The 130,511-nt window shown below is 40.1% G+C and overlaps 1 protein-coding gene across 2 annotated transcripts; it reads left to right on the top strand.

The window, feature by feature from the left end:
* The first annotated feature begins 18,129 nt into the window (after positions 1-18,129).
* Positions 18,130-87,548, top strand: B3GLCT (beta 3-glucosyltransferase). Of its 2 annotated transcripts, XM_068420972.1 has the most exons (16): positions 18,130-18,315; positions 26,701-26,762; positions 29,493-29,532; positions 36,928-37,037; positions 47,804-47,880; positions 51,889-52,000; positions 57,137-57,273; positions 58,924-58,987; positions 68,298-68,429; positions 69,387-69,456; positions 73,283-73,396; positions 75,386-75,485; positions 76,852-76,971; positions 79,301-79,445; positions 82,755-82,932; positions 87,348-87,548. In XM_068420972.1, the coding sequence occupies exons 1-15, from the start codon at positions 18,228-18,230 to the stop codon at positions 82,920-82,922; spliced, it is 1,539 nt and encodes a 512-aa protein (XP_068277073.1). In that variant the 5' UTR covers positions 18,130-18,227; the 3' UTR covers positions 82,923-82,932; positions 87,348-87,548. The 2 variants fall into 2 exon arrangements, with proteins under 2 accessions (XP_068277073.1, XP_068277064.1); XM_068420963.1 differs by lacking the exon at positions 87,348-87,548 and having other exon boundaries at positions 82,755-84,270.
* The last annotated feature ends 42,963 nt before the right edge of the window (positions 87,549-130,511 follow it).

Raw genomic sequence — 130,511 nt, 5'->3', positions numbered from 1 at the left:
CTGTAGATGATAAAAGTAGATACCAAACATTCCTTTTGCTTTTTCTCCTTTGCTGTAAATTGTTAATCTTGAATAGAAATAAGAAAAACTTGACCATTTGCCCAGATTTGCAGCTGGTCTGTAAAGGGATGAAAATGTTAAGCTCAGCAGCGAATTTGGAAGTTACTCTGCTGGAACCACCTCTGATGGTGCAGTACAGTGTTGTGCAGTGCAATGGTTGAGCTATGGCTTCAGTGAATGGGGATTCCAGTATAGGAATAACATCTCTCTTACTTGGCCTAGAGCAGAAGCACATATCAATAGTGACTTGCATCATCTGTGAGGTGAATCCCCAGTGTGGAACTGTAAGTGGTGTCAAGGGTTGGGGAGGAGTAGAGAGGAGGTAAGAACTGCTGAGGTCAGTAATAGTGGTAAGGTGCTTGCTCGAGATGGTCCCTAAGGCTGGGCCTGGGGCAGCCGAAACAGCGGTGAGGGCCATTCTGAAACAGTGGCCAGTGCTGCATGTTGCCAGCATTCTGTAGGCTGGAAACCCTGTGGCTGTGGATGCAGCCCGTGTACCACCCTGAAGTGCTCTGTGGAGGAATAAGTTTGACTGTTATGCCATGAATAACAACCCCCTGTTTTTTATTACTAATGAAAGCCAACAAATACAAGATTGAAGAGCCATCAAGAAATGATACAACATTGATTGGCTAAGGTTAACACACTAGTGAGGCCTGACAGAAGATTCGCATCTATCTGGCAGGACTGATGCTCTGGATAGAGCCGGCAAGATTGGAATCATTAAGACTGTGATTTACCAAGGGCTGTAGAGATGAGATGATAAACTTTCTCTAAAAAGTCTAGAAAAAAAACCCACAACCTTAAAACTCTTGGTTCTTTCTTCCAGTGATGTAGAGACTCACAGTGTTGCTCCTTCTGAACTAGAGGTAGTATGGGTTACATAGGGACAATTAAGTGTCTCGTATGGGGGGTGGGGAAACACTGTAACTAACTTCTGCTGGTGTTTACTTGTGTTGGAAAAGCTTGTGAGCTTAGAAACTTAGAACAACTGGTGTGCTGCCCTTCCCCTTGATTGTCACAGCAGCCTTTACTGGATGGTCATGTGGATAGACGTGCTGGCCTGATGTGAAATTTCTGTTAATGTTCTCCTTGGTACCTGTCACGTAGTCTGGGATCTTAATGCTGCTGTTCCTGCATCCTGTGGGATATTGGCCTCTTACACATGGATGCTCTATTTCAACCTTTGTGTTTTTGCAATGCACCAACTGCTGCAGCTTGCTACCAGAATATGATGATTGACCCACATTTTTCAACTTTTTAAGGTTGCCTTGCACAGTTAGGATGAGTGTTGCTCAGTCTACCCAAATATTCTATCTACTTAATGTTTAGCTTATGGTAAATGAGGAGATGGTTTGGTGATAAAAAAGTATCTGTTGTGGATTTTCCTTTATTCCTCAGCGTGCGCAGGGAGTTCAGCTATGTAGGTGCTCTTACTGTTTGACAGTTAAGGGCTTCTTTAAACACGTCCACATTCTGACTTGGAGAAAAGAGCGATCTGGCCTTCATCAGTGCAAGCAATGCTTTAAAATGGTAGCTGGTCAGGCCTTTAAATAATTGTTTTCATGTTTGGTACTGGATGTTCTATGTTGTGGCCTCTACCAGAGCATTAATAAGGGCGTTAAGAAACTGAATTTGACATGGGAACAGGTTTAACATTGGTTTAACATCTGTTAAACCAGTCCTAATGTTGGTAAGCTGTCATGGGGTGTGGAGGTAGAATGACATTAGTGTCTGTACAGGGAATATTGCCATTAGAAAACATGACCTAAGTGAACTACAGAGGACTGGCTCATGTCCCTGTGGAAGGCCAGGCATCACAGAACATAACACAGGAATCTATTGAGTACTTAGGATTTCTGCTATGTTGCCAGGGGCACAAACAGAGATGTACAGGAGCTCTGCTGGGACAGTAGAGGCAGCATTCTTTGTACATAATCTTCATAGTATATTTAAAACAGAAAACAGAAAAGCCCATCCCAGCATAGGCAAGCAACATCTAAACATTGCATTACAAGTAAATAGGTCTCTGTATCATTTTTCTGGGGACTTTTATGTATGTTCTCACTTTCCGTTTGTGGGTTGAGCTGCATTCCAGCCCATGCTATCGTTTTAATCTATTTGGACGTTGCCTATGCCAGCTTTACTGCAGCTGGCATTCTGAAACTCTGAGCAGTTGGCTCTTATGATAGTCCATGATGGACGTGCTGGTCAATCTAAGCTGCTGCACCATTTCTGTGTCTCATCATTTGAGAAGGCCTTTAATTCAAACCTAATGAGATAAGGGTTCTTTTGTTCTTGGGTTCCAGGCTAAGTTTTAAAGGGTAAAGGGCATTTGAGATCATTGCTTATTCCAAAGAAAGACTGATGTTCCTATCAAGTCATGGTTCTCTGGAAATATGAATTAATTCACTAGATAGCTCTAGTAGTCTCACCCTTGCTGTAGCTCCTTGCTGTAGTCTCACCTACTGCAGCTCTTTTTTTACACTGGTTTTCATACCACTATGTTACTGCTGTATTATATTTATTTTCATGTGTAGGAACACTCTGTAAATCAAGTGAAAAAGAGGATAGTAATAAGGAAAATCATATGAAATGCCAAATGTTTATTCAACTGTATGAAGCAATAGGTAACACGTTATGCTTGCAAAATAGTTAAGTATTTTCATTTGGCCTTTTTTTGGTGTCTTCTGTCCAGGAAGTGTTAATGTTAATGTTCTACAGTATTATCTTTGTTAATACCTCGATCCGCATACTTATCCTGGAGAAAGAAAGAATGAAGAGGATGTGTCACCAGAGTGGTAGTGTAAGCAGTCTAAAGCATAGCAACCAATGGGCACTGCTTTCTGAAGGTTTGACATCTGAGCTGTATTGTTCAGAGTATCCCTGCTGTGGGGAATATCCACTTTAAACAAAATGCACGGCCTCTCAGGTAAGGCAAATAAACTTCACTTGATAGATTTTTGCATGCTTCCTGATAAAAGCCTCAGCACTTGGCAAATTCTAATGTGACTCTTCAGGGCTCTGCTCATGTATCAGCATACTTTAACACACAGCATATCATGGATCCAAATCCCAGAGTGACCAAGGGAGTAATGCTTTATCTTCCTGACAGTCTGAATAAGACTCTTAACCCAAAAATAACTTTTAAATCCAAATACAAGGATGTCCTTTTTCTGTGTGTTTTTTTTTTTTTTTAATTTTCACACCTATTAATAGATCTATGTGCTTATAAAACATGAATTAAAATGGAGCAGGCTTTGCTTTTGAGGTTAACGTGAATTCCTAAAAAATTGTAATTGTGAATGTTTGCTTTTATTGCTGGGAAACTGCCATTACTGTCTGATGTTGATTAAGTGTTCTTTGGATTTAGAAAAACACAAAACAGACTGAAACTAAATAATGCAAAGGTAGAGAAGGTAAGGTAAAAGAGGTTATTGTAAACCTCTTAGTTCTATTCACTTACGTGTTTTCATTCTTTCATTTAAACAACTGTATTGTCCTACTGGAAAATGTGAAGATCTTAGGAAAAAGAACACTTACACTTTATTTACTTTGTATTTAATAAACTTAGTACAGCAAGGTAAGTGCTGTACTTACATAAATGCTTTAAGATACAAAATTATGGAGTTCAGGAACGTTCAAATAATACTAAACCTTAAGTGTTCAGCAATCTCAAATACTTTACCTTGAGTGATTATGTGTTTATAATTCCCTCATAACCTTTTTTTTTCCCTGTTGCTTAGACACAAGAAGTGTTTTGAATAAGAAAATCAGACAATAGGATTATGGCCCAGAACACATTTAATGTAGGTGACTAGCTGCACATCACTAATCGGAAGTATTGAAGAGTTGAACAGTTTTTAAGTAAATATGGAATTAGATTGCATAAACTGATGCCTCAGTGCAATTGATGAAATAAATGCACTTGTAAAAGCAAAAAGATTGCTAAGCAAGGAGACAGTCTGGATTAAAAAAAAATAAATCAGTTTTTTTTTGACTGGTTTGTGTATATAAAATCAAAGGAACTGAATGTTATTTTTAAGTAGAGAAATGATAATGGATATAAATGAAGATCAGGGAGGGGGGGAATGGAGAAAAAGAGCTAAGTTATTACTACTTGATCTGATATCAAACCATCTGGCAATATGCTGTTGAATCATTATGTGTCATTTATATGACTCGGTGCTAATTAGATGTGCACGGATTATGCAGACTCGTTGTGCTTTCAACATTGGTAGAATGTTTTAAAAATAACACTGGCAATATTAGTATGACATGGACTTGTTATGAATTTCTGATAGTAATCCAAGACATTTTTTTCACTAGAAAATATCATAAGCACTCCAAAGACTGTTCAAATTTTGACTTATGTAAAAAAAAAATAAAGAATTAAAAACTAATATAATATCAGTATCTTCAGTACTGACACTAAGAAATTAATTTCTTTCTCTTTTTCACTAACTTACTGAAAATACACTAAGCAGTTAGGCCTGAACAGTATGAAAAGATAACTAACTAGATCGATATATATACACTATAGCGTACAGTAAGCATGCATTGAAAGAGCATGTAATAAAATATCTTTTAAAAGTGTGTGTGTGCATGGTACTATGCCTATGCATACACAAACCCAACATGTATATTTTTTTCTAAAAAGAAATGTAGGTATGTTATTTCTCTACTTGCATAGTCACAAAGTCAACGATTGCCACAAATGGAGTACTATAAAAGTTTCCTTTGAGTGTTTATAACATGTCTACAGCTATACTTAGTTATATATTTATAATAGTTAATTTATTCTATCTTAAACATGCTGCCACAGAAATCTGTTAATAAAATGTATTTTGAGCTTTTAAAGCTTCAAACTGTCTCATATGAAAGCTACAAAAATCTGTTGGATAGAATATCAGATACTGAAAGTTAAAAATCAACAGGCTGAATAATTAACAGGTCAAATTGCTCCCTTCTCAAGAAATGTCTCAAAGGTGACAAAACTATGAAAATTATTATTTTGAAGAAAAAAGATTGAATATGCTTGACTAAGTAATATTATGTGTATTCTGGAAATTAAGGGCCTATGAAGGGAGCTTGTTTATTTGTTAGGTGACTGTAAGATTCAGTTATGAATATGGTGAAAATAAGGCAGCACAAACCCATAGTTGTATAAAGGACTAGCAAGCCAGAAGAAAGAAGTAATATTTGAAAAATTGTCAGAACATTCTACTACAGGGATATAGATCTTAACACAAGGCTACTTGTTGTGATGTGGGTGCTTGTGTAAACATAAGTGTGACTTGTTGTGTGTAGTTTATTGTATTTACATTTATAGATTATTTGGAAGAGTTGAAGATAGCTCAAAGAGCTGGCAGCATGCTTTGTAGTGTAGAAAGCATGTGCTGCCAAGTGGTATAAATAATCCATTGTTTAGATTTACTTACAGACTTAGAATTACTTACACAAGAAAGAGGTATATGCTTATCAGAGCATTTTTTTCTTTTAGACGTAGTCATGTAATGTTCCTCTAGTAGAAGGATGAGAGCAAAATTCAAAACAAATCCGAGATGTATGCTTTTAACAGTGACTGTCATTAATGATCTCCTGGTAAACTTTTCCAATATGATAAAACTTGTTTGAATTCTTCATAGTTATGGATGGTTGCCTTTCTAAATAGGTACCGTCCTTTGAACATGGGCTAGGTTCGGGGCTCCGTGAATGAAAACTGGATTGTTGTGCAAGAGATTTGTTTTTAGTAGTGTCAAAGTAAAGTTCATGCACTGCTTGGAACATGCTGAAGGCTTATCCCCATGAGAGGCCCTAACTGGGTGGGCCCAAAAAGTGAGAAACTAAAATAATGAGGACCTTAGGAAAATGCTGGTAAATATGTCTTGACAGCTTGTCTGGATTTACCTGGGCTGTGCTAGTATCCATTTTACAGAGAAGTCAAGCTGAAACAAAATAAATATGAAATACATGTCTGCTTTGAAATTTACCACATCTGTTATTCTTATGTCTGAGCCAAGCCTTGGCATACAGGTATGATTGCTAATAAGCGTTACGTACAGTTTGTTGGGTTTTTTTTTTTTTGCTTGCTCTTGGATCAATAAAGAAAAACAAGTATATGTATGTTATATATAACTTAGGGACACTGGGTGGCACCATTGCCCTACGTAAGCCACCATGTAGATGCCTTCCAGCTTAAGTTTTACAGTGTTGGCTCAGTTCCCTTTTTTCCTTTAGCATAACTATATAAGGCAAGACAAAAAGCAGAACTGGTAGCCGCCTTTATTTTCTTTTTTTAGCTTGATTTTAGGTAATCATCTTGGTAATGGATTTTTGAGCCAGAACTGATGTTGCTTAGTTTAAGGAACTGTTGTTTGATTTCAAGTGCTGATCTACAGATCTTCTGTTAAGCTCTTGACTGAAATAGAAAGACACTCTTTACAGCCAATCTGCTTTTGTGTGCCTGTGCCCCAGCCAGCCTGCAGTGAAGCTGTGCATTAATGTAAAAAGCAGGAATAGCACCTCTGTTTTATTGTCTTAATAAAACTTCAGTGTAGAATGATTTTTTAATTAAGAGCTGATTTGCGTCAGTGACATGGCTGACACATCAGATACCATTATATGTTTCTGTAAGTGCAAGATCTCCTCTAAGTTTACTTTTTAGATGTATTTAGGTCTTTTTAATTGGATCTTGATCTCCTTGCTGCCAGGTACAAAGTTTTTTCCAGATCAGGAGACATTTGTATGTATGCCACTTTCGAATTTAATGTATTAGTGGTATAAAAGCATATGACAAATACCTCTTTTAGCTTCTGGTATAAATTTTTTTCCTGGGGTTCATTAAATTTATTGTACAGAGAAAAATACTCAAATAGTAGATAATAGTAGATAACTAATGGCCTTTTGCCCTTAGATTAATTAAAGTAAACTGTCAGAGACTGCATTTTGAAAATTGACTGACCAGTTACACAGTATTTACTACTGTGTAACTGAACGAGACAGTAAAAAGGAATACAGTATTTGGGTTAATTTTAAGTTCATGGCTGTACTTGAGGCAAAATACAAGTTTTGCAGTTGTTTCAGCAAGTCTTACAGCAGAGCAGTGTCAGAGTTATGTAGATCAGTGTTACAATTGACTTACCTGAGGGGAAACATTCTGATGAAAGCTGAAAGAGTAACAGTGACTTTTTTTGATTAAAAACAACCCCATTTGCATGTATGTTGGCTGTTCAACCTAAAGATACCACAATTTTAGCATAAATAGAAATCTGCATAAAAGTATTTCTTATTCTTTGAAAATGTTGCCATCCAGTTATCAGAAACAATACCAAATTATTTACCAGTAGTATCTGCTGTAAAGCGCTTATGAACCTGCTACCTGGAGAGGTTTGCACTGTTAAGCTTTGTGAGGAATGTGTTCGCTAGAATTTGAACTAACTACAAAATTCAAGAACAGAGTATTAAAATAAATTTCTTGTGTTATCTGTTTGTAATGCATCATCTGACCAGTTCTATCAGTTTATACTGCTCTAGAACTGATCGCAGTGCAGCTCTGCAAGTGCAAGATCTTTTGTTGTTCAAATGTTTAGACCCTCACAAGTGAACTTGGAGCAACAGATAATCAGTCCCGTTTCAGAGCTGAAAAATGGGACAGAAGCTTTAAATATATGCTGTGAGAACCAGTGAGGATCAGTGATTTAACATTAGAAGAATTCTTTTTTATTCTTTTTAGTGGGAAAAGAAATTGAAAAGAAACATGATACTATTTCTCAAGTACTGAAAAACTACATAAGGACTTTCTCTTGGCCCATAAAGGATATGATAAGTAACATCCTAAAATTAAAACAAGGAAGATTTAACTCAGAAATCAGAAAGAAGCATTCTAATCATGAGAAGTAAATACTGAGGTAGACTTTTGCATAGCAGCTTCTAATGACAGGGATTTCAAACTGCTGTCAAAATGGTTTAGACCGAGTTCATTGTGCCTTCTGGCTGGAACTGGGAGGGAGGAGATAGAGGAGGACTAGGGACTGTGGTTGAAGCAGCGATGTGCTGGATTGTATTTTTTACGTAGGGACTACTCAGCTGATGCTGTACCTTTTGGCTCCCACGGGGTTTGGAGCTCAGTGTCAGCCAGGAACTGGGAGTCAATGTCTTGCACGACAACAAAGATGCTTTTGATTTCTGGTGTCTCAATGCTTTGAGAGGCAGCATGGGTCCTGCTGTAAGCAGATATGAATGAAATGACCTCTTGAAGTTTCTTCTAAGTCCTGTCCGATCCCACCCCATGATTTTAATATTGTACATTCTGTAGTAGATTAATCTGCTGGAAACAATAATTTCTCTTTCAAACTTATTATTCAGACCAAGGTCCCTGATCTGCTACAGTAAATTCGCTGCCAAATAATGGTGATGAAAAGACAAAATTTTTACTAATTTAGGGAAGATCATTACCAGCTGTTGTGGGTTCACCCTCGTCAACAGCTGAGCACCCACACAGTTGCTTGCTCACTCCCTCCGCTCCCCCAGCAGGACACTGCGTAGAGGAAAAGCAAAAGCAAGAAAACTTGTGGGTTGAGATAAAGACAGTTTACTAAGGAAAGAGAAGGGGAAAGACACAAGTGATGCCAAGGCAATCGCTCACCACCTCTCAAAGCAGAGCAATGTCCAGCCAGTCTCCAAGCAACAGGCACCTAGGAAGTCAAACCCCCCACCTTCTTCTAACTCAGCTTTTATTGCTGAGCATAACTTTATATGGTATGGAATATGCCTTTGGCCGGTTTGGGTCCTAGCTGTGTCCCCTCCCAACTTCTTGCTCAACAGCAATGTCGAGGGGAAGGATAGCACCATCTGTGCTGCTATGAAGAGATTAACTCCATCCTGGCCAGACCCAGTACACCAAGTCTTTACAGCTTTTTAGGTAAAATTCAACAAATAGTTGTTTTCCACACCGTCTACACAAAGCTTCAGTTACTGAGGTTTACTCTGTATCTCATAGGCATTTTCTCAGGATTGGTGGTGTTTTCTGTAGAGCTCTGTAAAGATTTGTTGTTGCTATTAAGCCGCATAGCATACTGGGCATGTCCACAAAGCAGTTTTTCCAGAGTCTTAACTGAGTGGTTTTGGTTTAGAACTGTATATTTTGGGATTTTTGGCAACATTTTTCGTTATGATTTTGACAGCAATCTCCTAAACATCTTTTGACTTTTGTATTTTCTCTGTGTCATGTTCACTTGATGTTGCTGTATTTGAATGGTTCTGTACCACAAGTAACATTCTGTGGTTTTTGTGATCCAGTTTTGTTTGACTTTCTGTATCAAAAGCAGAATGAAGTAGTCCTAAGGGAGCAATTGCTGGTGGACATAATCTAAAACTGCTTTGAGGGTAATACAGGGTAGGATGAGTGCAGTTGCTCTGAAGTGACATCAGGCTCTTATGGCTCCTAAGGGCCATTTCATAACTGAAAATTTCTGTCATGAGGAGTGCTCTGGTTCCTGCTGTCAGTTTTGCTCAATAGCTCCTCATCTAGGTAACTGTCCCAGGCCTTGTTTCCCCTTACCCCAATCAGCAGGACAAGGCCAATGCCCACCTTTGAGCAAAGAAGATCAGGATGCAGAAGTCCTTTTCAGACATAATTAAAATTATTTTTATTGCATAGAGGATGGTTTTGTGGTTTTGTTCATGTTGAGGGATGGTTGTTAGGTGACTTTATTCATGAGCAACGATGGTTGGCAAGCTCAGAATTGAATCATTTTACCTTTAATAATGACTGACCTTTCTGCCAAGTAGTTATTTTAAACTGCTGTTTTGCGCAAGTGGGGGGCCTCAACAGGCAGCAAACACCAACTTCTATGCTGGGAGACAGTTTACAGACCCAAAATTATAGATTGATTTTGTCTGTAGACATGTGCCAGATAGGTGTCATGTCATTTCTTATTCTTCTCCCTACTATCTCAGAATAAGAGAATAATTTAGGCTGGGAAGGATCTCTTGAGGTCAACACCCAGCTCAAAGCAGGGCTACCTCTGAAGTTGCTCAGTCTCCTCTCCAGTAAGTTCTGAATGTCTCCAAGGATGGAGATTCTTCAGCCTCTCTGGGCCAACTTTTTTAAGTGTCTAATCACTGTGATTTTTTTGTTATATTCATTTAGAGTTTCCCTTACTGCAACTTGTGGATGCTTATTCTCTTGCTGTGCACTTACTGAGAAGAATCTCTAGCTTTCCCCCTCTAGGTAATTGCTGGCAGCAATTAGATTCCCCTTTAGTCCTTTTTTTCTATCAATCTTGAACAATCTGTTATCCTGGACCTGCCTGGTACGCCACGTGTTCCAGGCCTTTAACCAACCTAGTGGTCATCCAATGGATTTGCTCTAGTTTGACAGTCTCTCGTGTTGGTGGGCCCAAAATTGTACAGAGTACTCTAGGTGCTGCCTCCAAATAACAAGTAGAGACTACTAATCACTTCTTTTGTACTGCTGACTGTACTATTACTAATGCAGCCTGTTGTACAGTCGGCCTTCGTTATCACAAAAGGATAACCAGGACTTGACCACCAGGACTGCCGGGCCTCTTCCAGCAAAGCTGCCACCTTGCCAGTGAGTCCCAGACTGTTGGTATGATATGGGCTTGTTCTGACCCAGGTGCAGAATTTTACATATTTTTTTGTTGAAAATCATGAGGTTTCTATCAGCCCATTTTTAAAGCTTGTCAGGGGCCTTTTGAAGGGCAGCCCTGCCCTCCAGGATTTTGGCTGTTCCCCCATAGCTTGGTGTCATCTGCAAACATGCTGAAGGTGTGCCCCCAGGGATTGTTCAGGACAGTGATAAAAAAGGCTAGCAGCTGCCTGTATAGTCCAGAGTTGGTGTGAAGGCAACTGCTGTATTTTATCACTCTGTATCAGGTAGCTTCAGATATCAGGGCAGAATGTAACACTATGACATCATTGTAAGAAGCTTTTTGGGGATCTATGAGGTTTGGACTCCCTCCTGTTTTCCTACTCTACACCAGAAAATGTTCCTGGCTGATGATGACCATGAGAAGATGATTCGTCAACATACTGGCCCTCTGTTGATCAGTCCACGCAACTTACTATGTTTTTGACACCCTGTGTGCTGGGATGCTGTGAGAGTATTGAGTTTGAAAGCTACTCCTATAGCAATGGCATTGGAATTTTTAATATCTCAACTAGAGATGAGGTTTCTCTCAAGTATCATTAAGATAAGAACAAAGTATTTATGATACATAACATAGCTCAAAGGTTTATGGAGACATAGATGACAAAATGAGAAAACTATGCCTAATCTAGTTATAGTAAAATAAAATGTAGAGACCTACCAGCTGGTGGGGATTTTCCAACCCTACTTGTTCAGGGGCATGATTATTGTGCATGCTCAAGTTGGTTCACAAGAGAGCTACTTCAGCTAAAGAAACCAGCTCTTATGTTCCTGCCATTGCTTAGAGTGTTCTTATCTAAGTATAAACCCCCTGCACTTCTTGGGATTACTGGCATTAAAAGTTGTAAGACAGACATACCCCAAAGCCTTTGGTGTCACCATCTTACAGGATGGATTTTTCCAGGGTCTAAAATCTAGTTCAGGTGTTGCATGCTGTTTGGACATCTCTGGCTGGGACTACTTGTCTCCTCTACTCCCAAGAATTTTTTTATTTATTTTTTTTCTGCCAAATTGGGATGTCATAACAACTGTTGAGTTGGTTCCTGAACTGTTGTAGTTTACAGTGCAGCTGTAATAAGGTAAAACAAAATATGTGAAAGCCATTTGTGAGATGTGGGACATCTTGAGGCAGTAATCCCTACAGCTGATGCAGGTTAGTCAACGCTTGAGGGATCACATTATTTACAGCCCATCCAAACAGCAGAAAAGTTAGAGACAAATTGAGACCACATTATTTGACCATCCTCTCCAGTGTTCCTTGAGCAGTTCACCTTGTTTTCCTCCCTGCCACTATGACTTAGTATACAGTGGAGAAGGGTAGGTGATTCTGTATACCATTGTTTCCTTTCTTGTAGGAATAGAAGCAGCAGAAAGTAGTCAATATGGCCACTAAGGTCTTTAAAATATATGGAAGCATTCTGTTCCTACATGGTTTTGCTCAGTTAAGTCCCTTGCTGTTCATCTATACTTTGACTCTCAGTTGACAAGGTAATATTTTAATATATTGATAAAAAGACACTATCAGGTAGCTTAGGACTACCGTTTTGTATTTTCAGATAGCTGCACTTTGGCAGGGAAAATATAAAGAGCTCAGATACGCTTGGTAGAGGCAGTTCTGTGTCAGATGGAAGCAGCAGGAGACAAAACAGGGAAGAGTATCAAGTCTGACAGTTCTTTTAGGCAAGCTGTTCATTTGACCAAAGGAGTGGGCAATATGCCCTTGGCTTATAATTGAGACTGAAAAGCTCCAGTCCTCTACATCTGCCTGTAGAAGTATTATCCTTGTTTCTCCTTGACTGTGTGCAGTACAAAGACAGGAGCATAAATAATCTTCCTCTCATCACCCAGGGGTTGTAAGAAATCAAAATAATGCATTTCCCCTGAGTTTTAACCTGGCAGCTATTTGTCTGCAGATAGTGATTCTGAAAAGAGTTTATACTAGAGCTTATCAGGAATAATGTACTAAAAGTAATTCATAACAATCTTCCTGTCAATATCATATGCAATTAAATAATTTCAGTCAGTTCTGAACCTAGATAAATTTCTAATCAAATTATTTTATTTTAAAAGTAATCTCATAAATTAAAACTTGAGACAACACTAAGCTTCCAAAAGTAGAAAAGGAGAACTTTATATTTGCGCAGTTGAATGTTACAAAATATTAATAACAATTTAGGAATAATAAGGTCCTTTCCACAGGACTCTGGCAGTCTGAATTCCTTCTCTAATATGATAGCTTAGTATAGTAATTTTCAGGTAGACTGGATAATCTTGTCATAGAGTTTTTAGACAGATTAGATCTACTGTAGTGAGAACAAAGCCAAAGAGGAGGCAGAAGTTTAGGAGTGCAGAATGACTAAAGTCAGCATGGTGACTTTGTGGGAAGAATAAAGAGCTGTAGAGAACATCTGAGGATGTTCTAAGATACAGTCAGTGAAATTTAATGTGTGAACCAGTATGGCAAGAAAGAAGAGGAAGCAGATTCTGCAACTAAGCTATGATCCTGTGGGAAGGAGGGATAGCCGACTTAGTGGCTGAAGTGGAGGAACAGAAGTGAGAAAGAAGGTTTCAAGTAGGGTAAGAGGGAGGGAGGGAATTTAGTTCCTAGGTTCACCTTCCAAAGGATTCCAGATTCCAAGCTTGCATCTCTCCCACAGCCCTGTTGATTTACTGCTACTGTGTGTTTTAAACCACAAATTTAGGAAATGTGAACTTGACAACAGCTGCAGCTATAGGTTATATTTTGTATGCTACCCAAATGATGAGCATAACTGCTTTAGGTTTCCTTCCTGTTTCTTTGAGATTAAGCATTTCAGAAGGTAAGCCACACCTGGAATCTGTCAGTCCAGAGGCAACAGATTTTCAGTGATGCCTACAAGAATTGTCTGATCAGAAGTTTCAAGGTGTGCTCTGTAAGGCAGATGGAAGCTGCTTAGAGCATGTGTGTGCTCCGATACTGCAACTTTATCAGTTCTGAACAAGGTGGGGCAAGTCCCAGGCCAAGGGTCACTGACTGAGTCGTGTCTACAGCGCTCAGGGCTTTCCCCGCTACTGCAGATTTCTCCTGAGAAGAGCTATTTAGAGGGGTCCAAATGGGACAAGAGAATGTAGTTAAGAGCTGAGCAACGCAGACTATCAGAGCTGCCATGCTCAAGCTTACTGCCTAGAATTTGACAAATGTAGATGTACTCCCAGGGTATTTGCTGGACATTGTGATGTTAATGGAATGGAACTATCACTGAATTACTGTCTTGAGTAGCTGAAAGCTGAGAAACTCAGATGCACGCTGTGATTCAAAAAGTAATTGTGTGATTTGGAACTCATTTGGATTGGTTTTGCTGACTTCCGCAGGATTATTCATAGCTTAAAGTTATGCCCTTGATTATGTAACTTGCTGAGGAGGACAGAGAGGTCAAACTGCAGCAGCCTGAGGAAGAGCTGGAACAGAACTTGACTTGTGTGGTTAATAGGCCTGTCTCTGCTGAAAAGGCCTTCCTACCCCCTCCACTGCAAGAAACTATATGAGTACACTGTCATTCCTGGATTAGTTCAACATTTTTCAAATGGCTAATATAACAAAGTAGTTCCAGTCAAGTTCTCTAACTCAATGATTGCCATTGTGTCTGGTTCATAATTTCTCTTTTCTCCCATGTTATAGTCCTTCTATAGGAATAGATGACAGAGCCATCTGAGTACCCAGAATCGCTGCTGGGCTGCCTGCGCACATGGGCAAACCACGCTTGAACCACATGCCAGCCTAAGTGGATGCTGTTGTCATCTGCCTCTGAACTTCTCCCACTGTTCCCTTTTTCTCTGACATGGTGGTCTGGGTATTTTGTCCCGGGCTAGAAAGGTTGGCTGTCCCTTGGTTTATGTGAAGGGATGGGTGAATAACACATTAGCCAAAATGGCACAGTTGGAATACAAGTAGGGTTTGTACATACTGGGGAAGTTTATCTTTATATTTGGTAAAACATAAACACTTGCCATAACTTCAAGCTTATTTCTCCATTGGGACTCCAGATGCTTTGAGTTCTTGTAGCCATTTGATTCATGAAAAAGGTTAAAATAGTGACACTGGATCTATGAAAAGGTGTAATGGTCCTGTTGATCTCTAACTGCTTCTGCACGTGAAGTGTTTTCAGGACCAAAATCATAAGGGAAAAGTTGTCCCCGTTTGAATCACAACTTTCAGTTGGTGAAACATTTCTCTGTCTCTTGCATCCAATTGCCAAGCTGAAGTAAAGCAGCAAAGCTTCCACAAATCAGTAAGAAAAAAGAACCTTAGAAATTCTACAGGCCTTATAATCTTGTAGTTTATAATTCAATATTAAATGTTATTAACTAAAATGTAGTAAGTTGGATGCAAAATTGCTGCAACATACATGTTGTTATAAATATTTCAAAGGATATACTAATTTACTTCATTATTTTAGTTACTCTTTTTCCAGAAAGTCCAGGTTTACTTTCCATTCTGGAAAAAATACTGGTTTTTTGCCTTATTTTTCCTTCTAAAAATCTCACTTGTGATGAATAAATAATTTAAAATGTTTAATTGTATTTAATAGCTAGAAAAGACATCCTACCAGGACAAAATAAATTTGCTGTGCATAACTTGATGTATATATATCTGACAGGATTTCTTTGTATTTGCAGCCCTCCTTGTTAGTCTGAGAGATGGGACAGAAACAGTGCTACATTTGTATAATTTATGAATCTAAGACACATGGAAAGGAAGCTTGGTGGTGGTCTGACCCTCGGTGTTCCTTACCAGAAAGTTCATTATTTTCATCCTTCCTGAGATGGAAATTCTCAGCGGAGTAGTTAGAACAACAAGCAAACATAATCTGAGTTTGTATATAGAGTAGAATTCACACAAAAGATTTATTTCCTCCTTCCTCCTCCCAGCCCCGAATATAAGATTTAAAACATTTAAGTGCTACTTTTCTTAATGCTTGGAGAACATTAGGTTTTGTGGTAGAGTTCCCTATTTCTAGGGAGGTTATTACAATGAAATATCTCTTATATTTGTGAGAAACCAAAACTTTGATTACATCTCAGCAAAAGGTTGATTGTTTGGGTTTTTTTTACTGACTTGCTGCGTGGGGAAACATTTGCACGTGGGTATATCTTAGCCATTTTGAAAGTGAAAAGTCTTATGTTTATCCCAGCTGTTGTGGGCATGATCTTTGTGACGTGAATACTCAGGAAATCACAGAACAGAGAAATGGGAGAAAGGGCAGGAAATGCTGCTGAAACTTATAAGGAAAAACAAGCAAATGCAGATACACGTTATGGAGAAGGATTCATGCCTTTTATATTGTTATAGGTATAGAAATGGAAACTTAATGCTTCTTTTTTTTTTTTTCCTGGTAATGAGCATGCACATAGAATCAAAAAGAGAAACACAGTATGAAAGTTTCTACTTAATTTGCATCAGAATTATTATTGTTGTAACTTATTTAGTGAATCAGAATGTCAGCAACAAGCAGTTGTTCTGGAAGGCAAATTACAAGCTGTGGTTGCTCACACTTGTGTCCCATTTTCCCTCTCTCTGCAACCCCCCTGCAATATAAGGGGGGTAGCAAATATATAAAGCAAGTTTAATACCCGAAGGAGGTCTGGCTAATATATTTCTGTTGAGATAGTTTTAAAGGAAAGTGTGAAATCTACTACCAAGTTACACTGATACGGATGTACTTGCCTGAACTTGGAGTGAGAGTGAGCGTTTGTCACTGTGAAAAGATTTCCATTCATCTTCAAAATCACCTCTCTGGCATACTTAAGGTACCCTATCGTAACCACTTGATCTGTCAGGAAAAGAATGCAGTAGATGTAAAAGCTGCAAAGTTTTGAGGAAAGGTCTGAGTTGGGTCCCTTACTGGATTAAAAATATGGGAAGCTGATGGCTGAGCTGGGTGTTGCACTGTTTGTCTCCGGTGAGATCTGTGCATAGTGAATGGTTGGGTTGGTAGGAGGGGACTGTGTGGGAAGTATTTGATGGGAAAATGTGTACACATATAGACCTGGCTGGAATTCATGTCTACGTGTACCCAGCGTATAAGGAATCATTACCGAGGGGAGCCAGGTCTTATGCTGAAAATCGTGTTTAAGGGCAAGGAGGAATCATGCCTCGTATGTAAGTAAAGCCAAGAATTTCTTGCTACTATAGTTGAAATGTGAATAATCTAGTAATTATTAATACAGATTTAATTGCTACAGAAAAAGAAAGAATGACAATGCAGTGAAAATTTTATGCACACAGCTGGGTTTCTACTCCTTCTCCTGCTCACCCTTCTGTGGCTCCCCGGGCTCTGAAGATTGGCAGTTTCATTCTGGGGTGTACGGGGGCGTGTCGCAGAAAGTTGTCAGCATGTGCAGTCCTTCACTGGGACAAATCTGATGTTCGTGTGGACGGTTTCTGCTTCCTTGCTCCGGGATCCACGTGGGGTTGTTTTTTGTTTGCTAACAAGGTTTTACACTTTTGATCTTTCTTCGTTGGTCTGCAGCTCTATGTTACATCCAAATTTACTATCTATATCATGATATTTACGCATGTTAGATGCGTACTTCTTTGTTCCCCATGCTACCCATAAAACCAGTTTCATGCAGCTCCAGGTCTGCATTTCTCTAACTGACTGGGCGAGCTGTTTGTAGCTGTGGGGTCTCAGGTGCCAAGGCTGTGCCCCGCTCATCTCCCATGCCTGTACTCTGGGCTGCACCCCGTGTCTCCACTCCACTGGTTACATGGGTAGCTATGAGATGGGTGGCTGGAGGTGTAGCGTGCTCTTTTGTGGTAATGGTTTGCGAGGGTTGTTTAGAGAGGAGCTAGGCTACTTGTTCTTGTGGCCCAGGTTCCTGTCCGAGTGCTGGATATCATTTGACTGATGATATTTAAATTTGTTTGCAAGAGGAGAAGGATGAAGCTAATAACCAAAAAAACCCTCTTTTGTCTAAATTGGGTAACCTAGAAACCTACTGGGAGGACTTTCAGTAGAGTTAATAATTTAGCATTAAGACTTAAAGACATGATTAATTGGTTTTGGTAACTGAGGCTGGATGTCTCCAACAACGGCTATGGAGAGCTACACTTATCAGGATGATTTGGGCTTGGCTATTTAGTCCATAACCATATACGGGGCTGCAGGAGCTCCGGGTGCCCGCAGCGGCCAGCCGGGAAGGGCCCGGGTCCCGCAGAGCGGCCGCCGGAGGCCGGAGGCGGCGGGGCTGCAGGGCGCCGCCTTTGCCGCTGCCGCCCGCCAGAGGGCGCCGCGGCCCCTGCTCCGCCTCCCGCTCCTCGCGGCGCTGCCGCCCGGTGCTGCCGGGCCCTGGCGGGCGGGGGGAAGGAGAGGGGGACGGGCTGGCGGCGGTGCCGCCACCAGCCGGAGGCCGCTCGCCCGCGCTCCTGCGGCAGAGGCGGGCAGCCGGGCGCACCGTGCCCCTCTCCTCCTCCCTCTCCCCGCCGACGTGCGTGTCAGTGGCCCTTGCCAAGATGTCTCGGGAGCCCGGTTGCAACCGCTGGCTCCTTTTCGCTGCGTGCGCCCACCTCTTCTTCCTTCTCCCGCCGCTCCGCACCCGGGGTGAGTGGCCGGGGGCCGGGCCGGGCCGGGCCGCCATGGCGAGGTGAAGGGAGGAGACACGGGACGCTCGGCCCCTCCGCGGAGGTGATGTGGGGGAGGAGGGCACGGGACAGAGCTGGAGAGCTTGGGGGGGGGGCGCCGGATCCGCCGCCGCTTCCTCACCCCTCTGTCCCGCCCCGTGAGGGGAAGCGGGCGGGAGCAGTGGGTGCCCCTTCCCCCGAAGTTTGTCAGGGAGCTGGGCTGGAGCGCGGACGGGGCAGCGCGGGCTCCCCTCAGCGGCCCCGGCTCTGAGGTGCCGGTGACGGCCAGCGCTGGGACCCTTTCCCGCCCTCCGGGCCCCGCGGCGGTGTGTGGGGACGAGGGGGCGGCCCTTTCCCTCGGGCTAGTGCGGGGCAGGGGAAAGCGCTCGCCGTGGAAACCGGTCCTCACGGGGCCAGCCGCTCCGGTCAAGAAAACCTTCATTAAACAACTGGCTACAACCCAACACGAAGCCACTCGCGCTTGTGTTTGAAATAGCGCCTTACCGACTGGGTGTTGCTGAGGGGAGATGGAAAGGTGATACTGCCTGGTTAAAATGTCAGCATAAAGGAAAAAAAAATCTTATTACTGTATTTTAGAGGTGTTCTTAATGTGTTTAGGCACGTGGGAGACGATTAAAAGAGAAGGGTTAGTAATATGTCAGCAGTTGGATCACTACTGGCTCTTGGAGTTAAGAGCTGTTGCCGTGAGTGTAAGAGAACAGAAATAAATGTTCACATCTATTCTGTTTCTCATTATTTCTGTTCTTAAGTGTTTCCATCTCTGTCAGCATAGGCTTGTCAGTTTGTTTTGAGCCTTTGGATTTGATTCTCTTCCACTAGTACGGCTTGTGGATGAAAATCCTGCAGGGGGAACGTGGTACAAATAAATCCCGTTTTCAGCAAAGTAAAATTGTGGTATTTTGGTTTTTATCTTGTAAAACACTTTTACCTACACAGCTTAGTTTTTGGGGGAGTCCTAATACTTTACTGTTCTTCCTAAAGCTGTGTTTCATTCTTTCTGGGATGAGTAGTTTTGCTCTAGTGCTTCAGCAAGGTACTGTAGCACTTGTGACCTCGAACACATTGTAATCAGTCAGAGAATAGCAGCTTCATTTTTCCCCGTGTGTGTTTGTATGTTTATTCTACATACATACGTGCATGCAGGTAGAAGGCAGAAATGGAAAAACTTGTGTTCTTGCTTGTGCAATTACCTCTTGTTAGTAGGTCTCAATTAATGCTTGTATAGAATTTGTTCACCTGAAGCTTACTGAAGTATCATGGCTTTCTTGTAGTTTTTACAATATCTTTTTATATTAGAGTCCTTTCTTTCATAAATACCCCATGCTTTTGAGATGGCCGGGATAGTGAGTTTGCAAAACAATCAGCTTTGCTGTTGGAAAACAGAAATAATTTGGATTGCATTTCACAGAAGAAAACAGCTTCTCTGTTGGTAGTTAAGTCATTTCATAAATTCCAGCTTGCAGGTGGCAGCTTGCAGAATGGGAAGACATATTCAGATGATTTTATTTGATCTAACTTCTAGACAATCCGAAGGGATAATGATGATGCTTTTTCTTCTACTGTTTTTCTTTGCTTGCCTTTTATAAAGATACTGGTGTACACAGCACTCATTTAGACGTTTCAGTGGTTCGAAGTGGTGATTTCAGCTACTTTCATCCCGTATGTGCCATTAGCTTAAAGAAATTTAGTAAAGAAATAAAATGAGTTGCTTTTATTTTATGAAAAGCTTCAGATGCTGGAAAATTGCTTGCATCACCCCTTCCTCCTCCTCCCCCCTGCTCTCTGCCCATTTTGAGTTGATAAATCTATAAGTCTTCATTCTCACCTGGCTAGACCAGGGTCTTTGATGATGAAAACGTAGCAACAATGAAGAAATATTATTAAAAATTGCATATAAATACATGAAACTTGCTTGCTAGCGCTTCCAGGCTGTCTCATTATGGAAGAGCCTGTCTCTTTGACTGACAGCATCAGTGCAGATTTTCTCTGGAATCATGTCAGTCCATAGAATCTTATGTTCTTTGAAAATTTGGGAGGGGGAGGAAATACAACCAATCCCCAATGAAAACAAAAATAGGCTTTGCATTAAATTATAATTAGAAGTACAAAGAAATTCTATTTTGAATGTTTTGTCTACTGTGTACAATGTAATCAATGGCTTTCGTTATTTGAAGTGGTTAGTATTAGTCATGGTTTTGCTGTACCTAAGTCATAGAATGATAACTTTTTTGTAGCTCGTTTAAACTGACCCCCAGGCTGGTGAGGTGATTGGAATGGGTCTGGGGTCAGTCAGCCTTGAATCAGACCGTAAAAGAGGAAGGTAACAGACGTGTTGCCTTTCTGCCTCAAATGGATTTTGTCTGTGAAAGCAAAATAATTAACTCCTCAGTTTTTAACATCCGTTGCACTTAAAGGCCATATAATTGTAAATGTTTGGAAGTTGTTTATATTCAAAAGGGTAGTACTGAAGAAAGGATTACTTCTACATTTATAATGTGGTGTTATATCATTATATATATTTATGCAATGTATGGTATTTTAATACTGTGGTATGTACATCCATTTTCCTAATAGTTCGTTGGCACATATTCCTGCAGTTAAGCTGCTGAACAATGGAAATAAATGATTGAATTTTCCTTTCTAGTGTTATAAGCAAGTCTGTTTACTCACCAAAACTATAATGGAAATAATGGAACACTTGAGAAAAATAAATAGGAATTGGAGCTGCTTATATTACATTCTCTGATTAAATTTCCAGATTTTGAATGGATCCAAAAACGTTGTCTAGCTGTTTCAGTAGATTTTAGTCCTGCTTTAAAAAGAAATAAAGATAAGACTGACGAAAATAAAGAGCTTTAAAGTATTTCTAAAATTTTTTTCCTTTTCTGACTTATCCTCAGTTCTTGAGTGTTTAACAAAAGGAGGGGAGGACTGGTGATTGACACATTCAGCTTCTGTCTGCTTGTGCCAAATGTCATGAATAGCTCCATGTGTTAACAAACTTCAAAGTACACAATGCATTAAATAATGAAGTGACAATACAAAATTAAGGGTTGCATTTAAGACAGTGCCTTGCTGGGTTTTTCTGCTTTAGATAGCTTTGCGAGAAATTGTACAGTTAATCACTTTAGCCTTTTTGATTACTGTGGTGCCTACACAGTTTGAACTTCTACTAGCTAATCGGTTTCTTCTTGGAATATATATTTTCTGTGCTCTCTGATAAGTCAGTGATCCACCTGAGGTATGCTTGCATGCCATCAAAAAACTCAAAGGGATTAGAGGAAATTCTGGATTTAGCATAGGTACCTCTAGCTCCAGAGATTGATGTGTGTTTTAGGGAGTTCTATACTAAAAGAAATCTGTTGCGGTTGTCTGAATTAATAATGACGTTTGGACATGTAAAGTTACTGTTTTATTATAATAGCATCTGATACTATATCTGATAGCTCCAAGACATAGCTCATCCTTTGTGCTTGTGTGCTTTACACGCAACGAAGATCTCCTTGCTACAGAGAGTTTACAGTTTCTGCCTGTGTTGTACAACTGATGTGGTCATGAGCTGCACGTGTAATTAGAATTTTTCTATCTGTGGTCCACACCTGGGCACACCTTTTTCAGAAACTTCTTGGGAGTGAATTGTGGGTGGTTGAATTAATCATAGAGATGACCACTTGTGCCCAGACACTGTATTTGCTACCTGCTCTGTGGCCCCTTCGTTGATAAGTCATATGCCAGCTACATTTACCATGTTCTTCTCATGCCACCCTTTTCCCAGTAAATCCTTAGAAGAGGATATTTATTCCCAGGCTGAGGGATCAGGCTGCTTAGCCAGAACAGTCTTGGCCATATGTTGGAAAGACTTGTGTTTACCCCACAAGTGCATCTCAGTTTACTTCTGAAGACTGCTTTACTCCTATCAAATTACGTGTGCATAACAGATTTGCTAATAAGGTAGTAGAAGGGCCATGGCATATTTGTTGCTAAAATAAATTCATACAGTCTGCCTGAGTGAAAAGCTTAGTTACTGTTGGATGAAGACTCTTGAGGCTTTTTTGTGGTGTCTTCAGGGCTCTGCTAGTCTGTTCAGTGAATGATTCTTCAGTAGTTTAAAAATAATCTGAACAGTTCTTGTCTTATCATTTAAATGTATTAGCTGGAAAAAGTCTTCCTGCAATATTTAATGTAAAAGATACCGAGTCATTTTAATATGTTTATTTGCTGGAAAAGTGGGGGAGGCTACATGTATGAGATCACCGGGAGTACAAATAATGGTATAGAGAGAGACTTTAACATTCATCACAGATATTGGTTTGTTTAATAAATGCTATGTGTGAGTGTTGAAGTAGCACTGTATGTCAGGGCAGCTGCAACAAGTCATTTTTAGCCAGACATATTCAGTCTACCACTGTCCTCAGCAATACAGGAAGATTGATGTGGGAGATGGTCCAGGAGAGCTGGCTGATTTTCAAGGTTCACCTCCTACAAGCTCAAGAATGCTTGCCTTCCTGCATGTGGGGATGGACCAAAGATGGCAGGAGGCCTGCATGCATGAACAAGGAGCTGCTGACAAAACTCATACATAAAAAGGAAGCACACAAGAGATGGAAACAGGGTCAGGTCACCCCAAGAATAATATGGAGATACTGTCTGAGAGTGCAGGTATGCTGTTAGGAAAGCCAGAGCCCACCTGGAGTTGGATCTGGCAAGGGATTCAACTTGTGAAAGGCAGGAAAAAGGGCTTTACAGGTATATCAGCAGCAAAAGGGAGACTAGGGAAAATGTGGGCCTGCTTCTGAATGGAGGGAGGGACCTGGTTAAAAGGAGGACATGGAAGAGGACGAGGAACTCAAAACCTTCTTTGCCTTGGTCTCTACTGGTAAGACCCACCATCAGCAATCCCAGGCCCCTGAAACTCATGGGAAAGTCTGGAGCAAGGAAGAATTAACGCTCATTGGAGGAGGACCAGGTTAGGGACCTGATGGGAGGCACCCACAAGTGCTTATGGAGCTTGACTATGTCAATGCAAGGCCACTCTTGATAATCTTTGAAAGGTCATGGTGACTGGGGGAGATTCCTGAAGACTAGAAGAGAACAAATGTCACCTATGTCTTCAAGGAGGACAAGGAAGAGAATCTGGGGGAACTATAGGTTGGCCAGTATCACCTCAGTCCCTGGGAAGGTGGTGGAGCAAATAATCCTGGAAACATCGTTCCAGACAAGGAAGGTTGAGAACAAATATACGAAGGACAAGAAGGTGATTGAGACAGTCCATGCTTGACCAACCCAAAAGGCCTTATGTGATGAGGTGACTGCCCTCATGAATGTGAGGAAAGCAGCGCATGTTGTTTATCTCAACTTTAGCAAGGAGTTCAGTACTGTCTCCTATAACGTCATACACAAACCGACGAAGTATGAGTTAGATATGTGGACAGTGAGGTGGATAGAAAACTGTCTTGCTTGCTGGGGTCAAGGGCTCTGATCAGTGGTGTGGTGCACTCCAGGGGTTGATAACGGCTCCAGTAGTGTTTAGTCTCTCCATTAATGACCTGGACGATGGACAAAGTACACCCTCAGCATGTTTGCAGAGGATACAAAATGGGCAGGAGGGGCTGGTGCACCAGCTGGTTGTGCTGCCATTCAGAGGGACGGGACCTCAGTGGGCTGGAGAAATGGGCAAACGTGAAACTTGGAAAACCCAAGTTCAACAAAGGGAAGTGCCAAGTCCTGCCCTTGGTGAGGAGTCAGCCCATGTACCAGTGCACATGAGGGGCACGCTGCCTGGAAAGCAGCTTTGCAGAGAAGGACCTGAGTGAGGATCCTGATGGGCAACAAACTGATCATGAACCAGCAATGTGCCATTGTGGCAAAGATGGCCAACAGCTTCCTGGGCTGCATTAGTCCAGCAGGTCAAGGGAGGTGATCCTTCCTCTCTGCTCAGAACTGGTGAGACACACCTGGGGTGCTGTGTCCAGTTTGCTCCCCAGTACAAAAGAGACATGGACATACTGGAGTGATTCCAGCAAAGGACCATGAGGATTTTTAATAGATTGGAGCACCTGACATATGAGGAGAGGCTGAAGGAGCTGGGACTGTTCAGCCTGGAGAAGAGAAGGTTCAGGGAGGATCTCACCAACGTGTGTAAATACCTGATGGGGGACAGTACAGAAGACAGAGCCAGACTCTGTGGTGCCTGACAGGACATGAGGTAGTTGGCACAAACTGAAATACAGGAAATTCCATTTAAACATAAGAAATACCTTTTTTTTTAAACTCTAAGAGTGATTGAACCCTGGAAGAGGTTACTCAGAGAGTTTGTGGAGTCTCTGTCCTAGGAAATACTCAAACCCTGAGCAGACAAGGTCCTGAGCATCATGCTCTAGGGGGAGGTTGGACTAGATGATCTTCAGGGGTCCTTTCCAACCTCAACAATTCTGTGGTTCTGTAATACAAAGATGGAGTAGGGTGTTAAAATAATTCCCCAAAGATCTTTATCTGTGCTCTCAAAGACATAGTATGACATAGGTCTTTTTTTTTCCAGGTTATTTGAGTATTGTTTGCTTTGTTCAAGGATCATGTGCATTAATGTTTTATAAATCTTAGAAGCAGTGTGGCATGGGTTATTGAATGTTACGGTGAGAGAGGCAGCATCTCTTGTCAATCACAGTTGTTTCAGGTCTCGTGTGCTGTTCCTCAGCTGCGTATTAAAAACCAAAAGTCATGAAAATTCTGCTTGCATTCAGTTTTGCAAATAAGCTGAATTTATGAGGTGATACTTCTTCAGGTTAATATTATGTAATTAATACATTTCGTGGAATAAGGGTGTTTTGTGATCTTGTAATTAGGATAGTGTCAAGTAGAAGATGTGGATCTGGTTTGTGTAGGGGAAGATATCTGTAGCTCTAAATACTGCATGTTGGAAGACAAGGAGGAAAATGATCAGAACATGCTTTCAGCAAGGGATGTAATAGACAGATTGAGGTATTCTCTGTGCACTTTTGAACTAAAAGTGCAAAACATGTACTTGAGGACAACACGGGGTGAGGGGACACACTCCTATTTGTAGTCCGTTTTCTTCTTCCTGGCTAAATGCCTTATTGAAATGTGGCTATGGTCAATGTGAGTCTACTGTGTTAGACAAATTTTGTGATGTCTGCATCCAGCGGTGTGATTTGAGATTCAAGTGAGTCAGGACCTGAGATGTCGTTGTGAAACTCAACTCCTAGACACTTGAAATTTGGTCTCGAGGTGAAAGAGCGTGAGGGTATAGGTAATCAGAGATGGAGCACCACAGGCTTTGGACAGTCTTGTCTTCTTGCTTTCCTACGTTCCATGTTTCAAGCGTGTCAAAGGAATTGACAGTTGCTGGCAATTCACTTGGAAATCAATTTCAAGCAATAAATAGTTTAAACTTGCAGTGAGACGCTCCACTTGAATATGTTGATTTTTTTTTTTCCACCCCAGTTTTTAAGAAAACTAGCTATTTGACCATGAGTAGTATCTTGAGTTCCTTCCAAATTACAGCAATTTACTTTCATTTGCATCTCTTTAGTACCTTTAAGAAAAAGACTCCATATGAAGAATCTTATCAAAGCTATCTTAGGTTAAATGGAACTACTTTTACAAATGAGCAAGCTGAGACAAATTGATTAGACGACTACATCAACGAGCAAAAAACCCAACCAGAACTCTTTTTTTATTATTATTTTTCTCATACAAACCAGAAGTGTATAGATAGGGTGGTGTTAGTATAAAAGGTTTAAGATAATGCTAGGACTGTGCAAATTAGCTCTTTGGGATCTCTGTTCTTTTTGTAAACTTTTATTTGAGTCTCTTAAACATTAACAAGTTTCACTGTTGTTCAAAGATGACATTCAAGGCGTATGACAGCCATCTTCAAGTTTGATAGAAATTTCCGTCAGCTGCTGTCAGTTTCTGTGGTTCCAAGTAAAGCTTTGGTAATCCAAACTTTAACCTAAAGATAGAGTAGAATGCAGGTCTCCCATGTGATAGCACATTATGCTGTTGTCAAGTGAACTACTGGCCTGAACAGATTTGATTTTTTTTTTAAAATGGGATTTATTTGCCTTGAAGCCAAGATAGATAAATTGACTTCACATCAAAGAGTGATCTTTTCAGCGAAGTACGGGAATAGAATTGTGAGGCTGCAAATGTATAAATTCTTTAAGAACAGACTGTCTTATGTACCTAAAGATTATTACCAATATGATATCATTTAATATGAAAATCTACCTAAGTGTGTTTTGTTTTTTTTTTTTGCTGCAGAACTTTGTCAAATGTGAAAATGAGCTGCTATAATATGAAAAAAGTCTACTTTTTCTTTCAGCTTTTGCTGTAAGTGTAGTTCCTGAAGGTGCAGAAGATGAGACTGAACTACCAGTGCTGCAGGTAATAAATGCTAATTGCCAGAGCAGGAACATTTTACAGACATTATAAAATCATCTAGAAGAGACCAGAACAGAAAGCCTGTGACAATCTGTGACATTGATTATTTTGATCATTGACTTCAGTGGTACTAAATGTCGTATGATGTCTTTCTGTTCTGTGTGGCACATAAGATACCTTTAATGGGACACAAGTTGCATGTAGCACTACTCTTCTAGTATTAGTAGGATCTTAATTTATCCTATGGATTCTTAGAATTACTAGAATAAACGTACACTTAGCACTTTTGATTTCTTGCTTGCACTGGATTTTCTGACTTACAGTGACATTAGGGTTTTTGGGGTTTGTTGTGGAACAGAATTATAATTTGGAAAACAATTTATTTTCTTTTTTTTCCAGGATCAGCTGAAGAGTGCATTAGAAACAGTAAAAAAAACTTGACGATTTTGTGTAGCTTCTACAAATTGACAGTGTTATTGTTGTTGAGTATAGTTTTTGAGTATATAACCTGTTCAGAGACAGGTTTTCCTTTCTTCTTGATTTTATTAAATATATAATACATTGAGAGGGAAATGGCTGTCTCTCTGCTATATTCGCATTTTTACATATTGCTACGCAAGTCATGGCTCAAGTAAAGCTTGCACATGAAATTTCAAATTAACAGGTTAGAAGAACTAATGGTCAGAGCTAGTCCTACCGTTAAACAATGGGTTAGGTGTGTATGCATGTATGTCCTTTAACAGACTTCTGTCTACCAATTTTTTTATATATATATATTTGTAACAGATATTTGTGTGTGTATAAAAGAGATTTAAGGGAGGAAAATCAAATAGAATTACTGGAGTGAATCAAGAGTTATAATCTATAACTGCCATTTAGATCTAGTGGTCTCACATCAAATGCAATAGAAGTATGGTCAGAGATGCATGTTTCTAAATAATTTTTGGTTTTGATGATGATTGCTAGATCTACAGTAATTTTCATAAATTAAAAAGATCCCTATTGCAAACTGCTGATCTGCTGCAGTGTATCTGGGAGACTAAGTAATGTCATTCTGTTTTCATTACTTATAAGTGGCTGTTTGTCAAATTCCATTACTGTCTCCATCCGGCTGTTTAATGTTATCGTTCTTATATAGGATATAATTTATGAAGGCTTTCCTGCTATTTTAGATTTTCAAAACCTTCCCTCAGATGAAATCAGAGGTGCCTCCTAGACTTCTTCAGGCCAAAATCCTTCCCCCACCCTTTTTTTTTTTTTTTTTTTTTGGTAACAGGAATGTAACAGGCAACAATTGTTTTGTTTTGTGTTTTGATAAAGGTAATTGTAAGATATGGCTTGTTCATCATACTGTATACCACAAAACACATACTTTTTTTATTTGCACAGAAAATTAATCTTTCCATGTTGTTTATGATATAGGTTAACTTAGAATGTTATGCTGTAAGATGACAGTACTCTGTATAATCATCAAAATAACTTAGTCTTATAAGAATTTTTTTAAACTTTATTGACCCAGTCAGCCAGAATGGGTCATAAGCATGGATGCGATGCAGTCATTCTTGAAAAGGCTTTACAGGTGGCTACCAAGGAAGTTGGAGTTTATGCATTTCAGTGTAAAAGTCAGACCTGGACAGAGAGATTGATCATCTGATGCAAGCAGGACTAAAAGGATAGATGGATGTGATATTTAAAAAAAAAAAAGGGAGGAAAAAATGTGTTTATAAATAGGAATTAAGTCACGAGGGTAGGAAAACTATATATAAGCTTATTACTGAGGAGTGCCTTGTGTGGCATTTATATCTGAAGGTCTCGAAACACTTGAACCAAGATAATCCTGCAACATCCTCATGCAATTAGTAAAGATCTTGTTTTTACATGTGGAGAAACCAAAGCACTGAGGTGCTATTACCACAGAGAAATTGTACAATAAATGAAGGCTCTGTTTTCCTTCCTACAATTTTTGTAGGAAGCGCAGAGCTATTTCTCCAGTCTTATCTCTCTGCCAGTCAGCAGTTCTTAAATGACACCTTTGTACCCACCCTCTGTTATTTAGAAGCAATTGAATATGCTCCTAACATGTTTTCATGTGTGTGTCTTGGTTTCCTGGTTAACAATGCAACTGCAATGTCACTGTTGTCTGTTCCTCAGATAGATCCTTAAAATTCCATCACAAATATATGTAATACCTGAGTAAATCCCAGTGAAGTCATGTTATGTACAACCACCTTTTCATATTTATTTGTCTTGATATAAATTGCTTTTGAGTCTTCCTTTAAGAATTGTTTTTCAATAGATGGTTGATAGTGGATCAAATGAGTAAGAGTGTGTTGGGGTTTTTCTACACACTGAAGAGGTGTGTTTGTATTATAGAGTTCCGTATTCCAAGCTCTGTGCTCAGGAGATAATAGTAACAATGTCTTTTTTTTTTTTTTTATATTTAACTTAAAGATCTCTGGTATAAACAGAGTCATTGAAAAGCATTCTCTTTTTTTTTGTTTTTCTTTTTATTCTTTTACTGTATTGTCTAAGTAATAGTATACAAGCATATAGAATATCTGTATCATTTCTTGATGATGAAAAACTTTTTACTTCAGTTTTTTTTAGTTCTTGAGTTAAAACCTCTATGTATGCATTTACAATCTGATGAATGCTTTGACTCCCTGTGTGCCTCCATAGAAATATTTGAGTTTTTGCCTGTGTCCTTATTTTGTTTTTTCTTCTTTCTTCTAGAAGTCTGAAAAAAGCGGAACAATTAGTAAAATAAGTAGAGGTAAGTACTGTATAGTCTGTATTTGTTTTCACTTGTGGCTGCCTTTTTAGTATAAATAAAATACGGTTATGCTTTGAAAAGTGCCTGTGTGAACAGTGCCTAGATGCTCAACAGCATTGTTAGTTAATTGCTGATTCCCAAATACTCTGCATTTTTTTCTTTGTTTATGTAGTCTAATCAAACAGAAGCTTCTCGATCTTTGTTTGTATTTGCAATTCTTGTAGTTAAATGTTTTTCTGCAATTATGCACTTGTGTTATGAAACTGGTGCATTGTTTTTTGTAGTACACAGTATTTTAAAATCAAATTTCATGATACTTAGTAACAGTTCTTGTAAAAATTTAACATGAAACTGAATTTTACCATTCTGCTAGGCTCTCATGATACTGGGGTTAATATAAATTACTTGTAACAACTTGTAATAGCTTTGTAATATCTAGAAACAAGTATTTAAGAAACATGTTAAACATTAATAGGATACTGAGTGGTAAAATAATTTTTTACTGGACATGTGAGATAAATTATGAGAATAAAAATTCTGCAAGCTTCTGCTTTTTCTGAAAACAAGTCTGATGTCCTTCCAGCAAAAAGTTTACAGACCTGAGATTAGGATTTGCAATCTCTGCACTGTATCCTAGTACTGCCTCTGCTATACGGTAGGGTATACTATATTGGGTAGGCTTAGCATGCTTTTAGTGGAGTTGCTAACAGAACTCTGAATGGTGTTGAGAAGACCTGGTTTTTGTTTGTTTGTTGGCTTTTTTTGGACTTAAGTTGCAAGCTCTGTCCCTAACACAGATAACCACTCTTGTGGACAATGATAAAGTCCCTTGTCCCATTAATCTCCCATTTTACCATCTGAAGGTCAGGACCTTTCTATAGAAGGTTTATTACTCTGTTTCCCTGTTCACCATCCTTACTTGGTGTCAAACAAAGCCTGTTTCCTCTTTGTTTTCTTTCATCTCTTTCTGTGGAATCTCATAGCACAGCCAAGTGCTGGTTGCTGCTTTTATCACTCCCAGCAGACTTGTTGTGTCTCCCAGGGTGGCACTGACAGCCTTTTTTTTTTGGCTTTTGACAGTGCTCAGTTTTCGTAAGTTTTAATATAATCTCATTACTTAGGAAAGTTATATTTAGGAACGTTACAACGGTACATCAGTGGTGTAATACCATCTGTTGTCTATTGTTTGTTTCAGTAGGAGATCAGTTTAAATCAGACAAAAAAAAGTATTTTATGCAGCAGGTAGCAAAATTTAGAAACTTGCTGCCAGAGAAGGTAGTGGAAGCAGACTGTACCAGCAGTTTCAAGATGGGATGAGTCCGTAAATGTATGGTAAGATAAATAGGCAGCAATGTGTCTTCTGCATTTCCTAATACAATAGTTGTGGATGCTGTTGGAGAATGAGGAGCACTGGAGAAAGTGAAGTTCTTGTGTCCCTAAAAGGTGTTTCCTGTTGCTACTGTTGAAGACAATACACTGCACTACATGGACCATTGGTCTGATGTAATATGTAGTTTCTTGTGTTCTCTATCTTTTTGTTACTGAGATTCTGCCTCTCCTTAGGAAAGAATATTTTTCCAAGTCTCTTTTAGCCCATTTCTGTGGGTAAAATCAAGGAAGGACTTGAAACAGAGAATGAAGTTCGTGATGGTTTTTAGTTCCTGTGTTTTTTTTAATTCTTCTTTTTCAAACTATCATACAAGCAAAGTCTTTCTCCTTTATCAATAAGCTGTACCTTTGTACCAAGGAAGCAAAGTTACCATCTGTAGTTTTCCTTTCAGAGTTTTAAAAGATCTTTTTAAGTGTCCTTAGCCAAGCCTTTGAAGACAGGTATCAACATCTTTATATCCTAGTTACTGGGAAGACAGGTGTAATAGAGAAGACTGAACTTCATGTTCTCATGGTTGCTTTGTTTACCCAGAATGTGATGTAGCTTTCTGGATTGGCTGGTGTGCACAGAGTTTCATGCATGGGTGTGTTATAGTCCAGCCAAAAGATCAGTGATGTGACTCACCGATGTTGGGTCATCATTACCATGCCACAGCAAAAAGTCTTGCCCTTTAGGTGGATGTATGAGTACCCTGTTGGTGGGTGTATTTGTCTCCAAATGGCAGGCTATATTGCTGACCAACAGTATTTTCAGCTTGTAGAATATTTGAATAACAAAAGCAAATCTCTTCTTGAAGTGGGGCACTGGCTATTTCAGACTAGTGTACAATGATTTCGCCTTCTTTGGAAACTCAAGGAAGCACTGAGCTTGGGAGCACAAGTTCGCTAGATTCCCTCTGCAGTCTGTCGAAAGAGGGGGGCACTTCCAGAGGGTGACTGAGATCCAAGGCAGGCTGGATCATTCTCTCTGGAGATATTCCTCTTGCCACAAGAGTATCTACTAGCTTTTGGCTGCAGGGTGAAGGGGGTATTTTGTTTGGGTGGGGGTTTTGGTTGGTTGGTTGTTTTTTTACCGTGTGAGTTAAATGAGAGAAGATTGAAGCAGTCTTGAGGCTTTTTTTCTTGGATTTGATTCTTTCAAATATGGTGATGTTATACTTCCTCTGATCTGCAAATACCTGCAATATTCTGAAAGGATCAAAAGTATTTTTCGCAGTTATATCCTTTAATATCCTGCCTGGCCTAGTTCTGCATTTTATCTAGGCTGTCTAGGAATTAGTGAGGAAAGTTTGGGCGTAAAGGTGAGAACAAGATGTAAGGTTTAATTAAGTTTTTTCTTTAGTATAAGAGCAAATGTATAGGCGATGAACCTTTTTTTTTTTCTTGATTAAGTAAGTGTTAGACACATCATGGGTTCTGAAGTGGTAAGCAACATACTTGATGTGATACAGAACTATGAAAGAGTGTGCGGTTTGAGGAACAACTGGATACTATTATTTGTAATTTCAAGAACTAAACAAGTGTACTAAAATGTGGTGCATTTGGAATTGATTTTAAAGGGGGTGTTTGGATGTTACTGAGGCAAGTAGTTTAGTAAAATTCAGAAAATAGAAATATCAGAAAGACTCAAACTGTGGTGAGGGAGTGTTTGAAGTGAGGATGGCTTTCAGTTCTCATGCTGTAGGACATGAACAGATAATCACTCATTACAATGCTTATTGCATATACGATAAGTAAGCACGCACATGCAGATGAGTGTGTGTCTATATATCTCTATATATGCATACACTGCCTTTAATCCAGAAAGATCCCAATAACTGTGTAAACACATTTACAAATTATTTTTCTTAGCGTGGGAAAAGACTTGTCTCTACTTTTAACTGTGGAAGCTTTATAATAACTAGGCTACAATAATCTGCTCAAAATATAAGAACTAAAAGGTCCTCATCTGGAGTTCCAGGTTGATTTTTAGCGTTGGCATAAAAGGAGGGGAAGGCCTACAGAATATGCAAGTGGCCTAATTTTTTTAAACCCAGATTGGAAGCTGAGTTTTCAGACGTACATCATAGAGTCTCTGGTTTGTGAGTTAAAGCACCAGTGCTTCTGCAGTCTGACTAAATAATGAGAAATTTTATACTTTCTCACTGGAATGAAAACCGTTTTCATTGTACAGATATTCCATTTAGCCTTAAATAAATTAATTTTATTTCCATCATTTCTTAGGAAAGAAAAACCCAAAGAAAAGCTATATTTAAGCACCATTGACAGAGCTGCAAAGATGTCAGTGGCATTCTTTTACCTATCAGAGACCAGTGGTTAGACTGCATCCTAGTTGTTTTAAGGTCATAATTGTAATTTTTGCAGAAATGGTTTGGCCCATGTCACACATACTCCAGGAAGTATATAAATCATCATGAAATTCTGTCTTTTCTGTTGATGCCTGTCCTGCCTTTTTAATGATGTATTTAGACATTCAGTGAGTCAGAGACATGGTTCTAGATGCCCAGTGTTTCAGGAGAGTTAGGTAATTAGGAGGCTCAGGAGCGGTTTTTACTCTTCTCTGTTTCTAGAACAATAGGAGAGAATGGGGAAGACCCACCTCAGAATGTACTTGTAGCCTGGAAATTAAGAGACTGACTTGGAACGCCAGAAACCTACAGTCAGGCCTAAACTGGCTCACAGATGAGAATTTGTGTTTCTTGCATCCTGGGTGGATGCTTTAACCTCTGGCTGGCAGAGGAAGGCTAGCAGGCAACATCATCGTCTTATGTTCTTCTAGGAGCTTTTTTCCTCTTTGTTTCTTTTGGTCTGAAATGTTTTAAATTTTTCAGGAGCTTTGAGTTGACTAAAACAGCCTTTTGTGGTGAATCAACTTTGCAAACAAGAAATCATACAGGTAGTTTTTATACTGCAATGCTTATCTTTCCAATAGTAGTATTTCCCCTTTGCCATCTCTTGAACTGATTTAGTGATAATTCGTAAGGAGCTGTATTTTGCTTAGGGTCATTGTATACTTGCTAAAACGCACACTACTGTTGATAGCTTGTTAAAAGTTTTTTAAGGCTTCATTCTGTTTAGCAATGAGCCAGCATTGCGATAAGCTTCAGCATTCCTGTTCCCCAATTTTTTTTTTTATTTTTTTTTCGTGTGAACTTGCCATGTCTTTCCAATCAATGAGCTTTTGAGATTGTTGAAGATATTTTCCAGGGAAATGAAAGAGAAAAGAAGACAACAAGAGAAATAAAGTGTCAGTATATCTGTAGCTCTTTTGAATATTAATCTTCCAAAAGACTCCATTCTTTGTCTTGCTTGGTTGGCTATTTCTCAACTTGAGAAACAATTTAGGTGTTTAAAATTCTGCATACTCTCTGTTGACATTTTAATACAGTGAATATTTCTTTTTATGAACTATTTTAAAGTGTCTATACCAGAGGAAACTATTTCCATTGGATTAAAGCAGTAACACCAGGTGTTAGATTACTCCTAGAAAAGTATTCTGTTGTGGGATGTCACAGCTGTTGTTAAATGTACTGTAAGTGAAACAGAGTGTAATTCAGATGCTTGCATGTCTGTAAATGTACTGATACTAAACTAGTAATTGTATAAAGCAATATAGTTTTTGCTTTTTATCTCTGGAGATGTTTTCAGTGTTGTGCATGTAGCTTTAGCCCTTTGACTCTCACTAGCATCACTGAAGCGTAATTTTAATTTTTGCACAGGAAATCTAGCAAATTTCTTGCCAGATAGCAAATAGCTGCTATTCAGACATTTTTATTGTGCATGTTTTTTTTAAGCATTTTGTTGGGTGGTTCAGAGCATAAAGGAATGCTGCGTGGAAAAAAATGTGAAATCAGAACTGATATCTATGTCAGTGCTTATGCCATCTCCACAACTTTATCACCAGAAGCCTCACACAATTTGACATTTTCAGAGTTTGTCTTGGTGAATAAGCTAATAAATTCAGGGAAAAGAATATCGGGAGGGAAATAGAAAAACATTTAACTGCAGCTTTGAGCTGTCATAGGTCTAAATTAACAAGTAACTGTTCAGAGGAACAAAGGAATGTAGTCAATCCTCAGGTCTTGGACATGGCAATATTCTCATAATCTTAGCAAAGATATTTGGGGTTAATGCTCTTTTTATTGCCACTGTTTTTCTTGTGATCCTTCTACATGTGCTCAGTTTTACTCTTTTTTCTTGAACATTTATTCTCCATCTTTGTTCCACTCGTCTTCACTCATTCTACTCTGTTTGCCAAGTTCACATTTTTAACCTAGAGGTCAAGATCTTAATGTGAAACTAGGATCTTGTAGGTTGACTTGATCTACGATGCAAGAATATACATTTTAAAAATAAATATTGCATGATGTAAAACTTGAATTTATGCTGCAATGAAACTGCAGATTAGGAGTGTTGAAATACTCTGTTGCCTGACAAGAAGCTTCACGTGCTTCCTGTAAGATGCTCTGTCTTTGCTCACACAAATGTTGCTTGTAGTAAAATCTGGCAGCTTTCTGTCAGCCACGACTCTCTGGATTTTCTCTCCTGAACTTTCATCCGGGACTATCTTCAATTTGACATCTCCTATATCTCATTGAAAATTTGGTTTCAATGGAATACCAGTAACTGTTCTTAGAAAGCTCTCCCAGAGGTTTTATATCTTTAATTTTTCTTTCAGCTTTCATAATGTTGCTAATGATGGTGGTCTTCAAGTTCTGCTTTTCTGAAATTTGACTACTATGTCTTTTTTGTTACCTATATAATTTTTTTTGGTGTGTACTTTGTTTCCTTCTCCACACTTTTTGACATTGTGTACAGATCCCATGGGACTTCATCTTTGATTTCTTTCCTTTTGCTGCTGTCTTGTCTTAGAGTGATATCATCTGTAAACATTAACTCAGCAGCCTTTTCTGTGCTGTCTCCTCCTTGTGTTAACTAGAATCTGTTCTCTCTTATGCCTGATCAGACTGTCACCTGGAGTGACAGAATTTAAATGGAGTTCTCAATCCCCACCAACCCTCCCCACAAGTCTTCTACTTATCTTCTTGAACACTGAAAGTCATTACTATCTCTTTTGCTCCTTAGGCAGTAATTGGTCAATCACCTACTTGCACGTCTTAAGTTCTGAATTTCCTTGTCAGCACGCTTCCTGCATAGTATCTATGAAGTTCAGCTTTTTCTGGCAAATCAAACGAAAACTGCAATATAGTGTCTCTTCATCCTATATGTTGCTGCTTAGTTATGGTCTTGGGTGGGTTGTGTAGCATAGGTCAGACTTGCTAAGAATTTTGGAAAGGGCATCTGTTCGTTCTTCTTCCTTTCACCTTCTCCATGGTATCAGCCTTCATCACTTACTTTTATTTTTTAATAAGCATTTTTTTCTGTCCATAAATGTTTGCAAAGCTACTTCATTATTTTCTTTTAAATTTCTCACAGTCTCCCCTTCTGTTGAAAGTTCTTAACTATGGTGCCTTTAAACACTGTGAACACACATTTGAGGTGTTGATGCTGTCCTATCAGATAAAAGTAGTACTTCATTCTTCTTATGTGCATCTCTCTCCATCTGATGTTTGTTTCTGGGTAGGGTTTTAAGCTCTTTATTGAGGAAGCATCTTTTCCATTTTGTGTTCATCTGTTGCCTAGTGAGGAAAGATGCTGGCCTATGACTGACACCTTTTAACTCTGGTGATAAGGAGTGCTGGTGTATTGGAGAAAAAGGAACTTCATGAATGTGGCTACTGTTAACTGCGGGCCTAAGTTTCTTTGTCGCTGCAGATCTCCTAGTCATGTCATACTTTTCATGTGTTAATCCTTGAAAGGACTGGTTTGCATTTTTTTGTCTGTTAAATTATGCTGCTTATTATTTCATGAAATGCTTGTATAACTAAAGAAATAGCTTGCTATGTAATAGATTCCCCCCTCCCCCACCTGGATTCTCAGTAGCTTTGGATCAAAACTGAAAATAACTCCTTTTGTCATTTAATCTTCTTATTTTCTGGTTCACAGAATTAAAAGAAATTGTATTTATTATCCAGAGCCAAAGTAATTCTTTTCATTCCAAGAGAGCAGAAGATCTAAAAAGAGATATTTTAAACCAGGCTGCAGATCTTGGAAAGGTATGTTTAGATAATATAGATTGCACCTTGTTATGTATGTTTTTACTGCATTTTACTAAAAATATAGTTTCCTGTGTGCCTTTTTTGGATCCATTTTATTAATTTTATTGTCTTCTGTGTGCTTTTAAGAGAACTATTTCAGTGGGTGTTTACTGATTGTATGTCGTGACGTACCACCAAATAATTTTAATTTGAACTATCTACCTTTTTGTATAATAACTGTTTTTATTCAGATGGCATTTGATGTAAAAGTGATAACAAGAAAGACCTGTGTGCCTAAGAAAAAGTCATATGCTTTCTTTATGAAGTGAAAAACATAACCATTTAAGCAAATACTTAGAATAATTTTTAGATGAGTACTTTATTTTATTAGAGCCAATTGAAGATGCTGTAATGTGGATTTTGTCAGAATTTCATTGCACAACTGTAGCATTGTGGCAGTACAGCAGCAGTGTATGTGAATATTAAAATCCTAACACAGGATTCCCTACTTCCTACTTCCCTACTACAGCAATAGTCTTCCACACCTCTCTTGCCCACATCGATATTAGCTCCCTCCCTGGTGCAGTACCTTCCCTAACTACTCCTTGTTCCTCTGCCACCCCACTGCAGGTGGAGCACTCTGCCTCTCACCTGCTGGTGGGCCATGCTGGTCTGGGAGCTGTGTGTTTTACAAGTCTGGTTTTGACTTAACACTCTTAATACAAAATTTTACTTGTAAAGCTTTAGCCTAGGGAGGAGATTTTTAAGAGACTTACATTGAAAGTTAAGGGTACATAAACAACGCTTTATTTTCTTTGTCTTTAATAAAAATAAGAACAAAGTAAGAAAGAGGCATACATCCCCTGATGTGAAATAGCTTGCTGTGAGGTTATTGGACCTATTTTTCAATTCCAGGTTCTTTGTTGTAAACAAAAAAGAAGTCTGATTTAAATTGTCTTACGTATCTTGGCCTTGGAGTGCCTAAATCAGGTTCCTGGACGTTTTAGGCTTCATTTATCCAAGTTATCAAACCTGCTGTAATTAAATCCATTCTAAACGCAATTTTTAATCCCTTAATGAAATCAGTCATGTGAACAGCCTTTGTTCTGCGGAGTTCTGCTCTTTCATAGTCCTCTTTGGGATTGAGACAAGTGTTCAAGTACAATGTGTGCAGAGAGGATTATGGCTTCAGTTGTTAAAAACAAGGATTTTAGTTGAGTTCTGTAGTTGATGTTGCAGAATATGAATGATGAAAAGATCAGTAAGTGGAAGTATAAATAGTTTCAGTGAGGCAGGAATATAGGCATATTTTATGGGAGAGGGGAAAAATCTTTTTTGTAATCAGAGTTGTACATGTGAGTACTGCTGCCTTGAGCAAACTGAACTGGCTTTTGAAAAACTGTATTTTCTAATTAAGGAGATTCTTTTATGGGAATGCTGAAATGGTGACGCTTCTCCAATACTAAGAGGTGCTTGTTAGACAGTATTCATGGCATCTTAGAGAAGCAGTGATGGAAATATATCACATCAAAAATCTCATACCTGAAATCTGGGAAAAGGGGAAAGCCATCAATGTACAGGAGAAAAATGAACATAGCCAGCATGTACTGGGTATGGCTTGATTGTTTTTGTCAACTCGCAATTCCACTGTAGGCCACTGTGAGGCATGACCCAATAATTCTAGTTATGGAGAAGGGTCAGAAGATCTCTGAAACCCTGCACATCAACATTTGAAGTTCACATTTTTCATTAAAAAGAATGCATATGAAATTATTACTTTAGGGCAAAGGAAGTTAAATCCTTGTGTTTTAAAGGGCAGCTGCTGTATAGAAACAAAGGACTGGATCAACTGAATCACTTACCTCTTGTCACAGGACCAAATGACAGATATTTAGTCCATAAGGATTCATTAGTTATTATTTCCCACTGTTTTAAAACGAGAAGTGGAAGGCAGCTGCTACATTTGTGTTACTTAATGAAACTAGAATATCTGCATTGCTTTAAAATGGATTAAATCACTCACATTCATATTTAATTTACATTAATCTTTACAAGTAATTTGTCCATTTATTTTCTTTCACTGTATACTTAAAACATTTTTTTCATGTGAAACTAATCTATAATTCTGGTCACCAGTAGATGTCATTATTGAGTTCGTGCTTAAAAGCATATTTCATAGCTATTTATCGAATATGAACCAAAACTCGTAAGTATATTAAACAATGGCTAGAACGTAGCAATGAAGAAAATTCCTTAAGAATTTTACCAATTTTCTCAATTTTCTGAGACTTCTGCATTTAAGAAGCTCTGTAAGCTAGGCCTTCCTAAGAAAGACCAGATAAGAATAAGAAAGCTGTCAGAGTGTGAAATGATAATATTTGGGACTATTCCCTTTCTGTCTTCTTAAAAAATTGAAAACCAGGATTGCTTTTTTTGGCTATTACGTTTAAGACTAGAAAATAGATAAAATATGGTTTTGAAAAATTATAGATTTTGTCTGAAATACTGTTTTAGATGCAGTTAATGCTATTTAATTGACTGGGGTCGTGACATTGTTTTGAAGACAAAGGTCTGTGTATTTTTTTATGAAAATTGGTCTAATAGAGTAAATGCCTTTTTTTTTTTTTTTTTTTTTTTTTCCCCCCTGAGGGTTCTTACATTAAACACCCTCAGCCAATTCATTATGTTCAAAAAAACTTCTATTTTTCCTGAAAAGCCTAGAGATTAAATGGTATCCTATGTATATTAACCAGAAGAAATATGGCAAATTAGTAGTACTCATTATGGAGTTTAAAAAAAAACCCAAACAAACCAAGAATGTAAGAATAAGATTTTAAGACTGATACCATGGAGTATTGGAAAATGAAAACGAGTATCACGTACTTCCATATGAATAATAGATGATGTGAAGTATGACCTCTGTTTTATAGAATCGTTGTAACTATAATTTGCAGTATTTTTACTATTAGGCTTACTTTGTTTTGAGCAAAATCCTGTATTTTGTGTCATCTCATAGAAATGAAGTTTCACAGATTTAAACTGTCCCTACATAGAAAGGGGAATATTGCTTGTTTGTGAGTTCGAGGAGTATTACTGTAGTGATTATTAACATCTGTTTAAAAGAAACAAGTACAGTCAAAAGTACGGAACTGTACATAGAAAACCTCCATATTATGTTGCTTGAGTAAATACTTGCTTTAGTTAACATCGTTAAATTTTCATAATATTGTTTCTTTGTCTATTTCCCAATTTCCACTTTGGCTAACATGAAAATAGGTGACAAATGTTAGGAGCATCCTATAGTTGTGTTCTTGTTTATTTAAAACAATTTTGCAAAATCCTGTTTCCTGAAGCACAGCAGGAACAAAAATGATCAGAAACCCAGCTGGCCTATGCCATTGCCCTGTGCCTCAGAAGTTCAGTCTCTTTCTTATCTTACAGGATCACACGTACAGAAGGTTCTATTTCTCTGCTTCCAACACACATTGACTGTAACTCAGTATTCGAGCTGCTGCATCTATAAGGTTTAGAAGCCTCTTAGTGCCTATCTCAGCTTTATTTTATTATGTCTTTAGAGTCATGGCCACAATGTCTGTTGCCAAAATGCCAGTTGTTGTTGAGTATGGCACATGTGCTTTAAAAATCTGTTATTTTTAACTGCCTAGACTGTACTGATAGCAGGATTGCACTATTTAAATAGTACGGAAGATTTCTTTGTTAAAGTATTGGAGAGGGGAAAAAACGTATGATTAGTTTGCTTGAATTTTAATGTACATATGTTAAGCCATCATCATATCCTATCTGAAATGACCTGTGTCCAAATTGTTCCTGCTCAGGTTTTGGCCATCCGTGAGAGACTACTTTCAGGGAATTTGTGGACTGTATCTTTTTTTTTTCTTAATTTGCCAGTGGGACATACATTCCTTTTCTGGGTGAGTTAATGTTTTTTGAAGTTCTTCCTAGCTCTAATTCCACATCTGATTTCAGATGCTGGAGTGAAGCTAGCTGAAGTTCTGTTGTCCAAAAGCCTCCTTAAATATTCCCCTGTTATTGTTTGATACTATTCCCACGATGAATTCTGACATCCATATCTCACCTGAAAGAGACCTTGAAATACTATCAGGCTGTAATGGAAACAACTCTGAAAATGTGTCTGGATTTTTCTTGGTCTGTAGTAGTAGTTGCCTTATTTTATTCCTTGTTAGATGTATTCCGCAAATGAACAGGCATACATTGCTTTTCCAGATCTACAACAAACTGTATAGCTGAAATTTCCCAATGGTTCTGAGTCTTGAGTCTTGGTTCTGAGTAGGTCTGAACTGTTCTGCTTTTTACCCTTACTATAAAGCTCACATGCATGTTAATAATGCTGTGTTTATAAAATCTAGTGGAAGGATTTCTCATTCACTGCAACAGTGTTGTTTAAACTGATTTGTATATGTAGAAAAGCTATTCATAGACTTAATTTGCTGGAGCCCTTTCGAAATTCATACCATAAATGAAGGCAGTCCATAATATATCTGTTGCTTCAACTTCCAGATTTCTTGCTCAAATTGTATGTTCTAGTCTGAAAACCCTATTTCCTCTTCTCCCTCCTATAATGGCCTCCCATGCCATGGAAGCTGCTTCCAGCTGAGACTGATCAGATGATTCATTTTTGGAACTTGTGTTTCTAACAAGGTTTAACTCATTATTAAGTGAAGTGTGGGGCTGCATTCTGTCCTGCCCGTCGCATCTCCATGTCTACAACAGTTTGTCTTATGGTTAGGTTTTCCTCAATATCAAAAACAACTCTTTTTTTTTTTTTTTTTTTTAATTAGAACAGGTATGTTTTATACATAACTTTAAACTATTATATTTCCTAGTGTTATTAGATCTAGTGTCTTTTTTTAAAAAGGTTAGTGTGCAGTCTGTTTCCTTCCTAGCAACAGGTTTCTTTTCTTCTGCAAGTATTTATTCATGTCGATTAAATCCTGCAGCCTCATGAAATGTACTTGTCACCTTAAAATGCTTATTCCTTAACATGTAAGAGTTTATCCTGCCAGGCAGTGGACAGTTTTTGTTGACTTTATTTATGAAAAACAAGGCTCTTTGGCATACCTTCTCCATTATTTTTCCCTCTTTGCAGAACAAAGATCAGATGCCAGTCTGTACCAAAGCTGTTGAGGAAGGTACTGTCATGTCATCTGTGATATTAATCTTGTACACCATTCTACTTCGCCCAGGTCTTGTTAGTCTTTGACTGATCGGCAGGACTCTTTCCACAGCAAAATGATGAATCTGGCACATGACTGGCAACAGACTGTGTGAAGGTGTCTTGCTGAGATGACAAGTCCTGCACTTCTGTGTGGTGAAGGCAGAGATTCTGATGGGGTATCTGGAGCATCTGGCACTCTTACCTTCTCAAAGAAGTGAAGTCCCTGCAGGGAGTCCCTCATGGACTCAAAAAATTAGAGTAATTAGGGAACGTGGTACTGCCGTGAAAGAGAGGGAGGAAGAAGTTCCAGCCATTACCAGTGGCCTCCTGAAACCACACAAATCCTTGTCCAAAAATTTCCAGTATCATATTACCCAGTATGTGTTGCTCTTGTGATGTTTTTTTTCTGTCTGTATTGCTTGTGTCAGACAATAGTACCAATAACTACTAAAAGCCCTGGATCATTTCTGGCTTATGAATAGGAAATTCTGGAAACAAGATTTCTTTGTCCTTTTCTTCCGCCTTTAGACAGTATTTTCCATTTAGAAAATGAACACCTCAATATTGCCATACTAGTTGAATTTTATCCTAAACTTGCATACTTGCATCTTGCATAATTTGTTTTTTTTTTCTTTAAAAGATAGAAAACAAATTAATGGATTAATTAATTATTTTGGACTTCCATCCATTTTCAGATTCCTGTATAAAGTTTATTTGGGCCTTCATTTTTATCCAACCTTTTTTCTCTCCCCCTTTGCTTCTGTTTTGCCTGACTTCTGTTTGTAACATGAACCAAAACTTTCGTATTTATATCTATCTTCCAAATCTGTCCATAAAACTTCACTTGTATTATGTGGATAGAGTTTGCAGTATAAAAACCTTGTCTCTAATAAGTGTGTGCATTTAAGTGGTCAGTGTATGAAGTTCGTATTTCCCCTTCCTTATCCATATTAACATCCGCATTTGTTTTCTGATGTATTACTTATTCTGCTTATATGCATTGTCTGATATCAGCATGTTCTTGGTCATTTTCTTTCCTGTTCAGTGCATAGTTTGTCTTCATAATGCTTAATTTCTTTCAGGATTTGCATTTTAAAATGCAACTGCTTATTTTGGGGCCTCAATATTTGCGTGCTCAACTTGTGAAATGCTTCTAAACTCTGATCTGTTAAAGGGTGAGATGCCTTCAAGTTCTGAAAATCAAACCTTTTGGAAGTGTTTCAGGAAGAGTGTACAAAATTACTGTTTAGTTTGGAAAATGTATTTCAGAGTCGTCTTGAATTTGTTCTCTTCAAGGGCATCTTGCAGGACTTCGCATATTTGACTGACTTCTGTTTTGTCTCTTCTTTCCTCCAGCTGTTCTCTTGGCTTTTTGTTTTACTTGTTTGATCTCTGACTTTCCGATATGCCCTTGTTTCTCCTTCTGCAAAGGTACCAGAATCCTTTTGACAATTACTAGGCTTTATTATCAGCAAAATCGATATCTAGCCTGTTAACTATTTTGTGCCTGAAACTGTAAAACGTATCTAGACTGTAATGCTAGAAGATGAATATGATCATCTTCCTATAATAGATACTCAGTAGATTTGAGAGAATTTGTAGAAGCTGGATAATACTGCACTAATGAGATCTTTTAAAAGTTTCATGGGCTCCTCTCAGCCCTGCCTTACACATCATACACTGGTTTTATATAGCTGCTTTTCCCAGTCAAGTATGTGATAAGAGCCTTGGCTTTTGTATGCAGAAAATTGGACCTGTCACCTTACAGAGATCACTTCTCATGTCAGGACAAAAACTATACATGAAATTGGCAAGTTTAAAGCGCTTTAGGCAAAAGTGCCTCTCAGCGTCTTCTGCAGCAGTCGCTGCAGACATCATAGGATTTGGACGAAACCATTTCTCTAAGGTATATCTTTATTAGTAAAGAATGAATAAGAGATTGATCTGAAGTTTCTTCCTCCACTGTGACTGCTGTCTGCTATGTTGAAGTTGCTCAGTCATCTTTGAATGGAGTGACATATTCACTGCTCTCAAGTATACATGAGACTAGAATTACTAAATCATTAGAAATTAACCCTTAAAATCAGTACTTGTTAACAGTTTTCTTTGTTTCTTGTAAGTTCTCCTGAGCATCTACAATAGTACTTGAAATACATTTACCAAATTTCTTGCCTTGTGGAAGCTTCCTTCTGTTCATGTTCCTTCTCTTCTTCCTTTCTTCTTCCTAAGTTAGATGATGTATTTTTGGTTTACTTGGTAAGAGACTATTGGGGCGAAGGAACCTGCTGCCCCATGTATCACATTAAGTTAGCTAGGGAGATGACTGCCTCAAACTTGCTGTTAGTGAAAGATGCTCCAGACTTACTTGTCTGTGAATATAAAAGTCTACTAAGAAATGGAAATACTTAGAACTTTCTGTGAGGCTAAGAATTTCAATAATTTCAAATTGCAATAAAAAGTTGAAGGTTAGTGAGCTAATATTATTTCCATAGACTAAAGGGAGAGAAGAGCAGATGGAGTAAACCATTGTCCGTTTGTGTGTACAACACATAGGATTTGCAAACCATCCAGTGTTAGAATAGACTTTATAGATTTTGAAGGCACAATTTGCTAATAATAAAAGAATCAACAGAACCCCATAAATAGCTTAATTTCATTGTTTGAAGTGGTTTTATGTGTTAGTTCTGATTGATTGAGAAAGAATTCTAGTATTGTGGCTGATAATATTAGAGTGTGAGTTTTTACTTAAAAGCAAAAGCTATCTTAAATGGCCATTCTAAATAAAGAAACTTATTCAAATCAGTTGGCAACATAATTGTTATGGTTCACCGTTAATACTTACTCTCACGAAGAGCAGCTGTGTACTGTATATCACATGTCTGTCTTCTGTATGATTGTTTTTATTTAGAATTCTTAGAAACTGTGGAGATAGTATTCCTGACTAGTTTTTATCCACACAAGTGATAAGCAAACAAATGATGCTTTAGTGCAATTTATTGTTGTCATTCTAGGCTACTGTCTCATTATACACATCTCTAGTAGCATTTATTATAATAAATACTCAAATCTTTTCCAGATTTTTCCACATCTTTTTTGTCTTGTTACAAAATAAGACTTACTTTGGGATGTTGGTGATCATTAACTCTCAATAGGACAAAACAGGGAAGATAGGGGATTCTAGGGGAGGAAAAAAGAAAATGCAGAATAAATTGGTGAGAACTCTTATATTGATTAAATTTCTCCCTCCAAAGGTACACTTTTTAATTAGCAAGTTCAAATACTTGTCCCAGTTTTGAAATTTCAGACTGCTGCTCATACTAAATATTAGACTGACTTAAAATCCATGTAATTATTTTATTATTATTGTACTAAATCTCAGTTAACTGAAAGTATAGCAGATGTGCCATACTTGCTTGGCACTAATATTTGGACTATTTCTACGTTAGCAAGTAGTTTGGTGCAAAAGGAGCTAATACGTAGAGCGGTGCAGTTGTTGCTGAGGAGCTAGCACTGGTGTTACATGACATTTCAAAGGGTTTTGCTTTGGACTAGTTCAGATTTGGTTCTGTGAACTAGAGGTTCATTAGCAGTTGCAGCACATCTTCTGGTTTAGTTTCATCCCAAAGGAATACAATTTGTGCACTCTGTCATGCAAGACAGTGCAGTGAGTAGGAAAAAATGCATAACAATGGACTAACGTAGACTAAATATACGAGGCAGTGCTAGGAAGCAGTAGGAGCTACTTTTGGTCTTGGTCTCAATCTTGCAATTAGGTTTGAACTTTATTTACCAAGTATGTCGTTTTTTTCTAGGTATTAAGATTTATGATAATAATTTTGAAATGGATCAATACCTCTGAATGTTATTCATGTCTCAGTAATTACAATAATGAAATTAATTAGGTTTTTTATATTGTTCAGTTTGAAAAGTCAGGAATTGACAACTCTACCAGCAAGCACTAATCAAAGACTCCAGACTTCATTTTGATCTTTGAAACATGTAGCCCAGTCTAGATTAAAATAAATGAAATTAGAAGTATTTTGTGGTTTTTTCACTAATGAGGGGGGCATAATTCATTTATTGATCAACATACATTTGGAAAAAAATATTTTTTTAAAATTTAGTAGTTTCTTGAGTCTTCTCATGTCCTGGTCTTCTGAATTATGATCTATTTAGGGTTTCATCTCCAAGACTGGAGGTAATTGTATTGATGTCGATACATTTTCTGCTCCTCATAATAGAAAACATAGGCATGCTTATAAATTCTTTGTATGACTGTTTTTCAGTTTGCTGCAGGACAGTTGTTTGTACCAGTAGTTGAGGAAACTCTTGTGGTGTCACATCAACATACTGCAAAGCAAATTAACACTGATAACTACTGACCACAAGTGAATTATTTCTAGATCACAAAAACCTTACTGGGCCATTTACTGATTTTCTAGTTGTGGGAACTATAGGCAGCGCGTTAGCAATTGGCAGTGTTGTAATATACATGCAGAAATTTACTCCCACTACTGTTGAAGAACAACCCAGTAAAATAAAAAAAATCAGTGACTACCAGCATCTTTCCCACATGAAAAAGTTACATCAATGATAATTACAGGTTTTTGAGACAGAAATATGTTGTAGCAGAAAGCTTGCTTTCTGATGATGAAATAGCTGGAATACCAATTGTTACGCAGTAAACTAACTGCCTAAAAATCTGTCCCTTCAGATACAAATACTTATTGCAGCTACTTTCCCAGGCAATGAGTTGTTGGATCTAGCATGCAAGCACTCAGAAGCCAGTGCTTTGGTTATGCATTCAAGTATATTTTACTGGCACCTGAGTTGTGTTCTGAGGATTTCAGTATAACATACAGTAGGAAAAAGGAATCAAATTACTTCCTCTTCATTAAAACTCTTGGGTTTTTTTGCCTCATATCTGAAGATATAGTCAGGAACACTTCAAATCACTTTAAGCTGCAGTGGTGTCTGCCACACCAACGAGATTTCAAGTAATAAAAGAGCAAATAAATTTATAGAAAGATCTTGCTTTGTAAGAAGCTTCTTTGATTTTTCAGTAAGAAAAAATGCTAACTCTTCATTTTGTTTTTTGCATAAACCTGTGGATTTTTGTCATGATGTTAGTGTGACAGGTCAAAGCTGAACTCAGCAAAGTAAAGAGTGTTAGAACTCTCACATAAGCTCTAACATGATTGTCCAATGAAAGCCTTTGTAGAATGCCCTACATTATTTATGCCTTTCTTTACAGTATGGGATTTTATGATATGCTAAAGAAATGAGTATGATATATTGTTTAATTGATTACATAGAACCTATACAAAACATTTAACTTGAAGTGTATTAGCTTTATATATAATAAAGAATTAAGAAATCATGAGTTGGAAGAAGCACTTTCCCTAAATTGCAGGTTACCTTTTTTTATACCATCCTAAGTCATCTATTCTGCAGGGCTCCTTGCTGGTAAAAGAAAATTAAGAACTAAGTAGTCATTCCAGAGTAATTTTTTTAAGATTAGTTGGTGTTTAGGGGAAAAAGTGCATATAATTCAAGTTTAATGGGAATATTTTTATTTTTCTTAAAGGAATTACCTACGGTTCTGCTTATTCATCAGATGGACGGGCATGAAGGTGCATGGACCATATTGCCATTAATGAGAGAGTAAGTGTAATGAATGTCAGTTATTTTCAGAATCTTTTGTAACCAAGAATATTAATTACTCAGACCTCTTTTTTTGGATGCAAAGTTTTTGAATGAGAGTTGCAACCTTATCTTTTTACTTTCTTATTCTACTTTTTTTTTTGTTTTCCAAAGCAATTTTCTGTTAAATTTCATTAAAACAGAAAGCTATTTTAAATAAAAGAACAACAATAATATAATGTAACTGAACAACTACCTTCTTCAAATTGTTGTGGATTTTAAAATTATTAGGGAAGTAAACTAGTCAAAAGAAATACCATTTTTAAATGTGTATTTTCCTATTTGATCCCCACTTCTCACAGTGTAAGGTGTGAGGTATTTCAGAACTTTTGACCTTTCAGATTACTTGGCTGAATGAAGTGGATAAATAATTTTTTTAAAAATAGATAATAATACCTGTTGGAGTTTCTATCTTTTATGTCTTACAGTATTTCTGAGAGGTAGTATGCCTCTCTAGTGAAAAGGTGTAGGTTTCAATATCTTTTTAGAAGCTTATATGACCAGTTTTTATCTTAGTATGGTCAGAGAAGACAGGTAATCTCAAATATCTTTTCTTCTTACCTTATGCAGATGGCTCCAAGGATGACATGCTGCATTTACATGGTAAATGGTAAATGTTCTAAACTGGCAGGGAGCAATGATTCTTGTTTCAGAAAGTCCTAAAGCTCCATGATGCTGAAGGCTATCCTTTGCCTAAAACTTGCATTTGAAATTGATGCCAGAGGCTCTGCAGCCTCTTGAGGTTTAATTTAGTTACTATAATTTATTAGGATTACTCAGAAGGATGTGTTTGTATTGGTTTGAGGTTTTTGCATCGGACTGGTTGCAGGACAGGATGCTTTTCCTTCTGCTTTCCATTGCTTTCTGTGTGTGTAGAAACACGAAAATAGTGCTTGTATAGTTGCTATCTTTGAGATACATGTAAACTTGTGAAAAGAAGCAAAAGGAGAATTAAAGTAAATTGAAAAACTGGAAGGTGATGTTCCAACTATCAATTACCTTTGGTTTTCCTTCTTAGCTCCTGTTTCAATGACCAAGTGGTTCCTCTTCTGAACTATTTATGTCTTGGTGACAGGGTTTACAGCTACAGGTCTTACAAGATAGCAGAACTCAGAAGCAAAAATACAAATGCTCATTTGTGTGATAAAGCAGAAGAAAATTCTTCAGAAATCAGGAGAAGAATCTTCAGTAGAGAATTCCCATCTTGAGAATTCTGGAATATGAATTTCCTTGTGTTTACTGTTTCACTTACCACTTTTGGCAGAATGAAGACATGGAGTAGTTTAGAAGTATGTCCATGTTGTGAGGCTTGTACTGTCTAGTTTTCTCAATGGACAGAAGAGGAGGAAGGGAGATCAGCCCATTCTTCAGCAGCTGATGATGCTCAGAATTGTGATACAAGATGGATTATTATCTGAAAACTGCTTTCAGAAGAATGGCTTTCCTCAGTTCTGTAGTTGTCAGCATTTTTAAGCAAGCCTCTAAACAGTTTTGACAATTCTTAATTTTTAGTTCTTGGGCACAGGTTAACTTGGACAAAATACTTCATTTCAGAAGATGTACAGTATCCTTACAGTCTCCAGAAGGCCCACTATGTTTCTATTCAGTAGCCATGTTCAATAAGTAGAGAAGAAATCCCTTTTTTAAATTATTACCTTGAAACTGGATCTTACCTGAGTATCTCCAATGGCTCCTTGCAATCTGAACTCCAAATCTGTGTGCTATGAAGTCTACATAAGACTCTCTGCAGGCCTTAAAATACTTGGCCTTAAAAATCATTCTGTTTGTCCATCAATAGCTAGTTGAACAGATCATTCTTTTTGGGAACTTGTATGTGCTGTATTCACAAGATACAGTAATTCTTTTTGTGGGGCTCATTCTAGTGTTTTCTCCTTGCCCTTCACCCACCTGTTTTTGTGTAAATTCAGATATTTCTTTACTAAAGTTCTAGCTGAGCACTGAAGCGTGAGAGAAAAGCCTTCAGTCTTCACAGGGCATTGAATACTGTACGTATTTAAAAATATGAGGGTATCTGATACCCTTTCTGTACTTGTTCAGCAAGTTTTAGAAGGAACAGCTAGGAAGCGTCTTTCCCAGCTGATTGTATCCTGTTCGCTTGCCTGAACGGCAAAGAGTTGCCCAGATTTCAGTGTTGAGTAGGTGTTAAGTATATGCTTCTGTGAACTAAAAGGGTGAATGGATTGTAAGTTCTTCTGGCTATTATAGTTCAGCAGATTTTTTTTAGCAGACCTTAAGCAGAAAGTAGTGAATAATCAAATACCATTGCAAGACACAGGAAAGGTAGTTTTATAGGAAGATGACTGTCATGGTTTAACTCCAGCTGGCAACTAAGCACCATGCAGCAGCTCGCTCACGCCCCTCTGGTGGGATAGGGGAGAGAATCAGAAGGGTAAAAGTGAGAAAACTCGTGGGTTGAGATAAAGACAGTTTAATAGGTAAAGCAAAAGCTTCACACACAAGCAAAGCAAAACAAGGAATTCATTCACTAATTCCCATTGGCAGGCAGGTGTTCAGCCATCTCCAGGAAAGCAGGGCTCCATCATGTCTAATGGTTACTTGGGAAGACAAAGGCCGTAACTCCAAACCTCCCCCCTTCCTTCTTCTTTCCCTGGCTTTTTATTGCTGAGCATGATGTCATATGATATGGAACATCGCTTTGGCCAGTTGGGGACAGCTGTCCCAGTGTGTCCCCTCCCAACTCCTTGTGCACCCCCAGCCCACTTGTTGGCAGGCCAGTGTGAGAAGCAGCAAAGGCCTTGACTCTGTGTAAGCGCTGCTCAGCCATAATGAAAACATCCCTGTGTTATCAACATTGTTTTCAGCACAAATCCAAACCATAGCCCCATACCAGCTACTATGAAGAAAATTAACTCTACCCCAGCCAAAACCAGCACAATGACTTGTCCCAGATGAAACTGAACTAATTTAGCACCTGGCAACCATCTGCTGCTTCTAGCATTTAATTGCAAGACCTGCAGAGCCAAGTAGCACACGTTCTAGCATTTCTCAAATAGTGGGTTTGGCTTTGGGGTTTGTTTTTTTTTTTTTAGGCAAATACCATTCCCTAAAAGATAAATGATTCTACCACCCCTTTTTCCCTATTTTTGCTGACTTGGATTTCTGCTGTTTATTTTCATTGCTGATTTTATCAGTAGACAATGCTGTAGAGGAAGAAATCTGTGATGTCTATAGGTGCTAATTTTCTTATCCTTCTCCTCAGATATTTCTTTTGTTAAATCAACATAAAAGCTATGCAGAGGAAACTGGACAAGTAACGATTGGATTTTTTTCCATTAGGATGTAATGAATTAGGCTTTGTTTTGTTAAGTAGTGGAAGAATTGAGCTGGGAGGAGTAGAGAAATAAGGAATGAGAGTTTTCTGAAGGAGTCAGGAATCCTGCATTGAGATTAGTGTTAGCTTTGAGGAAGGTAGGGGAGTCCCTTCAACCTGTGTAGTTTCACTGTACTGAAAAAGCTAATGAAGTTTTTAGGTTGGGGTTGATGGGTAGCAAACAGCTGTGAGAAAACCTGTCCCTAGGTATTTTCGTGATTGTTGTAATGGTGTTAGATGCCCAGCAGTGGGGCTTCTTGGAAAAAAGTTAAGGTTCAGAAGGGAAGGTAACTTAAACTGCTGTCTCTAAACTTCTGAATTCTTAGGTGGCTATTAGACTTTAGTACCTTTACATTTCTGAGTGGACATTCTTTATGTATCTCTATTCCCTTCTTTCTGGAATAACTGGTGCTATATAAATAGGCAGCAGCAGAGGCAGTATCTTTATCTGTTCACTGTAGTCCTTTGATATGTAATTCTAAGTTAGTAGTAAAAATTTCTGTTTCTGTGTAAATGAATAATTGATTGAAAAGAACTTATATTTGGGGAATGTGGGTTGAATCCATCATTCTGTTCATAAGCCATTTTATTAGTAAAATGTTAATTTCTTTTGTTAGCTTCTCTGTTACCTATGGTAGGAACTCCTCATGGATTTTCTTCTGTGAAGAAGACACAAGAATACAAGTTGTAAAGCTGCTAGAAACACTTGGAAGATTTGACAGGTCTAAGGTAAAATAAAAATGTAGATATTTAACTTTCTTTTGAATGTGCTTGAATGGGTTTTTAGACTAAATGTGGAATCATTTTAAGTACAAAATTATAAATACAGAATTTTAGAATTCCTAGTTACGGAACAGTTTCTGTGGTCCAGAATTTAATTTTATAATGCTGCCTGGATGGCTCAGAGCTCCAAACATTGGAAAAGATGTATCCAAACAGCTTAAAGTAAGGGGATAGATTTATGTTGCTGAGGCTGAGAGTGAGCAAGGTATTTATCATGAAGCAGTATGAGAGCCTGTCTAGCTGTTGAAGAGCTGTTAAAATTGAGCGGAGAAAAGATTCCTTGTGTGGATAGCCTGAAAATGATGTAGCATCAGTAGAAAGATGAATATAGTCTGTTGTGTGGTCCTCTCTACACATTTTCCTGTCTGTCATCAGTTCTGATTATCATCAGACAGAATGACTGATGTTAGTTTGACTAGCTGTCTCTGGTCTAATATAGTAGCATTCTCTTTCTGAACTGTCTTGGTGATAAGACAGTTTTCTTTACCTGCTGGAAAAGGAACAATACCGAAAGACTTGCAAAACAGAGGAAAATGCAGTCACCGAGGAACAAAGTAAATTTGGCAATGCAACTGGCACGGAAGCTGTTAATGTTTGAATTCTCAGTGTTCAGAAAAAAATTCAGCTTGATTTCTGTCCTTTGCCTGCAATAGAAGAAGCCAAAATCTCCTGTGCAAAATATGGTTTGCCTCTTTATTGTTACCTTGACCGAGTATTGAACTCTGCTTCAGGTCTCACTTTAGCATATTTACTTCTTTTGGAGGCACATGGCCTTGTCGTGTTTTCTCACAATTCTTTTCTAAAATGGTAATAATAATAATTCAGAGATCTTACATTTTTAAACACTGTCTTCAAAATGGCTGACTGAATATGTTCAGACCTTTGGAATATCCACTTATTTCTGTTTCAGAAACACCTTCTCCTAATTGATGTTCTCAGAATAGAAACATAAAAATTTTGTTCTAGATGCTGCCCTTATGCCAGTTTTAATCTCTCCTTTGCATTACATGTAAATTCTATTAGAATAACAAATTATGTTCCAACTTGCATTAAAAAGAAAATAAAATGTTTTGCTTTCGTACATCGTAATCATCATCTTAGTGTAACAGTCCGTAATTGATTCCTTATATGTGGTAGTAGTCCATCAGTCACAAAATTTAAGATGAGTTAGAACAGAATGAGCTCATTCATTATTCATTTAAAAATTTCATCAGTCTTCATAATAAAAAGCTGGTATACATTAATCACAATAAAAGGTCTACAAGGGGCATGTGAATAGTTGATGATTCTGCAACTTTTCACTCTGGGTATGTAGAGATTAGTAACAGAACTGCTGAGACTCATATGAATGTAATATTGAATGAAAACAGATTTGTGAAAGCAGGTCTAGGACAACTCTATGCAGAACAACTCTCTGTGGAACAACTCTACGCAGGTCAACACAGCTCGTTTGATGTAGTTGCCTTTATCTCTTCGTTACTTTTTATATTATCTCCTAGCATTTCACCACCATTATTTGAATTTTTGGATTTCATGTTTGATTTAGTTGCCTTTATCTCATTGTTGCCTTTATCTCATAGTTAGTTTTTTGTATTTCACGTTAGATTGTTACAAAAAAAATAATAAAAAATATAATAATAAAAAGCATTAAAAATTAATGATGAGATAAAGGCAACTAAATCCACAGCTTATGGAGTCTCCATCCTTGGAGATAACTCACAAGCCGTCTGGACGTGGTCATGGGCAACCTGCTGTATAGGTGGCCCTGCTTGAGCAAGGGAAGTTAGACCAAATGATCCCCAGAGGTCCCTTCCAACCTCAACCCATCTGTAATTCTGTGTTCCAACAGCAGATTGATTCAACCTGTGCTTTCATAATGGATGATGGCAGCAAGGTTAAACCGAATTGTACATGCTGCTCCTCTTCCTGTCATCCTAAGAGAATGATAGACTACAGCCCCAAAGATATCCAGAATGCATAAACCAAGCTGATGGGCAGCAGTGACTTAGTAGCTGTTGATACCTAAAGGGTATAAAAGATCTGTCTAAAGAACAGTTTGTCTTTGAGAATCATAAGAACACAGTGAGGATGCGACAGCTGAAATCTCCTGTCCTCTGTCAGACCCAAGACTTGAACAGATGAATTCAGCACACTTGTTTTGGTATTTGTGAGTAAGTGGATACAAAAGTGAGTGGGTACAGTCAACTTGATTAGCAAATTAGGTGAAGTCACCTCTGCCCTCCCTGAGGTCTAGTGTTTTGTTCTGTTTCATCACATTCCTTCAGCTATTAGTTTAAAGCGTTCTAAAGCCTTTGGAGTGCTCTTACTAAAGGTAGGTGGTTTTTGCCATTTTTGAAGCATAATATGTTAACTGATCCGGTGGATGTTAGTTATCCATAATGCAATAAATCACATTCTTTTTTTTTAACCCATATTTTTGCGTATATGCAATTCGATTACCATCATTCCTTAAGTTACTTTATAAGTTCCTTTGCATATAACTAATTTAATCTTGTAAAGCCAGCCTGCACAGATTGACTTGTCCCACATATCAGTGTGGTAAATAAACAATGTTATGACCAAATAAGCTTGGAGAGTGTTGGCTGTTACCTGGAATGCCTTCATTGTGATTTGTGGCTTAATATTGCTGGAAATAATAGTATGTGAGAGCCTGAAGAGGGTAAATGTACGGGTTTAATTTTCTGTGTTTTATAGAGAAAAGAAGGTAAGGTTGTTTTTTTTAATCCATAGATTGTTTTGGTGTAAAAATTAGCTTGCAAAATTAGGATAAGTAAAGATTTTTTTTCACTCCATGGCATAACGAAGTGGAGGTCCAGAAAAAAATCGTCTGCAGATGGTACTGTCAAATTAAAATGTTACTATTTATTAACTGTTTCTGAAACAGAATAGTGTGTGTGTGTGTGTGTGTTATGAACATTTTGAAGCCTTGGAGGCCCTAAAATAGTTTTAAAATGGTGTGCACAAATGCTTCTAAACAATTATTTTGATTCTTTCAAGGCAATCATCTTTGTGCATAAAAATTAGTATGTTTGCCCATTTTCTTTTACCTCCCAATATTTTGTTTGTGTTTTAATCTTTCCAGTGAACAGTATTGAATTGTTCCAATAAAGTAAGGAGAAAACAGGGTGTGTTGTGATTGAAGGTACAAATCAAAGGCTGAGTAAGTAGGTACCAGGTTGCAACTCCTATGAAGGTGGTTAAAAAAGTGGTGGGAAAAGATCTCCACCCTTCTCCATGTATTGGGTAGTGTCAGTTTAACTTTGGCCATTTCCTCAACAGATACCTGAACACCTACCTGTCGGCCTCGGGAAGCACATGGGGATTATGGGGGCAAACAAGTTTTCATCATTTGTGTTACTTGAAGAAGTCACTAGTCAAGTACAAGCTATATTCAATTTAGTTTTATTGAGAGTAGCTGATCAAAGGAGAGGGGAGAAATGTGCAGAATTCATGGGAAATGCCCTCAGCACCTCCCACACATATACATGAACACGCATACCATGTTACACTTGCGTCAGTCCCTTGGAGAGTAAGGGTTCCTGGTAGGGGTTGCATCCCATTCCTTCAGTTTGTGGTTGCTTATATGGGTCCTGACCATCCTTGCAGAGGTGGGGTTCTTGAAGCAGGCAGCACCCTGTAGTTTTGACTCAGTGTGTGCAGCAAGACAAACATCCCTGGTAGCTCCTGGGGGCTGCCCTTTTATTGCCTTCTGGGCAGCCAGGTTGAGTCCTGGCTGGAAGCTGGAGGGTTGCCAGGCTGTGTCCTCTGCAGCAGCCATGCTTGCACGCTCTTGCCAGGCTCAGACAGTTGGTTTTGACTGGAGGTGTCTCCTGGTGCATGCAGACCTCTCTTCTGCTGTTTGTTGACTGCCGCACGGTGGCCAAGTCTCACTCATTCCTCCTCTTCAATTCGGCTATAAAATTTAGCTCAGTCTATATAGCAACATCTGCTTGGAGTTAGAAAGATGGCTGCTGAATCAAATCAAATAGGGCAGGGAGGATGGAGAAAAAACAGTCACCCTAACTTTGAATCTATTTCAGTGATGAACTTGTAAATTTTCAGGAAAAAGAAAAGCCTGAGTTACTGTCATAATGCAAAGAACCCCACACTTTAGACATTTAAAATAACCATTAAGGTGATTCAGAATTCTGATTCATTGTTTGTACTTGTAGGCATGAAAAGCAATTTATATTTTGGGGTTTTAAATTTTATGTATCTATGTATGTACATACACACACATACATTCTTTTTTCCCTTCATTAGAGTCCTTATTCTGCAAAAATTTGGGTGTATACTTGTTTTATATCCATCCTAAACAGAAAGATTAAAACAACTGACAGTAATGTTAAAGCAGCATTTAAGTCACTTAAATATTTTCAGATACAGCAGAGTCAGTAATAAATTCTTAAACATTGTTATTAAAAACTAAAAATAATGCTACTACTTATTTTTTTACTTTACAAATACATACTTGGGACCTTCTTCATTTAACTGTTTTGAAGATCAAGGTGTTTAAAATGTATTTGCTTTTTAAGTTCCCTAGTGTAAAAGAGGCTAGACAGATGGAAATTCAAAATGGATATATATATATATATAAAGTTCCTGAATGCAATGCTTTTGAGTGTCTTGTCTAATCAGTAGTCAGTTTGAGCAGTCAAACACTGGAACAGGTTGCCCAGATAGGTTGTGGAGTGTATTCAAAACACGACTGCACAAAGTCTTGGGCAACCTGCTCTGGCTGACCCTGCTTGAGCAGGAGGATTGAACTAGAGAATCTCAAGAGGCTGCTTCCAACCTCAACCCTTCTGGGATTCAGAGCTCTTTGAACAGGTGGAATCCAGGGCATATGCTGGAGTTTGAAAATACAGTGTGCACCTGAACTCAAGAGAACTGCTTTTATTTTCATTTCTTGCCAAGTACAACTTTTGTCTGGTTTATTGTCAACAATATGCTTCCCTTGTTTTTGTTTTCAGGTTTGCTTTATTCAGCATGAACACAGTCTTCATCGTCACTAAAAGGATGCTGTAGATGAACAAAATTGTTTCCTATATTCCTTTACAGGAGTGGTTTTTAGGTAAAGCACTATATGATGAAGAATCTACAATAATTCACCATTATGCCTTTGCTGAAAATCCTACAGTCTTTAAATTCCCAGATTTTGCTGCTGGTTGGGCACTTAGCATTCCACTTGTTAACAAGTAAGAATTGGAATTTTTAATAACTTCTTAATCGTTTATTGACAGTAGTTAAGAGTGTTGAATTTATACATTTTTTTCTAGATGCTAATCAATATTATTTTAATGAGTTATGATTTCATATGGATTCATATTTTCTATAAAAGATGAAGGTGTACCTGCAGTGCAGTTGAAGGTCTTACTGCAGATCATGTAGGTATGCAAAGTCAAATTTTACTTTTGAGCTGTCTTTGAATTGAAGCTGCTGATTGCAGTTGAGCTATGACAGCCAGCTTGGGTTGTACTCAACCAGTGTGGGCTGGCCTCTCGTGGGTTTGACTTCAGAGCCTACACTGAGCTTTTGCTTCTGCCACCTGCATTATCAGCATCCGTGCCAATACATGGTCTACTTTAGTTTGAGTATCTAAGGTGCCTAGTGAGACATTCAACCAGGCACAGTAATGTACAGCTAGCTCTGGGTATGCCTACATAGACTTGTGCTCCCACTATAAACTTACCCAGAAAATACTCCTTAGATAAAATTCCATTTCTTCCTTATGCTATACATTCCAAGCATAGTTATTATAAATAAACACTTAAGAATTCATTAGGAGGCAAAGGTACAGAAATATTTCCGTATCATTGCTGTGCATGTGATTTATTTTGCTTCACTCTGCCTGTCTAAAAGTTAACACGTCAGCTAGTTAATAGTTGTCCTGTCCTAGTCATTCAACTAGTTCAATACCGTCTCTTGTCATTTAAAAAACGTATTCTCCAGCAGAGAGCAGTTTTATTCCTAGATCTTCGAGTGACTGCATTGCCCTCTAGAAGTGTTTCTCTCATGCTATAGAGACAACTTAGATGTTTATTTCAGATTAGATGCTTAGTTTTTAAATGAGATTTGAAAAGTTCATAGATTTCAGAAGTTGAATGCATCTTGCTGTGGCAAGGATTGATGTTTTCATAAATTGAAGGTGCCTAAATACTGTGCTTTGGAATACAGAAAAAGAGAATATTGTCTGAAGTTTGAGATGCTGATCAGTACTGAGCTTCAAATGCACTGCTGCTTTTAATCTGTTGAAAATGTTATGCAAGACTCTCCATCTACTCCAGATGAGAACTTTCTTCTTGGGCAGGAAGAATGTATCAAAATGTGTGTGCTGAAAACTATTAACATCATCACACTGTGCTCAGATGAAAAAAAAAATAAAGAAATATAAATTGCTTCTTGGGGCAATAAATACAGAAATGTCCCTAAGCACCACATCTACACGGCTTTTAAATACCTCCAGGGATGGTGACTCCACCACTTCCTTGGGCAGCCTGTTCCAATGCTTGACAACCTTTTCCATGAAGAAATTTTTCCTAATATCCAATCTAAACCTCCCCTGGCACAACTTGAGACCGTTTCCTCTCGTCCTATCGCTTGTTACTTGGGAGAAGAGACCGACACCTTCCTCACTACAGCCTCCTTTCAGGTAGTTGTAGAGAGCGATAAGGTCTTCCCTGAGCCTCCTTTTCTTCAGACTAAACAACCCCAGTTCTGTCAGCCGCTCCTCATAAGACTTGTGCTCTAGGGATGGTCAATAATACCAGCCACACTTTGCATATGCTAGTGATTGATTTTATTTTTTTCATTTTTTTGAGTAAATTTCTTCATCTTTAATTGTATAGGCTTGCAAAGAAGTTGAAAAGTGAACCGCTCAAGTCAGACTTTACGATAGATTTAAAGCATGAGGTAAGCAGTGATGTGATGAAATCTCTACATTTGAATGGTGATAAATTATAATGGAAATAACAGATTTTCTTAGAGGTTGCCAAAAGTTTGAATGCAATGGCATGTTTAATTTCTTTCCCTTCCTTTAGAATATTTTGACATAATACTTTTTAAAACTATATTTCAAGCATAGAAGAATTCATGAATAAAATTGCATTCGTATATGAATACATATATGGTTGTATACAGTGAATTATCTTCTAAGGCTTGCTCTATAAAAAGGGAAAGAGACCCCCAATGCATGAAGCATAAGCTGACATGAATAGTGTCTCAAGATACAAGCCAGCCTCACTCACTTTCTAAATAAGACTCTTAAGAGCTAAATATGATGGAGTTTAGATTAAATTGTTTGAGGAACCTAACTGTTGTGTGAACAATCAGCTCTGCAGCTTGCAGCATGGAAGTCTGGAATATTTTTTTTTGCCTCTGGTTTGCAGCAGTTTTAAAAGGTAGCTACTAGGTCTTTCAGAGAATGTGTGTTGACTGAAAGGAACATGAGAAGAAAGGAGTGGGGGGATCTGAAAGATGATCAGTGGTACCTTTTCTGAAGCTTTTTTATTTTTTCTGCCTTCAAAATGTTTGTGCAGCCCAGGGTTTTCTACTGTCACCAAACTGAACTCCTGAACTAGGGTGGAAGGGGAGAATGAATCTGGAGTAAGCTTGCTGATTTTGGCCTGAAATTGGGTGACATTGAATTTGTTTTAATTTATTAAAACTCTCCTGAAAGTTAGCTATAAATCGTGGCTCCGACCCAGAAAAAAAACTACCTTACTTAAAACTACTGCTGCTGTTCCAGATCTTTATTCTGTAATGGTTATAAACCTCCTCATTTTCAACATAAATCTGCAATGTATTTATAAATTTGTAGCATATTTAAATTAATTTGATTTTGTGCCAACACTATTCTTTCACATAGTTTCCCCTCCTTGACTGATGTATTTCTCAAAAGCATTTGGATCCCTCTCAGCTTTCATTTTGCTATGTGAAACAAGCCAACAAGCTGTTTCTTCCCTCTTGTTAATTTTTCTAAATGCAAGACCTTGGGCTTCACACTGTTAATCTTCTTTTTGTAAGTTACCTCAAAGACGTTTGTATATTCCCAGTAATTCCAGCCTACCTCAGCACTGACAAAGCCTCTAAACATAGTGTCATAAAAAAAAAAATTCATTAGCAGACTTTTTTTTATATGCCACAGATTGCTTAATGAAAAACAATTGATCACTCCACTGGCAAAATTACTTCCATCTACTTCTTATTCTGTTAGCAGTTCTTTGCATATGTTTCGTTTCAAATTTATTGCCATAGATAACCTACTTCAGCCCTGTAGTTATTCTTTCTGCACAGTCTCATGTCTCCCTAGAGACAGTTCCATTCCCCCTCATTTATTTTATAAATCACTATCTTCTCCTTCTGAAATAATTTTTATCTCTACGTCCTTCTTGTGTGAATCAAGGTTGACAACAAATCAAAGGATATAATCTCTGATTTTTAATGATTGTGTGTAATGTTTAAATTTATGAAGGATGGTAAATGTTTTAAGAAATGATTTAATTCAACAGAGTCCTAATAACATGTACGTCTGGTCCTTGGCATTTTATTGTGCCCTGTATCAGGTTTTTTTTCACTCTACTGCTTTCCAAGTCCCTGTTTCTTATATCCGTAATATTTATATCCCTTTCCATCTGTAAGACCTATTTTGCAAATATGGTAAAGGGGGTTTGTCATGCTGCTGCTCATTTGTAGATTGTTTTTTAGACTGTTTGTAACTGCACAATATGTAGCATATTCCCTAATGCTTATTCAAAACTGGAAGTGAATAATGGATTTTTTGTATATCTGACATTAGGTTTGAACTAGCACTAAGACTAAGAATTTTTTTTGTCTTTTTGTTGTAAATCCATTTCCATTGTTTTAGGAGCAGTATGTTATCCTGTTCTATAATCCTAAACGGCACTCTAACCTCACTTCTGAAATATGATAGCTTCATACCATTCTAAGGCTTTCTATTGAAGATATCATTACTCAATGTGAAATCTTAGCATATTAGGAACTTTCATAAATAACTCGTGTTAAGTTACAGTTGTTAAATATTCTTTGTGCTGCAGAAGCATTGCGTCTTTGTTCATTCATGTGATAGACATTAACTCTGAATAGCTGAATTTTGAAATAATATAATCTTAAAACGTACTGACAGCTCCTCAGAAATCCCATCACTTGCCGTTATGTAGTCTTCTAGCTACAAGGCAGGATCAAGAGCCACTTACATCCCATGATGTGAATGTGGTGACAAGGCAAAAAGATAACCTTGGGAGGTGTATGCGTGTTTATTGGCTGCTTCTTACTACAAGCATGTATATTACATGTCATTTCCGTACTCCTCCTCTACTCCAAGCACTATCAACAGTATTTGTCTTAACTGCCACTCATGCTCATGCATTTTCTTCCCCATAGAGTGGCCCTTCCCTTTAGTACTTTGTTGAACTCGTCTATAATGCTAAGATAATACGTGTTTTCAGAAGCATTGCTAAAACAGCAAAGAAATAGACCACTTAACTAATGGTGAGGCTAAGAGAAGTTACAACTTGCAAACTACAAAACTCATTGGTGTATTGAAAGAACCTGCAGCGGAGTTTACAGAATCACAGAATCACAGAATGTTAGGGATTGGAAGGGACCTCGAAAGATCATCTAGTCCAATCCCCCTGCTGGAGCAGGATTGCCTAGACCATATCACACAGGAACGCGTCCAGGTGTGTTTTGAGTGTCTCCAGAGAAGGAGACTCCACAACCTCTCTGGGCAGCCTGTTCCAGTGTTCAGTTACCCTCACCGTAAAGAAGTTTTTCCTCATATTTAAGTGGAACCTCCTGTGTTCCAGCTTGCACCCATTGCCCCTTGTCCTGTCAAGGGATGTCACTGAGAAGAGCCTGGCTCCATCCTCATGACTCTTGCCCTTTACATATTTATAAACATTAATGAGGTCACCCCTCAGTCTCCTCTTCTCTAAGCTAAAGAGACCCAGCTCCCTCAGCCTCTCCTCATAAGGGAGATGTTCCACTCCCTTAATCATCTTCGTGGCTCTGCGCTGGACTCTCTCTAGCAGTTCCCTGTCCTTCTTGAACTGAGGGGCCCAGAACTGGACACAATATTCCAGATGCGGCCTCACCAGGGCACAGTAGAGGGGGAGGAGAACCTCTCTTGACCTGCTAACCACACCCCTTCTAATACACCCCAGGATGCCACTGGCCTTCTTGGCCACAAGGGCACACTGCTGGCTCATGGTCATCCTGCTGTCCACTAGGACCCCCAGGTCCCTTTCCCCTCCGTTGCTCTCCAACAGGTCTGTCCCCAACTTGTACTCATACATGGGGTTGTTCTTGCCCAGATGCAGGACTCTACACTTGCCCTTGTTATATTTCATTAAATTTCTCCCCGCCCAACTCTCCAGCCTGTCCAGGTCTCTCTGAATGGCTGCACAGCCTTCTGGTCTGTCAGCCACTCCTCCCAGTTTTGTGTCATCAGCGAACTTGCTGACAGTGCACTCTATTCCCTCATCCAAGTCATTAATGAATATATTGAATAGTACTGGTCCCAGTACTGACCCTTGAGGGACTCCGCTAGACACAGGCCTCCAAGTGGACTCTGCCCCATTGACCACCACTCTCTGGCTTCTTTCCTTCAGCCAGTTCACAGTCCACCTCACTACCCGATCATCCAGACCACACTTCCTCAGTTTAGCTGCGAGGATGCTGTGGGAGACTGTGTCAAACGCTTTACTGAAATCAAGATAGACCACATCCACAGCTTTACCATCATCTATCCACCGGGTTATGTCCTCATAAAAGGCTATCAAGTTGGTTAAGCATGACTTCCCCTTGGTGAAGCCATGCTGAGTGCCCCTAATGATCCCCCTATCCTTGATGTGCCTAGAGACAGCACCAAGGACAAGTTGTTCCATCACCTTTCCGGGGATGGAGGTGAGGCTGACCGGTCTATAGTTACCCGGGTCCTCCTTCTTGCCCTTTTTGAAGACTGGAGTGACATTCGCTTTCCTCAGGCACCTCTCCCATTGCCCACAACTTAGCAAAGATGATGGAGAGTGGCCTAGCAATGACTTCCGCCAGCTCCCTCAGCACCCGCGGGTGCATCCCATCAGGGCCCATGGATTTATGGATGTCCAGATTGCTTAATTGGTCCCTGACCCAGCCCTCATCAACCAAGACAGATTCCTCCTCTATCCTGACTTCTTCTGAGGCCTCAGGGGTCCGGGGCTTCTCAGGACAGCCTCCAGCAGTATAGACAGAGGCAAAGAAGGCATTCAGTAACTCCGCCTTCTTTTTATCCTCTGTCTCCAGGGCCCCCACCTCATTCATCAGTGGGCCTACATTGCCTCTAGTGTTGGCTTTACCTGCAATGTATTTGAAGAAGCCCTTTCTGTTGTCCTTGACCTCTCTTGCAAGGTTTAATTCCAAGGAGGCCTTAGCTTTCCTAGTTGCCTCCCTACATCCTCTGACAACAGACTTATATTCCTCCCCAGTGGCCAGCCCCTCCTTCCATGATCTGTACACCCTCTTCTTCCACTTGAGTTTGCCCAGCAGTTCCCTGTTTAACCATGCAGGTCTCCTGGTACCCTTCCTTGACTTCCTACCTGCTGGGATGCTCTGATCTTGAGCTCGGAAGAAGCAGTCCTTGAATGCTAACCAACTATCTTGGGCCCCCTTACCTTCTAGTACCCTGTCCCATGGGATTTCCCCTAGCAATTGCTTGAAAAGGCCAAAGTTGGCCCTCCTGAAGTCCAGGGTTGTGATTCTGCTAGCTATTCTGTTCCTGCCACATGAGATCCTGAACTCTACCATCTCATGGTCGCTACAACCAAGGCTGCCCTCAACCTTCACCGCTTCAACCAGACCCTCCTTGTTAGTGAGGATCAGATCCAGCAGCGCTCCTCTCCTAGTTGGCTCATCCACCATTTGCATCAGAAAGTTATCATCAATGCACTGGAGGAACCTCCTGGACTGAGGATGGCTGGCTGAGTAGGCCTCCCAGCAAATATCAGGGTAGTTGAAATCCCCCATGACAACCAGACCCTGTAATTGCGAGACTGCTCTCAGCTGCCTGTAGAAGGCCTCATCACCCTCCTCATCCTGATCCGGTGGCCTGTAATAGACACCCACAACAGTATCACCCCTGCCAGCCTGCCCCTTAATTCGCACCCACAAACTCTCAACTCGCTCCTGATCCGCCCCTGGACAGAACTCAATACATTCTAGCTGCTCACTCACATAAAGAGCAACTCCACCACCTCTCCTTAGCGGCCTGTCTTTCCTGAACAGGACATAGCCATCCATGACCACATTCCAGTCATGTGAGGTGTCCCACCAAGTCTCTGTAATTGCCACTTGATCATAGCCCCCCGACCGAACACGGATTTCTAACTCCTCCTGTTTATTCCCCATGCTGCGTGCATTGGTGTACAGGCATTTCAGGGAGCGAGCTGAGCACACTGATTTCACCCCAGGGGGATGGGAGGCCTCCTGGTCTACCTCAACACTAGAGCGTTGCCCCAGTGGTGCAAGCCCAGCTACTACCCCATCCCCCTTCGAATCTAGTTTAAAGCTCTCTGAATGAGCCCTGCTAATTCCTGTCCCAGAACCCTTTTGCCCCTACGACATAAACCTTTCCCATGTATTACGGTCACGCCTGTTGTCTTATAAAACCAGCCATTATCAAAGAACCCAAAGCCCTGCCTGTAGCACCAGTCTCGTAGCCAGGCATTTATAGAGAGAATCCTACTATTCCATCCCACATCATCACCTGAAAATGGAAGGAGGGAGGAGAAAACAACTTGTGCCCCAGCCTCTTTCACCAACCGTCCTAGGGCCTTGTAGTCTTTCTTCATCCCCCTCAGACTACGGGATGCAGCTTCTTCCCCACCTGTCTGGAAGATCAGCAGGGGGTAGTAGTCTGTGGCCTTCACCAGGCTGGGGAGTTTCCTGGTGATATCCCTGATTCGGGATCCAGGCAGACTGCAGACCTCCCTGTGATGGGGGTCAGCTCTGCATATTGGGCCCTCAGTTCCCTTTAGGAAGGAGTCTCCAACCACTAAAACTCTTCTCTTCTTCCTTGTGGAGGAGGTAGCTATACGCCTGTCAGGTTTTTCTGACTGTGGTGGGACCTCTGATATAGGTTGCCTCTCCACCACATCCCCATTGGACCGGCTGTATTCCACTAGGGCTTCATATCTATTTCTCAGAGGCACCTGTGGGGGCGAGGTAGGCAAGGAGGGCACTCGCCTTTTGCCACAGCCATAGACTTGCCTCCACTCACTCCTTTCCTCTAGGTTATTGTTTTCCACCTGAGAGGGGCAGAGTACAGGGGTCCCTGGATCCTGGGAGCTCTCCGGCAGGTGCTCCCATTTTTGTTGCAGGGAGGGCAGAGCCTGGCTCCACCAGTCTATCTCCATTTCAGCCTCCCGAATGCTCCTAAGCCTTTCTACTTAGGCTTGAAGCCTTTCAACCTGGCTTTGCAGCTGTGCCGCTCGGTCGAGCAGATCATTTACCTGCTCACAGCGCACACAGCCCCCTGTCACCACAGAGACGCTGTAGCATTCCCTCCAGCCTGCGACCTGCACAATTGCCTCCTTCCGTGGGAGCTCTGTCTGAGTTCCCACATCCATTTTGGTCTTCTTCCGCCGGGTGGAGACCATTGTTCTTTCACTGAGCTGGGAAATACCTGCTGGTGACACCCCTGGTTCACAGCTCCTTGGCACCTTCCTCGCCTTGTGCACTGGGAGGGAGGGAGTCATCGCCCTCCCCAACGAGCTGCAAACGGCTGTGGCCTCCCCCGCCCCGGGACACACACACAGTCACTGCTTACTCACCCTCTCCCCTGTGGGCAGGGACTAGTCCCTGTCCTCCTAGAGGCTCTCTATCACCCGATCACAGGGGGTGGTGCTACGCCCCCTCCTCTCCTGATTTGTTGCCGGGAACTTCCGGGTCCAGGGGGAAGCAGCTCGGGGCTGCTGCTCGGGGGGCCCAAAGTATGAAAACCGCCCGGTACAGCCCGATCTCGCCCTCGCCCCACACTCACCTCAGTCGCTGCCATCGCTGCTGCCGACTGGCTGCTGAGTTACGGTGGTTTAGCAAGTCACTATCAGCTGAGCAGTAGTAGCGACCATGTTTGTACTCGCAGCTCCCAGTCATCTGCATCCACTCAATTACCAGGAAAAATACAGTAATTTAAACTCTCTTCAGTGCAATCAAACTAAATGTTTTTACTTTGCAGTTGAGGTGCTGTAAGAGCACCCGTGTAGTTATGACATCCCAGTTACAGTCAGCAACTTGCTAAAAAGTCATCAGTTAATTGTGTTCTAGTATGTGACTGTACCCCAGCTGTTTCACCTGTACTGTACACCCAGCTGTTTTGAAAGATCAAAAATCTTTCAAGTCTGGAAGCTTAAGTTTCAAAAATTTGATTATATTCTCAAGCCTGTCCCTAGTCCTAACAGGGCCTGTAACAAACTGGCCTTTCTATTTTATTCCCTCTAAGTAAGTTCCAGAAATGGCTGTGTGCAGGTAGTTGGGATTTTCTGAGGATGTTGAGACCTAAATGAGATGGACAGGAAAATAATAATCTGTGATTTAGAAGTCTGTTACTGGTTTGGTGACGTGGGCTTTTCTAGACCATGCTTAATGGTTTTAGTTTGTGCTGAGTTCTTCATGAACACTGGGGAGAAGGGAAATATTTTGCCCGCTTAATAATCGCATTATTTGCTAAAAGAGGAGCTAATTCTGGCCTAGGGAAGGGTTTAAAGCTAACAGTTCCTAAGCAGGCATCGAACAGTGAAAAGGAGACTAATTTTCATTGCCTTTGGTGTGTGCTGGGTCTGGTCCCGGTCCCATATTCCAGTGAAGCACTTATTTTGCATGCAAGAGTCACTGGGAATATATGTAAATAATATGGGAAACAGGAACTAGAACGCAAGACTGATTTTCCTCCCTTGCAGGAGTCTCATTCCCCCTGCGCAGTAGAGTCAGGCTCCCCTTTGCTACACTATCTTGTTGGTTCATGAATCTTACTTTTTGCACAGTAACTCAGTTTCATGAGGTAGCGTAGGGAGTCTCTGTCCCAGAATATCTGTGGTTTGTTGGTGTAGGCGCCCTTTTGGAAACTAGAAGCTATGACTTCTGACTGAGGCAGAAGCAAACCTAGAACCCAGATCTCCTGCATCTTGAGTCTGTGCTCAAACAGCTCTTGTCCAAAGATGCTTTTACGTCTTTGGCCTGTCCTCAGGAGAGACTAAGCATTCAGAATTGGGAGTGTATGGCAGTGCAGCTGGGAAGCTCTGAATCCATACTTACTGAGATATTATTTTCTGCCTTTTAGATTTTTAAGAACTTAATTTTATTCTTACAAGTTTCTGAAAAGATTAACTTCATTTCATATAAAACTGTTAACTGGTCTAAGGTAGGCACCCAGCATAAACTTTCCAGCCTTAATACTTAGTCTAGTAAGTTACAAGCAGTGTAAAAGTGCGCAACAGAAATGTTGGGCAAGTCTAAGTGTTCTTGATGTGTCACGGAGTACAGATTGAAATATTATTTTTATTATGAATTGAATGTAAATACAAAGCGTTGGGTTTTTTTAATCTTCTTCAGACATCACTGGTTTAGTTCTTCCTTCCACTGTAAATTTTGGCTGGCTTCTTTTTTTGTTGCTGCGTTTAAAAAGGACAAGAGTCTACTATAGGATAGCATAGCTATTACATTATCCTTCATTGTATTTTGCAGCTTCTGTTTCATTACAGTTTTCGAGCATTTTAAATTGTCACCAGAGAATGGGTCTATTTTGAAAAGGTGAAAATTGCCACATAGGATGAAACAGGCCTAGCTATTCCGAATTATCAAAATAATTTAAAAAGAGCAACACAATAAGGCTTTTTGTTTACTTTAAAAGAAGGTGTAAATATTCACTCTACCACTTCTTATAAAAGTTAAAGATGAGCTGTTTTGACATGCTTAAATATATGAAACTAATTGTAATTATTAAACAAAAAATAGCAAAAAATATAGCAAAAATATTACATGTTGGCTCTAGAAATGTGAGCAAGAAGTAAAGTATGCAGCTAGTTAATCAACTAAGGGACAAATCTTCTACAGCATCCCATGTTTTCCAGTTTTCCTGTTAAGTTTGTCCTGTAATATGATTTCTTTGTATGCTCTGGGAAGTTTTATCCCATTTAATTACTCGTGTAAATGTTTTCTATTTTGATAGATTGCCCTGTATATTTGGCAGAAAGGGGAAGGACCACATCTTACTCCAGTGCCTGAGTTCTGCACAGATGATGTGAGCTCGTATAAGGCTGATCATTGTGCAACAACATTCAGTAATTTTCTGCCACTTTGTGTAAGTACCATGTTTTAAATACCACTTAGTAAGGTAAACCTCGTACTAAAATGCATGATACTTGACTTTAAAAATCTCAAGCCTTAAGAAAATATTTTTCAATAAGTTAAAAAAAAAAGTTTGTCCCAGCATTTATCTATTTTTGTATATGCTTTCAGCCTTCTGTGGCACAGGATATTTCCTGGCAAACAAATATTGCGTATGCTTTAATGGGTCTTTCAGCCACATTGTTTGAGCAGCCCCTGATCTGTAAAGTATTTCTCCTTACATTTCTGTGAGATACTGAAGTACAGATAATCTTTTTTTCACAGATGAGAATCTAAAACTTGTTGAGGCTATAGATAAAATGTAATATAGTATTTGGTGCATTAAAGTACAACCCATCTCTTCCACCTCCAGGAGAATACATTTATGATATTACGGGTTAACTGTTGCTAGAGGCCAAAAAAGTGTTCCATGCTTCCAGGAGAGCAAAACTCTAGGTGCCAAAAAGGAAAACAAAGAAAAAAGGTTAAAGGATTTTATTACAGTAGAGAAAATTCAGATATTTCTAGTGTGTAGTATTTAAGTTTCTTTTTCCAAGTATGATACAGTTCAACATGTTCTCATAGTGATTAATTTCAACAAAATTAAGAAAACATTCTTTTTCAGATGAATCATTCTTAGCTCAATGAGTTCTACTATTCGTTCTCTTTTCCTAATGATACGTGTTTTAGTTCATGTTAGAATACTACATCAATGGAAAAAGTATTTCAGGAATTTTAAAACACTACTGACCTTTTTTTCAAGAGACAAAAATGTACTTTCTGCTGTATTACTGGTACACTATTCTACTTGATGTGCTATACAATGACAAGGTATTTTCTGTTTTATTATATACATGGACATACATATCCTATAAAATGTTACAGGCAGAGCCTGCAATTACAGAACTCTTTTTTTGTTCCCTTCATATAGGGAGAGCCAGTGAAAAAGGAAGATGTCTTTGTTGCTGTAAAAACATGTCAGAAATTTCATGGAGACAGAAGTAAGTTGTCGGTTAGTCAAGGTAGTACTTCTATGCAATATAGTTTATGAAATTAATATTTAAAGAGCAAGCTGATAAATGCTGTCTGTGTAGCTCTTTGGACTAAATGTTCACAAAATCCACTGGGAAACGTGAAAGCTTCAGAATTGTAAACAGCTTATTCTTTAGGTATGTCTTTGTTTAGCCTGCACCCGGGGCTAAACAATAACTGGTTTTCTCTCACCCAGTGTCCCTTCCCCAACTGAGGAAGGAAATTGGGAAAAAGAGGGAGACTTGTGGGTTAAAATTAAACAGATTTAATAAAATAAAGAAATCAGTATAAATGATAACACAAAACACACAAAAGTATACTTAGCTATAGAAGGTTCTTCCAGGAATACCAATCGTTGGCAATGAGAAAAAGGGAGGCTAGAAGAAAGGAGAGCAAAACCAGCCTCACCTCTCCCCAGCAAGCCCTCCCTTTTATAGTGAACTTGATTGTTAATGATATAGAATACACCTGTAGGCCAGACAGGGGCAGCTGCCCTGGATTTAACTGCTAAGGGCCTTGATCACCACTGCGGGCCACAAGCTGAAACAAAATCCCCATGAAACCAGGAGAAGGTAGAAATTTTTTTGCTCTTCAGAGTTCTTCAGGAGTGCTGTGAAACGTTTAAGATGAAAAGCTGTTGTCGTTTGATGTTACATCATTAGTGTTTGGTTGGCAAAAATCTTGAAATTGAATATCTAAATTAAAAATATGCATAAAGTTAGCTTATGTTGTTGTAAATTGGAGCTGTTGCAATATTAATCAATATAGCAGCTATTAATATCCTTCAGTGTGTTTCCACCAGATAATTAGTTCAGTTCTATTCCTTGTACTAGCAGTGGCAATTATGCAGCTGTGTGGTGGCTGATTTAGAAATTTGAACAAGCTGAAAACTCTCTACCCTTCTTCTTCCTTTTGTCTCCCTCTCCCCTCTAGTAAAAGATTGAGCAGCTTATGCTGTCATATTGCTTTGATCTGTTGTCACCCTATGCAACTGGATGTGCACAGGTGTTTTATAATGCTTGGAATGGGAAATTTTGTCTCTTGTAGAAATCTGGTCACCTGTAGTACTTTGTCCAAGCCATGGCCCAGATCAAGAGTCTTCCAAGTGTGCAACACTATAGTGTGTTTCATCTGGAAAGTGTAGTGTTATGCAAGTAATGATAGTCACCATGAAAATATGACCATGATATCCATGGTAAAATAAAAAACAAAAAAACCTGGCACAGCCCAAGAAGATACATCCAGTGAGTATTAACTTCCTTCTCAGAGGGACAGAAAATAAAGACGCAGAGAGACACTCAGCTTCAGGTAATAGACAATAAGCCTCAGCTAAGTTGAGGTAGATCCAGTGTCTACAAAACTTGGAAGAAAAAATTCCAAATACACTGATTTAACAGAAGACACTCTACCTACTTGACGCCACCTACCAGTCTGTTCTAGTTTACTTCTACATATTTTGTTAATAAAGAAATTCAGGAATGGATTTATTTCCAGGAATTTACTTGAATGTTGTATGCCCTTGAATACTTGAGGTACATAATATTGTCACCATTAGGCTTAGTTTGTTCATAAGCTTCATGAAAAGTGATTATGATGGCAAAAAAAATGACAATGAAATAAGGGCTAGTAGTTGTACCAAATTTTTTGGCAGTTTTGCCACACCTGTTGTCAGACTACAGGATGAAGATAAAAGCTCTTTTCTTAACTAAGTCTCCCTTTGCCAATGCATCAGAAACTGTAGATTCTATCACTTCTAAATTTAGACTGTTAGCCAGTTGCTGGTTTTTTTTCTTCAAAATAAGGCTTATGGAATTTTTTTCTTAATGTTACTGCACTTGATGAAGGCACATTTCAGTATTTCAATCACCTAATCATTAGTCTATCTTTCAAGTAGCTTTTGATAAAACAGAATTGACTGTCCTGTAATTGGAGTTCACTGAAGAGTTCTCCTTTCTGGATCCATGTTTATTTTCTTACATCAAAATTAAAACAAAAAAAAAAACCTAGAAAGTTAGAAAAGAACATAAGGCTTCAAAAAGATAGTGTAAACATCCTTCAAGAAACACCTGTTGAAGACTGAGGAAAATTCTTGAATTTTCCTCACAGCTTCCAGTGTTATGCAATAGAGGATAATCTTACTCAAGATTTTGAAAGATTAATGGATGCCAGCTTCAGAGAGCTCCTTTTACTTGGTAAGTCATTTTTTATTGTATGCCAAAAAGTACATTAGTGCAACACTAAGGCTTGTAATTTGATGTGCAAAAGCAGCCAAATTTTACTTCAGAATTTAATTCAGATACAACTCTGCTTCTTACACATACCATATATGGTTATCTAAGAAAATTTCAAGACTGCAGATGTGTCAAGGTTCTGGAAGTAGCACAAATAAAATATAATTAAGAGCTTAGAGCTGACCTTCTATAAATATCTCTCTAGTGCAGTATTACAATTTACGTGTGATCACAGGTATTAATACATACTGATAAATATTTGCATCACCAGCTAGTCAGAAATTTCAAATAGTTGTTCCTTTTTTGGAACATATGAGTTGTTAGAAATTATGAATTATTGTGGGATTCAGTTTGCAATAGACATTAGTCTGGATGGTGACACCTCCATCAAAACAAACAAGGAAAAGAGAAAGGCACTTTAGCTAGTAGCCCCCTTGTTAGACCACTGAACTGAGGTGAGACTCAGGTCCTTGCTTTGGTGAACTTTTTTCATTCATACAAAAAAGGGGGACTCCACTGAAGAAATAGAGAGGCTCAGTCTGTAATAGCAAATAGTTCTGTATGTTAGAGCACCCTACTGATCTTGAGGTCCTTGGTTGGAGAAAGGTGAAACAGCCTTTACAGGTGCATCGCTTCTGCCAGGTGAAGGTTGAAAGCATTTTGTATATCTGTGACATTTCTGTATTAGGGCTTTCTGATTTTGTTCTTCTGAGAAACACTTTTGAAATAGGACATTTCCACAAAATAAGAAAATAATTTCCTGCCTACTTGTTTTTTTTTTTATTCTGTTTGGAAAAACAAAGCATTTATATGGCATTCTCTGTCAAATTAATCCATGATTATGCAGTTGTTACATGATGTAATGTGACTTTTTAGTACTTAGGAGGTAAAGTTGATGTATTGTGAAATTCCTGGCTTTGCATTTCAAAACTCCACTGTCATCTTATATGAACTTATTTTTTGTACATAATTCCGTTTGGATTTTTTCATGCAAAAATTTCAGAGCAGTTTTAATTGTCTAAAACTTTTAAAAGCAGTATTGTCCATTGCACAATGCTACAGAAGTGGAATTATATTTTTTCCAAATAGTAAAGCCTTTCCATTAGTGCATTGAGTTCTTACTACTCTATCCTAACAGTCACCTTTCAATTCATTTTGGTCTTATCACACTGACTATTGGTCAGGCAAGGATAATAAATCCTACAAGTCTCTGTGTGATCAGAGTAGAGGAAAGTGAGCAACTAGGTAGGTAGCAAACATCAAATTAGGTGATGGGTAACTGTAATGTAATATGAATGAAGCTATAGTAATATTTTAAAAGAACATTTATTACTATAGAATAAAACTGCTCTGACTGGCTTTCATAAAAATGTAAAATTGTTTCTCTCTAAATATTGTAGGAAAGAAAAAAGAATTAACATTTAGAGCTATGATACTGTATTTGAAACAGCATTTTCATTACCATGCAAAGGAATATGTCAGTTAACAAGGTGCATAAACATTTTGATCAAACACTTATTGTAATCAAGTTACTTATGTTTCAACATCAACGATTGTTTTGCAGTACCAGTTGTAAAGCAGACTTGGGAAAGAGAAGCTGCCCTTATTGAATACTACAGTGATTATGCAGACATCTCCATTCCTACTATAGATTTAGGCATACCTAATACTGATAGAGGTGAGCTATCGACTGTTGTCAGTTTTGCGCAAATAACTGTCTAAAGATGGTAAGTTTTATGGATGATATGTATATTTCACGTATAGTATATAATTTAGAAATTCTGTATTTCTTTAGCACATTTGTGCAGCCTAAACTTAAAGACAGCTTTTGCCACACAGGAAATGGATGGAGAGTACAGTTCACCTATGTAGGCAGAATATTCTTTTTTAGTAGAAACCTAAATACTGTGAGTATGAAAGCATGGTACACTGATACACTCTAAGAGACAAAAATTGGTGTTATTACTCTGGGTAAGAGTAATAACTCTTGAGTTATTGATGATCTTGAGTAAGATTGTCAGTGGTAGCAGAAGTCATAGATTTCTGTCAAAAGACCTCAGACAGTGCTAGCTGGTTACTGAGCATAAGCTACTTGCCATATGGTATTCAAATATTACATGTTTGTGCCAAGTATGTTTGATTTAAGCACAGAAACTAAATACTAAGATTGGAACATATTTTTATAACAAATAATGTGGTTTTAAAGTAATTTACTTTGTGTTTGAATAGAAAAAAGGCTATGGAGATGATGGCTTCCATGAGTTTATTAATTTTAGGGCTTTTTCTTTCATTTGATATATTGTTCTTAGGCTTATCATCTCTGCTGTGGGCTATTACTCACCTTCTGAATTAAACATGTCCACGCTGTGGCCTAGTAGCTTTATCTGTCCCACTAAGTCAGTTGTTCTGACCTCTGGCTTATTTCCAGCTGCCCTTTTTTTTGTCCTTCACAGGGTCCATTAGAGGCAGAGAGAGAATAGGTAGGGATTTCCATTTGCACAGGTGCAGTGTGACATGTGCAACCAGGGAGTTTTTTCAGGAGGCAGCAGATCTGCTGGACATGTGTGGCTCATCTGTAGAAGCCTTGCCCAGTAGTTATAGCCACACCGGGGGAAGGGACCTTCCACGGTTATTGCTGTGGGGAGCAGTGGGACCTGTGGGCTACTGGTGTTCTAAACTAAACAAATTGTGCTGAGTTTTGTCCATCTTTTGTCATGGAATATAATACAGAAATCTTGGGTTTGGTTTTGTAAATGTTTATATATCGGTCTGCACTAAGTTCATGGTTTCACAAAATCGGCAAAGCCAGGACATCCTTCAATTCTTACACTGAGAGTTAGAGCATTTACTCAAAAAATATTTTAACTGGACGTAGCTTCAAATATAGTATCCTATCCTTATTTTTTAATGCTTGTTAGGAATTGTAATAATGATAGCACAAATTGCTTTAGACAATCAACTGTCATCTAGATGAATAAAGACTGTTTGCAATTAGATTTTTCCAAAGTCTAAAAAAGATTCGGTAGAAGTCTGATACTTCCTGCTTCTCTTACCCTGCTCATTCTGAACAAGGGTGTTTCATTTCTCAACTCCTAGTTCAGGGTGTTTTCATTCTCAACTTTGTTATAGTCTTGTGATAAGTGTTAAGACCTTTCCTTGGAGGAAGTCATCAGGACCTGAGTTGCTGGTTATGAGTACCGTAGATTAATGTAGACTTAAATATTTACAGGCAGGCAATGGACCTGCCTGATGCATCATGAAATACTATGAAGATATCTTGGTGTATTTTGCAGAACATATTTCTGTCATAGTCTCCTCATTTTACAGTTTTGGAAATTAAGAGTAGCAGTTTGCCAAGTATTGTCCAACAGCCTAACAGAATAGCTGGAATATAGCTTATTTTTCAGATCTCCATAATTCAAAGAACTTCCATACTTCAACATCCTTCAAAAGTTTGTTCCTGCATAGAAAGCAATAATTGTCTTGGAACAATTTGTACAAATACCATTCAGTGCAATGAAGGAACTTGCATCTCAAGTATTTTACCAGTCATTTCCAAAATGTTTTGTGTAGTGCTGTAAAATATTTATTTAATTCATGAATAATTGTTTATTACAAAATCTCATTTTATTTAAATTTACATACTGTGTTATTTCTCGTCCTTTAGGTCACTGTGGGAAAACTTTTGCCATTTTGGAAAGGTTTTTGAATCATAGCTCTCCCAGAACTCCTTGGTTAGTCATAGTGGATGATGACACACTGATAAGGTATACATTGTAATATGTCAGGAATTACCACTGTTCATGTCATAGTATCATTTAAGTTGGAAATGACCTTTAAGGTCGAGTCCAACCATTAACCCAGCACTGCCAAGTCCACTACTAGACCATGTCCCTAAGCACCACATCTACATGTCTTTTACATATGTCCAAGGATGGTGATTCAACCACTTCCCAGGGCAGCCTGTTCTAATGTTTGATAACCCTTTCGGTGAAGACATTTTTCCTGATATCCAATCTAAACCTTCCCTGGCACAACTTGAGGCTGTTTCCTCTCGTCCTATCACTATTACCTGGGAGAAGAGACCAACACTCAGGAGAGCAAAATCTCCCCTGAGCCTCCTTTTCTCCAGACGAAACAACCGCAGTTCCCTCAGCTGCTCCTCATAAGACATGTCAATAGGAGTTTCAGCAATATTAATCATTTCTTCTATATCTAAGAGATACAGCTGTAATATTAATGTAGTATTATATTCCTTCAAGGAAAAAAATTGTCAGTTTCCTTCAGCATTCCTTGACTGATGTTAAAAACAATGTAATCTTGTAATTTGATAAAAACTATGCATATTAGTGTTATTATGTAATTGTATAGTCTGAATGTGATCACAAATTGTCACACATTGTGATTCTTCAGTGTAGGCATGTCTGAGCTGATTGGTTTTAGTCATTTACTAATACACTTTCTAAGATATATTCCTCACATAAATGTGCCAGAAGAAAGGTTCTGTAAGCTGGGGTCAGTTGTCAAAGCCATCCAGAATGGTGTCCAGGGACTTCCCTTTGTTAGAAAATTGGATCCCATTGACATGAAAACTGACACTGCAGTATAAGCGAAATAAGGCACAGTGATCAACCAGCAGGATCACATGGTCATGAACATGAGAATAAGAGGTTCAAGATAATACTTTACAGTAAATGATGTGACAGAAGAAGAATTTGGAAGAGGCTATAACTGTAGATAAAGCAGTATTCATATAACTAAAACTACCTTTTTTGGTTTTCAGTTCCGGGGGAGAAAAGATAATTTGCAAAGATCTTGCCATTGTTTGGAAAAAATAATTTCATGTTTTCTCTGAGACTCAGTTTTGTTGAGAAACTTTGCTTACTTCTTCAGAAAAATATTTTTAAGCTAATTTATTCATCATTTTGACCAAATTCAGCAATTATATCTCATAGTAAATAAAGCATTATAAATTTCTGTTTAAAAGTTTGTATCTCTGTTTTTTGTAGAATTTCTGGATTTCTCCTGCCACTTTTGTACTATTTACTAGAATGCCATTTAGGCTAGCAATATCTGTTTCAAAATGAATGTCTATATGTTTTAACTTTTTTTCAATGGATTTTCATATTATAGTATCTTCAGACTTCGAAAATTGCTCAGCTGCTATGATCCAAATGAACCAGTATTTCTTGGAGAGCGTTATGGTTACGGCTTGGGAACAGGAGGATATAGTTATATCACTGGCGGAGGAGGGTAATTTATTTAAACTCCTACTGAGATCTACATCAGTCCCTGATTTGAATGCAAATGTTTTGAATTACAACACAAATCAGCTGGAACAGAAACAGTGATGATGTTTCCTTGTACAATTAAAAAGTAATTGTGCTCGAAGACCCCAATGTCTGAACTCCAAGAAGTTGTGCTGACAATTGGGAACAGATTTGTAGAGTAAAACAGTTGGTGCTGAGGACTGTGCGTGTTTCAGGAGGGGTAATTTCGGCTTGACTGGTCATGTGAACTGAGTGCCTGTTATCAGTTATCTGCAGCAAATGTTCTCCTGATACACATCATGCAGCCTTGTTTCATCTGATAGAATTCATTCTGTGTACACAGAGACCATCTTACAATGTGATTCAAAAGTGTAGTAAGCAGAGACAATTGGGATAGTTGCTTAAAAAAATACACTTACGATCTGAACTGTTGTGGACTTTGCAGGAGAACCCAAAGAGCATGCCTAGGGATACAAATTGCCACAATGAGAATATTCTTTCCTGTTCTCTTTCTTCGTCCAAGCATGGAGAAAAATGATAGTGATTCTTCTTCTGTTTTTAAATTTCATGCAATGATTTATGGAGAGGTGGCTGAGCAAGGAGTTTGATGTTGATGTCCTGGAAAATAGTTTCTCATAGAAAGAGACCGTTGTGTCTCGATCTCATGCATGAGACACAGGGGTCCCTGTGATTATATGCACAATTTGGCTTAAATTAACGTGTATATGAACTTTCAGGTTGGCTCATATTGCAATAAGAACGATATTAAAACTCTCATCTGTCCATCTTGTGTGTCTAAAGCAAGTAGTGTGGATGTCTGAATGACCTTAGTGTCCTTCTCTGTGAAAAGTAATGGCTATAATAACTTACTAGATTCTTATCCCTCCATGAGTAAGAAAAAATCAATTGACTGGTCTTCTCATTGTTTTGCATAGTTGCATAGAATCTTACTGAAGTAGGATTTATGCTTAAGAAACAAACCTACTGGTGCTGGTGTGTTTGTTGGTTACTAGTCCTATACTTTTATATCTTTTAGTGTTTATCTCTTAGTTTCTATTCTGTCATCTAGATGTGAAAGTCTGGGGGTTATTTTCATTGTCCAGTTTGAGCAGGTAGAGGCACAGATCATCCATCTTACACCATACCCTAATTTTGAGAAGGTTCGTTTTAAGTGAAGAATTCTATATAACTAAAGGGACACAATCCAGATAATCAGCTAGCAAGTAGAATCCCCAAATGTGTGCAATTTACATCACACCTTCTGTGTAGCAACACATGCTGGTCACAAGTCGCAACTCTTTTTTTTTTTTTTTCCAAGGCTTTAGCTTGTTATTCCTTCTCTATTTGATCTGAATACTGAGATATGACTTCCTATTGTGCTCTCCATTTTTTTTTCTTTTTATGATACATGCAGTCTTCAAAGTTGCAATGATAGTGATGGAGTCTTTTACAAGTTTAATCTGACAATATTCTCAGGTCAGTCTTTTTGCCTTAGCATTCAGTATTTGTAGAAGTTTTGCCATGTCCCAGTATCAAGCAAAGGATTGTCATATAGTGAATGAACTTATGAAGCCATGCAGCAATTTTGTAGTGTGAATCTTTTCAGTATACCTTGTAGTAGCTGGACTACCCTCTATTCTTATCGAACTGGGTGGATGATGTAACTTCAGAAAACGCAGCTATGGAATACTAGACAAGAGTATATGCTCTCAGCTGTTGAATTTAAGACATCATCATGTTTCTGGTCTATTGAAGGCTTATTTTAATGATAATGATCTAACAGCTCCAGGCTCTGGTTGATACTTAGATGAGCAAGAAACTTAGAATGAATACAAGAGCCTTGAAATGGCTTCAAGAAACATTTTTCACTTACGGAGAGAACCCTGTATAATTGAGGATTCAAGGAATGACAGTTCAGGTTTAGAGTTCTTTTCATTTAATTGCTACATGATAACTAACTGGACAACACATTTGAGTAAGCTAGAGGAGAATATCCCTTTAAAGTCCTGGCCAAATTCAGGAGGAATTGTCAGCTATTGTAAAAATGGTGACTAGCTAAGTAATTGTTGGAATAACAACAATTGGCATAATTAATATAATTAATTTTCATTATATAAAGTAATTATCTTTCAGAAAATGCTTCTTGCACTACTTGTCAGTACTGACTTCTCCAATTTTGAAATTTCAGCTATGTTGTACCAGAGGGCTACGTTTTGCAGTTTTATATCCTTTAGCAATATTTATTAATTGCAGTCATTTGGCTTCTCTAGTAGTTGTTGTCTTATACGTTTCATTTGCTTTTTTTTATTCAGGATGGTTTTCAGCAGAATAGCTGTTCAGAAACTACTTGCTAGTAAATGCCGGTGTTACAGCATGGACGCACCTGATGATATGGTCCTTGGGATGTGTTTCAGTGGCTTAGGAATCCCTATAACACATAGTCCACTTTTCCATCAGGTCAGAGAGTTATTTTTACTAGTAATTAAAATATATTTAATTCTTTTAAGTCTACACATAAAACAGGACTCATAAATATTGCAAACTCAATGTGTAGTAACGATAACCAAGATGCTGCTGCCTATACTTTATTTCTCTCCAGAACAAGTTTGATCAAGCAAGTCAGTGCTTTAATAGTTTATAAGGTATTTCAGTTACCTTGTGACTACATTTTATAAAAAATGCATTTTATAAAAAATGCAGTCAGAGGTGGGAACCTTGAAAAACAAATAGAATTAGGAGCCACATGCTTTGAATACTTGTGATATGTCCTCTAAGAAAAGAAGAAAAACACACCACAGTACTTTTTTCTTCAGGTGATGGTGAACTGTGGAATTTTTCAGTAAATTTGTCTTCTTTACTTATCCAATTTTTCTATTGATTCAGTGTTTACTATTGTGAAATCTCATTAGTGAAGATACAAAAGTATTCTCAGAACTGTTGCTTTTGTGGTGGATTCTGAAGAATGGTATAAATATGATAAATTGCCCTATGCTAGCACAAGGGAAAAAGAGATCCCAAAACATAATTTACTTAGGAGTATATTCTCCAGTCTGGGACAAGTGGGTTGGAATAGATTTGAATCTTCTTTCTGTCTTCCAGAATATTTAACAATCTAACTGTAGTGTCACAGTAGAAAACACAGTGCATTGAGTCCCAGAGAGATTTGCTGCTTCATAAACCAAATAAAAGCGTTTCGCTTTCTCCCATGGCATTAAAGAAATGAAGCACTTCTGATTTTTCCCAAACAGTGCACAACGTTTTTAAAAATCAGCATTTAAATCAGTGTAATGTTCGAAGTTTTTCAGGTGTTAAACTAGTTTAAAAACTGGGAAGGCCTGTGTGGCTGATATGAACTGAGATTAAGATAATAAGCTACTTGAAAATTAGTAAATTGCTGTGTAATTCAAAGCAGCTGTCAGTGGGGGGAAAATGTTTGCTATTTAAATGATGAGTTTTTCCTATATTAAGATTTTCTTTCTGATTACTTTTACTATTTAGAGAAACGGGAAGACTGAGAATGCGCTATTCAATATTTTAATTACTTGTCCATATAAAAAAATCGTATCTGCGTACTTTCCTGTTTTGTTTATCATTGCTTACTGCTTTCAGTATTGAAAGAAAGCAAGTAATGCATTAAAAAATCAACAGAATTATTGGATAATTTGTGCTTGCACAGCTGTTTTTAAAAAAATAAACCCACCTAATTAAAGGAGAGTCGGAAAGAACGGAACACATTTTACAGATTTGTAGTAATGGCCCTTATACAACAAAACAAAGCACTTGTAATCCTTAATGGTGTGCATTTGATACTGATTCACTTTGAAAGTTAAATCCTAGCAGTTTGATTTTCCATGTAGAAAATTACACTTGAATTGTAATTCAGTTTTACTGTTGCATATAACAAATTCTGATTTAACATTCCTTGAAGAGAAATTAACCTTGGGGGGAAGACTACTGAACAAAAATTGAGTGTGCTTATTCTACTAATTCCACTATTATGCAACAAATATTTTAAAAATGAGAAAACCAAAATTGGATTTTCTGTCAACCAGAAAATTATTTTTTAAAGACTTGACTGAAATATTATGATGTACAATGTTCCTTGAGGTACATGAATCCAAAATTGTACTGAGTATATATTACGAAACAGAAGCAAAGATATCTTCATCCTTAGAGTGTCTATGATGTAACAGTGTTTGCTCTTTCTTAATGGTTTCGTTTGCTACATGCTAAGGCAGGCACGTATTTTGTAACCTGTTCCAGAGGCTTCTGACATGATGAGACTTTAAGAGAACGGGAATCTTCCCATGTTGAGTAGCAGTCAGGATCCTAAAATATAAAATCTGGACAAGAGCAATGTATTTGGCTTTTGTGAAATGCCAAATACAAACTCTAGCACAAAAAATAATTCAATAATTCGTTCCAGAAAATATAAGGAAGAAGAAATTCCGGGAATTTATATCTTAAGGTCAACCAGCTATAAAGCGGTACGATTCTCAGAGAGCAATGTAATAAATACGATAGTTATCAGAGCAGATCTCCTTTCAAGATTGTGAAAACACCAACATTTTGTCTGTAGCTCAATAAAAAGCTGATTGATTTTCAAAGCACAAAAAACTTTGGTCTCAGATATCTAAAAACTGTCTCTATCTGAAGTAAGTTGCAGTAAATTCTTCAGGTTTTTGGAACTAAAATATTCATCAAAGTTTTTTCAAAAGCCTTGAGGGAGATTGGCTCCCTCTTGATTTCTCCAATGGAATTTTTAAAAATAAGAACTCTGTGGTTTAAATACCAAAATTAAAAAAATATATTCAGATTCCTTAATTTCAAATTCTGTTGCTTAATTTTATGACTGGAGTGTATACGGAACTGCATGAAGAACACAGCATGTAGAATTCATTGCTACTGCCATAAGTAGGTGAAGTGTGCAGTATTAAATCAGTTACTAGCTTAGGCATCAATTTTCTTCTTGTGTTTTACATCTAGAAAAAAATCAACATGTGCCTTTCATGCATTTCTCCTTACAAAAACTCTTATTTACAATGGGAAAATGTAGTTATTTTACCAGGGACCATGACAGGTGAGACTTTTTTAGATAATGATGCACTTACATGCCATTAAACTGTCAGAGGAAATGAAACATGCTTGGTGCATTAAGAAGTCAGCTGTATCATGTGGCTGTGTTGTAATTCTGTCTCTTTTGATATAACCTGATAAAGAATAACAGTGCAGTTTTCTAGCACCACAATGTTTCCTGCATTTGGTAACCTTTCCCTATCATAAAACTTCATATATTCCAGCTGCTTATGGCCTTCTTAGGATCCTGTAATCATACTGACAGTGCTGGCATTAACAGGAGGAGCAAGAGAATATTACTTAAAATAATTTTGTCATTATTGAGCCAAAACTGCATATTTAAAAAGATGTGATACAAATTATGCTGTTTATCACTTGCTTTCATAGGTGGTGACCATTTCATCCTGAGAAATAGGGCATATGTAATATCAGTGTAGTTCAGGGCATACATAATATCAGTGTACTTCATAACATGATGGCTGCAGCACGAGTTGAAGATCTAAACTAATGCCTATACTAAATTGATTTAATAAAATGATATAAAACCCCCTTTGTTATCATCTTGTATATTTTGTCAATGCCCCATTGCTTTGTTAAGATACAGAGACCATTGAATGGTGATACTTTCTTGTTCTGGAATTATTCTTCATCACTGAGTACTAGTGACTTTGGTTTATTCTTCCGTCTTAGGCAAGGCCAATGGACTACCCTAAAGGCTACCTTTCTCACCAAATTCCAGTATCATTTCACAAGCATTGGAATATTGATCCAGTGGAGGTATATTTCACATGGCTGGCACCAAACCCAGAAGAGTCACTTAATGGAAAGGAAGTTGGGTATAACAGAGAGGAATTATAAGCAGTAGAACGTAAGTGTTGATTTATGTACTGCAGATGAGAGGCAGTCGCTACTGTGATTTTTGTGTTGTTCATCTGTTCATGACATAGAAGACAATGTTTTGTTCCTGTTTGTTACATTCCTTCGGAGCAATAGAAGAAGGCACCTAAATGACTTGTGCATTCTTTTGTTACACTTGGTTCCTTTTTAAGATGTTTTTGGGCTTTATCTACCGATGAACTTGACGCACATTTAAAATGTCTCACACAACTTTGTGTTCTGCTTTGGAATTTGAGTCAGACAGCATCAATTTACATCTCCTTCCTTTGTTCTCTTAAAAGCTGAAGTGATGTATTTGGGAACCTAATATTGAACATGTGTTGAACATCTATTGAACATCATCTCTCATTGACCTACAGAAAACAGTTCTGTAAACTGTTCTGGAGCAGGTTCTTGATAAATTGGAGAGGAGACATGACACTGTTTCTGTGACCAGGAGCTAGATTGTGTGAAGGCTGTCTTCCTTTATACTCATTTCAAATAGAAATATTGTAGTTTCCTGGGTTAGATGGACCAAGCATGAACCACTGTTGTAACTTTTAAGTTTATTAGCATTTTTTGAGGAATGTCATGTTCAAAATCGAAAAAAAGGTTAAGGACAGGGATTTCTTAAGTGGCCACGGGAGGTCACTGTGGCTCCTTTAGAAACCTAAGTCACTGTGTATCTATATGGCAAGTATAAATGGGACTTAAAGATTTTTGCAGAACTAACACTTCAGTATTTCTGATGTGTGCATTTCAACAGTATATGGATGCCAGCTTTAATATTTTGTAGTATTCCTAATTTATATCATCAAGATAAGTAATTTTATGCATACAACATGTAAAGAGTGATTCATATTTAAAATGTTCCTGATTTTTTTCTTTCAGTAATTCAGTTTTGTAAAAATGTTTGTACAAAACCTGGCTTTAGTATGTTCTAAACTAATTTTTATACTGTAAAACTGCTCCTTTTAAGATGATGTATATGGCACTTGTATGCTGTTATTTAATTCGCTTGCTATATTGTAACCAAATACAGGGTCTTAAAGCCATACTGCTGAAGTAACTTGTGATTTATTTTCTTTTAATAGGTTAAAAATTGATTTCACTCCAAAGTAATGCAATACTTGCTCGTAAGTCGAAGTAGGGGAACCACTGATTTCAGTAATTACTGAAGTTGTATAAACATTTGTTTGTGAATGTAGCTTGTGGAATTTTAAGTGTTTGAATAGCAAGTGCATACTCATAATAGATTCAAATCCTGATTAAATGGGAGCAATCCATTTTATGTCTTTTTCTTTTTTCTTCCCACTATCAGTGCCTTAAACAGTAGACATTTTACTGATACCAGGACTATGTTCTCCAGTCCCATGAGTGAATTGTTAATTATGTTTACTGTTTAGAACTGTGAGAGCTGAAAGCTGAATAAAAGCATTCTTCTTTAACCTTTTGTGCCTTCTTCCTCTTTGCAAACAGAATACAGGATTATTTAAGCACCTGTGTCATAATTTCATCACCTGAATAGTATTCTGTGGTCAGTTGTACTAAAAGGCAGCTTAAACTGGGTTGTTTTCATATTCCGTCCTGATATGCTTCCCCAGATTAGGTTAATTTTCAAGTCTCTGGTTTTGTGCAAATGAAAAAAGCTTTTGCAATGGAAGCCTCGTGATGGGGAATCTTGCTGCTATCACAAAATGTATGTCACTATCAAATTCTCCAAAGGTCTTGCAATGTAGTCCAATCACTTCCAACTTCAAACTGGTGATATTTTACATTTCCTTGGGCCCTGCGGAAGCAGAACAGGTCAGGCAAAGACGATTAGCTTTGGGTCCACACTGTGTTGCACTTGTAGGCGTCTTTCTTATTTAGAGATTGGGAGCCATCGACTTATTCATTCCTTGCTTACTCGGACTTTTACTTCGTGTCTGACAAATGTAATAATAGCTATCTTAAAGTCTATCTATCTTTTCTGTTGCCGTTAGCTCTGGGTTTTACTGCAAGGATTCTGGAGGTATTAGTAAGCATTAGACTTCTGATTCCCATCTTCATAGTTTTGAGAGCAATGAAGTAGTAATTTACTCAAGTATTCTGCCCCCAGAACTCTGACTTTTGAGACATAACTAAAGATATTCAACCCTAGCAGCAGCATGGCAAAAGTGACCTTTTATTCCATGAACTAAAAAATTTTGTTTTTTTAAGCAGAGGATCCTAGAGAGTTTCTGAAAACAAGATATGAAGCTTTCAATATTAAATTTAGTTTTAGAATCACAGAATCAACCAGGTTGGAAGAGACCTCTGGGATCATCGAGTCCAACCATTGCCCTGACACCACCATGTCAACTAGACCATGGCACTAAGTGCCATGTCCAGTCTTTTCTTAAACACATCCAGAGATGGTGACTCCACCACCTCCCTGGGCAGCCCGTTCCAATGTCTAATGACCCTTTCTGAGAAGAAATGCTTCCTGATGTCCAACCTGAACCTCCCCTGGTGAAGCTTGAGGCTGTGCCCTCTTGTCCTATCGCTAGTTGCCCGGGAGAAGAGGCCAACTCCCACTTCACTACAACCTCCCTTCAGGTAGTTGTAGACTGCAATAAGGTCACCTCGGAGCCTCCTCTTCTCCAGGCTAAACAACCCCAGCTCCCTCAGCCGTTCCTCATAGGTCAGACCCTCCAGACCCTTCACCAGCTTGGTCGCCCTCCTCTGGACTCGCTCCAACACCTCAACATCTTTCTTGAAGTGCGGGGCCCAGAACTGGGCACAGTATTCAAGGTGCTGCCTCACCAGTGCTGAGTACAGAAGACTCAGCAAGGCTGTTACTATCTGAAACTAAAGACAAAATTGTGCATTAATGAGCCTGAACAGTACTAATGTTTCTAAAGAAAATCAGGGGGATTATAAATGGTGTAAATTTACAGCAAAACAAGAGAAGGGGAATTCACAACTCACTTTTGTACAGACAGATTAAAACAGGACTGCTAAGTTGATTGCTTGAAGTTCCCTTCTCTGGGACATTCCAGAATTGTTATCAGAAAAAGAAAATCTGGGAATCATTATTGACTGTTTTTAATGTTTATAACATAGAAAATTACCATGTATTAAGATATTTCTTTCATGGCATTCTCTTCATAAGTTTGTTGGTTGGTTAATCTGCTTTCAGGAGCAAAAAAAAAGTCTTGAAATACTGGTGCCTTCAATATAGCAGGATATGTAAATAATGAGAGACAAAGTATTTGAGTCCCACATTTGATTACAAGTGAGAATGAGGCCTGTGAATCCATTTTTATTTCCCTACATTTGCAGATGGTTCAGGCATGGAGACACCCAAAAGGAACTATCTTTGTCTCTTCCTTTGTGGGAAGGAAAATGGGCAGGAGTCTGAGGCAGCTTGCCAGCTGGGTAACTTTCTTTTTGTGCAGGAAAACTTTGCCCTAGCAGCAGCTCTAATGACTGCTAACTGGAGGGAGGAGTCCGAATGACTTTATTTTCAGTTCCTTAATTTCTCATGGTTTAGGACTTCTGTTATCATGGCTGGAACTAGAATTTGTCTCAGCCAGAGGCCCAAGATGCCATTCCATTAGATTTCTGGAAAGTGAGGTCACAACTGGTTAAGGACTACCATAACAGGCTACTGTGAAGTGCCTTCAAAGCCAATAATGCCACTTCAGTACCAAAAAAAACATGGAAAAGCAGCAAGAGGTTTGCTTTTTCGAACACTGTAAAACTCTGAAGGCTTTTGTTCATTGGACTCCATGATAATAAATATATTTGAGTTTGCTATGTTGGAATTGCTTCTGCTTATTGTTGATATGAAACTAAAGCAGAAATTTAGAATAATGAGCAAAATGCTCCCTGATGGTGCCACCTCATCATACATTTACTGAGGAAACTAAAAGCACTTGAATCTCTGCTGTTAATGCTGCCTGGTGCAGCTCTGGCTCTCAGGTCCTAGGTCATAGCAGCACGGCTGCTTCACCCTCCCCTCTACCCAGGTGAACACACCAACCTTGTCAGAACAAATTCACCTCCCCAGTCACACTGAGGATATCTTTTAAGTAATCATTTCGTTCAGCAAAAAAATAGATGCAATATTGATTTGTAGGTAGTTAATTTTTCTGTTTCAATTTGTTTTATGATATGTGCGTGTATAAAGACTAGCTGTGTTAATACACAGTGTTATAGTGGTAGCCATCATGTAACTAACTATTTGTTGATTTAAATTCTGTCCTGAGAAGAAAATTCCTTACACTTTTCAAATCTCAGTCTGTGGTTTACAGGAAAAGACCTGTGGGCCTAATGACCCACGGGACTAGAGGGAGGCAGAGAAAGGTGAACTGTCTGTTTACATCTCACTGCTTTTGCTGCTTCCCTTGATTCATACCTCTTCATTTGTGCCCCTGTTAGTCAGGAAGCAGCAGTGCCTCCATTGAAATCGGCGGAAGAAATCTCATGAGATTAACTGGGACCTGCATTTGGATGACGAGAATGAAACGGCTTTGGTGGAGTGTCTGTAGACTGGTTAGTCCTGAACACTAACGGAAAAGATACAATAGAAATTATGTGCTTAAAGATGAGAAGGTAAGTAGACATTATGCAAATGCATGCAGAGGCCAAAAGGATTCACAAAGAGAGGAAGAACTGTTTTGTAAAGCAGGCTATGAGGAGGGGTGATAGGAAATTACATCAATGGAGTATCATGAAACATTCTTTATGGAAAAATCTGTAGGCGTGCTGCTTTTGTAATCTAAAAAAATATAGATGCTAAGCTATTTCTGTGAGAAACACATTTTTAAAGTAATGTTTTTATGTCTGAAGGCTTAAGAGCCTAGCTCTTACACAGAACAACTCTAAAAAAGTAAAAAGCAGTAGGTTGTTAATAGTCTACAGACTTGACTTACAAAAAAATATCTAGAGTGTAAGCACTTTGTTAACTGTCATAATAAAAAGCCAATAAGGAAAATTTTCTGCTGGGAAAATTGTGTATCATCAATTAGTTTGTGCCCACTTCTCTTTTGTGTATTTCAAACTGCTGTGACTTTGTAGGAATATCTGTTGCTCATTGATGCCATGGGACAAAGTGTTAAGGTGCCTTCACTTCATGCAAGAGCTGTAATGAAGTGGGCTGGCAAGTGCTGCCATGTGTGCTGTGTACTCAGATCTGACTCAAAAGCCCTTAGATAAAGATATTTACAAGAGAGAGATCAAATCCGCAGCCTATGCAATGGAAAGAAAAGGTGCTGAAATAAGAAGCTGACACCAACCATACCCAATGTTACTACTCAAGTTCTCAGCCATCCTCGCCATTTGCTCTTGAAATTCCTTTTGAAGTGTGGCAGTTGTGGACTGTGGTCAAGGACGAAGGGGATGGGCCACATGAGCTATGGACAATGCATTGGACACTTCATCGGATTCTAGCTGGGACAGCCTCCAGATGAAGGCCTAATCAGTCTGTTTATACTGAAGCCCATCAAGGTCCTCATAGCAGGAACTCGTGTGTTAGCCCTAGTTCTACAGGCCACGCAAGCACTGCACCCTGTCTTCAGAGGGCTGCTGCATGATAGTGTCTGATACCTGCTCCCCAAAAGCTTGGGAGGATGGCAAGAAACACAGAATGTATCCCTTAGGAAGGAGGGAAATGTTGTATGACTGAGGACCTAGTGACGTCCTTGATTGTCTTAAGGAGAGCTCTCACTGGTCCTGCTTCAAGTAACTTAACTGTTCCCTAGCTGGCAAGCTAGCAAAACTGATACAGAATATAGCACTGAGTAACGGGGATAGCCTGTGTCAGAGCAAGCTGTTATAGCTCAGGAGGCATTTGTAGCTCTGTGCTTCTTAAGTAAAGTTAGTCACAAGTGCTGATGGGCAATGTCAGCCAATTCACCAGCCACCCTTTCTGAAGACTTCTTAAAACTACTAATCTCACTAATGTTCTATTTCCAAACTCCCTTTAATTCCATTTGGAAACAAGTATGACTTTGTTCATCGGGGATGTTTCCGTGAGGTAACCCTTCACACAGAGCACTTCGGGAGCTCTACTCCAGGCACGGAGCTTTGATTCAGGTCCCTTGGCCTCATTCTGCCCATGCATGTAGCTCTGCTGAGAAGTTCTCAGTCTCTCTCTCATCCCAACTCATCAAGTTAATAATTTGTTCTTTTTTGAGCACAGTTTGTTCAGGCTGGAATTTTCCTGTTGATGGATTGTATGTTAACCAAAACTTCTGATGTTACCAATGCTAGTTCTGGAATGACTTTACACTTAATAAACAGTGAAACACATTTTTTTAACCAAACAAAATGTGGATAATTATCCCATAATTACCAAGTTGTTATGTTCTTGTGAGGAGCTCTGACAAGTGCAGTTGGAATGTCTGAAAAAGAGTAAAAGTCGTATCAGAATAAGATGTGAATTCATTTCACAAGAGCTGGCTGACCTCTGTCATGGCTTGTCACTTGTTCACGTAAGTGGTATAATTAACACTTCAACAAATGCTTGCTTTAGAAGCCTGTAATTGTTCTGCCAGTCTTTCAAAAACTGGTAAAATATTTGCTGCCCTTCCAGCATCCTTGTAGGTGTTGCTTATAATGAGTGTTTTCATGACATTTGTTAGCAATTCAGCTACTTCATTCTTAAAATCTTTCTCATTTCTTGAATGAATATCCTGGAAGGTCGGATGGGTTACAGTGAAGAGGACAGAGACTGTAGAAATGCAGAAGGTAAAGGGAAGAGATACTCAAGTGAAGCTGTAAAAACTTACCAAAGTCTATGCAGCTTTTATATCCTCACATTAGTGCATGTACCTGTATGTGCATAGATTTAGATACTATCTCTACTCTGCTCTCGTGAGACCCCACCTGCAGTACTGCATCCAGCTCTGGGGCCCCCAACATAAGAAGGACATGGAGCTGTTGGAGCGAGTCCAGAGGAGGGCCATGAAGATGATCAGAGGGCTGGAGCACCTCTCCTGTGAAGACAGGCTGAGAGAGTTGGGGCTGTTCAGCCTGGAGAAGAGAAGGCTCTGGGGACACCTTCCAGCAGCCTTCCAGTACCTGAAGGGGCCTACAGGAAAGCTGGAGAGGGGCTTTTTACAAGGGCAAGTAGTGACAGGACGAGGGGGAATGGTTTTAAACTCAAAGAGGGTAGATTTAGATTAGATATTAGGAAGAAATTCTTTATACTGTGAGGCTGGTGAGACACTGGCACAGGCTGCCCAGAGAAGCTGTGGCTGCCCCCTCCCTGGCAGTGTTGAAGGCCAGGTTGGATGGGGCTTTGAGCAACCTGGTCTAGTGGAAAGGTGTCCCTGCCTGTGGCAGGGGGGGTTGAAACTAGATGATCTTTAAGGGCCCTTCCAACCCAAACCATTCTATGATTCTATGTTGCCCAGGGCCGTGTCCACACACCTTTTTAATATCTCCAAGAACGGAGACCCCACCACCTCTCTGGGCAATGTGTACCAGTGTTTGGTCATCCTCGCAGTATAAAAGGGTTTTCTTATGTTTAATTGGACTTCTCTGTGTTTCAGTTTGTGCCCGTTGCCTCTTCTCGTGTCACTGGGCACCACTGAGAAGACTTTGGCTCTGTCTCATCTACACCCTCCCATCAGATACTTGATAAGAACCCCCCTAAGCCTCTGCCTCTGAGAAGTCTCTGAAGCTGCCTAACATGGGTTCAGATCCAATTTGTTTTTACTTATTTGACAGGTTCTCTTTAACCTGCCAAGGTAACTCCAGGCACTTTCCTCCAGAGCCTGTTTACAGGATTTTAATAACTGTCACAGTGCCAGGCATTTGCTGCATGGTGAGAAGCTGCTGGGAATAATTAGTACCGAGGGGAAAATGTCAAAAATATTCAAATGTAACATTTATACAAAATGCTACAGCTTTTTAAAGTTCCTGTCAGCGGTAGCTCGAAACCTCTGCAAGTCCCCAGCCCCCCGGGGCTCATCCCACCTACACAGCTGTGCAGAGCAAGTCCCCCACCCAGATCTCCATTTCTCTTCCCTGCGAGGCTGGTCCCAGCAGCGCTGGGAGCTGGAGAGCTTCATGAGCTCCTCCATGCCCCGGTATCCCTCACATGGCACCTTTCTCCAGGAAGGGTTATCCGCAGCTCACGCCCCCGTAAGAAGCAGCTCAGGGTGTCTGCGTCGCTTACCTCACATCACTGCTCAGCCTGACTCTCCTGTTACCTTACTTTCCTGCTTGGTTTTGCCTCCAGCCACCCTGTCATCGTACCTGGATCTCCAGATCTGCACATCAGTCCCCTGGTAGCGGAGATGAGTTATGCAGCATGTTCCTCCTGCTGCCCTCATCCTTCTGGAAATGAACTGGGCGGTGAGCTGTGAGCTGCAGGTTTTAAATCTTTTTCTTGTGAAGGAGAGTCTGTCTTCAATTAACACTTTGCCCCCTTGCAAGGGCTCATTACCAGTATCTGGCATAAGGGGTTTGTTTATTGCAGCCTGCCTAGGGGTTGCATTACTTAGATGGTGGCAGTGTAACACTGGATGTGCTGGGGAAGGGATCAGTGATTTCCTCCAACTCCCCACTTGCTCTGTGGCTTCCCTGACACTCCGTGTGGAAGTGGCTCTTCCCACCAGCACACAGACAATCTACTCATAAAAGTGCATGCTTCGTTGTGTTGGCTATTTGCGGGTCACACTGGGGCTTCTCCATGCCAGAGCCTCTCTACTGGTGCAAAGAATGGAAGAAAAGTGTTTGCTGTTGAGGCTGAGCAGAGGGTTCAAAGCATCACAGAATCACAGAATCAACCAGGTTGGAAGAGACCTCAGGGATCATCGAGTCCAACCGTTGCCCTGACACCACCCTGTCGACTAGACCATGGCACTAGGTGCCATGTCCAGTCTTTTCTTAAACACATCCAGAGATGGTGACTCCACCAGCTCCCTGGGCAGCCCATTCCAATGTCTAATAACCCTTTCTGAAAAGAAATTCTTCCTAATGTCCAACCTGAACCTCCCCTGGCGAAGCTTGAGGCTATGTCCTCTTGTCCTATCGCTAGCTGCCCGGGAGAAGAGGCCAACTCCCACTTCACTACAAGTAAGGGATTGGTGCAGGCAATGTTCACAATGTCCTTAATGCTCACAAGAAATTGCTTCCATGGTGAGAAAAAAATTAATATATTTCTTCAGCAATTGCCCCAATAGGACTGAAGAACCAGTTTCTATCTTCAGAGCGCTTCAGGAGCAGACAATTAGCTCAACGGCAGCCCCACTACAAAATGCAGAGTGTGCCAGGACCAGCAAGCGAGCCCTGACTTGCTGCCCTCTCGCAAGGAGCCGCTCGCTGGTGTTGGCTTCCTGTGGCTCTGTGTCAGCCTTCAGAGGAATTACTGATTGCTGGGTGCGAGGGCTGGGCTGCGCGGAGCAAACCTTTCCATGGGAATCATTTGAAGAGGCAACAACACTCTCTTTTTCAGTCAGCTCTCAGGGATCTGACCTATGGATGATAGCTCAGAGAAGGCAATCTTTAGCTGTTTAAACTTGTGAGATGATAGGAATATTGTTTTCTGTAGTGTCCCTGACCCTCGAAAAGGTGTCTTCTTCTCCATTAAGTCCTCCTGAATAGTGAAAAAATAGTTATTAATTGCAGCTTTCTGGATAAGCGTGATATATTCACCTCTCCCATTCGCAAATAAAAGAAAACCAAACCAAATTTCAGTAGCAGTCTTTGTGGAGCATGTACATTTGTAAGACCTATTTCAAAGACCCGTGATTCTGTCAAGCCACAGTGAACTGATTTTACACAATCACCACCATTAAAATCCTGTATTTACATCTCACTGTCACTGGACTGGGAAATAATGGTACAATATAGGGGAACGCACAGTTCATGATTTATACTGTCCTGTATAATTTTTTCAGGTGTTCCTAATGCCTTTGTTGGACAAAGCCCTTTCTGAAGTGCCCTCTTCACCTGGGCTGAAATACCCCAAAGGAATCCAAGTTCCAGGCTGAGATTCCACAGCTGCAGCTATTTCTCTCTAAACTCTTCAGATACCCAAGTACCCTCTAGGCAGAACAGCCAGCACATCCTCAGTCATGATGGTGTGGCCATGTTAAGACTTCTGCATCTACTGGTGGTGATAGGATATGTTTAACCCATCCAGAACACAAAGCTTTGCATTACCTAAGCACATGGTGGTGACAGCATGACCTACAAGATGTGAAGCCATCTGAGAGGGAGTCTGAACACCCATCTCTAAGCTTTAAGCAGAAACCCTCTGTGCTACCTGGAGCCACTGGACTACAAGGAGCATCAGTGACGGCAGGTTGCTGCTGAAGATGTTCCATTTTGCACAGAGCACTTATACACCCAGAGGAGCAGTATATTGATCCCAGATCTGCCTCTCTACTGGCTGAGTAGCTGCTGGATTTCTTGAGCCAAAGAAATGTATGAGGCCCACACACAGATGTCAAGGCTGCAGTTGCCCATCTTTCCTACTAAGAAACATTTAGCAAAGTTGTGGCTGGCTCGCTGTGTACATAGAGCAGCAGAGGCTTATTTATGTCCTCTGTTACAGTAACTGTTCAATATCTTTATAGATGATCTAGATGTAGGGATTGAGTGCACCCTCAGTAAATTTGCAGATGACACCAAGATGGGTGGCAGTGTCGATCTGCTGGAGGGTAGGAAGGCCCTTCAGAGGGATTTGGACAGGTTAGATAGATGGGCCGAGACCAACGGCATGAGGTTCAACAAGAACAAGTGCCGGGTCTTACACTTCGGCCACAACAACCCCATGCAGCTCTACAGGCTGGGGGAAGAGTGGTTAGAAAGCAGCCCGGTGGAAAGAGACCTGGGGGTGCTGATCGACAGCCGGCTAAACATGAGCCAGCAGTGTGCCCAGGTGGCCAAGAAGGCCAATGGCATCCTGGCCTCTATTAAGAATAGCGTAGCCAGCCGGTCTAGGGAAGTGATCATCCCTCTCTACTCGGCACTGGTGAGGCCGCACCTTGAGTACTGTGTCCAGTTCTAGGCCCCGCAGTTCAAGAAAGATGTTGAGGTGTTGGAGCGAGTCCAGAGGAGGGCGACCAAGCTGGTGAAGGGTCTGGAGGGTCTGACCTATGAGGAACGGCTGAGGGAGCTGGGGTTGTTTAGCCTGGAGAAGAGGAGGCTCTGAGGTGACCTTATTGCAGTCTACAACTACCTGAAGGGAGGTTGTAGTGAAGTGGGAGTTGGCCTCTTCTCCCGGGCAACTAGCGATAGGACAAGAGGGCACAGCCTCAAGCTTCACCAGGGGAGGTTCAGGTTGGACATCAGGAAGAATTTCTTTACAGAAAGGGTTATTAGACATTGGAATGGACTGCCCAGGGAGGTGGTGGAGTCACCATCTCTGGATGTGTTTAAGAAAAGACTGGACATGGCACTTAGTGCCATGGTCTAGTTGACATGGTGGTGTAGGGGCAGCGGTTGGACTCGATGATCCCAGAGGTCTCTTCCAACCTGGCTGATTCTGTGATTCTGTAACTGCAAGACCAAAGTTTAAAAAATAAATGTGGTTTTCATTAGTGGATATTGGGCTTTTACACTCAGGGACCGTCAGTAACATTGCAAGGCTATCTGAATTCTGTCTTTTTAGAATTTATTTTTAAATGCATTCTTTGTAATATATCTCATGGAATAACTATTGCACAAACAGAAATAGCCCACATTAAACAAATACAAATCATGTTTGAGTTGACCAAGTCATCCCTTTCAGGGTGCAATTAATTATTCAAGAAGTACACATCCAAAAGTTGTATGAGAGCTCTCTTCCTACTGAAATTATCAAATACGTTTAAAAATTTATTAAGGAGAAGACAAAGAGCTTAAAATACCTTTGTGAACTACTAATTATTTCCAAGATAGGTTCAAAGCAAGTATAAAATGTCCATGTGTAACTCAGCATACTGCTATGCACTGTGTGCTCACGGGCATGTCGAGCCCCCAGACAAAATCACACCATAATCCATGAATCCTTTATTACTCAACACTATATCACTGCCCTCACAGAAACCAGTGAGAGCTCATGTTGTTGACTTCTCTGGGAGCAGAACCGCCCCTGAGATCACCGATGGTCATAGCAAGACATCTTGACTCCCTGGTGTGCCCTGCCCACAGCACCCCTTTTTAGAGCATTTCCTCCGTTTCTGAGCAGCAGCATCCTTCCCGGGCAGCACTAGTCCGCAGCTGCTCTAAAACCATGGACTAATTTCAGACAAAACCAGGGTAAAGCCTAAGTTTAAATCACTTACTAGAAGAGGTTATTGAATAGAAAATGGTGACAGTTTGTTTTTCCTAGCAGCGGGAAGCAGGAATTTTGAACAATAAGCTGTTGAATAGCAAACATCATCATCTTTGCTGGGCAAGTGTCTCAAATAATTTTCCTCATGAATAAGGGAGGTAAAAAAGGCGATTTGCTCACAGGCTGAAGAACGTAATTTTTTATTTGTCTTATTATTTGTCAAGGGTTGTAGATCAGCCCTGTCAGACAGGCATGGGGAAATACTCTGTAAAAACAACAGAGGTGGATTAACCTGGTGGGGCTTCTTCACAGGCGTGCTGCAAAGCTCTAGACGTGTCATCAGTCCTGCAGGGATAATTGCAAGTCTGTCAGCTCCTCCTAAAATACTTTAAACTTTTACACCACTTGGCTCTCAGAACCGGTATTGCTTAACAAATCCCATGGCTTATAAGACTCTTAGAAACTCTTTTTCATCCAGTCTTAAATTTTACTTCCCTGCCCAAATAGTCTTCTCTATTTCTTCCTTTCTCAATGCTCTTCTTCCCCCTACAGCTTGTTTTTTTTTTTGCCTAATGAACCTACCATCGAAACAGAGATTTAGCAGGGAGCCTGAGGGGACCTCAGTCATCCCCCCATCCCAACTAGGCTGGTGTACCCTTGACATCAGCACAGCCGCCTTGCTGTTGCTTAAACCAAGGCTGCCTGTGAAGTGGAAAATGCCCAGAGCACCTCGGGTTTATTCTCCTGCTCTTCCTGCTTGCCTTTTTTGCCATTTTTTCCTATGCACTCACATACCAGCATATTTTACTACATTTTGCTCCCACAGAGGAGACAGTTGTGCCACCGGCTAACAGGGAAGATGCGAAGAAGCACCTGAGGTCTGCTGAGTGTCAGCGCTTCCACCAGTCCCTGCTGCAAGGAATAATCTGAAAAAGACAAAACATGGTATTTTCTTGCTTAACAGCACTCAGCCACCTTGGGCACTTGGCAGCACCTTTGCAAATCTGCCTTCTCTATTTTTAATAGCCAGTCCCTTACATGATGTTAAGTTCCCTGTATGCAAATGGTGAATGTATTTAGGATTTGACCTAAGTGTTACTGTAAAGGAAGAACTGTAACATTGCCTGTGAACACACTCAAAGCAGAATAGCTTGTAAGAGAAGGCAGAGCCAGCACTGTAAAAACACAATGAAAAGGAGGGAGTTTTGCAGCCTGTAATGACCAAAGCACAGTTACTATTTTGTCTTTAATCAACTCCTCTGCACCCAGTACCTGTGGATACTGCAGTGGTATCATTTCTCTACAAAACTGGAGAAAATTCTCCATAGCCAGTGGGATTCCTTTTAACATCCCTTTTCCCAGGAAATCAGGCTGTTTTGCTCTCTGCTATGCCCAAGAGTCTCCAGCTAAGTGCACTGAGTGGCTGTCTTAATTCAGGAGTGCCGAAAGGACTGGACAACCCCATGGTCATTCTGCTCAGGCTTGAGCCTGCATCAGCCTGGCTTTACCTGTGCCACACAGCAGCAACTTGGGGCACAGCAATGACAAAGCTGAGGCTCGTCCATCCTTTCCTTTATCCTCCAACCTGCCCTGCATGGCAGATCAGCCACCCCCAGCCTCCTCTGGCACCTGCAACAGCACAGCCTGGGCAGAAGAACTCGCTGTGTCTCACCAGAGCAGGCGGGACCCATACGCAGCCGGGGCTCTGTATGCCCATATAGAATTCAGCTGCAGGATCCCCGTATCCCCTGTTATGCCACAGAGCTGGGTCTGGGAGAATATTCAGGCTTCACTCATTCCTTCTCCTGTGCTCATGGTGAGAACACTGCCCAGGATGTCTTCAGTGTATGAAGTATTGCCATTCATTGGTGGGTATTTCACAGCTCCCTCTTGGCCCTCTGCCCTTTTGCTGCACACCCCAAGGAGCATCAGGGGGATTCCAGACAGTCTTACTAATTGACTTTTTTTACTTAATTGTGTAATTTCTAAAACTACCATCCAGCATGATGCTTTATATTCTGCTCTCGGCTGCATAAGTTAAACCCCCCATGGCTTTCAGCAGGTGTCACACAGGTTAGCAAAGAGCTGGAGGTGGCCCTCAACATGTCAGTGAGCTCTTAGAGGACTTGACAATGGGATTTCAAACTGTGTTTAGTAAGAGGCAGTCTTATATTAAGGCAGTAACCAAACAGCTTCAAAGTGCTTCATATGTTCACAGCGAGGAAAGCTTTCTGGTTGTTGGTTCTTTTCATCCTCGGGAACTGCACCAAAACAACACCCCCAGCTCATACTAGTGCTGAGATAAACAGCCAGGGACTGGTCCTGCACTCACATGTTGTGCTTCCTAAAGGTGAAATGAAATGATTCGTTACTCACAAAAACTTAATGAGCCTCATACCCTGCTTGTCAGGGCAGTCCTGATTAACTGAAGCACAGGGTGTCATGGTGGGTCCTCACAGCTTCAGTTCAGCGGGTGGTGCCAGAGCAGCCTCAGGCTCGCAGCAGAGAGACGGCCCATTCCCCCGGACATGGAAAGACTCTTTCCCTACATCAAGAGGAAAAAAGATGCTTCATCTTTGTTCTTGAATGTAGAAAGTTAAATAGCCCCTTTCCAGAAACATTCTCTTTCCTGCATCAAATTGGCTTTCAAGCTCTACATATTTGTACTTCCATGTTTAACTGGAACTTACAGTTCCCCTACTGGGAGGTTCACTTTTTGGACATGGGAAGAATTTCATTTCCACAACTTCATTTGCATCTATCTACTTAAACAATAAAGGCATAAAGGTAATGCAGCAGATTTCTCAGGGACATGTACCCATCGTAAACTGCTGCGTTTGAGACCTACTAGAGCAGGTCTTCTGAGAAGTAATGGGTACTCAAAGGTACCTGAAATTACAGGGTCCAATTCTCTCCTCGCTATGGATATCACTGTATTCAGCCACAGGATTTAAGGTTGGAAGGAATTAGTTACTGTCTAGTCTGACGTGCTGCAGAATGAAAGCCGTATGACCTGCTGGAGGCTGGGTGCACGATTTGGGGGAAGAGTGAGGTGGGCAAGATGGGACCTCGCTGGAGGGAGGCATGGCAGTGTCCCTGGGAGGGGGTGAATGGCACACACAGACTTAGGGGGCTGGGCGGTCACAGAAAGCGCAGAGCGGGTGTATGTGGTAGGGGTGGGAGGAGCTCTGAGGCTTGCAGAAAAAAGGAAAGGAGACCCAGGCAAATAGCATGAGACCAGCTGCTCTGTTGTTATAGTAAGGCCTGTTTAAGGGTTAACTCGGGGAAAAAAATACAGCACTGAAGGGATCAATTTATTTCATTTTAGAGAAAGTCAAAATATGTAACTTTTACTTAAGCTCAAGTATTCAAAGACTGATGGCATCTCAGTTATATTTTATCATGTCATTTTCCACTGAAATCCTCCTTTGTGATGGTTTAGTTATGACTCTAAGCAAAATTTTATTCAAAAGCAGGTCCCAGTCATGATTTGTCTTTGGTCAAGGCTTACAAATAGTGGTCAGCTGTAAAAGTTTCTTCTCCTTCCCACCTGTGAATCTCCAGACAGTCCCTATCTTCTTGTACACTTTAGCTCATCCCAGAAAAACCCTTCCCAGTAGATTTTCAAGGCCTGTGGTAATTTTTCCTGCATGTACCTATTGCGAAGGGGTATTTCATCTCCTCCTTCCAGAGCACTGCTCTGTGCTGCAAAGGTGATGAAACTCCACAGAAACTGAGAGAAAGCAAATCAATGCCCCTGAGGGTCACTATGGGGTATGTGACTTCTGTGTGGAGACTCTGTGGGATTGCCAGAAAAGTCACCTCCCTTTGCCGGCTTCTGGGACATTCCTCCATCGAGAGCAGCACCAGTGGGGTATGTGAAGAAGAAGCTGAAGCAGCGTTGCTGCAGAAGTGGAAGCAGTCTACCAGCATGATGATGGGTGTAGGGCACATATTGGTTGAAGTGGTCAGAACAGGACAGAAAATATTCTGGGTTTTTTTTCCAAAACCCTGCATGGCCTCAGGCAATTTACTTTGTGCCTGGTGAGATGTAATAGCTTCAGATGTCAACCAGTACCACAGCTTCAAGGCTGTTAAAGTATAGGCAAGTCCATGGAAATATGTGGATTGCAACACATTTGAAAATAAAGTCACAGATATCTAAAACCAGACACCTGAAACCAAAAAAACTTTAGTGAAATGTGGGTCTCCATTTTATTTTACCTTAGTTTTCTGGCCACTGGAATAATCTGCAGCTTTGGAAAACTATATGTTTGGTTAAAGTAAATTTTCTTTCCGGTCATGTATTATACATGATAGATGAGTCCTCAGTACTTGTTTGGTACATGTATATGTTTGTGTACATATATATGAGCAGAGTAATTGCACAACTCCTGCAAAAAAAGATTTTCTATAAGGCTTTTCTTATGAAACCCACAGAGAGGTACTTTATATCACGGATTCATTTTGGCTGACAAATATATTTTGAATACTGATCCTTACATCAGCTCTGCCAGCTCTCCTTTGCTAATCAATTTGAGGTTTGGGAATCAAGACAAACAGAATATATGTAAAGGAAAACCTACATGATACAAACAGTGTCAGCCACCAAGTCATAAAACTTAAAGTATTGAGACCCATTAGTGGTAATTCTAGCTATGTCTGGCTGTTGGAAAAGAATAGATTAAAATATTTTTAAAGGCTAAAAAAAAAAAGACAGATATTTCTCTTGATTTAAAGTCAAGATTCAAAGCCGAGGTGAATTGTTTGCTTTCAAAGAAAAAAGAAAGATGGATGGAAGCTGCAACATCAGCTGGGTGGAAGGCAGGACTGCCTTGGCCAATGGCAAACTAAAAGCAGACTCGGAGGCTGGCTTTGCTTTGAGGAGGTGGTGGGTAGGGTTCCACCACAAATCTAACAAGCTCAAAACCATCACCAGGGCTCATATTTGGGATCAAAGAGAGAGGTTCTGTCTGTTTGATTCACCTCAGAAATGGTGCAAACTAAGCTTTTGTCCAAATGGAAATTTCTGTGAATGTCATGCTTGAATAACCACCTTCCACCTTAGTGGGATAACAAGAACAAGAGCAGGATCAGAACCCCCTGAAAAAGCCCTCTTGAAACCTCCTCCATGCCTACAGGTACCTCTGCAAGCCAGCTTTATTTAAACTCCTTGGACTTACTTTGAAACAAACCTTTTATCAGGTAATGGAGAGCAGAATCCATATGACCTGGTGGGTTTGGAGTCTTTCTCTCTGAACGCTGTTCAAGCTCTGGAGTATGTTATGCAGTCCCTCTTGTGTTATGCAGCCTGCTATAGTCTTTCATGGGAATGAAGTGGATCTCAAAACAGTTCCTCAGGTTTTCTGCTCATTTCAATAAATCTGAACAAGAGCAAGAGATTTTTGCTGATACTTTATTGTCAGAAAAAATTTCCTGCCTTATTTAAAAGTCGAAGCTGGTAAGTCTGTGAAGATCTCTTCAAAAAATTGAACTTTTTAAAATTAAAAATTAGAGTTGACCAGAAAACTTTGATTAGAAAGGCACTTAAGGGAAAAAATATATTTTTTTAAAAACAATGTTTTCCTGGGGAAAATTTCTTTCTTGCATAGGTTTTGAAGTGATTCACAGCGTTCTGTGAAATGTCATGAATTGCCTTGAGTCTGCAGGGTTCAAGGAGTCCTGACTTCTTTTCCCTTTCCTTTCCTCTCATGGTACAAGGTCTCTAGAAAATGGTATGTCCGAGCGGACCACACATGCTCCTTCTGGATGCATTACACAGTGTGCTGTGGAGGTCACACCACCCTGAATTTATTCCAAACTCTTGCTCAGAGAGATCAATCAGGTAATCATCAACCCTGAGCTGAAATTCCCATGAAACAGTGGAAAATATCAAATGAACTGAGGGACAAGATCAATTCAGTGTCAAAACAAAGTGCCCTGATTCTGCAAATGCTGAAGTGATTTATTCTGATATCGCTCAAATGGTATGCCTCAAACTTTTGCCCTGGAGTGGATGAAAAGCAAAGGTTTAAGGCCAGCATTTGCTGTAGTCTGGATCTTCTGGGCTTAGCTCAACTCAGCAGAGCAGTGTGTGGGAGTGTCACTGCAACATCTTCCCTCACCTTTGCAGTGCAGACTGGGGTGAATGCAAACCCCTAAAGGTCGCTGAGCTTTTCTCAGCACTCAGTTATTGAAAAACCTGTAACTTCTGTGGTTTCATGGTGAAAACTGAGCTAACAACGCCCTGTGCCTGGCAGGGTGATGAACATCTGTGCCTGGGGACACTGGCACTGTACTTCAGCCTGTACAATGGTCACGCAAGAAATGGTCTCTCCCAAGATCCCTATGGGGACCAATCCTTCTCCTGCTCACTTGAGTGACTCTGTCAGTGTTCATCCAGAAAATACAACAGAAATAGTTACTGGTTTCCAGTGAGCGGTTACCCAATTGCAGTGCCTTGGCATGGAAAAGTGAACAGATTTGAGCCTTCGCTTTTTTAACACAGCACCCAAAAAGCTCCCTTCTGGAGCTTTCATCAGGATCATGTAAATGGTATTTCTAGATCTTTGCCTCGTGCTTTTTTGCTATTTTCTGACTCTTAGTGGTGTGTGTCTGCTGTGTATTTTGCTTTGATAAGCCGCTGAGAGCCACTCAGCTCGCTGTCTCTGCACTGTCATTACATCCACAGTGAGAAACTCTGTGGCTGAATGAATCAATATCGCATATGGCCTAATTCCAGGGAGGTAGATTTGATTAGTAGAAGACATCACTGATACTGTGTTTTTCTGTTGTTAGGCCAAATATATCCAAAATTGTCATTGTCTACTGACTGGGACTCAGTGCATGTGTTAACAGTTTTCTCAGGCACCCAGAAAATTGAGCTGATCCAACTATTATAAGCCAGTCTGGCTCTCATTGGCAAAATTCCCAGGGCTGGACCAAACAGATGGAAGTAAGGGGAAAAATGAGTTTTGGACTGCAAAATGTTAAGTCCATTGGCCCTTGTCAGCATGACACTTAGCTGTACTTAGTCCCATTAAGCTAATGAGGTCTTATGGTTATATCCACACAGACTTTTTTGCAGGATGTGGTGCTTAGGATTTGGGACTCTGTTATTCTTTGCACATAGTTGTTACGGCAACATCTGCTTTGAAATAAAGCATGTTTGTTTGCATGTTTTGTGGGTTTCTTTTGAAGATGTGGATATCTCTTAAAGCAGTTAATAGAGGTATGCAGAACAGAGTTTGACTCTGTTTCCCTATAAGAAAAATTAAAGAAAAAGGCCCTAAAGCTCTTTGAGACCAGCAAAGCCAGTGTTTGTTCCCTTGAGGTGAGCTGAGCACAGCAAGGGAGCACCAGGCAGAGGAGATCCTGATGCAGAAGATGTGCTGTCCTTCATCCCAATCAGAGCAATACCGAACACTGTCCTCAGCTTGTTTATGTTCCCACTTCCCTGGTATCAACACCATTGGCACACGTGGGTTTTCAGCAAGGACTGGGTGGGGAGAACTTTCTGAAAAACCTTGTATTGGAAACATTGCCTAAAAGAGGATTGTTTTAATGTGTTAACTTCATATTATTATAATATTATAGCTTCATTTTATAAAGGAATAAATCAATAGGGCTCACTAAACTAACATACTTGCTGTAGGATCTTTCCATTTGATTAATGCACTATTTGGTGTGGTTCCTGGGGCAATCCTTGGCACATGCATGAAACAAATGGTTACTCTAAGTGAAGGAGATGCCAGTCCTGTTTCTGCCTCAAAGCTGGGCAAAGTTTCAGGGCAGCCCATTCCAGACCCACCTTCTTCCTGGTGTCTCATGAAGGATCTCTGTGGGGCAGGAGGTGGCCTTCAGGGCAGAGAGATCAGAGTCAGGAGGCCAACATGAGGGTAAAAGTGTGTCTTTAGCCCCTGATGCCCTGGAGTGTCACAGAGCAGTTCAGCCTTGCACTCTGGCCGCCCTGGGAATGCAGACAGCAGACACAGCCTGCCCAGAGCCCTGGGAAGCCCTGTCCCTCCCAAGTCCTCAGCAATGCAGGTGGATCTGACAGGGGAAGGTATCAAGAAAGCAGAAGGGAGACCTTCAGGAGAGAGCAGATTAGCGTGCAAGGTTGGCACTGACCACTGCACACACCCTCCTTTGGGAGGTGCACCCAGGGACCAGGGTTTCTTGTCACATGTGAGGCTTGGAAAGTGTCAGGTGCTGCTCTCAAAGACCCCTCCAAACCACACTATGCAGCCCCCAGTACAAGGCTGTTCATCCACATGGACACCACAGGTCAGCACAGTGCAGCAAACCCAGGGCACGCGGGCTATACACCTGGATGGAGGTGGTCAGCACAAAAATCAGGTACAAAGGTCTCATTTGAGAAGAGGGAGATCACCGTCGCATGGTCCTGCTGCAGACTGAAACCTGACTTGGAAAGGATCCTACCTAGTGTTCATCCATTAACTGGCTTCAGTGTCGAACTGCGATACCTCTGTGTTCACATTCCCTGTACCCCTTTGCCAGGGGAGCAGTAAAATACATGGAGTAAAACTACTTGGAAGAGTCTCACGGGAGTTCATGCGCAGGGATTTCACTAGTCAGCAGCTGTAGTATTACCCCAAAAGTTCTCACTAAGGGCTATAAATCAACCCAAGCCACGCCCAGGGAACCAAATGGCTGCAAACTTAACAGTGCCCGTTGCCTGCAACAAGCTGTGCTACGGCTCTTAACCCTGGTGTGGAGGGCAGACATCCCGTCCCAAAAGGCACAGGATGAATGGAGAGGAAAAGATGGTAGGAGAGCGATTAGATCAAAACTTTTCTTCCATAACTGAGCAGCAAAAGAAGGAAATGAGTTTTCTGAATCACATTAAAACATTATTCATGGAAGCCCAGGGCCTTCTTAACATGTAAAGCAGGAATAGTCTCTAGAATTTGTTTTTTTGTCATTTAGAGAAGTCTAAAATTGGCTGCTAATTGATTCTCATCTGTGCTGGCTAAAAAAATTCCACAGATTACTCGCATTTGACTTAATCTGAATAAATGTACTATCACTGGCATGATTGCCAATTATCCTTGTACTCAGTTTCTCAAATTCTCAAATTCTCCTATGACTTCATCAAAATGGATAAGCTGTATCATCAGGGAAAAGATGTTTATTTGCCTAAACCTGTGGTCTTATTCACATGCAGATAACAGCGTATAGCAGGGGTTTGACCTTTGACAGGATGAGTCTGACCATGCTGCGATTTCAGAGCAATTAGCACTTTTCCTTCCTTCTGATGAAGGGAGCAAGGCTGGCTGCTCTCCCGTCTCAGCAGATGGCAAAAGGACTGATGGTACCATGTTCATAGGATCTGACCAGGAAAAGGGAGATGGACATGTTCAGCTGCTCAAAGAAGGTTTTGTGTTCTTCACTACTTTTTCTCATGTCCTGATCTCATATATCACCTTTCCTCCATAACCCTAAAACCACATCCCAGAGAAAGGGAAAAGAGGTTGAGTGATGCAAAGGGAGGAAGATCAGGAAAAGAGCCCTGGAGGTATTTTCCCTTTGTCTGAGGAAAACGGCAGAGTTTCCTCAGGAACACAAAATACAGAAATGTGCTGAGAAAAGATAGAAGAAGGAAAAGAGGAAGAAATAATGAGTGCAAAAGTTACACTGGGGCTAGGTTAATATAAGAGGTGAAGATACAGATGTGGTCAGTGTGGCAATGAAGGGGAACCTGCTTGTGGTGGGGTGTAAGTGACCAATGAGATGGAGAAGAGGCAGAGGCAGGGAGCCAGAAGTGAAGACACTTTAATTTTGGTGTCCTGGGAGAAGTCAGAGCCCCTCATCCAACCCAGCAGCTGATTTTTCAGGTTTCTGCTAGGTAAGTCCAACAGTAGAATGAACTGCAGTTTTTTGTAGGATTTTAGCCACATTCAAAACATCTCCTACCCCATCTTCAGATGTGATGCAGAATCTGAAGTGGTGGAGTGGGGATCTGGCTGTGGAGATGATAATAAAACCTTCCTCTCCCTTCCAAAACCCAAAAGCCTAATCCAGGTTTCTAGCCTTGTCATTTTTCTATTATTTTTTCTCCTTCCCTAAATTTATGAGATCACTTACTGCAGAGCTCTTTTAATAGGTGTGAGACCTGCTGGGCTTTGACCACAGGAATACAGTCTCACAAGAAATTTATCCATAGGTAGGTGAAATCGTGAGCTGATGCTTAAAAGCAGGAGTCTAAACATAAGAAAGGCTTTAGAAAGCAAACAACCTCCTATTTCCTACAAGAAAGAGCAGGTCCGTGCCCACGTTAAGTCTTGCCAACTCCGATGGTCCCATGGCAAAGTGACCACTTGCGGCTTTCAGGATGTCAGTGGGAGCTGCACATGCTTAGCATCTTTGAAGTTCACATCTTTAAATATATCAGATCAAAAATATTCCTACGAGTCTGTATAATTGGTTCTTCACTGGGTTTTTCTTTAGTTTTTCTCATTTAAGCTGCCATAAAAGAGAACTTGGCCTGGGGTTCTTCAACTAGAGTTCAAATAAAGAATAATGTTTGATATGACATAGGACTGAAATCAGCTCACTTTTCCAGAGCAGCTTGGCTATATACTATCAAAAGAATTAACACTCACCGCTAATTAGGCAAAGGGGAAATGTCACTGAACATGTCGTGAAGAACATATCCTTTTTAAGCAGCCTCACTTAAAACACTCCAGCAGCTATGCTATAACAGCACGGTATCAAGTAAAACAGACCCAAGAGGTATAAAAGGTATCCTACAGATCCAAATCTTACAAATCATTAGTTACATCCTCTTCTGGACAACTTTCCGTCACCTGCATTTGACTGTATTTTGCTAAAATTGCCACAAAGAATTATTTTACTTCAGAAAAAGAATATATGGCCAATCTGCTAAAATGGTTTGGTTATGTTCACTCTTTCTGGCTTTGCATAAATAAACAATTAAACCTAACCTTTCAAAATGTCTGGTGTAAACTGTGTGAAAATTATTCTAACAGTTGAGATCAACTGAATTCAACACAATCACAGAATCACAGAATCACAGAATCAACTAGGTTGGAAGAGACCTCTGGGATCATTGAGTCCAACCTTTGACCTAACACCACTGTGTCAACTAGACCATGGCACTAAGAGCCACATCAAAGTGGCAATAAGTGCCACAATCATAAGGCATCAGGAAAAGCCTCTGATAATCCTATTACAGGACTACACAAAATTCTTGCAGGTATATTTGGGCTGCTGACCTGTCGCCTTTCCCTGCTTTTGTTACTGAGTGTAAAAACAGACAGGGCATGATCATCCCTTCCATTTGTTTTGACTCTTGGCTGAGACAAAGCTCAGCTCAAGCATAAGATGCCTTCAAAATGTTTCCCAGTATTTCAGTTGCACAATTGAATGTAAAGCTAATAATAACAAAAAATCTATTAAAATAGATTTAATATAGAGCAATGTTTGCTAACAATCTTGTTAAGCAGTCTCGTGCCGGCTTGTCTGTAAGTGTCCCACAGGGCTGTGAACATCCAGCCCACGAAGCCTGGGGAAGCCACCCGCCACGGGCTCTCCACCAGTGCCGTCCCAGCCACTGCAAGGAAAGCAGGCTCTGAGCTTGTTTTCTTTAACTTTTCATACTGCAATTAAGGCATTTGGGACCTTTCCTTCCTTCCATTTTCACCTGTCTTTCCTTTTAAAATTGCTAATTCTACTTAGCAATGTTTTCTGGTAGTGAAACGGTTGAGGGCCCCAAGAACAAGGAGGATGTTGTAAATACCTTAGACATTCGACTAACCTAGTTATATAAATAAACAAAGGGGAGTCTTTTTAATTAGGTGGGTATATCTCACTTCAGGCAACTGGGCCTTGAAAAGATAGTTTTTAATTAGGATGGCTGTATTTCACTTCAGACATCTTGGCCTTGGGAAAACAGAGGCACAGAAACCTAAAGATAAGGGAGTTGCAACAGCTGCCTTGAAGGACACAGCCTACGTGACCTACGTGATCCCTGGACTGAGTTTGCGCAGAAGCAGGGGTCAGTTAGCGAACACAGCGAGGAAGACTATAAGCCTTCATCTGAAGACCCCTGACGACCACCAGAGAAAACGACTGCGCATGCGGAACGGACATTTACATATATTAATGAGTTCCAGGAAATCTCATGACTATGCAAATGAGTTATTGGGAATCTTATGACTATGTATAACTTTATGGTATATAATCTCTGAAAATCTGCAAAATCGGCGGAGCACTCATGGTGGATAATCCCCAGTGCTGCCCAGCGCTGCAATAAAGAATGCCTGCTTAATAACACACTCTGGTGTTATTGAGTTTTCTTTCGGACTCCTTACCCAGCCGCACCTAGCTTCCCACTTCGGTGAGGAAAGTTAGAAAGCAAGGGGGTTTGGAGATCTCAGATTTTTTTTTTTTTTGTATCAGTAGAGAGTTTAAAATACATCACAGAAGCAAAATGAATTATCCCTCCAACCCCTCTACACCCCAGCATACTCCATTAGCTGAGAGGAGAAGCTGACTCTCCCTCTGTTACTTGATGCATCTCCTGTATTATATAAACAGTCAGGAAATTTGAAATACAGCATTGCTAAGGGATTGTTTATAATCTGCTAGACCAATTTTTTGCTTTATCCAATTAAATTTTCTGATCCTGTAAACCATGTAAAGCCCTTTGTTTGAGTTACTATTAACTTGAGTCTAAATTAATATCCTGGTTCATGTCCTGTGCAATCCTTGAGTATGATAATGCCATTTCAGCTGCACAGTGACATACACCAGTATCGAAGTTGACTCCCTATTTCTATACATGAATCAAAACAAACATAAACCTGTACCCTGCTCTTAGGAATTACTTGAAGCCCCCAAATAAACTCCCTGTCATTTAACATTCTCAGTTAATGTCCAGTAATCTTTTAAAGTAAACCAGTCAATTAAATTCATTCTATTAATGGGATTGTGTTTGTTAAGCAATGTAATAAATATATCATACTTTCAGGGAATTAGGTCAGTGCTTTTTCCCATTTGCTTTTCTTTATTTGCTAGAAAGCTTTTCCCCCCTCGCTGGTTGCAGGCTGCCTCTCCACACTCTCATCTGTGTTGGTGCTGCCATTGCGACAGTTGCCAAACGTGGGGGCCACCACCCCAGGGGAGCTGTGGAAGGGTTTGGTGGTGATGCACACAGTCACCGTGCTCCTCCCCGGACCCCCAGCGTCCGTACTTCCAGCCTGATTGTTGCCTTTCATGCTTTGCTGCTCCTGCTGAGTTGGTCAGACACAAACAGGCTCAGCACATTTCTCTCCTTTCTTTCTTTCTTTCTTTTTCTTTCTTTCTTTCCTTCCTTCCTTCCTTCCTTCCTTCCTTCCTTCCTTCTTTCCTTCCTTTCTTCCTTCCCATTAGCAGGCTTGAGGCAAAGGTTCAGCTCATACAGGATTTCACTTCTGTTAAGAACTGTTCTGCATTTGTCCTCAGGACACGCAAACCTTGTATCTCAAAGCAGGGCAGCCAAGCACTCAGAAAAAAAACCCTTTCAGTAGGTGTATGTTACAGCTTTAATTGGATCCCTGCCATTTTAACAGGGTCTTTCAAGAGTTTTGTGAACTCAGTGAGCTGATGAAAACTTGAGCTGGAAAAAGAGCTGAGCCTGGCTGTTGTCCAGGATAGGTCTCCACTAGGATACACGCCACATGGTTGTGTTAGACAGGAGTAACTGAAACGGCAGCATCCCATTTGTGTGAGTGTGGCTATTGCATAAAAAGGCCATATGACTTCATTCAAGTGCAAACTCATGTTTGTATCTTGCATAAGATGTAATTCCGAGTCACAGAGCAAAGCCCTGCTTATTTGAGTGAGGTAAATTTAATACTACATTTGTGTTAGCCCAGCAGGTAAAACTGCAAAAACCAAACGAATTTTCAGGCATGCTAGTTCCTGAAACCATGAAGGGACAGGAAGAAGAGCCACTTCAGAACCTAAACCAGGGTTTCTATGCTCAAAACATCCTTAGTCTTCGAATTCTACCAGCTGGTCTCCTGAAAGACAGTTATCCCTTCCTACAAAAGTTTGGCTCCCTCATACTCCTAGATAGTGAGGTCTACAACAGTACTGGCTATTACTGATTCCTTTATGCCTCACCCTACATGTGCATCCTAGAGTGGTTTTGTCTAGACTGCCTCACACAGTAAGGTCCACTCAAGAGACTTAAAGCTTTTAAACTCAAAAAAGGCAAGTATCATTTGAATTAAAAATTGAATCTTTTGAAATAAAAATCAGTGGCTAGGCCAGATAGACTGAAATAAAAATATTTCTTTTTTTTTTTTTTTGCTATGTATGTGTGTATATCTACATAATATGCAACTTCCCGCTGCCCATCCTCGAAGGTATGCTCAAGGGCAAGTCCTTGTTTCCAGATAACTCCATGTCTGAAAGGCAACATACTCTGTTTGATCCCCTCTGGTCCCTAGGCAAGTCCTCTTTCTCTAGGAAGCCTGTCTTTATCTGATCCTCAGCACAATCTTTTCGCCTCTCTGCACAAGCCAGAGATCCTCAGCTTCATGCTGCAATCTGCTCTCACTCCATCCTTTGGTCTTTGAAACCTTCTCTCCTGGAGCAGGAGGGACACGGCTCCAAGAGAAGGCACCATCTTCCCCAGCCTGGAGACACCTCCCCAACCAGCTGTCGCACAGGAACATGAGTCAGTGAGTTGTCCCTCAAACATGCTTCAGTGCAGCCTTGAAAGGTTATGAATCCAAATAAGGTTGAAACAAAACACACTGACATTTAATTTTTCCCTGGAACACAGACATGGTTTCTGAAATTAAATATACTTAGTACTGCAGTTGTGAACCAGACATCTGTAACAGCTATAAAGCTGGAAGAGTCCATTTCACAGAATAGCTGCTTTGGCTTGCTGAGAGTCCAGGTGGGACAGGGACCCCACTTCACTTTGAGACAGTCCAGGATTTCCCATAAACCTTACCTTACTACAGAGCAGCCCACAAATTTCTTCTTTCATTTACATGACTAAAAACCTCTCACTTTTTATTTAATTCTCCACTGCAAGGCCTGATTTAACACAATTTTTAATGTTTTTTTATGCTAATGCTTCCTGAATTCCAAAGTGCACTTCTTGCTCTTCACAGGCTCACTTCATATTCTATTCTTTTTGAGGTGAATATTCACCTTATTCACCTGTGGTTAACAACTGCAGCTCTGTGCTTACAAACATTTATCGCTTCCTTGAGATGCATGTTCCAAATGTTATTTGTATTTTTGACCTGAAGGAATGTCAAGTTCTCTCCACGTTCAAGACCTTGAGCCTATCTGCACACTTGGCTGAACTAAGCAGGTCCTTTCATTTCTCAGGACGTTGTCTGCTGGTGCAGTCTTAAAGAACAAGAGGCATTTACAACATGTCAGGTTACTGAATTACAGACATGAAAGATCTCAGTATTCAGTCTGCCTCTGAATGAGTGAGTAGCAAAGGAGGAGAGTAGGGGAGAACTGGGGCACAGGAGTTGTTCTTTGTTTCTTTGCTGCTTGGTCTTCATGGATTATGTTATTTCACCTAGAACAGACTATAAGCAATGGGTGGGAGTGAGGGAGTGCTCTTTATGTGAAAGAGCAACTGGAATGTACCGAGCTCTGCCTAGGGGTGGATGAAGAACGAGTTGAGAGTTTATGGGTAAGAATTAAGGGGCAGGCTAATATGGGTGACACTGTTGTAGGGGTTTACTACAGGCCACCTTATCAGGAAGAGGAAGTTAATGAGTCCTTCTACAGACAGCCATGTTCTACAGACAGCTGGAAGTAGCCTCACGATCACAGGCCCTGGTTCTCATGGGGGACTTCCACCACCCTGATATCTGCTGGAAAGACAACTATGTCATATAAGATGAATATGATGGAAGACACAGCGTGGATTCCCTTGGAAACCTACACATCTGTCCAGTTGCTTTCTGCTTTTATCCAGCCTCTCCTGAAATAAATAACTAGTGCATAATATTTGTTTACACCTGTGTGTACATACGTTAGCTGTATATAACACATATGCACAACAGATGTTATAGATTTATGTAATGAACATATATGTATTCAATAAAATCTATATTTAATAAAAACTAATTTCTACCAGATAGAATGATCATGTTCTCACTATGTTTTCCAATACTTTTTTGTGTGTTCTTTTTTTGTATCCTTATTTTTGTCATAGTTTCATGCCTAGTAAAGAGCACAATTTTAATCTGAAGATGAATCAGCATGTCACATCTCCTCACAGTGTGTCATGTTACATTTTTACTGCATTCATATCCTCATATGATCTTCCATAGGCTGTAGTATGGGGAAAACCGGGGGAGGCGCGCTCGCAGGTGCTGGGGAACGGTCTGGAAGTAAGCTACGCGATCTCAATGTGAGTATGGAAGCTTCTCGTTTATTAACAAAGAAAGCAGTAGTTATATAGACTATGCATATGTTAATCGCGCGCCCCGATCGCACTTGTGATTGGTCCATAGGTTTACATATTCAGAGCCGTGACCGCCCCCTCCCCTCCCGGATGTAGTTTTGCTTCCCGCGAAGCAGGCACCACGGGGTTCTTTGTTCTGCACCGTGCAAGGGGAGTCCAAGGTCGCTAGCTCTGGGCTTAACCCTTGCTCAAAGCCTGGGTTGCTCAGACTGCTCAGTGACTGACACAGGATCGTGCCCCTTCTCACTCAACCAAACCTCTACAATTCCCCCTTCTTGTTTGTGAGCAAGCCAGGCCTGATTCACAAGTTTCATTAACGCTTTCTGCAAACAAGAAAATAAACATGGTAACATTAACAATATAACTGCAATCACAAGAACTCCTGTAAGAACCATTTTTACCAGTTCCATCACCCATCCGATTTCTCGGGGAGGTGTGGTTTTACTGATCGGCTCGGCACCCAAAGTGGTCCCTGGTCAGTGGCCACGCACATATATCCCCGGCCACTAAGGATCACTGGCACCGGTCCTTTCCACTCCCCTGTAGCAGGTTCCCGATAAATCACCTGTAACTGAGGTATAATGGTGTTGTTATTAAATTTCAACTGCTGGTGATGTACAACAACCGGTGGTTCTTCTCGGTCCCCTGTTAAACACAGAAAATTCAAAGTAAACAACACTTTATGCAACCGCGATGTTGGATCAGTATCTACCTCCTTCTGTCTCCTTAAATATTCCTTTATGGTTCTATGGGTGCGTTCGATGATCCCTTGACCTGTCGGGGAGCGTGGTATACCAGTAACATGTTTCACTCCCCAGCGTGTTAAAAATACACGAAACTTTTGGCTGGTGTATGCTGGCCCATTATCTGTTTTGATCTGTTCTGGCACCCCCATAACGGCAAAACACGCCAACAAATGTTTACAAACCTGTTGCGCCTTTTCTCCGGACATTGCAGATGCCCAGATTAACCTCGAGAAGGTATCTACTGTGACATGTACATATTTTTGTCTCCCAAACTCTGGAATATGTGTTACATCCATCTGCCATAGCTCAAGTGCTGCCAAGCCCTTCGGGTTTACACCAATACCAATGCCTGGTCCCTGAGCCCCACACCTTGGACATGCCTGAACAACAGATTTTACCTCATTTTCTGCTATTCCAACACCCAAAAAGCTTCATCTTTATCGTGGCATTTGTAGTGGCATTGGTTGTAGCCCTGGGGGAGTTCCCCCTTTTTGTTTTGCCACTGACAAATGACACCACAAACCATATTTTCACTGTTAATTACAAGCAGAGACACAGGTAGTTCACGAATGCGTCGTGATGACCATGCAGTTTGTAATTTGGCGATGATTGACCGCAACGCGCTTTGTTGAGTCTCAGACAGCTGTATGGTGTCAGCAGGGTGTGATCGTCGCAGCAGTTCGGTGAGGGGGGCAATCTCGGTTTTCGAGATACCGACACAGTTACGGACCCACTGAATATCTCCGAGAAGTGTTTGTACATCCTTCAGGTTCTTCAAATCTGTATGTAGCTCACCTTTTGAGGCCGGATTTGAGCATCCGAAATTGTCCATCCTAAGTATTTCCAGGGATCAGTTCGTTGAATCTTTTCTGGTGCAATCACGAGACCTTTCTCCGCCAACGTTGTTGTTAGTTTGTGGAGACTTTCTTCTGAAAAAGGATCGGCCTGACATAACAAAATATCATCCATATAATGATAGATGATAGTCTGTGGCCATAGCTGGCGCAATGGTTTCAGTGCCCATGCCACATAAAGCTGACATAACGTAGGTGAATTTTTCATGCCCTGCAGTAGAACTACCCATTCATACCTTTGAGCTGGTTCCGCTTTGTTGATAACAGGAACAGAAAAGGCAAACCTCATGGTGTCCTGAGGATGTAAAGGTATGGTGAAAAAACAGTCCTTCAAGTCTACAATCAATATATGCCATCCTGCTGGTAACATGTTAGGTGATGGAATACCTGGTTGCAATGCTCCCATTGCTTGCATTTGCTCATTAATTTTCCGTAAATCATGTAATAATCTCCACTTTCCACTTTTCTTAGGGATGACAAAAATGGGTGTATTCCAAGGACTAACTGAGGGTTTGATATGTCCTGCTTTTAACTGTTCCTCTACCAGTCCCTTAGTAATCTGCAGTCGCTCTTCAGTCATAGGCCACCTCAAAGCAGTTGTAACATTAGGTTGGTAAATTTAAATACTGTGGCTCCCTGTTGGATATACACACAATCTTTACACCCAAACATTAATGCATACAAAGCAACAAGGCATTGTTGAATAAATCAGCAACAAGTTAATTACTGCAACTTAGGCCCTATAACCAATTACACATGACTAAAATTACTTCCCACATTCACATCCACAGTACTCCTCCACCATTTAACATCTCAACCAAAACCTTACACATGTAAAACATTCACTAACAGGCAAAAAAAGTACTAAACCTGTATATTTGGTATTGCTACAGCGTCTGATTTTACTCCATACTGTGTAGCTGCAGCTTTTGTTTGTTAAAGAATTTTCCAATCACGTGATTCCCATGCCGGGAATCGAACCCGGGCCGCCGGGGTGAAAAACGAAAAAGCTAGCGGCTAAACCACTTTCGCAATGGCGCTCGGCGATCTTGATTGACAGGGTGAAGGCGGGAGGGGCGGGTACTCCGGCGGCGCGGAGGGGAGGGGCCGGCCCCCCCTCTCCGGACGCAGGCTGAGCAGGGTGAGCGGCTGACCACCCCTCCCCCTCCTGTTTCCGCTCCCTTTGCCATGCGGTCCTAGGAGCGCCACGTGGTTCTTTGTTCGCAGCCTCCTCCTGTAAATTCTTGCTGCGCCATTTCTCCCGGGAGTTCGCCGCTTCTACCGCCGTACGGATCTCAGCCACGGATGGCTTTATGTTTGCCGACATGCCCTTAACCGCCGGTAACCCGAAGAAACGAGCCAGAACCCCAGGTTTTTCTGTTTTAGCGGGGGGGTTGGGCTCCGGTGGCGCCGGCCGCATCTCAGCAGCCGCGCGGGCGACCTCTCCTTCTGCCCTCATAGTTTTTAAAGTCTCTATCACGTTTTGCCAGAGTTCACGCACCTCCTTAATTTCTTCTTCCTCGGGGTCCCTCTCAACAGTCTTTTCCCACATAATGTCTCCCACTTCTTTCCATTCCTCCACAGAAAATACAAGCGCTGTGTCTTTAAAATGTCCCCAGTGCTGGCCCAACTTTCTCAGCTTAATTAGCTGTTTCTCCGCTGTCTTGCTCCTTCTCTTAGAGAAGATATATGCAATCAGCACCACTGCAGCCTCTATTTCCATGGCTGCCCTTTTTCCAGTGTCTGCTCTGTCCTTAATTGAACCTGAACATCACCTGAACTCTGGGAGCTGGGTGGCCAACCCTTCCAGTGTCTGTTCTGCCCTATTTGACCCGAACATCACCGCTCCCAGCCGTCTTTTTCCCAACACCTCCTTTTCGCTGCTTACCGCAGTCTCGGAGAGAGCACGCCGAAGGGAACCATCCTCTGCTACCAGTTGTAGTAAGGGGAAAACCGGGGGAGGCGCGCTCGTGGGTGCTGGGGAACGGTCTGGAAGTAAGCTACGCGATCTCAATGTGAGTATGGAAGCTTCTCGTTTATTAACAAAGAAAGCAGTAGTTATATAGACTATGCATATGTTAATCGCGCGCCCCGATCGCACTTGTGATTGGTCCATAGGTTTACATATTCAGAGCCGTGACCGCCCCCTCCCCTCCCGGATGTAGTTTTGCTTCCCGCAAAGCAGGCACCATGAAGTTCTTTGTTCTGCTCCGTGCAAGGGGAGTGCAAGGTCGCTAGCTCTGGGCTTAACCCTTGCTCAAAGCCTGGGTTGCTCAGACTGCTCAGTGACTGACACAGGATCGTGCCCCTTCTCACTCAACCAAACCTCTACAATAGGCATCCATTGCCTCTGTTTCTTCTCATCTCTTTGCCTCTGACCGATCAGAGCCAGCAGTGTCCAATGCCTCTGATATCTCCCAAAGTTCTGTGGCTCATCAACAGTGACGATGCATTTAGAGCTGCTAATTACAAAGCGGAATTTTATTACTAAGGAAGATATTACACAAATGCATATCTTCAAGGATATTACATAAAATATACTAAGGAAAAAGATTCACAGATTTGGAGCAAAGAAAGAAAATGGTTCTTTCCTTGCTCTTACCTCACCAATTTTACTTTTGGTATATTGATGGTCTTCAGGAAAACTCTGTTCTGTGACATTGTGGACTGGAAAGCTATTGCTCTGTTTTACAGTCTTACTAAACAGCCAGCTATTAACACAACTGTAATGAACAAGTTTAACTCAGCAAATTCCAGAATTACTATTTTTTTTATTTTGCAGGGAAGTGCAATGAACAGGTCCTATGCTAGGCAAAATGGCATCCAAATATCTCCTCCCTTCTTTTCTAACAGTTTCTTGAGAGCTTTCTTGATAGCTCTGATATTGACAACTTCAGTATTTAATACTTTGCTGCCCAGGAGAGCACTCTCTTCCTTAGGAGTGATGCTGCCCTGATAAAACAAGGGATGGAGTATAAACTCGCTACAGAAAAAACCCACAATAAGTTTTGACTGTGAGCAATTCTTACCTCTCCTGACTCATCCCACCGGCATACCTCTCCCGTGGTCCAAACTGTGCCATACTCCCGTGCTAAAGCAGTGCTGAGCAAGACTGCAAGAGGGAAGAAAGTGCAATCTCCTTCAACAAGACCACGATGGAGGCACTACTTAGACCACTGACTGAAGTAGGGTGGGGATGGAAGTTACAGGGGCTCATAACTGTCATGCTGAGGAAAAGCCTTCTGCTCAGGAAGAGGCTGTGAGCACCAAGTACTCCAGCAGAGCCAGGTCCAGCCCCAGGGGCAGCTGCAGACAGTGCCCAGGAGCTCCTGGCAGGCTGTTTCCCCAGGACATACTCACGGACATGCTATCACAGGCATGCTCTCTGTCCCTTTCCCTGAAACTCAACTTTATCTCCTATTTAAACTCATGGGAAATATACCCATCCTGCTCAAAACACACATCAAGGGTTGCCTTGCAGAGCTACAGTTACAGGTAAATTACTTCTGTTTCTATCATGATATTAAGAATACTCTTGGAGAGGGGAGGGAGAAGACGAGGAGCTAGCCCCCGGTTCGAATGCCTGTGTGTACTGCTGGGATGCCAGGGGAGAGCAACCAGGTCTATGCGTGCCTGCTTTATTCCTTCCAGGAATACTGAGAATGGAGGTTTATTTACAGCTTCTGGGTTATTCTTTGGAGTGGAGACTGGCATGCCTGTATACCTCAAAGGAGAAGTGTATCCCGTCTAGCTACCATATGATGTAGTGAAAGCTCATAGCTGTAAATTTCCAGATGTTTTTCCAAGTACTGATTTTTCTTCCACGGCAAAAGGCAATGGCAGGCATGCTCTGCTCCTTCTGTGTGTCCTCTGGGGCTGGGTGGGTAATGCAGTTTTATGGTGATTCACAACCTGGGGACTGATAATGGAACTGAAACACCACAAACATAAGACGACTTCTTGGCTGAAGAAGCATTGAAAAGAAACACAGATGAGAGGTCTTTAGGTTGGGAGAATGTTTTCTTATGGGAGCAGATATTTTTCTATCTGGAGTTGCCAGAAATGTTCTTTATTACATGAACATGCCAAAAAATTCTTATCACTGTTAGACAGCTGTCACAGTGTGCAGATTTTGGATATGACAGTGTAGCATGAGTTTTATTTTCATCTGTGCAAAATGACTGGGTAATATTCTGCAGTAGTACAGCATGTAAATAATTCAGCTGCTTAGAGAGTGTTATAAATAAAAATAGAAATTATTTAACATCACTTTTTAATTTGAAGTAAGAGCAGCTACCCGCTTTTGAAATTCTTGGATCTAATTTCATACATATTTTTTCCTTGTCAGTCTCTTCCTTCATAAATGACAAATAAAGTATTTTTCCACCAGGAGATACTGTGTTTGCATTGACATTGATAAAACCAATTTTCCTGATAATTTTTAGTTAAATCAACAGAAGATGTCCTTCTGTCTTCTTTATTGCTGCAACTTCCTCCAACACTCACTGTATGATATTTGGGGAAGCAAAATAATTCTGTGGTAGAAATATAAGATTATTATCAGAAGATATCAGTTCTCTTTGTGCTTTTTACAGTTTTTATGACACTTCAGAAATGCAGACAACATATATTTACCAGCGTCATAAGATAGTTTGAGTTCTAATTTTCTTTGCTTAGATTTTTAAACCCTTTAATAGTGGGCACTTTATTCAAATAAAGTACTGCTTCCCATCTATTTTTGCAGGGTGCCAATCTGATGGTACTCCTCTTTGATTTACCAAGTTATTAAAGGCTGCGAGATGTTAGATGGTGTTAACAATCATGCCCACATAGCTCTACCAAAAGTGGTTCAAACGGTTATTGTCACCTGGAGGCCACATCCTCTGGTGCTGAAAACACCAGAACTGATGGTGTGAGCGCTCCAGGCTGCTTCACAGCAACATAACCGTAAATTAACTCAAATCGTCTTTGGCCTCAGAGGTCAGGGAGCATTGGGATAAGGTGGAAACTGCCAAAAGGCAAGCTAAATTATAGCCTGCAATTACTTTACATTTTCTTTAAGTTACATTGAATAGAAAGCACTTCTTAAGTCCTATGAATTGAAAGAGGAAAACAAAAGATACAGGGTCACCAGTAAGGGGAGAGGGAGGCAATTTGAAAACATTCTAGGCATGGTCCCCACATAAATGCTTAAGCTGACTTTGTTTTTAGTGGGATAGTTTCGGAGTATGATGGCAAAGGCAGGGTCGATGGTCAGAAGCAGGATATGGAAAGAGAAATCTGAGGAAGGAATGAAAATCAGCTTGATGAGGAGGGGCATAATTCCAGCTCGTGGAATGAACTGGCTTCAGAAATGGTGGGTCTGATAGCAAGAATTTCAAATAAATCTCTTGACCTGGGAGAGGCAATTGAGAAAGTGAGCCAGGCAATTGAAAGTGCAGCTTAATATTCATGTTAGTTTTTAAGTGGCTGTGGACATTATTTATTTGCAGACTGCCAGTTTGTCTTGCTCAGCTGCGCTAAAGGCGAGCCAGCATGCCTGTCATGCCTGTCCCTACCTTTGCACAGGCTCAGTAAAAGGCCGATGGGCCATGGAGCACATGGCAGCCCTGGTGCCACAGAGAAGATTGAATTTGCCACCAGAGAAAAAAGCAATGAGGAGGAAATAAGGACAGCTGCTGAATCTGCTTACTAAATTCAGCACAGAAAAACACACCAACAAATGCCTTTTATGCTGTTCATAATGTTCCACTCTATAAGCTTTTACAATTCTATTGCAAAAAACATCAAATATCAATTTATTTGTACAATGCACTCACTGAGGTACATCATATATTTCCTGAGCAGTTGGGGCGTATCATGCTGCAGTCTGCAAGCTCTCTTCGTGCCACTGCGTAACTGATGGTAGGAAGGTTTTCCTGCCGGATCCTCAGCCCAGTCTGTAGGATGTCTCGAAGCAGGAGTAACCCCTTGCACATCTGCATCATCTTATTTACACTCATAAATCCAGTGTGATGCCTATCTGACTGTCTCGGAAATAGCTCAGAGAAATACTATTTCTGCATCAAATTGTGCCAGTTATTCCCTCGAACGTGAGATGCTCCTCCTCCTTGTTCTTTTTCAAATCTGGAAATTGCCATCTTGGTTGCAAAGGGTATTTTCTGGTTTGCACATCCTTGCCCTAAAAGTGAAAAATGATATATGTTCAGTTTGTGCTCTCATAAGTGCGCTTATCCCTTCTCTTTGCATTACATGCACATGTCCTCTGCAAGCTCTTTTTAGTAATCCATAACCCAAGCAGGAACCCTCCTGCTCTCCTCAGACCCTGTTTCAGCCCATTTACTCCCATGAATAACACTTTTGTTAATGGCAGAACATTCCCATCTCCATAAAGGAACAGATGGTTGGAGTTTATAACTACATGATGAAAGCAAACTCTGTTTATGGCAATGTGTAACTTGGATTCCTAACTCAGGGAATGTTCTAATTACATTTTCCATTTGCAGCTCTGTGTTTATTTCCACATTCAATTCTAAATTGGTTCTACCATCAATATTAAAATGTCATCTTTTCAGCTGCTCAGCTGGATTCAAGAATCCCACTTTTTGTGGTTGTCATGGACCAGTATTGTGTTTTCAATTTATGACCATATATTATAACACAGAGAGACCAACATTACCCTAGTTGTTTAACTGACATTATTATGACATGTAAGAAAATGGGAATAATAATACAGTCTATTTGACCATAAGAAATTAATCACCAGAGCAAGATGCAGACCACACAAACCGCTCCTGATCTCCTTTCTCTTTCTTCTTTCTGCTCAGTTTTTCATGGCAATGAGCACATCTGCAGCCTAACTCCAGGTGTCATGGGATATGTCGTGCTATTCGTAGGAGTAACTATCGATTTTAGGATGATAGAAGATTGATCACTGCTGAGCCTGTGTGTGGGACTGAGGCACCAGTCTAATTTAAGGAGGTTTCAGGCAACCTGTGATGTGATCCTTTAGTTATTAGTGAAAAGCAATATTTTGCTCGTATTTTTTCAGGTAATTACTTGTATCTGCCACAAAGTTTGGTTTCATTCATCCCATTCCGAGAGGAGAGTTGTGTTTAAACTCTTATGCCAGCTGATATACATGTGCATATATAGATACACACACATATGTATATCTATGTATACATATGTTTTTTATGTATACATATATTTTTTGTATATACATGTATACACATATGTTGCTTTTTTCCCAGCAACTCAGAGCAATTAAAAATGTGCTTCATAGTTGGAACAAGAGATTCAAGAAATGGCTAGAAGAGTTTTCCTTTAAAACTTCATTTTTGCAAAAATTGTTTTTACTCTTTTGCCAACATACATTTCAATGGCATTTTAAAAGTCAAAGTTTTCCATTTCAAATTTTGTTCATGGCAAAATGTCCATTTTTGAGCTTGTTCTCGATTTATCTAAGCTATATTCAAATACCAATTTTAAAATACTATTTTCCACACTGTCTATGACACTTTAATGCAAGCTTAATACTTACAGAATAATCCACATGATCAAAAATAATGAAGTAATCACTAATTGAAATGAAGCCTTTCCTTGGTGCCCAACATAAATGTTTGGAAAAACATCAAGAAATCTCTGAGAAGCACCAGTGAGGACCAGTGGTGGGAATGGAGCTGCAGAGCGGGTGGCTGAAGCCCCTTGGGAATGCAGCTTCGGGCAGGAAGCCTGGAGCCAGGCTTCCCACCTCCCAGTCAGCGAGGGTGCCTGTGCCTCCTGAGAGCACAAGACCTTCCCCAGAGACCTTTCCTGAGACTGGATAGTGACCTGTGAGCAGAGCTCCACAAGAAGGTGTGGGGAGAAGCTTCCACCCCCGCCAGCCCTGCTTGCTGCAGGACAGCTGGGAGGAAAACTGGTCTGTGCATCCCAAGGGACTGTGGTCTTTCCAACAGGTACTTGCACAGGACTCCGAGCCTGATCCCTCATTGTGGTTCCCCTTCTCCCTGCAGTAAAATTCTGCTGGCACAAAGCCTTTCCTATAAACCCCTTCCTGCCATGTGGGGAAGTGTGATTTCTCCTTTTGGAGCACCGTGACAAAATCCTGCAGGCATCCTTTTTAAATTTGTCATTTGAGTGACTTGGCCCCAGAAGGAGAAGGTCTCAAATACAAGGCTGCAGTGCACAAATAATCAGCCAGCACTGACCATTCCTGTAACTTCCAGCACTTGGGGTCACAGGGTCATAGGAAAATTCAGGCTGGAAGGCACCTCAGCAGGTCCAATCTCCTGCTCTGAGCTGTGAGGTCAGGCCAGGTTACTCAGGGCTCGTATTCAATCTTGTCTTGTACTTTCCTTCAGACATTGCTTGTTTCCAAGCTTCTTTATTTCCCCCACTTTTACAGACCTGCTGTGTTTACTGTTGCCAGGGCTACCCATTGCTCTGGATTACCTCAGTGCTCATGTTGCCAACATCTTTTATTCTTTTTTTTATTCTTTTTTATGAAGTGCTAGAACTGCAAACTGCTATAGTCTTGCTGCTGCTCGGAGAGCTCTCTCAGAATCCCTCGTCCACCTGCCATGTCAACTGAACTACTGATATTCATCATCTGGATGACTTTTCTGTGGTCCCCTGATGATGCTGGCTCAAAGAAAAAGGTGGCAGAAGTAATGTTTAGGGAGCAGGTGTTTGGTGGCAGCCCATGCAACCTTTTAATCTTGAGGCACAGGTTCAGATGTGACTGTCAGTGGAAAGTATGAGGGGTTTGTGGTAGCTCAAGTGATGAGCCAGTCCACTTTCTTACTTCCCATTAGCCCTTCCTGGTGTGCCATGCACTTCTGCATCATATGCCGTGCACTGGGCTCCGCAACAGCCCGGGTTCTGCTCCACCACCACCAGATTTGGGCTGTGCCCATTCCTGCTCCCTGTGCATGTATGTCTGCAAAGGGGGAGATGGAAACAAAAATATTCAATGAAGTAATTGTTTTCTTAATAGCATGCATTGTACCTTTAGCAATATTCTTGTTCTACTAAGTTGAAACTAGTTTTTTTTTTTCCCAACATTTGAGAGGATTACACATGAGGCTTTGAACATTACATGCAGCCAATATACTGTCACAAAATTAGGTATCAAAATTGTAGTACAAAATACTCCCACAACCTCATTTAAATGAAGAGATAACCTTACTCTTGAATGTCAAATCTGCTTTTGATAGCAACAAAACAAAGGGAGTTCACAAGTCCCAGGTAAAATGTAACCTTTAAGAAAGTATAAAAACAAGTGGAAGACTGTCAGCAAGTGTCTTCAAAACATCTACTTGCAGATTAGATGTGTTAAGAGGACCTACGTGTGGAGATTAGTGATTTGTAGGCTTCTCTCCAGTACCATCTACTGTCCTATTGCCAATACAATAAGCACATCCACCTAAAAGGTTCTGATGGAAAAATATGCATCAGATAAGTGTAGTTTTGATACAGTGAAAGTATTTCTGCTGAAGCAACTTAATGTAAAAAAAGGAAAAAATTTGAAACTTAATATTTTGACTGCCCTGCTTTGCTTCAAGATGCAATAACAATTTTTGTGCCATTAGAGTTAGTTTAGCTGTATATATTATGTAATATTTTTATATATATTATTTTAAGTAGATTGTCATTAATATTATACAAGTGTAAGATGATACTATTTTGATCCAACTTTCTGAAAGTTTAAGGTTTCAGTGTTGTAAAAACAAATGTTAAGTCCAAATTAAAATATGTTTTAATTTTCTTTCCATGGAAACAGAAATTTCAGCTTGGCATCCAGGTGTGGAAGAAAGCTTGCTAAAAACAACCAAGAACAAAACTGGAATTTTATGTGCAAGTGGATACTTGATTTCTGATTCATCCTAGTAAGCTTCTGCAAGATGATGGAGTCTGGAAAAGTCTGCATTTCTCACCTATGTCACCAGCGGCATAGCTGCACAGATTGTCCTAGCAGCACTAATTGCCCTGATCCTTCCATTTCAGCTGCCACTTGCTGTCACCCTTTGAGGAGCCTCTTCTCCCATCTTTGCTCTTAGTGACAGCAGTTTCCTATAATATAAACTTAACATAGATGTTCATTGCACAAAGCATAGCTGATGAGCAAGTTGAAGTGTTTGTTCCATTTTAAAGAAGGAATGGATTTTCTGTTTCAAATTAATTTTACTGCATTATGCATCACAAAGTCTATGCATGAAATTTTTGCATCAGAAATTTAGACGATTCAGCCAGTGGATGAGACCTCAAATTCATCTGTGCACAAAGCCTTTAGGACCAGAATATCGAAATGATCTCTTGAAGATAAAAGCTCAAGACACAATAAGCATGTCCTGCTGCCTGACTACACACATTTCTGAAGAGAAGAAAATTTCATGAGCAGCTCATGAAACTACTTCTACAAAGAAGTTCTTCTTAAAGGATCATGGGTAGAATTTGACAAAGATAGCTACCTTTTCCAAATGCATTTTCTTTGAGATAGAAAGTTGCACTTTATGCAAGAAAAAGGAATTGGTGTCAACCAAGATGAATTAACTTTGATCCCAGGTTCAAACGATACCAGTTGTCATGGTTTAAGGCTGGGCCAGCTATTAAACCGGTGGCAGACACTCTCTATTAACCCTCCTTCCTGCCCCCAGAAGGGGAAGGGAAAGAGAAAAGGGAGAGAGACTTATGGGTTGGAAAGTTAAAATGGTTTTAATAAACTATAATAATGAAAAAGAGTATAATAATAATAATAATAGAAATAATTGAACATATACAAATATATACAAAACCAAGATCGAGCTCCCCAGATGTCGGTCACGTCACCACCGGCACTGCAGCGCAGGCTCTGGGAAGGCCCAGACTGGGCCCAGCATTGGATGGGAACTGGATTCAGGGATGCACAGATTGGGATCGGGGGCAGCAGGAAAACGGACAGAGTCCTCTTTGGACACTGGCCATAGCAGAAGGGGCGAGACCCTCGTGATCCCCCAGCTCTGCACTGAGAATGACGTGTATGGGATGGAATACCTCGTTGGTCAATTTTGGGTCACCTGCCCTGTCCGCTCCTCCCTGCCGGTGCGACCCCCCTGCTGCTCTTCACTCATAATCAATGAGGAATTTAGCAGTGACCTTGGTTTCTCTGAGAATAAGTACAGCAAGAGCCTTACTGCACAACATCCCTACCGGTGCCTCAGTGATAACTACAAACTTCGAGCGTTATCAGTCCTAGAAGCAGACGCTGTCTGCAAAACATGCAGTTAGTTTCAGAAAGTGCAGCTACTTAGAAGAGACTTAGCTGAAAGCAAAAATCACTGAAAGGAAAATCGGTCTGTTTTAGGCCAAACCAGGACACCAGTAAAACCACTGTGAGCTCTATTTGTAGTGTTAGTGCCATGACAGTGAAACTTTGATTTTTTGCAGTAATGTAGTAATTTAGTATATTTCTTGCAAACCAAGAGATGTTGCTGAAATGAAAGTAGATGGCTATACCCACTATACTTGCTGCTCTTCAAAATTCCCTGGCTAAAGTACTGATGTGCCATTAATCATTCCATGGTGGACTTTTTCTCTTAATTTTGGTGAAAAGAGTTGTAGCTTTCCAGGAGTTAAGTCCTTAGCTGGTGTGTTCCATCATTCCTTCTCTGAAGTTTTCCTATTTTTTTTATTAATTAAAGAAAGATAATTGTAAGTTACTATATGCTGGACCAGAGCCAGAAAACATCATGTATGAACTTCAGAGCATGTAAGGCAGTCAGCAGTATTTCTCTACTTTCACCATATGAATTTTTTCCCTTTCATTGGTGCCAATGCAAAATTGCTGCTGAGCTTTGTTCAAGTAAAGCTGATTTGATGTGTACCCAGACGAACGTTTAAAATCAGGTGTAAAGGTTTATAAACACGAACTGACTTTTACCTGACTCTAGGAACAGACTCAATAGGAAGGAGCAGCTGGTTTGTGTGTGCATGAAGCTTTGAGGACACCAGGTCTAGGAACTGAATAGGGGTGCCAAAGGTCAGGGAGGAAGATGGACAAGGACTAGAGCTTGGAGCAGTGATAAAATGGTGACCTTGCAGGAGCCAGGAAGCTCTTCTGAACCTCTAAAGAGATTTTAGTCATAAAATTAAGAAGAGAAACATACACAATGGCTGACCAACTTAATACTGAATTTATTACTTAAGTTACTTGCTGCACAAGCTTCCTGTATCCTTCCGTAGCCAGGGCATTGCACTGTGTATTTATGCCACATACAATAAAAATTTCACTGAGGCATCAGGGCCAAAATTGGCATCAGAGGAGGGCACGGACATGGTGGGGAGGCATCCTGGTATCAGATATGCCAGGCTGATTGCATCTCTCTGACCTCAGAGGTGGCTTTTTAGCAGCAGTCACAATAGCTCCTGAAAAACATTCAGTTTTAATCTAGACATGTCAAATCTGGATCTTTTGTCTCTCAGCCACCAGAGAAATAATTTTCTCTAAGGATTTTACTCTCACCTCAGTTGTGAGTTTGATCCTCAATAGACAATTATTGCGTCACCTGCTGTGTTTGCTTGGTGGCAGAGACAAATAGATGAATTTGCACACTCTCAAAGGGAGTTTCTCCTGCTCTGTTGCAAACCTTCTCTTTTGCTAATACACAGTGAGCCCTACAGACTGAGAGCAAAACAAATCACACCTCTCTGCCTGTACAGAGCAGTCGCATCTCGAGTAGAAGAGGAGACCGGGCTGAGGCAGCTGTACAGGGGGGTTGAGACTCTGGTGGTGTCAGTGGAGATTGGTGCCTGCCTGATATTAAGGATCAAAAGTCTGTTGGTTTGATATTGCATTATATGCTCTGACAGCCATTTCCAGTGGCTCTCCACTGGCAAACAGGTATTTATGGGTGTATCCCATCTGGGCAAACTTTCTGCCACTGGGATGTGTAGCCCAGATTTTACCCAAGTCCTCTTTCTCCCTAGCAGATATGTCTCTAGTTTCATTGAGTTTTATGTACTTTCTGCACTACAGAAAAGGGTTAAAAGACATGGGAATTAAATGCATTATATCTACTACAATAGCACATGGCTGTTTTGAACTCTTTTAAAATTCCCTTAGATCTTCATGATCTTTTGGTATTAAAGTCCATTTAAGAGTCCAGCTATTTTCTAGATTTTTTTTTCTCCAACTTTTTGTTTGTTTCTCTTTGCTAAATTGAAAACAATTAATAGGATGAAAACAATAATAAATGTTCTAGTCACTCAACGAAATTCCTACCATGTGTTGTCACCATCCTTGGAGTATGTTTCTGAGGAAACAGCCCCTGGCTCTCCCGACTACATCTCCCCTCACTCTGAACACATCATAGGCTCCCTCGTCACATGTAAACACCCTGCAGAGACACAAAAAATTCAGTGGCTTAGACTACAGCTGAGTCCCAGACTAAAAGGTTTAGGGAAAGCCAGGAATATCAGTGAGCTACCATCTTGGTCTAAGATTGGCAGTAAAAGTTGGTAGAGTCAAAGGATGCTCCCAGGTTATGGAAGTTGCAGGTTTTTTGAAGGATGGGTGAGAATAGTGAAACTTCGTACCTACATATCTTGTCTAGCCTTAACTATATAAAAGAGGGGTTTCAGCTAGTCATTAGCCCTACCTCTACTCAAGGGGGGAGGGGAGAGAAAGAGAGAGATTAGCATCTCCAGAGAGCTGCTAATCCCATCATAGAAAAATCAGTGTTACAGATTTATGGACTGAATCGATGGACTGCAGAAGGAACTTGGTTAACAAGCCATGAGTCCCATCTAAATGGGTACCAGTTATTCCCACTGTATGTGGTAGACTGCATGGATTGCCAGATGAATGTTATTTCTGGAGGCAGATTTTGGAGCAAACCATGGGACTCTTCAGCATGTAACAGGGATTACTGACTGGTAGAAAGCTTTCTGGTTACAAAATACTTCCATTGAAGAATTTTTAATGCATTAGAGTCTCCAAACACTTTGTCAAAACCTTATGATAATTAAATCTGAGAAAGAGAGGACATGAAGTGTACACCTGAGGAAAACTGTATTCTTTGCTAAAAAGAACAGTTTTTAAATTAACAGGTCCAAATATTTATCCACTGATTTTTGGTAGGTTTTCCTGTCTATTCCTGGGCATGTCGTATAATATCATGCTTTTAAATACTGGACTGAATTATTGCAGCATGTTATTTAAGGGCTATACAGCCTGCTTCCAATTACAGCAGCCATTGCAGATGAAAGAATAATTTTACCAGTGGTACACTGTGTAATGAGGATGTGAGACCTGGAGAGGAGGGGGAAATTAGTTTCTTCTCAGAATTTTTATTACAGAATATCCTCTTTTGAAGATGTTACTACTGGGAGTTGCTCCTGAGGAAGATTAAACAGCAAGTGTTGGGACTCAAAGCATAAATAAAACTCACTAAGAACCCAGTGTCCTTGTCCATAAAATTACTTTAGCTATTCAAGAAATTAGAACTGTCCACACATGAACTAGATGGGGAAGGGAATGGTTGTTTAATCATCCTAACAGTCAGATAGCTCCGATCTATGAGTGATCTCGGATAGAAAGTGATAAGCACAGGCATTAATCAAAACTGCTTAGAGTTGTGGGAAAACTCATAGAAGCAGGAATTACTGCTATTGCCACCTGTCACTTCCATTCCTTCAAATCAGGCGTGTGCAGAAACAGCTATCAAAATAAGATTGAAGTACCTATGGAAAATCTAAACCTGACTGAGGTAAATAAAATAGCTACTTCTGTTTATTGTTGAAACTGCCAACTGGGAAATCGGCCATAATAATTTGGAACTGCTACAAATTGTTTTCAAATTATGGGAATGAAGTGGGAGATAACTGAACCACTGGTTCAGCTGGAGGAAAAAGCGTGAATAGCATATCTGGTTCAATCTGTTCTAGAGGGTCACCCATGCACAGACTAGCCATCAGAAGGGGATCCAGCTTAGGTTTAGCTTCAGTGGAAACCACTGGGAATGGGTATTTTCTCATACTCAATTACAGATGCCTCAAACACTTCTCTTTTGGTGTCTGTCTTCTGATAATTGCTCTATAGTGCGTTTTCCCACTGAGACAGTTCTTGATCATGTAAGCCCGATCTTCACCATTTTTACAGTAATGTCTCCAAATAGATATTTCCACCTTCCCTGTGGTTTTGCACCATTTTATGTGAAAGGAGAATCAGTCCTAGTAAAATCACTTTCTCTGCTGCACAATATGCCTTTGGGTGCATGTCTGTACGTAGATTTGTATTTGAAGTGAGAAAATTACCTCCCCTTTCCCCACCATGATTGAGATTTTCAGGGACTTTGTGGATAATGGATACCTGGTGGTAGCTGAATCTTGACAGCAATAAGGACCAGATCCACACCTCACAAGTTCTGCTGGTGGACAACTTTCTTGGTGCCACAGCCCCCTTGCTCAGCCTGCCTTTCTCTCCATCCCTACTTGCCCCTATGTCCAAGTCACCACCATCTCCCCTCATAGTGACTTCTCCACACTTGCTACTGCAGGTGGGTGAGGGTAGGGGGGTCATTCAGCTATTTGAGTAGCAGCCAGATCTCACCCTCCAGGAAAGGGAGCTGGCTCAGCCAGCAGCATTTCTGGGGCTGCCCGGTAGGCCACGCTGCTTTAGATACATTAAGGCTTTCTGTCAAATACAACTAAGTAATTCTTGGACTGCAAATCCAGGACAACCTGTGAGAATGTGTACAACTTGCTGCCAGTATTGGTCATAGGTGTTTGTATGGGACATCGGTGGTAGAGGTAACCTCTGGAGACAGACGTTTCCCTTCTCTGGCTGGGTATGAATCTAGGACTTTCTGCCCCAGTGCTTATACAAAGTGTGAGTGGACTGGATCCATGTGAAGATATGTCTGTGCACTATATGGTAAATAATAAAGGGTTTTTTCTGTTGCTTTATTGGGTGAATAGAATGATTTGGAACAAATTTCCTGAGCAAACTCATAATATAAAACAGGTGCTTTCTGTGGACATTTTGAACTGATGTTCAAGTCAAGTGACTCAAAATTATTTTTGCCATTAAATTTTGGTATACCTACAGAAAGTGAACAGAAAATGACTGTGAACTCAGTCAAAGCACATTTATTTAATAAAAACATTTCCTGAAAAGATTCTGTGGTATTCAAGCATTAAATATTTCTGAAGCTTGAAAGGAGCTGTAATAGAAAGAGTGACATCAAAGACATTAATAGTCCCCACAGAGTGAGTTTGGAAAATATAATGGAGATTTCTCAATTTTTTTGCCTGGAAAAAAGGTTATTTTCTTCTTTTTCTGAAAGACTCTTATCATCTCATGATGTGATGAAGTTAATAATCTGATTAATAGTGATTTTTATTCTGTTTGGTTACAGTTTGCTAGTCCCACTGTTTCTGTGATCAACATGGATAACTGCAGTCAGGAAAGTGGTATTTGTAGCAGTAAAGACTAAATTATCCTTGACTGATGTTGATCTCTGCTTTATCAGCTGGAACTATTCCTCATGAGTGTGAGTGTTCAGGAATGACTGTAATTTTCATTATACCCCCACTTGTCATAAATTTGTGTCATCTCGTAACTGAATTACAAATTCTGCTGTCTCAACTACCTAGCAGTTTACCATAACTCATTCTGGATACTGGTTAGCTGACTAGCAAAATCTAAGATAACAATTAACCTTTTTCTCACTTTTTCCTTATCTAATTTTTATTCCTGCATTTGCCTATACTTTACAGCTTATTCAAATTACTTTTTAAGCTTTCATTGCTCATTTCTTACTGTCATCACTTGAAGATTAATTGGTGCACAAACCACTGCCCATCCACATTTCAGTGGCAATAGCTTCAGTAACTATTTGTATGACTTATAGCCCCATCTGCTACATACAGATCACAGACTCATAGAACCATAGAACAGCCCAGGCTGGAAAGGACTGTGAAAGATCATCTGGTCCAGTCTTTCATGGTAAAGGGAACCTTGCATGCTGTCCAATCACATCTTGAAAACCCCCAGTGATGTGGATTCTACCACACCCCTGGGGAGGTTATTTCAGTGACTGATTTTTCTCACTGTAAAAAATTTCTTTCTTCTGTTGAGATGAAACCTCCCCCGGTACAACTTGTACCTGTTGCCCCTTGTCTTCTCCATGTGACTTCTTGTGAAGAGAGAGCCTCCATCCCCTTTGTAGCTGCCCTTTAAGCACTGGAATACTGTGATGTGGTCCCCCT

This window comes from Nyctibius grandis, chromosome 2 (assembly GCF_013368605.1).
Source record: "Nyctibius grandis isolate bNycGra1 chromosome 2, bNycGra1.pri, whole genome shotgun sequence".
NCBI lineage: Eukaryota > Metazoa > Chordata > Aves > Nyctibiiformes > Nyctibiidae > Nyctibius > Nyctibius grandis.
This window is presented reverse-complemented; position numbering and strand designations above follow the sequence as displayed.

Excerpts from the sequence above, each read along its gene's own strand:
- B3GLCT (XM_068420972.1), top strand. The coding sequence starts at position 18,228 with ATGTCTCGGGAGCCCGGTTGCAACCGCTGGCTCCTTTTCGCTGCGTGC. Across the intron at positions 68,430-69,386 it reads GTAATTTTCTGCCACTTTGT|GGAGAGCCAGTGAAAAAGGA; the intron begins GTAAGTACCATG and ends CCCTTCATATAG. Across the intron at positions 76,972-79,300 it reads TATATCACTGGCGGAGGAGG|GATGGTTTTCAGCAGAATAG; the intron begins GTAATTTATTTA and ends TTTTTTATTCAG.